Raw genomic sequence first — 144,179 nt, forward strand, 5'->3', positions numbered from 1 at the left:
AAATTGTTATGTTGCTCAGTAGCATCCCCTGTCATCATCTAAACGTCATTCACATTTCTGTTATAACTCCGTACCTTATTGGAGAAGCAGCAGCAGGTTAATCTCCATTTAGACGTTAAAGGTACAGTTAGTGATCTGCCAAAATGCTAATCGGTTAGCATATTAGCTTTGGACAGCAGGGGAGGGACTGTGTTTCAAAACCACGCCTTCTGAAATCACGAACGCGCCCACCGCAACATGACAGCAGACAACCCACTAGTTCATGTCATTCGCCCGTTAGAAGTGAATGTAGTGGTTGGCCGGTGGCATGCAGGAATTTGACTTATTACTAAGCCACACTTTTTTATTTTAGAGCGAATATTCAGAGTAGCATGGTAGACAATATCGGAAGCATGTTACAGGCTGTCATTGTTCAGAAATTACCCAATGTGAATATATAAGCAACTTCAGCTCATAAAGCAGGCTAGGCAGAATAGCGGCAGAATATTTACTGATGCTTTGTTGTTAAATTAAATATAAATCTACATTATCGATGATGTAAAAAGCCATTTCGCTGGGAGATTTCAGTGGCTGAACAACACTTCTGTGCATATAACCCATTCATAACACAACACACTCTACATCAGCTTTGCGTGAAGCTAAAATAGTTCAAAAATATATATTACCTGTCTAACAGAAATACTTCATCCATGGTGCTGTTCTTTCTCCAGCGTGCAAAAGTAACTCCAATTTTGATTTAGGAATTTGAAAAGTTTCAGTTCAGCATTTGATATTGCTACGACTGTGACTGTCTCGTGTGCACGTGTCATGCAGGCATGCACACACTAATGGCGAATATGCGTGAACAGAGATGCTCAAACACCCAACTCTGCATTTGTTGACAGACAGTTTGAACTACTTATCGGAATTATGGGAGATGCCGGCTCGACAATATTTAATACGTTGAACATTTTTTAGTTTTGTGCGTTACACAGAATATAAAAATAAATAAGCTATGAACACATTTAGATCATTTGCTGTAATCATTACTATTGGACTGTGAAGAGACTTTCAGCTAGCACAACAAAACATGTTTCTGAGTACAATCACCTACTGCACCTTTAATGTTCAAACATGTCTTTATATAAGTTCAGTATTATTGTTTCAGATGAAATATAACACAGAAAAAGCTATTTAAATATTTCCCAGTGGGCTAGATATTAATAAACTGTCATAACATCTTTACAGAAGCCTCTCTACTTTACAGTTGGTATCACGCGTCCACCATGTTTGTAGTTTATTTACACTTTTGACTCGCTTTTGTAGTTCTAATCAAATTCACGTCCAACATGCAATGTATTGTGGGAAATATCAGTGGTTAGAGTATGGACGATTCTACACTTAAATAGTAAACCACCTGAGAACCTTTGCCATACTCTTTTCAACATACTACGATTTGGGACATAGTAATTCCATTTTCAAATACTATTTAGGACGGATACTATGCAAATTGGAAACAGCACATCTTCCCCCTGCAACTTTCTATGTTTCATTCATCCTAGCACATTTTTATCATTGGTAGAACACACATTTGGTACAGTAAAATATTTCAATACAACCATGTACATGTAATTAACGCAGTATTTTTACCTGCAGACTAAACAAACAAATCTCGGCAGTTGGTTTTAATATCACAATATCTGGAACACAGAGAACTTGACAAAGAATAAGGCCACTCAAAAACACTCAAAACATTATTCTTGCTGCTTGGTGCTACTTATTTAAAATGAGCTGAATCAACACATTTCTTGAGTTTTTTCGGGAACAACTTAATTGTTTTATGTTCAATCCACTTAAATTTGTAAAAAGCAATGAAGTTAACCTAATCGGTTTGTGTTGGAACAACATGAAGGAATTGTGTGAACCCAGCATTTGTTTGTAATGTATTTCTCTTGCCTTGATAAAATGCTTATTTCTAGGTGAGCTAATTAACTAATTATATTCATTTTTGAAGCACGCAGCTCTGTCCGAGTACCGTCCCATCCTGACCAGCAACCCCGTATCTCACTCTCTGTCGTCCATTGCGGACCGAAAGCTCACCCTCATCCCAATCATCTTCATCATGCTTCGTGTGTGGAGCACCGTCCGCTTCCTTCTCCTCCTGACCAGCTCTCCCGCCGGACACAACCCAGTGCTGGTGACCTTGCATGTGAGTTTCCACCTGGATCCACTTAATTACCTCAAATTGAACTTCATTTTCTTGAGTTTATATGTGCAATTCATCAAAGTCATTTACCTGTATATGCCAATATTGCATTGGGCAAACTCAACCATTTTTCTTTTTAATAGGGAATTGGAAACACCTTTCAAGGAGCTGCGAACTGCATTATGTTTGTGCTGTTCACTCCTTCCATTCGCTCTCGGCTGATAGCTCTGCTGCTCTGTAGAGGTCAGGACAGAAGCTGGAACTCCGAATCAGCATCCCAGAACAGGACAAACGATCATACCGTTTCACACAGAGAGGATAACAGTGAAGAATAATGCTTGATATTTGACGCGGTATATGATACAGAAGAGAAAGCTCTGACTTTATAGGCTCTTTTCTATGAGCCTTACTCTCTTTCCGCTCAGCCTTGTTGTTTGACCAAGCGCTTTGGCAGATTACAGGGGGGACTGCGGTCACATGCACCAAACCCGCAGAGCATGGAAAACACAAACGCACTTTCTGTTAGCGCTTTAGCTCAGCACTTTAGGCGAGAGGCTTTCTGTCTTCCAAATCTGTTTTCGTTCGGCTGCCGCAGATATCTCATGTTCATTTAAATAGAAATGAGATCTGTAGCTCAGGGGAAGCGAGGATACAGCAGTTTATTATCTGGTGACCAAAATGGCAAATGTACTGTGAAGTGTTTTTACAAGGGATTTGTTTCCCCCCGACAAAGCACATGCATTCATAATGCAGAGTTATTACATTACATCACATCAAATGTGTGTGTGTTTTTTTTAAAGCATGATTTATTTGTATTATATACTGTATTAATATGTATGTGTAGTAATTTGTGCTATAATATCTGTTTTCTTGATTCACTTTTTTGTACTGTATATAGTGTAGTATAGACCTAGATGAGCAAATTCTGCAAATAGGACATGCAAATATGCACATTTATTGTTATTTCACACAATGCCTTTAAAATGACCTTGTACGTACTGTAATTACCCATTTATATTTGTATTATATTTTATCAGAGCATCTATTGTTTCAATAAAAGAATTTATTACTTGTCAGGCTTAGTGGTATATTAATACCATTCTATATTTCATTAATGTTTTGATTTTTAATATAATTTTAATGATTTTTTTTATATTTTATTGTGTAATTTTATATTTTTTATTTGAATGAACAAAACAAATATATTTACATTTTATTTCATCCGTATTTTAATTAACAAATACTGACCCAACTGACAGCTTGCATCTCTTTTTCTTTAAAAAATTACAGGACATTTGATTTTTAATATTACAGTTTTTATTTCTTTTTTTTTAAACAATTGTTTAACACATAGCTGGCAGCTAGCTCTCTGCAACTCTCAGATGGTCACCCACTCAAGCTAAGCAGGTCAGTACCTGGATGGGAGGCCACATGGAAAAGCAAGGTTGCTGCCGGAAGTGGTGTTAGTAGACTAGCAAGGGGCGCTCGACCTGCAGTCTGTGTGGGTCCTAACACCCCAGTATAGTAAAAGGGACTCTATACTGCTCAGTGAGTGCCGCTGAGATGTTAAACTGAGGTCCTGACTCTCTGTGGTTGTTAAAAATTCCAGGAGAAAAAAAAACGAGTTTACCTCGGCATCCTCTGTCCATCATGGCCTTATAATTGGCTTCTGCAGTCTGGGGCAATATGGCTGTTGTTGTGTCATCCAGGTGGATGCTGCACACTGTGGTGAATGAGGAGATTCCCCCCAAAAATGTTTAAAAGTGTCCAGAAATGCACTATATAAATAAGTAATTATTATTATTATTATTATTATTATTATTATTATTATTGACTATTTGATCAGATAGAGATGCAGAATCTGTCTTTTAAGCAGAAAAAAATGATTGAAGAAATTCTGCATGAGTCACCAGAAAGGCGTCATTTTCATTAAAAAAGATGACTTTTGCTGCGTTTCAGACAATTCGGAATTAGGAGAAGTTTTTCTGCCTCCAACTTATGAAATAACGTCTTGAATGCTGCTAGAAGTCAGACATCTGAACCGTGAACTCGGAACAAATCAAGGAACAACAATTTCATTGAGAAGCATAATTTGACGTCACTCCAAATACGACGCTAGTTATGCTTCATTGAGATTAGAGCAAGGCAGCTTTACATGAAACAAACTTTCAAGTATGTTTACAGCACAAAATAAGTAGAAACTTTACAGACAAATATCATTTGTCAGATGATAATATTTTTATAGTGCAGTATACAGTGTTTGTTTTGTTTTATTCATTCATTTTCCTTCGGTTTAGTCCCTTATTTATCAGGGTTTGCCACAGTGGAATGAACGGCCAACTATTCCAGCATATGTTTTATGCAGCGGATGCCCTTCCAGCCGCAACACAGTACTGGGAAACACCCATACACTCTCACATTCACACACGCACCCATACACTACGACCAATTTTGTTTACCCAATTCACCTATAGCACATGTCTTTGGACTGTAGGGGAAACACCCAAAGGAAACCCACGCCAACACAGGAAGAGCATGCAACAAAAAAAGTGTTCTATCAACATCGACAGTTTAAACACAGGAGTTCATGAGTAGTTAAGGATGAGTTGATGATGTGCCCCTCCAAGTGAAGTCATGACAGAATTATACATTAACAGCTCATGAGTTTATGTTGGTTACGTTTAGCTTAAACTTAAATGATAATTAATAAATTATTCAACAATACGTACGTACTTAATAACAAGTAATTAAGTGTCATGTTCACCAACAATCAAACCACCAGAGGACGCTGGTAAACACTCACATCCACATGAACTACAAATCTGCTAATAAATGGACTACAAGAACCAGTCATGCTCCACATACACAACCGGTTCCAGATCCTGACTGATTGCATACACACAGCTGATGCTGCTCATGTACTGATTACACACATATATACAGCTCACTTTGATACCGTCATTACTGAGTCTTGTTATCTGCCACAGTGACATTACAACGCGTTTGCTTTGTCTGCCTTTGCCGTGTTCTGATCCTTGCCTTGTTTATTTATTTAATTCTGTTTGCTGCCAGCCTCTGACCATCTGCCTGTTAATTTGACTTCGACTCTGGTTTGCCTTCATACATCTGTTTGCTCCTGTGTTGACCATTGCTTGCCTGACCACTAAATAAACCTGCATGTGGATCCAACCTCAGTTGTTTGTGTCACTCCCCGTCGTTACATTAAGGTAGCCGTTGTACACACATGAACTCTTGTGGCTCAAGTAGTTAGTTCAGGATTAGCGCATGCATTAACTCATCATTAGTTCATAATAACGTAATGTTTCGTTTATATATTAATACATCATTATTCATATACTGTTATTGTAAAGTTTTACCAAATAACCAACTATCTTTCTGATCCTATGGTGTATGGTTATGCAGAGAATTTGCTTGATAATTATCCATGTATGTTTGCGCAGGCACGTTTCCCTATATCCTCTACATTCAGTCACTGCAGATCTTGTTTAATATTGACTAATAAGAGTAGATGACACCTCAGCTTCTACAAATATTTGATCATAATACATGATGTATAAGAATAGATCAGTCATGCCAGTTTCACCACAGTCAGGAGAACACAACAACGACTTCTCCATTATCTCAGCAGCACAATACCAGATCTGCTTTCAGTTGACTAGAAGAGGAACTGCTCTGAAGATAGCTGGGAAAAAGGGCACAGACTGAACATAATGGCAAATCTTGTGCTGGCTGTTACTGTATGTGGGCTGAGGGAGGAGAATGTATATCTACCTGCACTTAAGCTGCTGCTAACCCTCAGGTATTTCACTTGACAAGTTTGTGTAATGACAGTTGATTGACGGGAACTAGAAACATGGCTCAATAGACATTTGTGAAGCATATCATTAATTTTGACAGGAACACAAATGCAATTTAGTGTTTTATTGGAAAGCTAAAGCAGAACAACCACTCGATTTTGTTTTGCTATTTTAGATAACAGACTGGCCACAGGGACAGATTAATGATAATCGGATGCTCATTTGAATGTAGGTCTATGCGTCTCATGGAAGTGCATCTATGTGAATCAAGTATTTAATCATTTCACATTTTACAAACTAAATAAGTATTAACAAAAATAATATTACCAGTACTGAACGACCCCAACTATCTTAAATATAACAATACAAAAAACAAAATAATTTTTTATTCTATGTATAGTATTTGATTTATTGATATGAAAAATATTTAATATGGAGTTTATTAACATAAAGTTTATTAATTTTAAATTAATTTAAAGTTTGTCTGTTACAATCTTTTTAAGTCTAGGGATGTGACCCCAACAGAAAGTAAATGATTGGTGATGTGCGACAGCTGGAAAAAGAGAGAGCTCATCTCAAACAGAATGGCTAGAGAGACTGTAAAACAAGGTCAAATCAAGAAAAAGAGAAAGTTCATTTACATACATCAAGTGTACAAAGAAAACAGGGTATCAATTCAGAAAGGGGCAAGGCCAAAAAAAATACAGTAACAAACTAACTCCCTTTACCTTCATAAACAGGAGAAATCCAATTAAAAACTAATGGCACCCACCTTAATGCTCAAAAGAAAGATAAACAAACAAATCAACCAGACTCACTTCTCTTTGGGTGAATTATTAGATGTTAACAATAAGATGACTAATAGTGGAAGTTTGACTTAGATAGCCTCAACACACATGAACTACTTTAAAAAAATCTAATCTTTAAAGCGCTAGTAAACAAAAGAGCTGGATGTGAAGAGGAGCTCTGCCACTGCACCACAGCCACCACTGACATTGATTTAAAGTGCAGCTCAGAATAAATACTCTCTCTCCTCTCCCAACAGCCAATCACTGGAAAGATCCAATGATCACTACCAGGTGAACACAATTACAGTACCTGCAGGGGGAGAGAGAGAGAGAGAGAGAGAGAGAGACACAGACAAAGAGAGGGGAAAAAACAAAACAAAGCACATTGTGCACACTGGTCAGTCTCAGGACGTGATGTCAATTAATTTTAAAAGTTTACTTCAGCTTGGTCTTGTTTTCTAAACATACTTCATTATTGTGTTCAAGAACTCTATTATAAATTCATTAAGGGAGTTTGTCTTGCACCCTTACGTCTGAAAAAGATTTAGAGAAATTCCTCTGATCTTTGTTTTAACTGTAAAAAATGTAAAGGAACATTTCTTCACTATTTCTGCCGACAAAATCATCCCTTTTTGGGAGAAAATACATAATTTACATTTACAAGGACTCTTTAAGATAAAATTGTGTTTTTCTCTGGAATTGTATTTGTTATATGGTGTAGTAGAGATTGTGTGTAAAACTTTTATTGTGGTGGTCATCAGGTACCCTTCTTTAAAATGTGGTTGTCCCAAGCATGAATGTAATTTCCACACTATGGGCACCTTTTTGGCATAACCTATGATTAATAACCAAAAAGAAAAAAAAGGTTTTGGTAATAGTTTTGGTTAGTTTTAGTTTTCATAGATGTCTTTCATTATTGGTCATATTAGGCAATACTTAAATTGATCAAAATTCTGAATTAAATTGTGAATTAAAAAAATGAAATCTAGAATTTTTTTAAATTATGTCTTAATAAATTGTTTTATTAAATATATTTAAACATGCAGACTTGTCTAAATACTAAATAAATTAACAGTATTTCAATTTTTAATGCACACACTAAATTCAGAATTAATATATTAAATTTTTGCCTTACCTTTTTCAATGAGATGTGCATGATTCCATAAATTAATTTTACATAATATTATTCATTTATTAAAAAAAAAAAATCGGCTTAGTCTCTATTAATCAGCGGATGCCCTTCCACCTGCAACTTAACACCAGAAAACACGCATACACTCTCACATTCTCACACACATACACACACACACACACACACACACACAACGGCCAATTTAGCTTAATCAATTCACTCATAGTGCATGTCTTTGGAATGTGGGGGAAACCAGGGAGAACACGGAGGGAACAACATATTTTATTATTATTATTATTATTATTATTATTATTATTATTATTATTATTATATTTTAACTAATATTCATATGAATAAAAATGCTATCTTAAAATAAAGAAAAACTCTTTAAGGAATCTTTTGTTCTGACAATGGTTTCATGTTAAACATTCTTCCATTTCTAGAGCGCATACAGGCTGCATTTCCTTGAACCTCTGCTCACTTCAGTGTCCATGGTGTTGGCAACTGCATATCTCTGCAGAGCACAGCCACCTAAAATGAGAGCTTTTTTTAAACCCGCACAGACCTGACTGTGAGGACACACACCTCACCACAATCCCCGGTGGAGTGTTCAGCCCTCGACCTGCTGAAATAAACAGCTCAGGATCTCTGTTTAAGTTGATGAGGTCCAATCAATGTGATTAATGAGTTGCTGAAGGAGGAATAGGAATGAGAGAGACTGCAGGAGGCTGCAGATACTGAGCAGACAGAGACCCCTGCTGTCCGCAGGACACTGATCAAAGCTATTTCTCTAACACTCGCTGGACTCTTTAGGGACACATTGCTATTATTGGACTAATATTTCCCCTCTGGAGTGCCTTAAATATTTGGGACTTATTCAATATTTAGCACTAGAAACATTCTTCAGGAATTTTGCTCTACACTGTATATGCATAAATCTCACAGATGCTGCAGATTTGTCCAGTCTGATTTACAGTATTGTCAGAAAAGTGGCTAATTCGTACTAATTCAGAATTCATTCATATGAAAACACACTATTTTTAAGAGGTACGTCCCAAATCCCCTCCTTTTTACTAAAATGTACAAATGAATTAGCCAGTAAATTGACATCCAGAAGTGGAGGCAATTTCAATATAATTTAACTGCCATGGTCAACAAACCAATTTGAGATGACATTAAATGATTTAAAGCTTATCCTGAGAATCTGTTATCTCAGAATGTATTAGCTACACTGTGGCCATAATGTGATGAGCATGGTCAACATTAATATGATAGAGACAATTGCAAAGGTTGTTTAAATTTAGATGCACCTAGGGGCCCGAAGTGTGCCAAGAAAGTATTCCCCAGATTTATTTTGTAGCCTTTACAATATTTTTCTTTCCTTTCACTAGGCTAGATATTCTCTCTTTTTCTCTGTAACTCCTATGGCTATGCATGTAAATCAGTCGATCAAAATTCTCAAACAACTCTGACCAGCACCAAAAAACATCCCACATTCAAAGTTACTCACAAAGTTACTGTTTGAATTGCATGCTTCCATACTTTAAAAAACAGTATATGTATGCTAGGTAGCATGCTCAAATTCATATAAAACTGTTGGCTAGAGTAGAATTGACTGGATGGCCTCGAGCTTCCACAGAGTTTTCAGAGACAAAGGCACGTTAAATGGACACTGTACAATTCCATACTGAAAGGATTTATAAATGCATAAAGAGCACATCATTCACATGAACATAAGCCTTATACTGACACGAAGACTAAACTGCTGAATCAAGGCGTTGTTTTTGTTTCACAGGCATCCAAAAGTGTATTGTAGATTGATAGCTTTCTAACTGAAAAATGAAGGCACATGGTCTGTTTCGAGAAGCTTTTCAATGAACAAAGGTTTTGCTTTGGAATGACATTAGAATGAGTAATTGATAAAATATTTGTCATTTCTGGGTGAATTAACCATTTCTGCAATAGTGTTGCTCACTGTGGCCTTGGTTTTGCACGTGCTTTACATGTGCATGACATTTTAACTACAGTCTGGGTATCAGTTGTCAATTATTAATTAGACAGTTGTTTCACATTTAATTTACAAGTAATTCTTTTATAGCTTCTCTAGTATCCAGTTGGCAGAAAATACTCGATCATGACTCTTGCTCATGATCAAGGCTCCTGTTTGTGTTGACCATGTGCCTAATCTTTAGCCTCAATGCCAGCATGTTTTGAGAAGTGATAATTACGTGATGCCTAGCCATTTTTCCAGTAGCTGGACAATAGATTTGCTATACTTTAATCATTTATTTTTAAAACCATTTTTTAAAGAATTTTAGTTAGCTATCCAAAACTTTCCGCATCTCTTCATGGCTCCATTCTAAATTATAATAAACATAAATATGGTTATGAATGTTCATGGGACAATATATCATTAAAAATAAAGCATTTTGAATAATTTTTTTTTCTTCAAAAAACGCAGGTCTTAAAGCAGGGGTGTCAAAGTCAATTCCTGAAGGGCCGCACCACTGCAGAGTTTAGTTCCAGCCCTGCTTCAACACATACCTGTATCAAACAAGCCTAAGGCCCTGTTTACACTAGTACCTACGTTTCAGTTTTAAAACAGCGTTTTACAATGAAAGCGATCTGATTCCACACCAGCGTTTCACCCAGCGTTTCTGAACAGCTCTCCATCTAAACCACACCACTGAAAACGCACATCGCGTGACTAGCCAGATGACAGCTGTGCTCGACTAGCCAGATGACAGCTGTACTCGTCAGACTGTTCATCAAGGATCTACCGCTGAATCCAATCTCACTATATTTGTTAAACGTAATAATTAATTCATCTTGTTGTCTTTATCTAACGACATATTCCCCGACTTAGTCTTTTGAATAACAGGTTTTGGCTGAGCGCAAAGATAAGTTAATAGTTAATGTAACATCGTACATTCTGTATATTGACTGATTGCTTGCCTTTATTTACTATAATGTAAAAACTAATTGTACGTTATACTTTTATAATGAACATTATTGATTATTAAAACTGATATTTAGCAAAAGAGAGGGTATGTTTTTTTTATTTTTAATGAAAATGAAAGGCACTAATGTTGTAGGTTCTGTTTGGTCATAAATATGCATACAGTGAAGATGACGCTCATATATGCAGCACGACGCCTCAACATTTCTGCAGCACTCAGTTGTTTAATTAAGGTTGGAACTAAACTGCGCAGAGCTGCAGCCCTCCAGGAACGTTGACACATGTGCCTTAAAGGGATAGTTCACCCAAAACTGAAAATTCTGTCATTTACTCACTCTTTAATTGTTCCAAACGTAATCGTTCACGAAACAAAATAATATTTGAATCCTAGAACCAACAACTGCCATATTTGTTTTCCCTGTGGATGTCATTGGTTACATCTTCATCTTTCAACAGAATAATTAAACTCTTACAGGTTTGGAACTACTAGTGTGTGAGTAAACAGTAAGTAAATTTAAACTTTTGGTTGAACCATTCCTTAAAGTTTCTAGATGTAACCAATCGTCCATGATAAATCTGTTCATTACCTATTTAGAGAAACAAAATAATAATCATAGATCAGCCAATCTATTGCTGAGCAATTTTACAATCTGAGTAACTTGGAAAGTTTTAAAGTTGCATTTTTACAATACTGATTACAAGACTCAAACATGCATTTATCAATGTTGTAACAGTAAAATCTAAATGCTATTTCTTTTAATCTTTCATTTAATTTAAAACATTAATTTAAGTACAATTATATAATACATTTATTCATAGGTTTAAGTCATTGGATTTTACTGTAATTCATTTGACTTGTGTCTGATAATGATTAACTTGACAGTTGTTTATTTGCATAGCCACATGTGATATTGTCTCCTAAAACCTGTACGTTTTGATTGACAAGAGCAACCCTGGCAAACCAATTTAGAAATCCAATTCCTTCAGACTTGAGTTACTGTATGCTGATATAGTGAAAGCACAGTAGGCCACATTTGCAGCCCTTTGAATTCACTTATTTCAGCAGGTGTAGGGATAAGAAAATTCAATCTGAATATTTCTTTTCAGAGAGTTACTGTGATCCTTTTATTCCTGACTACACTGTTTTTCCTTCTGCATATGACATTGAGTAATTACTCAATTACCAACTCCAATATTTGTTCTGATAAGTCAAGGGATTCATTTTAAGCAAAGCTGAGATTTACCATTATTTTGATAACTTAGGTGTAAACCAGTTATCTTAATCATAGGGTCTTAATTAAAATATGCTAATTTGAAGGTTAGATGTGTCCTGAACAGAGCATGTAGGTCTCTTAGAGGACAACTAGCTGTGAAAATGTTCAGAATTATCGTCATTTAGTTAATAATCTCTGTGAATCTGTCATAGTTAATGGTAAATGTAAATTTTATTTATTTAGTTATATTTTCTGAGTAACTTGTTTTAGTTAAAGACAAAATTGATACACTTGCATGAACGCTTGTCAACCTCTAAGGGGCGCAAATGTTCTCTAAAGACATTTTTGGCTTATTTAAATTATAAATCAAGAAATACAGATAATTTAGTGGAACTAGTTTGCTATATGTATTACCTTTTATATATCGTAAGCATGAATACACCTAGAATATATACATGAAACTTTTTTTTAGCAGAAACAATATTGCAGCAGAAACTTTATTGACAATACATTATTGTGTACATGTTTTTAAGGCACCCTCAAACATTTCCAAAACATGCATTAGGCCTATATAATGTGCATATACAGAGATGCAGATCTCAGAGCATTGCACCAACTAGGGTTAGTCAATATGAGATATAAAACACACATGAATTTACACAGAAACCTGATGTTGTCAGTAGTTAGTATAGTATTTCTATTGGAGTTTGTAAGTAGCTTTGCAGAATAATAATAGAAGGTTTATAATATGCCACTAGAGGTTAGCCTATGGTAAAGAATCTTGCTTTATCAAAAATATTGGTTATATGTTGACATTACTATGCACTGTAAAATGCTGTATTCACACAATTCATGTTGTCCCAACATAAGTCAATTTAGTTAACTTAATCCTTTAATAAATTGAAGTGTATGAAATATAGAACAATTAAGAACCCTTAATAATTGTGTTATTTCAACTCATTTTTAAATATGTAGTTTAAACAAGCAGCAAAAGTCCTTTTATGGGTGTAGAACTCATCACTAAGGCCTCTTTTATTATTAATATGATGTTGAGCAAACATATAGAGAGGTATTTATGTGTAATTTGATAAAACTGTCTATCAAGGGAATGCTTGGAAACTCATAAAGACCTAATGATTTTATAAAGAGTGCCAGTAGCCCAATAATTCATGCTTCTAATGTTATGTGCTTTCCTTATTGGTACTAATGAGTATAGCCTGCTTTATCTATATCTGTTGCTTTAATACTAAACAACTCTAACCTTGGTTTTCAGGGTTGGCTCCAATGTCCAAAGTACAGTATAGAGAATCAGCAGTCATTTCTTTTAAGTGGTGTTCTTTCTAGACATACTGTAGTTTTAAACCATGGATGAAGAAGTAAACATGAAGAAAGGGGAAAGGAAGGGGGTGAGTACTTTTGATCCAACATTATATTCAAGTTAATGTAAGTTTTACAGATACTTGTCTTTTTTGGACAGCTAGTAGAAAGACAAGAATTTGTTTGCCTTTTCCAGTGTGCTGCAGATTGTATGTGGTTTAAAAAGAATGTTGAATTTGAGTAGCATTTATGTTTAAACTTTATGCAATTTTGCAGAAGGTGACGCTGATCCTGGCTGCAGCCTCTCTGGTTGCTGGATTTGGTTCGTCTTTTCAATATGGATACAACGTAGCTGTGGTCAACTCACCTGCCCCTGTAATTATATTTTATCATATTATATGATATTATATAAAATATATTGTATGGGGTAGAATTTCTCGAGAATCTCATATAAAAAAAAAGCATTAGAATGTGAAATTAAGAATGTGCTACAAGAATAGATTTTTTGAAATTTCATATCATAAATAAATCAAAATTACATTTTTGATTAATAATGGACAACTTTAATTGCATTTGTCTCAGTATTTGGATTTATTTTAACCCTCAGGTCTCAGATTTTAAAATATTTGTATGTCAGCCATGTGTATATTATATTATATTATATTATATTATATTATATTATATTATATTATATTATATTATATTATATTATATTATATTATATTGTATTATATTAAATTATATTATATTATATTATATTATATTATATTATATTATATTATATTATATTATAATATATTGTATTATATTATATTATATTATATTATATTATATTATATTATATTATATTATATTATAATATATTGTATTATATTATATTATATTATATTATATTATATTATATTATATTATATTATATTATATTATATTATATTATATTATATTATATTATATTATCATTCACTTCTGATAAACTTTAATATTCTGCTTAAAGGAGATGCAGCAGTTCTACAGGCGAATATATGTGGATCGTTATGGCCCAATGTCGGACAATCTCCTCACCCTCTTGTGGTCCGTAACTGTGTCCATGTATCCACTGGGTGGGTTTTTCGGCTCTCTCATGGTGGCTCCATTAGTGAACAAATTTGGAAGGTAACATCCAATGACAGCTTCTGCCAGAGCATTGCATTAAATTCCAATTTTTATTCCCCCTATTTGTTGATTGGCTTACAGAAAAGGCACACTCCTGTTCAATAACATCTTCTCTATTGTTCCCGCTATAATGATGGGTGTGAGTGAAGTGGCGGGGTCATTTGAGATTATTATTGTCGCACGTTTTCTGGTGGGCATCTGTGCAGGTCAGTAGGATATTCCACCTGTCAGTATGGATAGTGTTTGTGTGTATGTGCATGCGTGTGTGTGTGCGTGTGTGTGTGTGTGTGTGTGTGTGTGTGTGTGTGTGTGTGTATTTAAGCATGACATTGTATGCAGCTGTGTTTTCTAGGTCTGTCTTCCAATGTGGTGCCTATGTATTTGGGAGAGATCGCACCCAAGAATTACAGAGGGGCCGTCGGGATTGTCCCACAGCTTTTCATCACCGTTGGCATTCTTGTCGCCCAGATATTTGGAATTCGTAGTATCCTTGGAAATAAAGAAGGTAATTTGTGTAAAGTGCATGGGATTTTTGTACATTTTTTGAGGCAATAGTGCAAATAAGTTTGATGCAAAACTCTAACAGTGTTCATACTTAGAAATTAAAGTTCAGCCATCATTGATTCATCCTTGACTTGTTCCAAACCTGTTTGAGTGTTTTTGGGACAAATTAAGGGCAAGTAAATGATGATAGAATTGAGATTTTTGGGTTAACTATCGCTTTAAGGTACAGGGCTTACAGTTACAAGTAGAGTGGTGTTTGCATGTGTGAAACTTATTTTGAAACTGCCAGTTTTATATATCTTTGTTTGACCAAATAAACAGCAATTCTTAAAACTTCAAGTCTTTTATGCTGTTTCAGAAACATTGATACTTTACTTGCATATAAATAGAACAATTCCCATAAAGTCAAATAGATAGAAAATGTGTTTTGTTGTTTTGTCAGGAAACAAAAGCTCATCAATTCTGTTAATTTATTTAGAAATTCAAACAACATTTGTTTTAAAGAGCACCTATGATGAAAAGCATCTTTTATAAGCTGTTTGGACAGAACTGTGTGTCACTGTCATGTTGAAGTGATATAAACCCAACAAGTCTTTTTTCTTTTAATCTACTGACATTAAAATAGGATTCAAATCCCAGTGATTTTGAGGCCCACAGAACATTTTTTTGCAAAGAAACTGGGATTTAAATGTCTGTTTCAATTCTCAGATTTTTCAAGTTTTTCAAGTTTTAAACGTTTTTAAAACAGGGCATGTTTGTAATAAAGACAGTAAAATCACTGTAATTCTTAACCGCTAAAATCACTACGGCCGCATGGTGTCTGTAAACGTGCATATGCATGTGTGTGAACAACAAATAGCATTTGTGTGAGACTCATCATTTCAGAAAGGCTTGAATAAAGCTATATTTCAGCTTCATCCGAGTCTATTTCTGTCAGACATTGCTCTGATCTGATTGCTGTTTATCTGACGCAACGCATGAGAAGCAGACAAGCATGTGGGTACGGTGGGCAGGGAGAAGCAGCTCATTTGCATTTAAAGCCACAGGCTACAAAAACAGCTACAATGCACTCAGACACCAAAATGGGCAGATTTTGTAGGCTATAATAAATAATCTTATTGGTATTTTGAGCTGACACTATTAGACACATTTTGGAGACACCAAAGGCTTATCTTAAATTTTGTAAAAGGGGTAAAATAGATGCCCTTATTTTCACCTAACATGTCTAACCACTGGCGAGGCAGTGGCACAGTAGGTAGTGCTTTCGCCTCACAGCAAGAAGGTCGCTGGGTTGCTGGTTCGAACCTCGGCTCGGTTGGCGTTTCTTTGTGGAGTTTGCATGTTCTCCCTGCCTTCGTGTGGGTTTCCTCTGGGTGCTTCGGTTTCCCCCACAGTCTAAAGACATGCGGTACAGGTGAATTGGGTAGGCTAAATTGTGTGTGTGGATGTTCTTTAGAGATGGGTTGCGGCTGGAAGGGCACCCGCTGCTTAAAAACTTGCTGCATAAGTTGGTGGTTCATTCTGCTGTGGTGACCCCGGATTAATAAAGGGACTAAGCCGACAAGAAAATTAATGAATAAATGAATTTCACTTATTATGTGCGTATATATATATATATATATATATATATATATATATATATATATATATATATATATATATATATATATATATATATCATTTGTTATGCAACCTGTTAAAGATTTCATTGAGATTTAATAAATATTCTTAATGATATTAAAATTTTTTAAATCATATTTCAACAATATATTTTATATTATTTGAAGTAAACCATTTTTAATAATTAGATTTAAATGTTAATCCAAAAAAGAGTTGCAATTTACATTTATCATTCACTTTCGGGGTTTTTTGATCATCATATATAAAAAATACATTTCAATGAATATAATAGTTCGGTTCTGTTGTTAATTGTTATTTTCATATTTTAGTACTGTAATATGTTTGTTATACATTCCCCATTGTTGCTGCTTAGTTGCTTAAATTCTTATATCCTTAAAAGTGTAATTACTGAATTAGTTTGAGGGCAACTATTTTCAGTAATCACCACTGTTTCAATAATAATTTAAAAAGCAATTGTACTGTATGTGTGCTGTAAATTATTTGACCTCTACACCAAAATATACAGTACCATAGCTTATTTAAAACTGAGATATATACCAAACCTCCATTTTTGTGTACTCTTGAATTCAGTGTTTAATGAGATGCTGCAGTCCTGCTGGTTGTGATGTGCCATGTTCTCTCTCTCTCTCTCTCTCTCTCTCTCTCTCTCTCTCTAGGCTGGCCCATCATGTTAGGTCTCACAGGGATTCCAGCTGCCATTGAGCTGCTGCTTCTGCCTTTCTTCCCTGAGAGCCCTCGCTACATGCTCATACAGAAGGGGGATGAAAAAACTGCCAGGAAAGGTACAGAAGAAGTTATTTTGGTCTCCTATGTCAGAGCACACAAAGACAATATGAGTTTCACAGTGCGATGTGCACCAATGACGAACCCATTAAGATTACAGAGGCTTTATGGTGGAGTATGGTAGCCTTTATCAATTAGATTTCTTATGCAATCAGTTTACAACATTTGGACATTCTTCAATGCTTTATTGTTTCCGAAGAAGTAACCTTGTTGGTAGCAGCACCCTAAAGCATTATTAAGTGCAAAAACTATTTTCTTAATCAGCATTTTAATTCTTTTTTGTTAACATATTTTGTTATTGAAACCATTTAAATAATCTTGTCTAAATAGCTTCACATACTCATCTCATACTCTTGGAGTTTTAGTGTTTTAGTGATTTTTTTGTACCCGGCTTTGTGGATAATTTAAGTTCATTCAACTGATTCATTCAAATGTGAGTTGCTTATTAAATGGCAAATGTAAATGATTAGCTTTATGAATGTGTCACAGTTTAAAACAGCTCATACACTAATTCATAATTAAATCTTTAACTGTCTAACCCTACTTTTTGAACATGAGAACATGAAACATGAATCTTTAAAGCTTTAGTGCACTGATTTAAGTTTATTTTAAAGGAGACAAATGTCAGATTGTAGTGAAAAAAGTCCAAAAAGTTACATAAATTAAACGTTGTGTGCCTTTGTGTTTTTGAAAATTATAAAACAACAAATGTTTATGTTATTACAATACATAAAATGTGTATTTTATAAAACGTGTTTTAGCCTAAAATTCACAGAAAATTAAAATTAAATTTTTAAATTAAAGCTAAATATCTAAACAAATTACATTCTAAATTTACCAACTTTATCTACTTTATTTCCATGTACCAAACATCACCACTTGCAGATCTCCAGTTTCCATTGATGTTTATACAACAGCACCCCCTTTGTTTAGAGGAATCTAAACTGTCATTTTTCATACTTTTGACAATGTTTGTAAGTAGACATACAATTGTAAATTAGTATTGGCAGATTGCTGGAATTTGATTTAAATTAAGCCTCTAAAAACAGCTATACAAAATTTTACATGTGGATTGCTGTAGCAAAGTAATGCTTTATGACTCTGAAGAGTATCCTTTTGCAAATTAATAAATAGCTGTTGCTCAGTAATATCTATGAAAAATCAGTCACCAGGCATGGAAACTAGACATTTTAATCATTCAAATGATGTATAGTATGTCATGATTGCTTTATTTTCAATTGAGGAACAAACACTATTTATACACACATACACCCATATACTTAACAACACACATAGTTAACATTTAATTTGCATATAATATAGCTATACATACGATATTGTATATATTAATATACTGTAAATTTTGTCAAAATTGTATATTCGTATTTTCTATTTTTTTAATTCCTTTATTATCTGTTTTATTGTCCTATCACGGCTATTTTGTGGAATCTTCTGAAAGGAAAATAAATTCCTCGTATGTGTAAACCTGGCAATAAAGCTTTTCCTCATTCTGATTCTGATAATTGTAAATGATTCGACAGGTTGTATCCATAGTATATTTTTAATCTATTACCCTACCTCCAGTACTTAACATAAACAAAAAAAATGTGGAAAAATATGCATTTAGAAGCCTTAGACATTTCCAATTATATAAATTTTGTCATAATTAGATTAGGATTTAAGTGCAAAAAAGTGATGTAAACTTAAGTGTCCCAGTACTGGGGCGATGAGTTAATGCATACAATTGTTGATTTTCTACTTTAGTGCAGAAATAAGCAACATATCTAAATAGCTGCAAGCCAGTGAATGTGCTTAAACTGACTGTATTGTAGGCCTGCAGCGCCTGCGAGGCTGTGAGGACGTGGATGAGGAGCTTTGTGAGATGCGTGTTGAGGAGCAGTCGGAGCGAGCAGAAGGTCGACTCTCTCTGCTCAACCTCTTCACCTTCCGCTCTCTGCGCTGGCAGCTGCTGTCTGTGATCTTCATGAACATGGGCCAGCAACTGTCAGGAGTCAACGCTGTAAGCAGCAGTCTGAATAACAGCACACGGCTGATAATCTCCCACATCCTTCTCTCTGAAAGCATGAGTGTGCTGTTATATATCTCTAATAGGTTTGGACAACTAAATCATAGCTTTAACCCTTTCCTCAGATTTATTACTACGCTGACAGCATCTACAGTTCAGCAGGAGTGAGTGAAGATCATGTTCAGTATGTGACTGTCGGGACAGGAGCTGTAAATGTCTTCATGACCATAACAGCTGTGTCACTCTTTTGTTTATTTTGTGTTGTGATTTAAGAGGATAGTTCACCCCTACAAAAATGAAAATCTACTCATTATTTTTATTTATTTTTTCTGTTGAACACGGAAGATATTTTGAAGAAAGCTGAAAACCTGTAATTATAAAATTCCATAGTAAGAAAAACAAATACAACCCCTATCAAAAAGTATGGAATCACTACTCTTGGAAGATGTTCATTCAAATGTTTAATTGTGTAGTGTAAGGGTCCATCTATTTGTCCTATGACAGAACTAACAGCATGGGTGAAGGTTAAATGTGTGTAAGCCATTTTAGCACATGTGAAAAGAAATATTTTTATTTGGTAAAATTAATTTTAATCTGTTTCCAACTCCAAATTTAATCTGTCTCCAATTTATAATAATTTAAATGTAGATTCCTCCAATTCAAGCTGATCATCTTATAGGTTGTGATTTGATCTAATTTAGATCGATTAACCTCATTAATCCATATTTTTAGTTAATGGTTCATTGTTTACCCGAAGTCGCTTAGAGTCAGTATGCTGGCCAGTTACATCTGCTCATGGACACATCTTCGCCAGTTAAGGTTCTTAGATAGAGGATATAACTGTAAACTAATTTTCTTTAAGTAATATTAGGCCGCCGCATGCTTGCTCATACATATAGAAAGTATGATTTAGCCACTAGATTATATCATACTATGTCAGTGATTGTCAGACATCAACAGGTCTCTAATGCTGTGCCCATGCTCCATCCATTGAGCCTGAATGTATGACTAATCCTGGTTACAGGCTGTGGAAACATCAGCCTAAACAATCTACTAGATTTAAATGATTTCAGGAGATATTAGAGTTAAACAAGACTTTTACATTTATTTATCTGGCAAAGACCTTCTATTGCAATTTACATATATAAACAAAATAAGCCAATTCAGATTGTACAACATCAATTACCCAAAGATTCATTAAAGAGTTAGAGATTAACACCTGACTGTGTAGAAGTACGTTGCAGTATATAAGCCCTGATGCAGAGCTCAGAACTCAACATTACAGGATCCCCCAGACACTTCTGCACAGTTTTCCTAAATACTCAAATCACCATAAATTCAAGACAATAAAAGCTTCACCAAGACTCTTGCCTGGTCATGAGTTGATGTGAAATCATTTTGCCTGGAGTGGAACATCTGGCAAAGAACAAAGATCTCAAAACCCAAATGACCTGATATAAGGGAAATAGTAAAATATTACAGTGAAATCAAGACCACTTCACATAGTATTGGAGAATTATAGAGGAACTTTTATTATGTAATCACTTTATAATCACTGTATAATAATCACTGTATAATCTGCCACTATTAAAATACACTGTTAAAACATATAGAAATACATTCAAGTAATGCAGAGCAAAACACACAGAAGTAAACTGTGGTGAAGAAAGACCATTCAGACAGCATATGCAACACGTATTGATGTATTGACCATGACAAAAACAACTTAAAAACAACTTTGCTCAACCTGCACGGCATTAGCATGCATAGGGAGAATCATTTAAAAAGTGTTGAAATATGATCTTTAAGATGTGCAAAAACAGAAAAACATACAGCCATCAATATAAAGGCTAGAATCCTATTGGAGCCTGGAAATAACGTGATGCTCATGCCACACCACTGTTTCATGATGACTATGGGAAAAACCTGTATATAAACTGTGGGTTTTGGAACATTTGTAGGAGAGAGATCGATCGACCGATTCTGCTGTAACAATAAACTGCTTAAACTTGACAACTTCGAAGACCTCAGCCTCTTTTTTAAAACTTAGAAGATGTTTGTCGAGATCCAGCGCAACTTTCCACAACAATAGAGACATTTAAAATGACACTAAACATGATTATGGAGCCACAAGATACACCCTATTAAATATTTGGACATTCTGTGTGAAGCTACTCTGGTGGAGAAGGTAAAGTCCAGGGTAAAGAAAGGGGCTCAGGATGCATGACCGAGACAACCTGAACAACTGGTTTCCTAGCTGATCTTCTTCTCAGATTAGAAAGTTTAGTGCCGGGCAATTATAATGGTTATGTCTTATGTGAAATTCCATAACAGGTCTCAAGGTTTAATATTATTGAGATACTTAGCATCCTTACAGTATAAACACACACACACACACACACACACACACACAAACATGCCATAAAACTATTTCCATTCAACAATCCAAAGAACACTGTAGTCAATTACAACACAGATCAAACAGAGGGAACAAATATAAAATCACATAATTCTGGGGAAAATTAAATGGAATCACCAAAAAAAAAAAACACCACTAGTTCTTTTGAGAACAGCTTGAATGAACGGAGGCATGGATAAAAAAATGTTCTTCCTCAATCTGTCTCCAACTTTGTCTTATTGAAGATCAACTTTGCAGGCTGGAGCCTTGTCATGGACCACTTTGTTTAATTTTCACCACAGATTTTCAATTGGATTTAGGTCTGGACTATTTGCAGGTCTCATTTGCTATGCATTTTCTGTTTTGAAGGCATATTGTTTTTAGCTTTCTGTCTCTGTCTTCCTTGGTCTACCAGTATGCATCACTTCTACAGCCTTCCCATTTGATTGTTTCATGCAGCCAGAAGGTTGGATTGTTGAATGGAAGTAGTTTTGTGGCATGTATGTGTTTTTTTCTACACAATTAAACATTTGAAAGAACATCTTCCAAGACTGGTGATTCCATACTTTTGGGGTTGAACTATGGAAGTCAGCGGTAACAGGTTTTCAGCATTCTTCCAAAAATCTTCTTTTGTCTTGTAAAAAGTTTGAAACATGTCAAGAGGGAGTAAATAATGACAGAATTTTCATTTGTTGGTGAACTAATTTGATACTGCTTCCTTGACGAGCATATTTCTTCACACAAAAAGCATAGAACATTAATTTTTCTGTTTCTGTAGGTGTTCATCGTGGAGAAATCTGGAAGAAAGTTGTTGCTGCTGATCGGTTTTGGCATCTGCTGTGCAGCTTGTGTTATTTTAACCATTGCACTCTACTTTCAGGTAAAGTGATGTTGCATTTCTTCAAATGTCTTCTTCTCCTTCAAACATATCAGCTTGCATGGTTTGTTAAATGGAAAATTTTATCAAAATGTTATAATTTATTCACCCTCTGCTTGTTTCCAACCAGTTTGAATTTATCTTTTGTGTTGAACATAAAGAAAGATATAATGAAGAAAACAGCCATAGTTTTCATTGAGTATGTTCCCACAGTCACCAATATTTTAATCCGATTAAGACAATAATCTGGTTAAGAGTCTACCATGTAAACAGTGATTTTTGATTAATTTAATCCAATTAAGGTCATAATTAAACTAAACAGAAATCGAATGAAGACGTGGAGTACGGATTTTAGTCACATTATTGAATTGCAGTACAGACATGTAAACACCTTAATCAAACTATTACTGTCATTTAGGACCTTTCGCCGCGTTTTGCCACAGGATAGTCAATACACACAGAGCTGTTCTCTGCACCTAGCGAGCCAGTGAAGGACCGCCGACATCTGCATTGCAAAAGGCAGAGGGGTTTTTTTCCCATTCGGCATGAGGAATCAAATTCCATTAAATCAACACTCTTCCAGCAGTTCATACTTGCATTCAATATTTTGTTTGTTACAGGGGGCATGCATGAAATGTTTCTGAATAAAAGTGAAAGTGCCAAACTGCAGTTAAAGTTGAAAAATTAAAAATAAAAAACACCTGAAATTACATGAAACTCCAGAGGAAATGTGGATAGCGGTGACACAATGGTGTTAATCAATCTGTGTGCCATAACGTAAAACAGGATCATGAAAGGAACATTCAAAAAGCAACTCATGTAAAAACCTTAATCATATTATTATCTTATTCAGATTAAGGCAAATCATTTGATTACTGCTGTCCATGTAAACATACAGTAATCATTGTAACTATTGGTTTCTGGCTTCCAACATTCTATTTGTTTTGCGTTCAAAAGAAGAAACAAATTCATACAATTTTAGAAACAATTCAGTGTGAGTAAATGATGAGGGAATTCGTTTTTGTGTGAACTACAGTATGTCTTAAAGGTCTTGCGAAGTTCGAAGTTTGACAATCTCAAATGAAACATAAAGACAGGGCAGGACACATAGTATCTCTTCAACTTTATAAAAACATCCCAAAGTGTGTCATGTTTATTATCACAGCTTTTCCAGTAAGAGTGGTTCAGATCAAATGCATCAAATGGATAGTGTCTGTAATAGGGCAGGACATGTTTTCAGATACTAAAGCATTTGATTGGTCAGAAAATTTGATGAGAAACTGAGAGGAGTCAATGTCAAAGCTTTATTGTCATTCCACTACATGTGTGGACATACAGAGGAACGAAATGTCATGTCTCGCAGGACCACGGTGCTACATAATTTAATCAGAAATTCAAACACAACACTGAACATAAGAGCTATTTTTTAAAACCTATGCATATCTAACAAATGCTATAAGATACTAACAGTAACTATACATAAGATATACAAGCTATACAAGTACTTTTACATAAGACTGAATAATGTTGTAGAGGATGTTGTGCAAAAGAGATAAAGGGGTGGCCCAGAGTGTATTTTAAGGCTTGGTTGTATTTATAAGATGGAACACAATGTGTGATCATGCTTTATTTGTAGAAAATCATGTTATTTTTTCATTTATCTTACTTTGATTAGATACACAATATGTTCAAGGGGTCTTAAGTATTAAAAGTTGATAAATCAATTATTAGAAAATTAAGGTCCTTAAAAGTATTAAAAAGTCTTAATTGTGATTTTTTAAAGGTCTTAAATTTTGTTCAAACATTGTTCCAAGTGTTTGACTCCAAAAACAAAACAAATATATTTATTTTCCTTCTAATATTAACAACAGCGTGCTAGATCCATGATATTGGTTTGGGCCGGGGATCTTCTAGCCCAGCTCCTCTGTCCGGGTGATGTCACACATTTTGCAACAAACGCAGGAAGGTGATGTGTTGCTCTCCACATGTAGTGAAACAATAGAGCGAAACAGATAGCAAAATGGGAAAATGTAAGTCTGTGTACTCTTTGTTGGAGAAAGTTTAAAAAGTGGCTGAAGCCTCTCGATGAAAACAACCATGTACTGTAATTTATTCCTTCAAGCTTTGGTTCTTTCGAGCTTATCTGAATTCTGTTGCATGGTTGTGCTCCATGCATTTCTTTAACTACAACTGTTTATTAACAACTGACTATTAGGTTAAAGGTTTGATACTGATTAGAACATGGTGGAGATGAGGTCTTAAAGTTTTCCGAAAAGGAAAGGATTCCTGTATATACCCTGATACAACTACACAACTAACATGAAAATGACTGTCATATTTCCTAGTTTCTCCAAAAGGCCCGCCCTCAAGAGGCTGTGATTGGTCAGCTAACATAATGTGCTGTGATTCGTGGATCAGCTCCATGTCACCAGATCACGCCCACACAAGCATGTGCTTTTGCGCTGTGTAAACAGTAGCTGTTAGCCCTGACAGTTTGTACCTGAATCAGACAGAAAATGTAAAGGACACAGCTGAACCTAACGCCTGCTCTCAAATAAAACCTGACAGGCGTCTTTCACATACATTCAGAATATGCATATGTAAGTAATATGAAATGTTCACATTTCTTTTGCAAGTTTGTTATTTGAGATGTGGAACACACGGAAAGTGGCTGCAGAGAGGGACACTGCAGCTCTGCTGAAGATTTTGGGTGTTTACTGCGGTTTGACTAATAAATATAAATTTCTAGCGAGATTGTTAGCGGTGCCAAACAGCATTTCCCATTGTTTACATCCTTTTTTATGTCCTCGCTACAACATATCATTAGAGCTAGACACTGTGGATGTAATTGATAAATTTTAGAAAATAAAATACTTATAGGTTGTGGCTCACAATCGGCAGCTTTGTCGGTTAGAGGAGTTTCTAGCACTGAACTGAGAGAGATTCTGGAAGCTCTCCTTTGTCAAATGCTAGCTATATATATTTTAATAATTCTCTGGAACATAATAAAAATCAAATTGTAAGCTCTTCTGTCTTTGTGAAGTGTCCTTTGGAAGCCCCAATACAGAAACAGAACAAGCTCTGTGGAAATAACAGCGTTTGGATGGCATTTTAGCTTTCTCTGCTGTAACATTACAGCTCCTCCGGCCATGCCCCTTTGCTGCACGGGGTTTGAGTGCATGGGGAATCCGTGTAACCTGAAAAGTTTGTGATCTCACTAGCCCGGATGTATTCTTTTGTAGTCCCCAAACTTTGTTCACTGTAGGCTTTGCTAACCTAGCTCTGTAAAAGCCAATGTTTCCCTTTGCATTGAACTTTGAGCGTATTACGTTCTGAGATGTTGTTTATGTCCACACAACAACATTACACATGAACTATAGTTTAAAATATGATATCGTAGTGTACCATCCCTTTAAGGTTTAAAATTTTGCAAGAGTTATTTAAGGTTTAAGGTTGAAGCAAGCAGTGCAACATGATTGTGGTACATTTATAGTAAAAATCATTTTCATTATTGAGTTCTTGTAAGATGGAGTTCCGATAAAGTGTCAGGTCCATAAGAGAGAAGAGTGTTTCTACAGAGAGTTTATTTTCTAAATGCCAGTTTTATCACTGTTATACTGTAGATATCTCTAAAACTACTGATACTAACATCCAAAAAACGCTATTTTAATTTCACGAGACCTTTCAAAGTGTGTATGCTAATTAAATTATTGTTCTGAATAACATCATCCAATTAACCACACTATAATTAAGAATAATATAAGAGATTAAAGAATAAGAATATTTAAGAGTATTAACAGCTTATCTGAACTTCTAAAGGGAGTTTTGTTATAAGGCTATTATGGTTGTAGTAAATTCTTGTTTACAGACAGACGGGTGCTATAGGTGTAGTAAAATCTCAGTCCCAGCAGAGATTTTAATTTTGGAGCTGTGAATGTGCCGTCCTGACAGATGTGCCTCTTGGGTCTATATGTGAAATGCAAGGCAATAAATGTGGAGGAATAACTGCTGCCCTTTACACCCACAGACCACACTGGACTGGATCCCCTACGTCAGCATCGTCTGTGTCATTGTTTACGTCATCGGACATGCCATCGGTCCGAGTGAGTTCATGCCAATCCCATAGGGGCATTTTATTTTTGCTGTGTTCTTTGGTGGGGAATGGCAGGAGATTTATGCAGCCGTTTCTGAGACTGTACATTAAAACTCTGGAGTGAAGGCGAGAGAAGTGCTTTAAAGTGGCTGTAAAACAGACTGTAAAAGCAGCACAGTGTTTCAAGCAATCTCTATAAAAGATGAAGTGTCTTATGATAGAATATGCCATTTTGACAGCCTTTGCTGCATCATTTCGCAGGTCCTATTCCCACTGTAATCACCACCGAGATGTTCCGGCAGTCTTCTAGACCTCCAGCCTTCATGGTGGCCGGATCCGTTCATTGGCTATCTAACTTCACAGTCGGCCTGGTCTTCCCTTTTCTAGAGGTCAGAGGTCATAGTTTATATATATTTCAGCCGAATTTGAAAAAAAAAACTGTTGTGACATCATTTCCAGTAATGGGAATAATGGCTTTATAAATAAAAGTGTTATATTTTCAGTAACAAGTAATCAAAGAAATAACTTTTTGCCACTATTACTGTTTATCATTATATAAAGCACCACTATATTCAGATATTAAGCCCACTGAAGCGGTTTTCATCCAAGAAACATGATCTGGTGTGTGTAATGGTTTTTATATCCTGGTGGGGACTTGAATGCACACAGACACATGGGGACTTGTGTCACGATGAGGACCAATATTGGGGTCCCCATAGGTAAACATGCTTATAAAGCACATTGAGTATTTTAAATATGTATGAATGCATATTTATGGCTTTAAGGGTAAGGGGATTGAATATACAGTTCAAATAGTAGAAACATCACTATGTCTATGAGAGTCTCCACCGGGATATAGGAACAAGTCTGTGAAACTGATGAGGTTTTGTGTGGGAGTTGATTGTGGAACAACCACATGACTGATGATGGTTATCTGAGAACCGAGATGAGCTTCACTTTCAAAGGATCTTTTAAATATTTTCTTTTAAAAGTAACACAAAAGTTACTTTCCCTGGTAATCAGTTGCTTTTACAATGATATACACTACTACAAGTTTGGGGTTGTTGTTGTTTTTTTATGTTATCAGAAAACTATTCTGTTCTTCAAGGCAGCATTTATTAAATGTAAAACAAAATGTTAAATACTTATTTATTAAATATTTATTTATTACTTATTGTGTGTAGTTTAAAATGAAATTATTAGTCCAGTCATTATTGCTTTTATTACTATGAGCATTAATAATTATAATATAAATAATAATAATAAATAATTATTAATATTGGAGTGATTTCTAAAGGATCGTGTGACTCTGAAGACTGGAGTAATGAAGCTGAAAATTCATCTTTAAAATCAATTAAATAAATGAATAAATTAAATGATAAACTACTTTTGAACAGTTATTTTATAGAGTAATAACATTTCAAAATTTTACAATTGTACTATATTTTTGATTAAATAAATGCAGCCTTGGTGAGCAGGAGAAGTTTATTTTAAAAAATTATAAAATCCCACTGACCCCAAACTTTTGACCTGTAGTGTAATTCAGATATTCACTCAGTTTTAATTTTTTCTATTCCAAATCTTCTAAAATTACTATTTTTATTGCTTTTATTTTATTTTAACATGCCCAACACTGGTCATTGCAACCTATCAATTTACAAACAGAGCCAATTTATAATATCACTCCTTTGAAATATAATAAATGGCATATTTTTTACAGTACATGTATACTTTATATATATATATTGCATATACATCTGTATATAATACAATTTCCTTAATGAATAAAAATGATGTTTGCATATATGTTATTCTTAATGTACAATTACATCTCATTTGTAAATGTAGTGTTAAATATAGAAGTTTCCTTGGCTGCTTCTTAATGAGTTTACTTATTAATCTTACAAGAACAATTGCAAACAACACAAAAAAAAAAGATTTATAGAGAAGCACATGCTCCTATAACAAGTATAAAGACATTTTTATTGCTCATCAATTTGTCATAAAAGTAACCTGACTTCAAGTGCTGAATTGCAAATCTTGTGTAAAATATTTTGGTAGAGCAGTGAGCATTTGCTTTCTGAACTGCTAGTTTCTCACTTATATTTATTAGTAATAAAAGAAAAGTGTGCAGCACATACTTTCGTTTCACCAAATACACTCAAAAATTACTTTTGCTGCTTGTTATTGTTCCTGCTGTTTTATGTTCAATCCACTTAAATTTATAAAAACTATCAAAAACCTTAATCGATTTGGGTTTAGATAACTTTTTGTGTGGAACCCATAATTTTTAATACAGTGTATGTATAAATGTTCGCTCGATGTATATCAGTGAAAAGGTGTTTTTAAGCTTACTTTTAGCCTAAAACGATGAAAATAGCTTTAATATGAGAACATTAGGGAATTAACACAGTCATACTACTGCACCAACTGTACATATATTAATTTATTGTTAATCTCTGTTCATAGTTAATACAACCTGTATATAATGTTCATAGTACAACCATCCGTAAATATCATCCATAGTTTTTCTATAATTGCACTTTATAACTTATACCTATATCCTGCACTTGCTGCTATTGCACTCCTGGTTAGACCTAAACTGCACTTCACTGCTTTGTAATTGTCCAAGTAATCTAATCTAATCTAATCTACTCTAATCTACTCTAATTTGGTTTTCTGAATTCATCAGTTTCTGAGGATTTACTCTGTTTTGTCTGGAAATCAGTGGAAAAACCTTTTAAAGTTAGAAAAATGATCTTCAAAGCAAATCATGAAAGAGGAGTTGAAGGAGTTAGTACGAGAAATGTGTTCCTCATGTGTGTGTTTACAGAGAGGCCTGGGCCCATACAGCTTCATCATTTTTGCTTGCATCTGCCTCGCCACACTGATTTACATCTGGATTGTCATCCCAGAGACCAAAAACAAGACGTTTCTGGAGACCAGCAAGCTGTTTGCTCAGAGAAACAAGGTGGAGATTATGGCGGAGGCCTCAGACTCTGAGATCAAAGGGACGGGAGAGGGAAACTGTGGACAGGAAATTAGCAGCACATTTCTCTGAATGGGTAAGAGTTACTCATAAAGGATATGTTTATGCATCTGTGCTGACTTCTAATCTTTTATGTGTCAATCTGTCTGTGTGATCCTTCAATCCTGTGTTGAAAAATACTTGTATTATGCCTTTTATTGGATTCTTAATTTAGATTGATGACAAAGAATATGTAAGAATCAGAATAATATGTATACTTTGGTTTAAAATGCATGTGCCTGTTTCTTGCAAATGTGCTTTTTGTGTTCTTTTATAGTTTTGCTGTTGTTGTTGTATGGTTGTGATGTCGATTTCGGTAAAGGTTTAATGATTGATGTAACATTCTCATAAAAAGTAATATATTTTATTTTTAAAAAATATCTTCATGGTTAAATGTATTATTTACTGATATCATTTATTTTTTTAAGCCTTTATACTTTTGCTATCATAAAGATAAAATGATCTGATCTGGTTAATCTTTAAATGTAATGTTGTACTATATTGAGTATGATATAAGTGTATTCATGTATGGATGAATATATAAATAAATAAGACTTTTAATTACCAAACCTTTATTTGTAGTATTTTAATAAAGCTACTTTGCTGGTTATTTCCTTTCTAAGAAGTGATATAATATTATAATCATATCTTTTTGCTTCATATTATCACATTTCATCATCTTGAAATTAAAAGGTTGTGTCTGCGTTCTGAATGATTTTAAGATATTGAGCTTCCAAGCTTTTGCATTCCATATAGCAAATAATATGTGTGTAACAGTTCTCTTTCATAGATTAGCATGACAGTGCCTAACATAAGTACCTTAATGTAGTCTAAATGTAAATTAATAGGATTCTCTTAAATTTGCAAACTGGGGTAAAATAAACAGGACAAATTCAGATAGAATCTTCTAATTCTAAAAAATAATTTTCTGTTTGGGATTATAAGGTTCTATCTGGCAGATTATTCATTGAAGCATTACTGTTCAACAAATACAATCACAAAAAAAATAAATTGGTTTTGTAATAATATGTTGATACTTGAGAACGTTAATTTTTTGCTTTCTATAACATTTATTTAATATTTTAGGATGAATATTTGTGCTAAATACTGTGCTAAATATTTTATCCAGTGCAGCTGTTAATTTTTATGTAATTAATATTGTAATATTTATTGAATTTGATGCTTTATATGAACTATTAAATTATGTTTATTGTTTCATATGCCCCATGAATTAGTATATATATATATATATATATATATATATATATATATATATATATATATATATATATACATACATACATACATACAATTAAAGTCAGAATTATTAGCCCCCTTGAATTATTCGCCCCGTTTATTTATTTATTTTCCTCAATTTCTGTTTAACAGAAAGAAAAAATTTTTCAACACATTTCTAATCATAATAGTTTCAATAACTCATTTCTAATAACTGATTTATTTTATTTTTGCCATGATGACAGTAAATAATATTTTACTAGATATTTATCAACACACTTATTAAGCTTAAAGTAACATTTCAAGGCTTAACTAGGGTAATTAGGTTAACTAGGCAGGGTAATTAGGGTAATTAGGCAAGGTATTGTATAACGATGGTTTGTTCTGTAGACCATCGATTAAAAAAAGTTAGCTTAAAGGGGCTAATAATTTTTTCCTTAAAATGTTTTGGAAACTGCTTTTATTCTAGCCGAAATAAAACAAATAAGACTTTCTCCTGAAGAAAAAATATTTTCGGACATACTGTGAAAATTTCCTTTTTCTGTTAAACATCATTTGGGAAATATTTAAAATAGAAAATAAAATTCAAAGGGGGAAGCATATACATATACATACATATACAAATACAAATATTTTCACATTTAATATATACTTTTTTAACAGCTGTTTCTTTTTCATCAATGTTAAGTTTTACATTTCATCTCAAAGTCAACAAATGCTTTTAAGCCATCACATTTACACACGTCTTTTCAGTTTCAGGTTTCTTCTCAATGTTATGTGGTGCAGTATTATTTAGTCAACTCTGATTTTGTATATCTTTCTGGTCTTTCCTGCTGTCAAGGGAGCAGTCCGGCAGAATAGCAAAGAAAGCTGATCATGATTGGTCCTCATGCGTGCATTCAAAATGCTGATTGGCTCAGAAAGAAACTTGTTCTTTTTGTGTTTTAAATTAAATTGTAAAAAATTATTTAAAAAACATCACATAATCTAAATTAGTTGTCATTTAATAAGAATATGTGAAAAATGTCAGATAAAACCTTATAATTCTATAGGTATTTTCTATTGTAATTCTTATAATCATAGACCAAATAATTCATCATGGACTGTTTCAATAAAACACAAAAATAAGAATGCAAATATCATTTATTATACTTTTTTTAGATATGATTTCCATTATTCAGCTGGCTAAAAATACACTGGTAAAACACAGATAGATAGAATATCACATTATCATTATGTGTACAATTGCAGTTGTTCCCCTGGGAGAGCATACAGTACAAGTTAGCAATATAGCTAATTATTGATGATATTAACATTCGTTTAAAAGCCTGTTGTTCTTTCTATTTCTCTGTTTCTCTATTATTATTATTATCCCGATGGCAAACCTGTTCGCCCTGCAGCTGAACTCCTCCATACAGACTGAGCTGAGTGACTCCCCAGCTCAGGACGTTCCCCTTCACTTTCCCATTGTCACACGACATCTGCTCAACAATCTCTCCCTCAGTTAACACATAATCCCAAATGTTTACATCACTCATATGACCGACAAAAGCATCGTTAACTGAAATCCCTAAAAACCCGTCCTGGTCCTTCCCCAAAATGAGTCTTCCTCCAGCAGGAATGATGTACCCTGTCCTAATGTAGCGTTCCTTTCCGACTACCCCGTTCACCCACAGCTCAGCCCCTCCGTTGTGTGATGCCCAGGTAAGGCAGTAGTTTGTCCAGTCACTTGATGGAAGATCGAAACTCAGATTTACAAACTCATCTCCGATCCAGAGACCCACTTCAGAGCCTAAGGAGATCATGAGCTCATTGTCGTGGGACGTGGAGTATGAAAGCACAGTCAGATCTCGAATTGGGGGAATTTGGACATTCATGCAGGCTGTGAAGGATTTGAGCTCCATGGGATGTGTTAAGTTCACCACGGCGAAGCTTTCCACATTTTTCTGCGGGAAGTAGAGGACCAGGGGAGATATAGGTTGCTTGCCTTGAGAAGGAAAGATCATGTTAGAACAGTCATTACTCAGTAAAATAATGTCAGTATAAATGAATCTCAGTGGTGTTGTGGTATAATTAAATGTCTACTGTATTAGTCTATAGTTGCAGCCACTCCATAAATTACTCACCACCTGTACTTGAAGGCCTTGATGCTTGAAAAGGATATACCAAATATATCAATGTCAAAATACTCTTATTCAGGGACAGATGAATTATGTATATTGAGAATGGCATGCACTGTAATTAAAGGGACAGTTCACCCAAATATGAATATTTCACACCATTCAGACAGTGAAAGTGGATGGTGATTAACAGCTGTTAAGCTTCGAAATGAAATATCATAATGATCAAACTCATGACCTGGGTTGCAGCTGGGGTTTTGTGGATTTACTCCCCCCTACAATTCCAATATAGGCTCATTCTGAAAACGTAGCCCTATATACCTTTCTGGAGATTGCGAATTATGTAGCCAGAAGTACCTATGGCTGCATTAAATTTTTTTACGAACGCTACAGAGCGTTATGATGGTGATCCTTTTCTTGCTTACCAGCTGACCGCTCACCTTTGTTTGGACAGCTTTGCCGCTGTTACCAGTTTGTCTGGTAGCTCGACACATACGTCGCCGAACTTGAGATGCAAAGTGGAGTTGACTGCAACAACGGTGTTCAATTGCAGTGAAGAACGGTTCCAAAAAGTGGGTAAGACAAAAGCAAAAGCCAAAAAAAATTAAATAAACAAGTAAAAATGGGTGAGAATGTGGTAATCTGAAAACGTTGTGAAAATCTGGCAGCTTTTCTTTTTCTGGATAGCTTTTCAAAACACTGCAGTTGGGTTAAGGGAAGTGGGTGGACGGATTGATCGGTGCTGTTTAAAACACTATTGTTTGGGTTTAGGGAAGGGGGATGCTGAGGGAATTGGTCAGCTGGTTAGTCAGTCAGCCAGTTAGTCAACAGCGGCCTCTGGTGCATAATGTGAGAACAGAAGGGGCGAATGGCACTCGCAAGAGAATTTTGAGATCTGAGAAAACATACACAGAGGCCTCTGGTGGAATCACGAAAACAAAAACTGTAAAAATATATATAGCTCCTGGAATGTATTTTGCTCTCTCCAGAAATATATATAGGGGTACATTTTCAGAATGAGCCTGGGTTGTACAATTCCTAATGGACCTGAAACCTGCAACCTTTGGCTTACAGGTCCAACTCTCTGACCAAAAGACCATGGCTGTTGATAAAATAAACATGTCATGAAAACATGAATGAAAATGATGATGAAAAATGTTGCCTAACTAAGTGCTAAATATTAAAATGAGATAAATTTGTAATATACAACAATCAATTAATTAAAAAAAGAAAACCTAAAAAGAAATAAATAAATGATAAAATTTTTAAATGCAAATAGAAGTAATTAAAACTTTAACGTTAACACTACACAGTAAGATTCTTTAGTCAACATCATTCAATGAGCAATCTATTTGTATCATCTAATTTTTATGTATTTGAAAAATGTAAAAAAAAATAGTTTATACTACGTAAACATTCATTGTTCATTAAATATCGTTATGCTTGTTTTTAAAAATACACACTGTTCATTGTTATTTAATGTTAGCTAAGAGTTATTAAATAATATTTACTGAAACATTACTGAATTCAACAGATTTATTTGATAATGTTAATTAAAGTTAAATCAGATTAATAAGTGATGTGTGGAAGATTGTGGATCCTTATTGTAACCTTTTTACAATTTGTTTTTATTATTTGAAAAACTGAAACTGAAATATAAATACATAGTAGCATTTGCAAAGTGTTACAAATGTAAAAAAAATTTGAAAACTGAAACTGTCACAATCAGCAGCGATCTAATCCTTGCAGATTGCTTTAGAACTAAAAATCCCATCATGCACTTTGTACACACCAATTCCTGTTTAACTTTGATTACACACTCACACATACAGCCGGAGGATCTTTATGGACTGATTACATGGACTTTAAATACAGCGCATACACACATTTTTGCTGAACCTTATTATCTGTTTTGTGACATTAAGACCCAGGGTTCCTAGCCTTACCTTTTCTTGTTAAACCCTTGCTTTGTTGTTTTGTTTATTTACGTTGTCTGTTGCCTGCCTTTTGACCATTCACATGTTGTATAACCACGACTCTGAATTCACCAGTATACATGTGTTTGGCGCTGTGTTGACCGTTGCTTGCCTGACTATTCACTTTGTTAATAAACCTGCATTTGGATCCATATTCCGTCGTCCTATCACATATTAGTAACTATATAAAAAAATCTGAATAGTAGAAGTATTTATAATATATATATATATATATATATATATATATATATATATATATATATATATATATATATATATATATATATATATATATATATATATAGAACTTTTTTTGGAAAATGCAAATTATAAAAAAAACTGTAATCAAAGTATTAATAAATATGATAATAGCATTTATAATATTTGTAGTTTTTGTAATATTGATAAATAAAAGTATTTACAGTTCTATTTACACTTTAGAAATAATTTAAAAACATGAAAATATAAAAAAAACTGTCAAAAAATCAATAAATACTATAATAGAATCTAAATAATGTTAAAATTACCCTACTGCATGTCTGAAAGGAGCTTTTATTTACTAAAAATCTAGCTTGACAGCTTTGGTCACCATTCATTTTTCCTTGTATGGAAAGGAACGGCTTGTTTTATGACAAATAACTATTCTTCTTTCACAAAAGAAAACAGTTATTCGTGTTACAAAAGAGATTCTAAATTCTTATTTTAAAGTGCTCTATCCCTTTAAGAACCCTTTAATCTTGACATTTTCATTAAAAGTTATACCTTGAACCGCTTTTTTGTCCAGTGACAAAATAAGGCTCTCGATCCTTTTAAGCTTAGCTTCAATCTCCTCTTGACGGCACATTCCTGCAAGAAACCAGAGAGTGGGAACATGCTCAGGCACTGCAGGTCTAACAAAGAGCGCTTTTTTTTTTCTTTTTCTTTTTTTTGTTAGCTGCTAGAAAAGATGAATCTCTGCCCTAACCTCCTTTGCTGAGACGTGGGAGGAAAGTAGACTCCACCACTCTTTCATTCAGAGGTTGGGCCATGCGGTAGTCGTTCCACAGGGTCTTATTGTCATGGTCCATTAATGTGCTCTCCAATTTCCTGATCTAAAGGCAACCACATTAAAAGTTAAGGGAACAACAACAACAAAAAAGATTGAAAGCGGTCATGAACTAAAAAATCTAAATTCAACATATAAAGGGTCATTGTCCTATTAAAAGCAGCCTGTGAGATTCAACACAAAAGTGAACTTTATTGTTGTGTAAAAACTGTATTGAAGCCAAAATCACAGGCTGTGGAATGGTTGTGGCTAAACTCCGCCTCCACAAAAAAAGATCAACGCCCACTTATACAACACTGCCTGTTTAACTCCGCCCATTAATTCGCACTGCAGTAGCTACAGTAAATAAAGTGTTATCTACATTATACATAACATTGACTAAACTCCGCCTCCAAAATAGATTAACACACACTTTTTAATCGCTGCCGTTAGGATCCACCCACAAATTCAAACCACAGTAGTTAAGGCCATGTCCACATTAATATATTTCATTCAAAGACGCATATTTTTCACTATGTTTTGGTCTTCTGTCCACACCATGGACTGTAAAATATATGGACGTAGTATCCGTGACGTCACACATAGGTTTCTAAAGAGCGCAAAAGAAGCCACAAGTAGGCGCGGCCAACCGTTGCCATTTTGTACGCGCGTCATCGCACCCACGGCGGGATACCAAACAAGGGCAAAGAGGCGGAGAGTGAGCGGAGCTACAGACACCTGCTGGCATTTAGCTTGGACCTGGTTCAGACACACTTTACTTTGGGAGAAATGCTTAATACTCTATCACCTGTGACTCGTTTGTATTCTGACCACTTGTGCTTGGTTGTATACTATATCAATAAAGTGTTTAGACTTTTAAAAACACTGCTGTAATACATTGAGCCACTAAACATTGTTCTTATGACGTTTTTAAACAGGAGGAAAACGCGAATTACTTCCAAACACTTCAGATATAGTCTGTGTTAGTTAATGTAAGACTGTTGATGAAATCCAGCATAACACTGTATGACAATGCTTTAGATGACTGTTCTATCAATTCGTCAGATTCTGGAGTGCATTACAGCTCTAAATATAAATATAAACCATAAATGATCTTAAATAAGACATATACATGTACAGAGATGGTATATAAGTATATAACTTTACTCACATGGGAAACGGAGGCCACGTGAATTGTTTGTGAGCACAATTAAGTACACTCAGCATGCCATGCCATCTAATAATTGTAGGAAACAAGTCCAAAAGGCAGTTGACTGTGTAAAGCCACATAAAACAACACAGAAATACGATAAATATGCCAAGTTCAGTGGCTAATCTGCAGGATTCAGCTGAGGTGACGTGACAGCGACTAACGAGACCTAGCTGTCACTCAAGTGGCCACTCCCTTAATTATGCAAACTTAATATAACTTAATATAAAGGAAACGGATGAGTTATAAAAAAATTCACCTCCCTCACAGTTGTCATGAAGGGTAATATTAGCTGTATTAACCAAAATAATTTTTTGTACCAGGCTGTAAACACCTTTTTTTCTGCTGTAAAGTTGGCCATTCTAACAGTGGGCTCAATTGAAATTTGCTCTGTTTTGGAGCCAGGAGCGGCCAGGACTAGCGGAATTTCGGATGAAATGCAGTTTAGTTACTTCCGTATTGGCTTCCTGAGGGAGAGCGGGAGGTTGCCGCTTGGTCCACACTGAGACTGCTGTTTTACGAAACACAAACGTATCTTTTTGAAAACGCTGTTTAAAGTGGATACATTTTAAAAAGCTGTTTCATGTTGCAGTGTGGACATTGAAAATGGAGGCTTTCAAAATCAATAATGCATTTGAGTCATGTGACACAGTCATGTGACGAATTCCGCTAATATGGTGGTCGATATTGTAAAGCAGGTGTTTTGATTGCTCTTCACTTTGACAGCTTTATTAAAGATAAATGTCAGTTTGTACATGCTCTATATTGCCTCTCTTCAAAGGACACAAAATGTTTACTGAGAGCTATTGATTCAGCATCAAAAAACACATGACAGTGGCAACATTTTGCTAAATCGTTTCAAAGAGAAGGGCAGTAAATAAACGCCAAGTGAATAGAATGCTGATTCAAGCATCTTACATCTGTGCACATGCACAGCACATGAATGAAAGCATTCCCTGTCACTTTAAGCCTGGTTTATACTTCTGCATCGAGTGATCAGCGAGACCCTGCCTTGCGTGTAGTCGTGCATTTATACTTCTGCGTACTGTTTGTGTTGTTCTGCCATAACACTTCCGAAGCACTAGCTGGAAGTAGGTTTTTTTGTTCCTCTGTGTTTCTAAGCGGTTGGTTTGTTTTTCTGAAAGCTACATGTAACTCAAACTCATTCATTCAGAGGCAGGAACCAGCGGCCGTGCAACAACTTTAATCATAAGGGAAACACAAAAGCTCACAGCTCTCAGAACAACCCATGCTTGTCACCACTACCAAGCCGACCAGTCACAGCGCTTGCTCTACGCGTTGTTGCGAAGTGTAGTTACATTTATTGAGAGGTGCACATCAGCATCGGCGGCTGCGTTGGTGCATAGTCGTGCTCTTGATGCAATAGTATAAATCAGCATTTAATGTATATTGTATGTAAAAAAGTAAATATCATTGTATCATGGAGCATTTATAGACAAAAACGCCATTTTCAATTTTTTTCAGATATATTGCCCAATAATGCCTCACTGCCTGTTTAGCCCTACCCACTGATTCACACTGCAAACTTCTTTAGGTAATATTGCAGCGAAACTCCACCTCCACAGAAGAAAATCAACACCCACTTATACATCACTAGCTGTTTACCCTGGCCCATCAATTCACATTGCAGTAGCTAAAAAAGTCTTCTTTACATAGCATTAACTAAACTACGCCTCCAAAGTAGATCAACACCCACTTATTCATTACTGCCTTTTAGCTTCCCCGACCAATTCACACTGCAGTAGCAAAATAACTACTTTTTTATGTGGTTTCATTGTGGTTCAACTTCGCCTTCACAAAAGAAGATTAAGGATAAACCAGAGAAGCAAATGCAGATTGATGCAAAAACCAAAAGATAAAGATGCCCTGAAGACAAGGAGATGCTGTCCTGTCCCACGTTGTGGAAAAACAGACTTTCAAAAACTATAAAAAACACAAGACATGTCAATCATATTGTTTTGAATGGGCAAAGGTGTAACGGTCAACATGGCGAATGAATCCCCGCCTACTAGTACAGGAGCCAATCATCGATCAACATAGACTGACAAATCTCTGGGGGAGAAGCTCAGATCAAATGCATGCTTTTATGACAGATGACATGGTCAACAAACGCATTGGAATCTCATTGAATACTTGCTTCACAGACATAAGAAATATATCCACAAAAAGCTTGAAATCTGTACTTTTAATTAACCCTACTAGAAAACAAAAGTTTTCTGTTTTTGTAATCTTTATGAAACTAATGTGAGGTACAGTGCATCTTGTAACACGCAAAGCACCAACAGCAACTACTCAAACCCTCACAAACTTGTAAACAAAGAGTCGCTGTCATTTCTGGCAGAGATTCACCATCAAGACCAAGCTGTGGATTACATCAGAGAAGCAGAGCGAACAGACGATCATGTTTCAGAGGATGATCATGTGTAGAATGGCCATAAATGAGGTTGGTGTCGTGATCTCGTTCTTTTTGGGTGTGCATGCGCATTAGCTCGGGCAACCTGAAAAAATGCTGATTTTATTTCATTTGAATGTTTAGAAACGAAACTAATGAGATGGTTGTTGTTTAATTTCATTGTGTTCACAGTTTTTTGATGAATTTGACTTTGATGTTTCCCCATTCAGACAGACTACCCGAGCATACTGCCCAAGAGGCGTTTCAAAAATGGCCGCCGAGTGAAATGCCTTGCCTTACAGAGACTTTGATTTCTAGGGATTTCTATTCTTCTGATCCCAACATTAGGAAAAAGTGGAGGATCTTTCATTTAATTAAGTTAAACAGAGTCAGTAACACATGGGTCCTTTGTTCATTTAATTTTACCCCAGATTTGTTAACAAACTAAAGATGCAAAAAAGCTTCACCAATGGTAACTGGTTTTTAAAGTTACCATTACACAGTTAAAAATACACAACAGTGTCCATCTGTGAGCGATGTAGTTTGTAAAATATATAAGTTTACATTGATGGGCACATATCTGTCCTTTCCAACTATCAAAAACTATAGAATATGCAAAACTGTTCAACTGTGCCAATCAGAGCAGTAGGCATTTACCTCAGAATCTACAATCTGCCATGCCCATTTAAACTGTGTTCAAATGAGTGTGGGTGTCAAACAGGACAGGAAAATAGGCTATAATTACAACATTATGATTATTTTTTTGATGTTCAAACCTTGATAATATTGTAATGCTGACTTCAGAGAACAGTACAAAATAGGCAGATTATAACCCCAGATTATGTACCTGGTTGTGCGAGAGGGTGATCGGCGTATCGAACACTGTCCACATGACGCTCTCAAAACAGGGCGGTGTGGTCAGAGAGCCTTTATATCTGTAGAAGTGACTAAGGTTCTCTGACAGCATGGAGAGAACATTCAGGTTGGAGATGCTCATGGACTGACCTGTCATGAGAAAAACACAGAAAAGACGTGTGATGATGAGGCTGCCATGAATTGCCTGGTAACAAATGGTACTTACTGTAGAGAGTCATGCAAAATGATTTGGATTACCTACGTATTTGATGTTTGCCAGGTTTGAAATAAAATCACTGTAGTACGTGTTCTCAAAATGCCCATCCTACACAAAATATACATCTATATGTCAAATATAATATAATATAATATAATATAAGTTATAGTACTCTGTGTCCAATGTCCAAAACAAAAATGTGGTCTCCAAAACAAATAATGCATTAATTACTTAAACTAGTGCACTGTTGCAACATTTCTATGAAATTTCATCCAGCTATAAAAGTGTAAACATTTTCATAATACATTAGGCAGTGTTTTTATCAACACATTTGCTATCACTTAAGCAATTGCAGGAAAGAGATTTGCAACTGTACTAAATATTGCATTAGACTGCCTATGGGTGTGATACTAAATCAGTGACCTCAGCCATGAAGGCAATGGGAGCTTTTGACCTGCACACGCTTTTGTGGAACATAATGTAAGGCATTGGGCCACTACATAGCTGCTGATCAATCAATAAATCCATTTAGCTCAGAAAAAACAGATAAGTCTAACTTTACTCATGCTTTGAGCTTCAGGCAGTGCATGGGCATTTGGTGCACAGCTCCTAAAATTCAATTCAATTCATGTTTATTTATATAACACTTCAACTATTTAAATTCTGTCAATGCAGTTTAACATAGAAGTTCTAGTAAAGTCCAGATTTCAGAGTCAAGAGGATTCAAGCAGAAAATCATCTGCATTTTTAAAACATTTATTTTAATTCAAGAATTATTTACTTTCCCTCATTACCTTTAGATGGCAGCAATGCACCAAAACACATTCACAAAATGATTGCACTTGGTTCATAAAAGATGGTTACAGCTAATCATACCTCAAAAAAGAAGGCTAAAACTGCAAGACCATCAGGTTTATTTTTGGCTTCTTCAAAGCTGGGGTACTTTTCAGAGTTGTAGTGGACAACGTGAAGCTGTGAGACAAGAAGCCAAAGAGGAAGGTGTTAGAAACTGCAATGCAAATTGAGTAATGTGAGGTTAGAGCTCTGCTGTATTGCTAAATTAAAGTTTTGCAAACTTCTTGAGCAACTTAAAAACAACTCATATACTTCAACCAGCCATGTCACCCTGCAGCCCAAGATCGGTTACTCACTGAAGCTAAGCAGGGCTGAGCCTGGTCAGTATCTGGATGGGAGACCACTAGGGAACACTAGGTCGCTGCTGGAAGTGGTGTTAGTGAGGCCAACAGGGGGCGCTCAACCTGTGGTCTGTGTGAGTCCTAATGCCCCAGTAAAAGTGAAGGGGACACTAAACTGTCAGTGGGTGCCGTCTTTCGGATGAGACGTTAAACCGAGGTCCTGACTCTCTGTGGTCATTAAAAATTCCAGGGCACTTCTCATGAAAGAGTGGGGGTGTAACCGCGGTGTCCTGGCCAAAGTCCCTCTATCGGCCCATACGATCATGGCCTCCCAATCATCCCCTTCCACCGAATTGGCTCTATCACTGTCTCTCCCCTCCACCAATGGCTGGTATGTGGTGAGCGCACTGGCGCCGTTGTCCTGTGGCAGCCGTCGCATCATCCAAGTGGATGCTGCACACTGGTGGTGGTGTGGAGAGACCCCCCTCATGATTGTGAAGCGCTTTGGGTGTATGGCCATACACAATAAATGGGCTATATAAATACACATTACATTACATTACATTACATTACTTAAAAAAACTAAAGGTTCTTTATTGGGTGATGGTTCCATGAAGAATCTTCATCAATGGAAATGTATCTTTTAAAACAGGTTCTTAAAAATGAAAAAAACTTTGAAAACTCCCCTTTTAATCTGCATTGTGTTTTTTTTTTCAGATAATATACAAACTTATAAATGAATATGAAAAATAGAAGTCCTATCAGCAAAGAGATGACATTAAATATATAGCAACAGCAAAAACAAAAAACTGTTGAACTCCTAATTCAAACTTAAACTTTTCTACCCCCTTCTAAACACCATCCCTCCCATCTCCCACCCTTCCCTATTTCCTGAGGCCTTCAATAAGAATGCAAAGGTGAATCAAGACACAGGTAAATAATTAATAAACCAATTGAAAAAAAAAATTACAAATTAATAAATTAATTAATTAATACTTAAACAAATAAATAAAAAGATATAATAAATATATGGGTAAGTATAGAGGAAGAAAATGTAAAGTAAATACTAAAAGTCTCTTTTTCTCCCTTTAGAAATTCAAGTCAGCAGGTCCTGAAATGTTAATGTTCCCAATAACAGTAAGTAAGGGACTCCATGTTTAGTTAAAAGGAGTTCAGTGATCCTGTAAAAAATTTGTTTCTCAAAATAGATGCAATGTAGAACTTCTTTAATCCAATGTTCTGATGATTGAGGGGACACATGTTTCCATTTGAGGAGAAATGCGTGCCTGGCGAGCAAGATGGTAAAGGCAATGATGCAGCGTGTTGATGTTTGTGTAGTTGGGGTTGGAAGACAACCAAAACAGCCTGATCTCACCAGGAAACGTAAGTAATTTATGTTTTGTCAGTTTAGTGGCTAATCAGTAGGAATTTGTACAAGTTCAGTTGTACGAAAATGTACGATTTTGAAAAAGGAGGCGTGGCACCTAGCCCCACCCCGAACCCCAACCATCATAGGGTGATGAGCAAATCGTACTAAGTAGTACAAATTAGATTGTACGAATCCCTACGAATTAGCCACTAAATCAAAAAGTTTTGAATTGCCGTGAGATTGTGTTGACCAAAAATGGCAGTCAGAGGGTCAGAAGTGATGATTGTATTAAGGGCTTGAGAAAGAATTTTAAAAATACTAAATCAATAGTTTGTTAATTTTGAACTGGACCAAAACATGTGATTGTAATCTGCCGGTGACTGCTTAAATTTGTTACAGGCATCGCTTTTGTCCAGAAATACTTTAGAAAGTTTGGCATTAGTGAAATGGCTCCTATGAAGTACTTTACATTGTAATAGGGCATGTCTGGCACAAATAGATGAAAAGTGAACTAAACTGAGAATGTTCTTCCATTGGTCCTCAGAAATCTCAATACCCAGATCTTCCTTTTCCCACTTTTTTAAAAAAAAACCTTATGTTGAACTTGTGTTCTTTCTGGCACCTTTATTTAAAAAAATTTAATTCCATGAAGGTTCTTTACAGTGGAAAAAAAGGTTTATTTGAATCATCGAAATGTTCTTGAAACCACGAAAAATGGTTCTTTGAAGAACTTTTCACTGAACGGTTTTTTGAAGAACCAAAAAAGGTTATTCTATGGCATCACCCTGAAATTGCCTTTTTAGTACTTCCTGGCACCAATTTAGTTTTAAGAGAGCAGCTGTCTAAAATAGAATCTGACACGTTAAGATTTCAGGCATAAGTCCAGCAGCACTCAAAAAGATAAGCCCCTACAGTCACAGAAGAAAACAACAATGCTTTTTTCAACTAGGACATGTCTAAATGTTCTTTCATGCATCCATGCACTGGACTAAATTGAATTATGTAAATACTTCTGCCATGTAGCGAATGCCGTCCATTGTGTGCTCTGATCCACTGGCCTCCAAGTCCCAGCCTCCCCAGTGCAGATGCATTTGGACGGCGGTGTATTGGTGTGGAAACCCCTTGGTAATCTTCATGGTGCTTGGCAGCTGAATTTCCACTGTCAAACACAAACACAATTCTGGGCTAAATTCACAGAAATCTACTTTAATATGCAAAGTAAAAGGGAAACACTAGATATACATATAAAGATAGAAACTTTGAAAAAATGTTTTTGGACTTTTTGACACAAGATGATGACAAAAGTATAGACCGAAGGTGTTGCATGCTAATACATACATTATAAAAGAATCTTCATTTCGGATGAAACAGTTCATACCAGAATGGCCATTGTTCTTCATGAGAAAGGAACCGCGGATGTCTTCATAACCTGTCAGCTCGAGCTGTTGCATTCGTGGACTATATCGCACCTTTCGCCGCTGTATGTCAATGGGAGACTGTTGTTGGCCACCGCAGTCATGATATTTTTCTGCCCAGTGCTTCTGATCCAGCTCTCCTGTTATAAAAAAAGACAAGTGAGGCATTTAAGCAGAGTACGATAAATTCCCCATGTACACAATAAAACACTAATGATAGCTAATGTTGGGCAGGAGGTTCAAGTATAGCTTTTAAAATATGTGGTGCAGAAATATTGTCAAAACCTTCAAGATCAAGATTTTCTTATGGGGTTTTATAGTGGAGATTTTTAATCGATGAAGGTGCATAAGCTCTGTGGTAAATATAACTTGATACTTTAACATACTTGAAAATATCAAGGGAACCCATAACAAATTATTTTTCTGGGTTCTGAGTCTCACCTGCACCACTAAATAAGATTTTAGATATTCCAGTAATAATGATAATAGCTAGGCTACACGCTAGTAGTTGTGTAAATGTTTACCCAGTAGTATATGTGAAAAGAGGCAAACATTATGTTTTAATGACCTCCTACATTCATAAATGTTAAAGTGGTATCTAAAACCATAGAAGATATTATTGAGTCATTCATTCAGTCCCCAAATGCACTGCGAAACATGTGCAGTTATCTCAACATTTTCTTGTTTGTTTGTGGTCTAGCAGACATGCAATGGCCACCATGTTTGTTAATGCTTCATTTTGGGTTTCAGAAAAGTGCTCATGACGTGAGCACCGACTTCTGGAGGTGAGCTCCAAAATTTCTACTTGACAGTCAAAGCAGCGTTATAAAAGTTTTAGATTAGAGGAGGTCTGCAAGGGTTTACATTTTGGTACGCTAGACTAAATAATAAAAACATTACAATGAATTCCATGTCATGCCAGAAGATGGTGCTACAAACATCCGTTCTTCCATTTTCCAAACAGTCACTCACATTCCCTCGGCTCCCTCGGTCATCACAGTGGGATGAACCACCAATAACTTGGTAATAATGTTTATTACTTAGGCATATGTTTTTTATGTGGCAGATGCCTTTCCACAGCTCAGTACTAAGAGTACAATATCTTGTGAACCCCCAGTGCTAGAAAACAGACACTCTTCAGACAACATAATGTATCCAGTTCTTCTGCACTGCATGTCTTTGGATTGTCAGTGGAACCCACACAGACACATGGAGATCATAACAACTCCACATAGAAATACCACCTTGCGCAGCTGAGACTCTAACCAGCAACCTTCTTCCACCGTGCAACCCATTGTCCAAAAAATACAGCATAATATTATGCAAGTATAGATTTTAACTGATTTTTAAATGGTTTAATAAGGTTGATGCATGGTAGGTTCCAAGGAACTGCAAGGAATTTTCAAAGAAAATAATTTATCAGCCAGCACTAATGACCCAGCTAACAATGCTTGGTTGCCAGAATGTTCTGGGAACATTAGTTTTGTGTTTCCACTCACACTTACATACAGAAATAAAGGTACAAAAGTTTTCACTTGGTGGTACCCTTATTCAAAGTTATATATACACTCACACCTTAATTTGCACCAACTTTTATGATCATAAGGTAGACATTATTAAGTTTTATTTTGCTAATATGTACTAATATGCATTATAAAGATTTTTAAAAATTGCACAAAAAATCAAAGTTTAAATTTGTATGGTATTTAAATATATTGGGCTATTTTTTAAAGTGGCTTTTATGTCCAGTAGTCTTCATATTTATGTTAGCGTTTATTTATGGAGCACATGTGGTCCTGTGAGACATGACATTTTGTTCCACTTTGTGTTCACACATGTAGACGAATTACAATACAGCTCAACTTGAGTTCACTTAAATTGACCAAAGGTGCCAATATGGGCCCTTTAGGTACAACGGCCCCCATGACAGATTCTTTACCTTTATTTTTGATAAGACATAATGTTCTCACAGTGTTATCTTTTGGTTTTCATAATGAAAATAGAACGCTGTCTGTAAGTTAACAGAAAAATCTCCCCTGAAATGGTCTCGATGTTTTTGGTCACAAGCACACACTGCAGAGAATGTTCCCAGGTTGTTCTTATTTGGTTCCTAAAAATAACCAAACAAGAACCATGTGGGAACAGAAGAACGTTCTTTTGTTTGCTGCTGGAGATTCAAATACAACAGCCTTGTAGCACAAAAAAACATGCTAGTCGACTGTTGTAGGAATAGATTAGTGAGGGAATGAGGGTGATTTTGAACACAGACAAGAATGTCGAGTGAGATAAGCATAATCATTATATGGTCAATTTACAAATAAGTTAATCATAATGAAAATTCAAAAAGCACATTATGCATCACTTTATTTTATATCTTCATATCACAAAAGGAACACTGACTATAGTTGATCGATTTTAGAAACTCTCTACACCTCAGCGCATTAATACATTAATTAATAATTAAAAACAGTGGATTTTCGTCAAATTAATACAATTAATAGAAAACTGAGCTGTGCATTATTGACTTGTTCATATATTTGTTGACCGGATAAAACTGTCTTTTGCTTTTCACAGTTTCTTTTTTTCATTAAATCTTATTAGTTATTTTTGTATAAATAATTTTATAACTTTTAGTAGAATAACGCAAGTCGTTGACATTTAACTAACAGAGGTTTGTACAACTGCCACTGTAAGACCAGTAGTAGAGTGTTTAATGTAAGTGTTTATAGACCTCGGCAAACAGTTATAAACGTAATAGCCATCATTATTTTACATTACCTCACAAATTATCATGTGCGCTGCGGAGCCCGTAGATGTTGTAAATATAGGCCTATATATATTTTTATCGGAAGAAATAAAGGAGAAAAAAGGAAACACTTGCCTGAATATGTCCAATAATCTCCATCTACTCCAGCCGATGCGAAATTCAGCGAAGTGACGAATAGCAGGACTAGAGTCAGCTGCTCCATGCTCTGTGATTGTGATGCTGCCTGTGCTCTGAACTGTTTCTCATGCTGTTCTCTTGTTCATGGCAGAATAAAGCGGTACTGAGGGTAACATTGATTGCAACAGTGTACACCCAGAATACCAAAGGCGTGTAGCAACACGGTCATTTTAGTGAAGTTTGGAGTGCTGGCAAATAAATGTTTGAGGAGGCTGTCGTGCTCATGCATCAACAACAGGTCTTTCTGGTTTTGTTGGGTTGAGTTAGGGGGTTCTCAGTAACCTTTAATAAAATATATCTCTAAAGGGTGTACTCAAATGGTAAATACTCAAATATTTATTGATTCATACATAATTTACATTTAAGGAATTTGTAGACTTAGTTAATGTAATGTAGTAAAACCAAAAAAGTAACCTAAACAGTGCTCAGCATAATTGAGTAAACCCCATTTTGAAAATTAATACTTTGATCCATTTCTCAGTGAATATAGGCAATATATATTGGTGCATTTAAACAAAACAGATATAAATATTAAAACAATATTTTGGTCACAAAATATGTTTAGAAATTGAAAAAAGAAGAATAAAAAAAGCAAAATAATGTAAACAAAATAATTTCGACTAAATTGTTCAATTTCTTTGCTTCTCTTGATTTTTCCTCGTTTTAAAATTTGTATTTAATGTTTGTCTATAACATATTTTGGGTGTACTAGTTTTATTGTAAGTTATTTTGTTAGATAAGCTCCAGATTTGGCTTCAGTACTGATTAATAATGTATATGAACAAATATATTATTGTATAGCTTTCTATTAAAATATGAATTTTAAAGATATATTTGTGAGGAGTGTATTTATATATGCTGAGCACTGTACAGTGCATTCAGAAGTGTGTTTAAAATTTCTTGTTTCTCTTGATTGTATTTATTTATTTGTTGTATTTACTTGATATATTTTGATTTGTTTGGTGTAGATTTGAGTAAAATGTTACTATTTAATTTATTTTTGGGAATGTCTGATAAAGCATCATCCAACTTTCAAATGCATATATTGTCATTTAGTACATTTATTCATTAGAAAATGATAATTTGTCAAAATGTTTTGACTTATAATCAGGGTTATTCCACCAAATATTGATTTCTTAACTCACCTAAAGTTAAAACACTGATATTGAAAACATGGCACTCATTAGTCATATTATATAACAGAGATAATAATGATAATAATAATAATAATAATTATTATTATTATTATTATTATTATTATTATTATTATTATTATTATTATCATTATTATTATTATTAAATGCAGAAAGAGAGAAAATCTATTGTTAGTGTTGTATTATCAAAGCATTTTCTATAGTAATTAATAGTAATTATTAATGAATTATTAATTATACTAATATATTAAAAAAGTAGAAAGATGAGAGAACAAATCAATCAAATGTATTAGTAAGTCAAAGCCGTTTTAAGATATACAAAAAGAGAGCAGTGTCAAAAAAGTTTTAGTGTTAGAAGGTAAAATAAAACAAATTAATTTTATTTAATACAATAATAAAAGTGGGTTTTGCAAGTGTCAGGAAATAATTACACACATTTTTATTCAGAAAAACTTTAACACTATTGTGAACATTACATCTGGTCTGTCCTCTCATGACCACCAGTTTCCCGTGATTTGATCGAGAACCATTCTAACTTCATATGCCATCATTTCCCCTCATGTCTGGGACTCGTCACCCCACAGCTGATTCCAATTATCCCCAGTATTTATTGCTTGTTTCTCTGATACCTCAGTGTGAAGTTGTGATTTGTCCTGGTCATTAATGCTGATTTGTTTTCCCTGTTTTTGCATACTTTTGTTTCCACTTTGGCTGTTTTTTTTTCTCTCTCTGATTGTTTGCTGCCTGCACTGTCCTTGATATGTTTATGATTCTTGACTGTTTACTGCCTGAGTTGAATCCAGCCTCTCTACAAATGTTTCCTGGAATTCCCTCCAGCTTTGTTCATTTGTATGAGTGTCTTTGTATTAAAACCATGCAAATGGATCAACATGTGTCTGTCCCCTTACAAAAGTACATTTACGCAATAAAAAGTTTTAAAGAGGTGCAGAACTCTGTACCAACAAGGGGAGACTTTTCCAAAGAAAACATGTCATATGTTAGAAAGGTTTTACAACTCAAACCTGCTTCCTGGCTAAATCAAACATTATGTCTTGTACTTCATGAACAGTAAACCAGTTTCAGTGATGAATACAGATGTTTAACAGACCAGAAAGCCACTAACATATATGACAGCTGTTGAATGAAACATGTTTCAACAGGTTTTCCAGGTCAGAGGAAGTTAGGAGAAACTGGAAGACAACATGAGGAACTCCAATGACAAACAAAACATAAACAGTGTATTTTTTTATCTTATGTAGGATATTACATTCTTATTTCAAAACAATAAACCTTAATTGTATAAAAAAATACTCTTATTATAAATATATTTGTTCTAAAGATGACAGTGATGTATTAGAACAAGTAACAAAAACACGAAAGCATTTGAATGTCCAGCACTGTTGGAAACCACTTCAAACAGACCAGAATAATTAAGGAGGTCCTCAGAGTAAAGGAGAAACCGTAGAGGTCAAAGGTTTATTAAAAGAAAATAAGGGTTCACAGAAAGATAAAGTTTCACAGATCCATATGTTGATGAATGTACTACCAAAGAACATTCAAACATACAGAAATGGTATATTACTGACTGCTTAATGTTCTTAACTTTTTGTTGTTGTTTTTTGCAGTTGATTGTTGCATAATTGGCTGGAAAATAAAAAAAAACTCATTTTGCAGCATTTGACACTAATAAGACAACTAGAGTTACTCTTTTAATTGCCTCAAGCCTTGTTGAACTTCACTGGTTTGAAAATAGAAACTACATGTAATTGTAAGATGTGAGAATGTTTCAGTGTAATGAAAGAATTGATTATTGTTTTTAATACAAATAGAAATCTATAAAGCCACAGAATGAGACTAAAAAATAAGTATCTAGATTGTATACTTGAGTGTATATATGACATATAACCATGCAATGCAATGTTTATAATATTATCAAAAAATCTATTTTGTCTTTTTTTCCCCATATCTTTTACTTTGTGAAATGTTTTTGGAGGTTATGGATGAAGATCCATATAATAAACCAAGAAGCTCACAGTAAAAACAATAACATTTACACTGATTCTTCTTGTAAATACAATTTAATTTTAAAACAAATGTTTTTATTAACTTTATTCAGCCAGCATGCATTCAATTGATCAAAAGAGCATATAAGGACATTTATAATCTATTTAATATTTAAAATGTTTAAGTTAATCTTAAATAATTATAATTAACTACATTCATTTTAACTAAGTTAGCCAAATAGTCCTGAAAGAAATGTTTTTTATCCACAAAAAAGTGCAGATTTGGATCACACACTGTAAAAACAATCCTGGTTGTCTTATTTTTTTAAGCTGAGTCAAATTACCCTTGAGTCCATTGAACTTATATTAAGTTAAACTGACTTACAATGTAACTTATAAAATTAAGTTAGAACATGATTAATTTTAACATGTTACATTGAAGTAAAAACATATGTCATGTCGAATTGATCATATGTTTTTTACAGTTTGATAAATATTATATTTAACATATAATCAGGGGCGGACTTAGTGATTTGGGGGCCTTAAACAATTCCAGGTTGGGGGCCTTGAAACTCAAATCATTCTCTTTCTCTGTATGGTCTTTGTTGTTGCTGTTGTTGTTTTTTGCTGCTGTTGTTGTTGTTGTTGTTGTTGTTGTTGTTTTGTAAATAAACTCATTCATTCATTCATTTTCTTTTTGGCTTAGTCCCTTTATTAATCTGGGGTCGTCACAGTGGAATAAACCACCAACTTATCCAGCATATGTTTTATGCAGCCGATGCCCTTCCAGCCAAAACAAAGTATGGGAAACAAAAATACTGTACACTCTTGCATTCACACACATACACTATGGCCAATTTAGCTTATTCAATTCACCTGTACTGTGGGAGAAACCAGAGCACCCGGAGGAAACCCACAAGAACACGGGGAGTAAATGCAAACTCCACACAGAAATGCCAACTGACCTAGCCCAGGCTCGAACCAGCGACCTTCTTGTTGTGAGGCGTGCTTGCTACGCTGTGACACCCCTTGTAAATAAACGGCATGTTTAAAATATTTTTAAAGTGGAACCTTTATTTTCTTAATGAAAAATTAAATACATTAAATTCACAAATTAAAAAAAGCAAGTTCACAAACCAACAATACAGTTTATTAGCCATATTTGTGATTAGAATTGAGCAATGTCTGTGACTTAAAACTGCTGTATTATCTTAATATAAAATTAAATCAAATTTAATTCCCGATCAATCAAACTATTCTTTTCATCATTTTCATATGAACGGAATAATTGCATTTTGTGAATCGGTAACCGTCACTGTTCACTGGGAAATTATGTTTTATATAGGCCCTCTCTTAACAAGCTCACATGCAGTGCTCATCATTGAAATCTTAATGGTTATAGACAGATTTTACAACATATGATAAAAAAATTTATAAAAGAGCTACATAATTAATATAGGCTTCCTGGTATTGGTCTGGGCCCCCTAATTCCCCAGGGCCCTTAGCAGCTGCTTACCTCGCTTATTGGTTAAGTCTGTTCCTGCATATATACAAATTTCAATTAATAAATACATAAATAAAATAATTTAAAATGGAAAATCATGGGGAGAAAATAAATGTCACTGTTTTTACTATACTGTTGATCAAATACAACCTTGGTGAGTATAAATGACTTGAAAACCCTAATTCTAATGGCTCAGTTCCTTTTAGCAGTATTTCTCTTGTAGCTCTTTACATAACATTTTCAGAGTATTCTCACAGACAATTATGCACTTTATACAAAATGCAATTTCACGCAATTTGCACAAAATTTTAAAATATCATTCATAACCAGTACAACATAACAAACACATACGCACCCAAGAATGTACTTTATAGCAATAGATAGAAATAAAAACGTTTGAGGTGTTTGACCTGTAAGCATCCAGAAGATGGCGTACTAGTAATCTCTTGTGTTTGAAGGTCATTCCGTGCGGGAGGCTGCCATTGAGGAAGCTAGAAACAGCACAACATCACTTGCTGCTCCATTGTGTGCATTTGACACGATAATGACAATGAAAGAATACATAACGAGAATCTGAGGGAAAAATAACAATGCTTATTGTGCACATCTCCATAACATTCTCAATAAAGAAAAGGAAAGTTACCATCTATGTAACATTTAGGAGGATGTAACTTTTATTTACAAAGATAAAAGCACTAAATAAAATAAAAAGATCATAGTTATATATATATATATATATATATATATATATATATATATATATATATATATATATATATATATTAGCATCATTTAAGTAACACTAGCATATAAATAAACGTTTTTGAGAGATTGCCATCATCGCAATTACTGCTACAACCACTACTACCACTACTTAATAATAATAATAATAATCGAATAATAATAAGCAATCGAACAAACACAAGTTTATAACTCACAAAAGAAACTGAGCTAAAAAGAGATGACACCAAAGCTGCCTAGTCCAATTAGTTTTTCTGTTCACTCAAGTGCACGTTCACTATGACGCATCATTGGTAGAGGTGATGCTCTGCACGTACTCCACAATGCACCAGTTTCCACCAGATAAACACCAAAACGCTGTAATCACAAATCTCCAAACCCGGCATTACCTACTAACATCCCTTATAACATAAGCGTATATCCCTATACCAACTACAAATACAATAAATAAACGCTTTTAATCAATGAATTAAAATTTCCGCATCCTAACCGAAGGCGGAGTCTTGCCAGTTGAAAACGTGCTTTTCGCCATGCAAGCTCATTAGCATAGCGCGTGACCAGACACCGACCAATCACAGCACGAGAGCGGCGCTCGCTCTGACAGCTTCCTGATACCCTACACACTTAACAGTGCACGAGTCCAACAGCCTCCTGCCTTCTCTGCTCTGCACCACGGTCCACACTCGACTGCCCTTGCGCTGGTTAGGCCAGATAAGGTAAGGTCAACACAGAGTACTTATTTTAGCTGTTGCCAATTAGCAGTTTAAAGCATCTGGCGTGAACAAAATAAAATGCTAAATGTGCTAAATCCGTGGTCGTGAGCGAGGATGATGTTGGACTGAGTTATGTAATAAGTGATGAAGGTGATGCTGTCGTGCGATGACGTCCTGTGGAAGGAGTATTTGCTTCATTTTAATACTATAACATTTCTGCCACGCTAATGTTAGATGATTTTTAGGAAGGAATACAGCTTTTTTACGTGACTAAAATACATTTATTTCATCGTTAATTCAAAAAGGACGTAATTTGTATTGGGTTACAGCTGGTCCAGTATCATAAATTTTGTAAGCAAACTAAAACGAGTCAGCTTGACATCAGATATTAGAAAGGCATGTAACATTTTTTGTTTCTTTTTTACGTTTATTTTAGTCTGAATGAATTATATTTGATTGTCAAGGTGACAGATGTTAGTGTTGCCACCCCACCTATTTTTATACTGATGTTTACAACTGAATACTGACGTTTATTTGCTGAATATTAGGCTATTGTGATTGTCAGATTGTTTAAAATTGAAAGCAAAACATTTTTCTGGCCACTGCAGACTGGAGGCCGCTCACTTGTTACTGTCTGTCTCAGCTGACCCAACCCCACTGTGTTGTGGCCAGTGGGAAGTTTCCACAGACATTTAAGGCTATAGAATTTTCCATTGGTCCAAACGAGGTGGATGTTTTTTGTGGTTTTATATGTTAGCACATCATGTTGACTGCGCAGGAAATGGTGATGATGAGGAAATGAGTCTTGTGATCTCCATGAGGGAAAGGGTTTTCGTGGGAAATTCGGAAACATTTAAAATATGTGGTTTTAAGATATTAATGTTTGTCTGTCCACATAAAAGAAGAGTCATTTGATTGCACGAGAGTTTCAGAATAGTTTCCTTTGCAAAGAAAGGATTTAAGTGTCATTTTCCCCCAAATGTCCAGTACAGCTGCATTTAGATGAACAGGTGGTGACAGTTGAAAGACTCTGCTTTTCTTGGCTGTTGAGGGGGATATGGTTGCCTGCAAGTTCTAAAGTTTATTCTCAACTTTAGGTACCTGTTGCTCATGTTGACTGTCAAATAGGAGTGGATTACTCAGTTTAAACTTCTTTTAAGTCCCATTATGAATGCATTTACTGAAACTCCCAATCATATGAAAGAGTCTGTGCTGATGTAACATGGTGAAATATTTGAGTACCTACTTAATTTTTGACTCAGTTTGGATTAGTTGAATCATTTCCTGTACTTTCAGAAATAAAGCTACAAACTGGGACGGTACCTTTTCAAAGGGTATTTTTTGGGGACTAATATGTACCTTAAAGTATATCAATGTAACATTTTTAAGCTATATTATATTATATTGCGTTACATTTATTATTTTTTGTCACCAAAAAATAAATAAATACTAAAAAAAGAAGGTATTTTTGTAGTACTTTTATATTTATAATAGAGAAAATTACCACAAGGCCTGAAATATACATTCTTATACTTAAAATAAGAAAACAAACAACAAACAAACAAACAAGAAAACGTATTTTCATTTCTTTTATTTGAATAAAATATTTGATAGGTTGAAGTTTAAAATAAAGTAAAATTTTGTTTGTTATTTTGGCTTTGTCAGCCCCCAATCTCAAACATCAATAATTTTGTTAGTCTTGGCTTATATTTTCATGCGTAACAATATAATGAATACTATAAAGTTAGTTTAGGTATCACAACATTAAAAGATCAAATTATTGAATTATCAAATTGTTTGTTTTAAAAGATAAATATATTAATTATATACACAAAGTATATATTATTATTATAAAAAAGTATATTAAATATAATATAATAAAAAATATTAACTAAGACTAGAGTACATGTGAAAGCTCAGCTCTAATTTTGCTATTTAATATTCAATTTTGGCTGATGCAGATAAGAGATAAAATCTATAATATTGTCCAGTTTGGTAATCAGTTTAATATATTGTGTATCTCAACCTTATTTTTGTTATTTTGTGTTAATCTCTATTGATTCATTATGTTTTTACCATGTTATTTTCTACTCAGAAACTGCAACATGTCTATCCTGAAGATCCATGCTCGTGAAATCTTTGACTCCCGTGGAAACCCCACTGTGGAGGTTGATCTGTACACCAAAAAAGGTATGTACTGTAAAAAATAATTGGTGATTACACTTTCTTTAATATTTACCTAAAAAAAAAGAATAACATATGCACAATATTGGCCTGACAATTCTTTTAAGAAGTTTAATCGATTCATCTATTTTGTAACATGAGCACATGTGAGGAAACACATAAAATGAGACCATTTTACAGATAAAAAGCTTTGTCCATCGCCAGTGTTGAACAGTCCATTACAAGCTCAACATCAATACAAAGCGGCAGTAATTGACATTGTGTGTAGTGTTATTGGGGCGTATAGTCTGAATGCTGTGGCAGTTCCACATGGGTGAGCTGCTTCTGAGCTGCTCTCTGCCTATTCAGACCCTCATGATGGTGTCCAATAGCTCAGAGTCGACGTATCGGGTGGTAGATGGTTATAAATAGCCAGAGTAATACATACCACTTACATTGCACTGCTGCAGTATGGTGCTTTGCACATAAACGTTCAGTAATGATAGTACTGTTTAAGTTTGATGTCAAACTAATGTTATTAAGTAAGGGTAAATAATAAAAAAACCACAGTAAAGAATTTATTTAGTGCTTTCTGTTTATAAAGAAACACAATGTTTTTTATATATATTTATTAAGTAGCACATAAGCAGTGTCATTTAAACAACCTTTTGCATAATAAATAGTTTTCTGAAGGATCATGTGACTGGTATTATGGCTGCACCAAATTCAGTTGTCATACCTGTTTTATGAATTTGATGTGATAAAACAGATATCAGCTATTTTAAAATGCATATCCTATATTAAAATGTCATAATATCTTACAATATTGCTGATTTTATTACAGATTTTTTTATGCTAAATTGTACAAACCCTAAACATCCAGACAGTTTGCCTCATATTAATGTTTTGCTCTCTCATAACAAGATAAATCTTTCTGTTAGAACTTGTTTTACTCCAATGCTCTGTTTTCTGGCCTCTAACACATTTTCCAGAATCTTAATTATGTTCGGTGAATGATCATTTTGAAAGATTGAGGCTGGCAGGAGAACAAATATGTAGAGTGTCTCTCCTGCCAGATTGTGTTAAAAAGAGAGATGGAGTTGGCATACTCTGCCAGGTTATTGTACACTTCGGTCTGAAAGATGAAGGTGGTATTTATAAGAATTAATGTGCAGAATGGATGCTCATCCTCTGCCTACGTTCCTGTACTTTTCCCTTCTGTCCCAAATGAAAACAAGTGGAAACCACTCACCCATATATAATCTGTCTGTGTGTATTTGAGCGCAGCTGAAAGGGTTTGTTTTTATTAAGTTGGGCTGGAAAAATACAGCTGAATTTAAGTGCACAATTTCTAAGAAGTTGTCTTATTGTTAAAGTTTGTTTTTTTCCTGTTAAACATAAAAGAAGATATATTAAAAATAGAAAATTATTTTTTGTGTACAAAACAGTACAAACAATACAAAAACACAGTACAAAACTAAAACCAACGCAAGGTAGTTTGGTTTTGTTATTTTCAAAACAGAACCTTTACAAAAACTTTTTATATTTTGCTTACTGAAATGCAGTATTACTTTAAAACTATACTTCATTCTTTTACAAAACAACTGAAATTAGTAAATTATATTATTTATTTATTTATTTATTTATTTATTTATCTTTAGTTTGTGTTGTGTATTCTCCTTCTGTTTTGTTGTTTTCTTTTTTCAGTATGTTTTTTTTTCCATTTTCTGTATATTTTTACTTTTCACATTATAATAATGAGAAAAAAAAATTAAAAACACTCTTAAGTAGTTAGGAGCAATTCAAGGGTGAGGAATATATTGGAAAAATATTTGAAAACTCTCACATTATTTTGTTTTGCCACAATAAATATTGCAATATTAATATAATTTCACCATATGATTTGAATCGCTTTATTATATTTATAGATCAGAAAATGGGATGATCAGTTGGTATTTTTCAATGTGGTGCATCTTCATAAATGATAACAAATTACAATTACATGAAAAATAAATAAACAGTGCATTATGGTTTTCTGGGCAGGCTAACTGAATTTAAGTACAGAAATTGAACAATAAAATGCAAAATAACATGGTCATCATTGTATAAATATTTAAAAAATTATATTATCTGAAAATATCTATACTTTTATCCTTTAATAAATTATTTCATCCTGCGATGTGACTATTGGAGATGCACACATTATGATATCGATGCTCAAACTACATTGTTCAGTCATAGTAAGAAACAATAATTATTGTCAAAATGCTTTACAAAGAAGCTTAAATTTAATAAATGATATTTTTTGGGGTGAACTACCCTTTTAAACCAGATGATATCACATGGAACAAAACTAGGCTTTATTGAACTCATTTTGTAGATTTGGGTGTTCTTTTTTGCTTGGTGAAATTGAATGGTTTAGGCACAGACTCGCTTTGTAATAAAAGATGGGCTTTTGGTTAAGCTTTAAATCCATTTTCATCTGTACGCTCTGGCAATCGACTTATGTTCAGTGAGCCAGGCTGATTGAATATGCATGTGCAGATTTGCCACACTTGGAGTTGAAATGTGCCATCCTGTAATGCACGTGTGCCAGCCTCAATCAGGGGTGTCTCTCTTTTTTTTTCCCCCTTCTTAGTCGGTTACATAATAAGAGGAAAACCCCCTTGACATCAGTTTCCATGTTGAGTTTAAGTGATCGAGAATAGACTTTCTGCTTATAAGCACTTTATTTAATCAATTCATTTTGTTTTTCTTTAATGCTATCAGAGACCATAAATTGAAGAATAATCAGTAGTTTTAGATCACAAGCCATGATGTTAACAAACCATTAACTAACACTACTAGCTTAATAAACTGAATTAACTGCTCATTAATAATTAGTATGGTAGAAGTTGAGTTTAGGTTGTGGGTAGGATTATGGATGCAGAATAAGATCAGGCATTATAACTCCTATTGAATAGTTAATATCTTAATAATAGATGGGTAATAATTCAGTAGTAATTGGCATGAATTGTGACCCAAACTAAAGTGTTACCGAATAATCCTCATTGTGGTAATTATGTCCTGCCATTCCTTATATGGTCGATCACCTTAGGATTCTGGTGGGGAATTTTGGAGACAGATTTATTTGAAAAGAAAATCAAAATTAAATAAGTATGGAATATATTTATTATTTTATTGTTCAACAGGTCTCTTCAGAGCTGCAGTGCCCAGTGGTGCCTCCACTGGTATCTATGAAGCCCTTGAACTTCGTGACAATGACAAGACACGCTATCTGGGCAAAGGTTTGTATATAAGATATTTGTAGATTTAAAACATCGTTATCTAATTATAAGTCTTTTGATTCGTAGCTTAAGTTCTAACTATATCTACTTTGTTTTATATGTGTGTGTAACTTTATATTTTTGTATAAAGATGGTTGAAATGTTTTTGAGCATTATGGCTTGTCAAAACTATTTATTAACTTGTTATAAAAATGGTAAATTGATAATGTCCAGAATCCTATTTCTTCTTTAGAAGTTTTGTTTAGAAAATAATCTGGATTGAATGAATTAAATTATATTTAGCAGTACAAACTTCTTTTACTTTAAATAATTATAGTAATAATAGTAATAATAAAAATGCATGTTGACCATCAAATTATTTCAGATTTGTTATCATATTATTTCTTAGATGATTTCTGAAAGATTGAAGTAATGACACTGAAGACTGAAGTTATGACTTTGCTTTGACACGTATAGAAATGTTACATTTAAATTCATTTTATTTAGAAAAAAATTATGGTGTGAATAATAATAAATATTAAAATGGTAATAAATGATGTTGGTTCTATAGCCTAGTGGTTAACAGCTGACATTAGGTGCAGTTGCACATCAGGGTGTCCCGAGTTCGAATCCCGGCTCACGAACATTTCCCAACTCTACCCCCTTCTCTCTCTCTCTCTCCCCCACTTAATTTCCTGTCTCATAACTGTCCTATCTAATAAAGACAAAAAGGCAAAAAATAAATCTTAAAAAAATAGGTATTAAATGTTTGATTTGTATTTGTATTTCATGTCATAAAGTAAAATCCTGAATGTACTGTTATTTATTTGTTTGTTTACATTGATTCGTTTCTTTATAATACTTTCCTTTTACAGTTTTTTTTTTAAACATTTATCCATCTGCTCTCCAACATTTTCCTTTTCTCGTCTCATCCTCTGTTTCTTTTGCCCTCTTTTCTCCTCTGTCAGGGGTGAAAAGAGCTGTTAAATATGTAAATGAGTTCTTGGCCCCTGCTTTGTGTAATCAGGTAAATTAGAGTGTGTATTAACTGAAGTGAGGAACTTAACCCCCTTTTTGAAATAGCACAGAAGCGGCATGAGCCTTTTTGGGTTTGCTTTAACGACTAACAATGGCAGGTGTTAATAGATGATCACAGATGTCCAATACAGCTCCTACCTGCTCTGTGATCATCTACTTTTGTCTGCTCTGCATGTTCATTCACTACTTGGCCTGGATCAGTGATGGTCTGCTTGTGTCCCTGCAGGTGTCTCAAAAGCAGTTGAGCATATCAATAAAACAATTGCACCTGGTCTGGTTAGCCAGGTAGGAATATTTGTTCTTTAACTAACATGTTAATGCATACTGTTGCTTATTCGTGATCTGTGGTTATTCTTAATATGCAAGAGAAGCACTGTAGAATTATTTGAGAATGAAAGGTTTAGTTAGTTCATCCAAAAATGTACAATTATCTTATTAATTAATGTCATTCAGATGCCCTGGGATTGTCATTTATCGTCAAAACACAAATTAAGATATTTTAGATAAAAACCCGAAAGCTCTCTTATTCTCCATAGAGACATTTATACCAATACTCCTGAGACATTTAAAGTCCAGATAAGGAACCAAAAAACATACCATGTGACTTTTGTGCTTTAATTGTAATTATATGATGCTTTAAAAGCACTTTCTGCTCTGAAAAATAACCTGTAAAATTTAATTTGTTCTCTTTTGTCTTTTCTTTCTCATCAGGTCAGGGTGTGCAATGCATTTACTACAGGAAATACAGTGTATTTGCTGTTAGAGTCAGCAGCATGACACGCAAAAACTGAATTGCTGTAGTAAACATACTCCCTGATCTAACACAGAAGATATTGGCAAACAAAAAGTTGTTTTACTGTTTTGTTTGTTTGTTTTGCCACACAAAGTGTACTTGGAACTTGATTACATTTAAACCACTGAAGTCGCATGAAATGTTTTGACATTGTTTTTTTTTGGTTACTTTTCTTCACTATTGACCTTATTTGGCATTGCGGAAGTGCGCTAGTTTTAGAGGTTTTGTTTTAGAACCTCCAATTCCGGCACCTATGGATGAAGTGACTGCGAATAATAAACGACAGAAAATGGTCAAACTACTTGCTAAACAAATAATAGTGTTCATAACAATACATAAAAAGAAGAATATAATTTAAAAATATTATAGTGAAAGTGAATGAGATCGAGGCTCTCGAGCCAAATAATAAGGTCAGTAAAGCAAGGTTATTTTAGTCAATCCAAACTAAAGGGCTGTGCTCACCGGGGCGCTTTTTGCTTGCGTTTTTTGTCGATTGTGATTGTGCATACCAACGCGCAAAACGGCAGGCGTAAAAGCGTATTTTTTTAAGAAACGGCTCATGCTCGTTTTTTTGTTTTGCCGCGCCGTGTCAAAGCCTTCTCCACCAATCAAATTAGCACTTTTGTTCACGTGCACGGAGCTGCTGAAGTTACAGTAAACAGCACTTGGAGGCGCACAAGCGCAAAACTGTCAATGCGAGCGCACATTGAAAAAGATGCTCAGAAAGACTTGTTCAAATCACCAGTAACTTTAACAAGCGTGTCAACTTTCTGTCTTCTTCTGTGTTACAAGCGGGTGTCAGAAACTTAAAGTTCTGTAGCACAATCTAACGTCAAGGAGTGATTTTGCGTACTCTTCTGCTCAACACCAGTGAAAATCGCTTGGGTTTGAATCTGGAAAAACGGCTCGGAAAAACGCTGATAACAGATGCAATTGAAAAGCGTCCCGTTGTGTACAAGCCTTAAGACTAAATCTATTGGCCGAAACACATATTTGTTAACTGAAATAAAATTCTAATTTATAGTGTCCCTTTGGTCAAAACTGGATGGGTCTTGTTTACTATGTTTAACTAGATTTACTAAAACTAAATGTATACGAACTAAATAGAAATCACAAATTAAATCTAACAAAACAATTAATCAAAACATAATAAAACGAAACATTTTACAGCAAATAAAAAATTGTAAAACTATAATAATCTTGCTGTGAATGTCTCTGGATCATTTCTGTCCATAGAGGATCAGAGAGCTCTCAGTTTGTATCTAAAATATCCTAATTCGTGTTCTGAAGGTCATAAACGAAGGTCTCAGGAGACAACATGAGAAAACTGACCCTTAATATTTGAAAAGCAATTGCTGCCAATCAGCATGTCAGGGATGTTTCTCGTATTTACTGCGGGGATTGCAAAAAGTGGCTAGATCTTGTCGGGTTATGAGCGTGTGTTTTTTTTTTTTTTTTTTTTTTCAAATATGTTTGTTTTAATTAAAATTGGCTCAGTGCACCTTTTAAGGATCATTATTTGAAGTGGTAAGTGTCTTGTTGTGGGCATTAACTAACATTTGGGTGATTTATTAGCATTTAGCCGACTGTTATAAAAATAAAGCCCCTCTCTAATCCCACAATGCTGTGAATGCCGTTATGTTGCATATACTAAATGAAGTTTGTGTTATGCTTCTTAACAAATGATGGATATCGTGAGTAATAAATCTCTTGTGCTTGAACAGAACGTGTCAGTCTTGGAACAGGAGAAGATTGATAAGCTGATGCTCGATATGGATGGCACAGACAACAAGTGTAAGCTTATTAATATGATGAAGTGATTCATTATAGTTACAAACTCTTATTCGGTTTAAAAGTGTAATTCATTACTGCTCTTAGTGCTCGTTTATAAAGACTGTGATTTATGTGTTCGTTAAGTGAATAAATGCACTTATTTGAATTTACAGCAAAGTTTGGTGCTAATGCCATCCTGGGCGTTTCCCTGGCTGTGTGCAAGGCTGGTGCTGCAGAGAAGGGCGTCCCCCTTTACCGCCACATCGCAGACCTCGCTGGCAACCCTGAAGTCATTCTCCCAGTGCCTGTACGTGCCCTGAATAATGATCAAACTTTCTACTATACATTTAAAGGACTGCAACAGCTAATCGATGATGAAACTAAACAACAATAAATCTCATTATAAATTAATTGGGGTCCGCACACTGCATTGTGTAGCGACCAAAGCATTTCTATAGACCAAATGCACATGATATATTGTGGACACAGAGTAAGCAGCTGCAGGAAAGGAGTATGATCCAATACACTCAATCAATACACTTAGCAATAAGGCTGTATTCGTGAATGTTAGTTAATGCATTTGCTCACATCAGCAAACAATAAACAATACATTTATTACAGAATACATTCATGTTAATTAATGACAATTCAAGTGTTCATTTATGTTAACTCACAGTCAATTAACTAATGTTAACAAGCATTAATTTAGATGTTAAAAATGTTTTAATGTAAACTTGATAAATGCTGTATGTACTGCAGGTGTATCATTAGTTCATGATAGTAAATGCTATAACTGATGAACCCTTATTGTAAAGTGTGATCAAGTACTTTATAGTGGTTTACGTGAACTCATAAGCACATCCTAAGCCTCATACCTATTAGAATATATGCTCAATGTCTCATTTTTAAAGGAGATGAATTCATAGATGCATATCCTATAATTATAGATGTGTTTTTTACTCCTAAATAGTCATGTGAGTGAATAAGATGGAGTTAGTAAGAACATTTCATCTGTTAAATATTCATAAATATGAATAGAACTTATTTTACTTTATTCTTTCTTTTTTTTCATTATATAATGCTATTTTATTCCAAAATTACTGTAATATTCCATATCTTTTAAAGTCCAACAAATATTATACACTTCTATTACAAGGTTTTAGTTTTCTGTTGATACTAGCATGTTTTGATTTACAATATGAATGGCCATATTAAAAATACTAATTTAAGTATTTATGTTTCTAACAAGTAGCTAGAAAAGAGAGTTTGTGGTATATGCAACATGGTGTATGGAGATTATGCTTAAAAAAACTATCATCGACACCTTATTTTATTCTCAAATAAAAAAAAAACACCCATTATAAAAACCTAATAGAAAATCTTGAGGGAAACTTAAGTGGATTAGTCTTTTGCGTTTTGATGTTTTCTGCATCAGGGACTGCTTTTTGTTCTTTTCTGCAATGATCTCCGACACACTGTTAATAGACTGTCTGTTTTCAAAGGCCTTCAACGTTATCAACGGCGGCTCTCATGCCGGCAACAAGCTGGCCATGCAGGAGTTCATGATCCTGCCCGTCGGTGCCAGCAACTTTAAAGAGGCCATGCGCATCGGTGCTGAAGTCTATCACAACCTGAAGAATGTCATCAAGGAGAAGTACGGCAAAGATGCCACCAATGTGGGCGATGAAGGCGGTTTCGCCCCCAACATCCTTGAGAACAAAGAAGGTGAGTGAGAGCATGTAGGAGGGAAGTTACTCTACCAGTAAAATAGAAGTAAAAAAAAATTAAAAAGTGGCTAGTTTGAAGAAGAAGGAAAAAGTTCCTTCTTCTAGCCAAGCCTGTATTTATTTGATCCACAACACAACAAAAACAATTTTTGGAAATATCAAATATAAATTTGAATAAAAATCCAAAATCAAACAAATTGTGCTCAGGGGTAGCTTAAATAATGTGTTAGTGCTCTTTGGGTAAGGGACTCATCAGAGTAAACAGCAAAAATCAGTTTAAGGCACTCCAAAAATGTGGAAAAATATAAAAAAGCCTTAATTGACATAACTATTCTTTAAAACTGCGCCTACGCATTTCAGCAAACAACTGCCTTCATCAAGGTAACAGGGATCAGGTGCATCTGGAGTTTCATTTGAATACTATGGACTCATGACACATGAATATCTAAACACTACTAAAAAAATATATTGAACTCCGCAATCATTGATTCAGTATTGAGAGAAGGGAAAAAAGAAGAAAAACATAATGGAAAAAATGATAAAAAGGTGATGCATGTTATACAACATATTTCTCAAATAATACAACGTGAATGTATATAGAATAAAACCACAAAAAAATATTTTTATATAGTTAAATAAACCAGTATAGTGTACAAATGTAAACACATTTGAAATGTTTTGTATTTAAATATATTTTAAAATGTTCTTATTACCGTGATTTGTTGCTTAAAAAACATTATTGTTAAAAATGGCTTAATATAATTTAATTTTTTGTGTTCTTTCATAAATAGAGAGATTAGTACAGTAGCAGTTATCTGAAATTGAAATCATTTGCAATATTATAAATGTCTTTATCGTCACATTTGTTCAGTTTAAAGCATCCACGCTAAATTATTAATATTAATGATTTCATTACCAAAGAAAAAAAAAGACACTGCCTCCAAGGTTTTGAATGGTATAATGCGCTGCATAATGTTATTTATTCAGAAATATTCTGACCTTTAGATCTTTACAACCATCAAAGAATCCTGAAAAAAATACACAACTGTTAAAACATCTATTTTTGATAAAAATAGTAATGACGACCCTAATTTTCTTGAACAGCAAATCACAATATTAGAATGATTTCTGAAGGATGTTGTGACTAGAATAATGATGACAAAAATCTACTGTGAAATCACAAGAGTAAATTATAATGGTAAAAAAAATCAAAGTAAAATAAAAAGCTTTTTTGTTTGCTTTACTTTGTAGGCTTGGCGAACAGAGGAGTTTAATTTAACTTTTGACTGGTAGTGGATACCTATTAAATGTCAGGTTTTGTGGAATAGATCTAAAAGTGTATATACTACAGTAAGTGTGTATTGCTGTAAATTCAGCTGTATTTTAAACAGAACGTCCTATATTGGAGAATTAAATGTAAACTAGCTAAGAGGTGACATGCATTTAGTATCAAATAATCCTTTGAGCTGCCAAATAAGCTATCAAGTAATGGTTAACCATATAAAATAAATAAGCAGGTAGTACGCAACACTTGAAATATCTCAAGGAGATTCAGATATTATTGATTATTGAGTTTACAAACATGACCACTTGAACCAGTTTAATCATTACTTAAGCTGGTTTCTTCCTTCAAAACTAATTGATTTCCATCAAACAAACACTGGTTTTCATTTTAAGATCTGGCCCAGAGGTGTAATTGAATTGAAGCTAGTGGATTTCTGCAGCTGTGGCTCTCCCTCTGGGGAATTCTGGGAATGCTCATGACCTTTGTACTGCCTGTGAATCAGTCATAACATCTGCCCATTTAAGAGAGAGATATGTTGCAGAGTTGCTCACATCTAGTTGATTTACTGGCTCTGTGAATGTTTAAATATTTATTTCTTTTATTTACTCATATTATTTGATGTATTAATGTTTATTCTATAAACATTAGACAGGAATTCAAATGTGGCTGAAGGTTAAAAGCTTGTTTAATAAGCATTGAACCTTTAGGTACATTTCAGTCGTAGCCTTTAAGGGGACAGTTCACCCAAATATGACGGTTCTATTATCATTTACTGACTCTCCACTTGTTTAAACATATTTGAGTTGAAATATGTTTGTATGAAAATGTTATATTTAGAAAAAATCTAGAAACCGATATACATTGACCTCTGTAGTATTTTTCCATTTTGATGATTGTCAAGGCCTACCAGTGTCTAATTTCTTTTCAAATTATATTATTTTGTGTTCAGTGAAAAAAAAAGAAATTCATAAAGGGTTAGAACCACATGAGGATGAGTTTATTTTTGGGTGAACTATCCCTTTAAGTTTAAATAAACTGCAAATCAGTGCATTAACTCATCATTTGTAATTTCACTAATATAGATGTACTATACTATACTATACTATACTATACTATACTATACTATACTATATTATACTATAAATGTAGATACACTGTATAGCTGTGGAAAATATTAATAATTTGTTTTGGGTATTTTGTGATGACTTCATTTTCTGCTATATTATAGACATAACATATATTACATGAATTATGTGTACATTTAAAATGGCCTTCATCAGATAACATGGCCATTTAAAATTAAATAGTGAAGGAAAAGAGATCATTTAAAAAGTGTAAATGTATTTCAATAAGTGAAATAATTCCCAGAGTTGGGTTGTGGCTGGAAGGGCATCCGCTGCGTAAAAACCTGCTGGATAAGTTGGCGGTTCATTCCGCTGTGGCGACCCCGGATTAATAAAGGGACTAAGCCGACAAGAAAATGAATGAATGAATAAGTGAAATAAAAGGTGCTGCATAAAAACGTGCTGGATAAATTGGCGGTTCATTCCACTATGGCGACCCCGGATTAATAAAGGGACTAAGCCGAAAAGAAAATGAAATGACAAAATAAAATATTTCGATAACCTTTTGAGTTCCAGTCCTGGTGCATATTACAAAATTAATTCAGTCAAATAAATTCCACATTAATAAACACTATTAAAACATTGATACTGCAGGTTGTTGATCGATAAGTTTCATTTTATAAAATCATTCACAAATTATGTGAAATGCCCAAAGCCATAAATTACAAAAACAAAACTGTATATAACAGTTTTCACTTTGGAAATGAAATGAAAATACAGAAATTTTAAGTATAAAGCATAAGGTATAAGTTGAGCATAAAACATGAGTTATAGCAGTATTCCCTATAAACATTGATTTAAAAGATCGAGCTAATTTAACTGAAAAAAGTAGGAATGCACCAAAATGACATTTTTAACCAATACCGATAACCGTTAGGTTGTTAGATTTGGAAGCTGATACATTGGCCGATAAATATATTTTCTGCATGTTTGCAAACATCTAGGTTGAATGACTGATTTTATTTTAAAGCCTTACATTCAGAAAAGTTTGATCTGATCTCTAGACCTTATTAATCAGCTATTCTTTTCTATGACCAACTTTCATTTTTGTAAATAAAATATACGGACTGACAAAAAAAAAAGGCATAAATAAAACAAGCAAGTCATTGAAAATTTAACAAAATCAAAATACCAGTAAAATAATAAAAGTATCAGCCAGGTAGCATGTTATGCGGGTCAGAAGATATCTTATCTAATTTTGTTATGGAACCGATAATGATAACATAAAAAATCATTTATCTGCCGATATCAATATGGCCACCGATCTATCATGCATCCCTAGAAAATAGCACTGTATGTGTTGTAAAATGCACAAATATAGTCTTCAACAAATGCAAATGTATGATGAACCGACGTGTTTTGCATGCTAGATGTTCATTGCATTACTTTAGTCAGTGCATTTCAGAAGACAAACACAAAAAGCTTAGCAACTCTTTATCTATTTCAGCTCTGGAGCTGCTGAAGAATGCCATCAGCAAAGCCGGCTACACCGACAAGATTGTGATCGGCATGGATGTGGCCGCCTCTGAGTTCTACAAGGGTGGCAAATACGACCTGGACTTCAAATCACCTGATGACCCCAGCCGTTACATCAGCCCTGACAAGCTGGCTGACCTCTACAAGAGCTTTGTCAAGGATTATCCTGGTCAGTAGCCCTGATCTTCAGTGTTACTGTGTTTTCGTGTGTGATCCTTTTAATATGATTCTCGGCAGGTCGGCAACGACTGCTTCATGTAGATAAGATGTCAGAGCAAACAAGTAGCAATGTTATATACAGTAAAAATGATTAAAGTGCAATTTAAAGGCTTAACTGGGTTAATTGGGTTAATTAAGCAGGTTAGGGTAATTAAGCAAATCATTGTATAGCAATGGTTTGTTCTGTAGAAAAAATATAGCAAAATATTGACTTAAAATGTTTTAGAAAAAATTCAGGCAAATCATTTTGGTTTGTGTTTGCCCAAACCAAATTCTTCCAGCATGTGTGTCTGGTATCTTTAGGTCTGCTAGGGTAATTAAGCAAATCATTGTATAGCAATGGTTTGTTCTGTAGAAAAAATATAGCAAAATATTGACTTACAATGTTTTAGAAAAAATTAAAAACTGCTTTTATTCTAACTGAAATAAAACAGACTTTCTCCAGAAGAAAAAAATAGTATAGGAAATACTGTTAAAAAATAAAAATAAATAAATAAAAATCTTGCTCTGTTAAACATCGTTTAGGAAATATTTAAATAAGAAAAACTAATTCACAGGAGAGCTAATCATTTCGATTTCAACTGTAAGTTATTGTCAAAATTAGAAAAACATTAACCACATAAAAATGTCCTTTGTTGTATAAGAATCTTAGTGCATCAGTGCATATTAAACTTCAGTTTACTAAAAACAAGCCTGACTTATCTCAGTGTGTTTGCCCAAACCAAATTCTTCCAGCATGTGTGTCTGGTATCTTTAGGTCTGCTAAAAAAAGACACAGGTCTTTGATGAGATCCAGCAGTGAATGAAACAGACCCTGCTGTGTGGTGAGAGGCTCTAGAGGCCAGTCAACACTTCCCTGGGTACTTACAGTAGATGCATATAAATAAACATGACTATTTTTAAATGAACTTTGTGCATTACCTGTAACATAATAATAAAAAAGCCATTTTATTCAGGGTTGAAAGATTTTTATTTGTGGGCAGAAAGATCTTTTTTCAAAATTATGTATATATTTTAATTTATTTGTATTTAGTTTTTTCATGTTTTTATTTATCAAAGAAACCTCAAAACATATTCACAAAACCCATTGTTTCAATGTTGTCTTGACCTAGAAATAGGGCTGCACAATATTGGAAAAAATCTGACATTGCGATATTTCGTTTTTCTGCAATATTTATTGCAATATGAATATAATTATTTCACCAGATGCCTTGAATAACTAAATTTAGAAAGAACTCTTAATTTGATATTCAGCCCTAGCTGGACATTAGCCTATTGGAGTGATATCTGAAGGTCCATTCAACACCATAGGGCTGAAATTTGAACTCCTAAACATTTTGATTCAGTGTTACTGTTCTACGGTGTCTTTGATGCATCCTTTCATTTAAAAAAATCAATACGTAAATCCCATAAACCCCCGCTTTTTGAACATTGTTGCAAAGTGTGTAATAACATGTCTAATGGGTTTTTAAAAAAGAAATGATCTATGATCAGAGATTGATGTAGCAGTGAAGGCTTTATTGACCCAAAAAGCCACCATTCATTTCATAAATATTTTCATTTACACTCAATATTGTATTTTTTTATAATGTATTCTTAATACTCAGGTGCAAATACAGTATCTGCCTACCTTTCTACCAAGTATAAATCTGAATGTTCAGTGTACTGTACTTGGTGTAAATAGTAAATAATGCTATTTGTATCATTCATTCACTCATTCATTGATTTTCTTTTCAGCTTAGTCCAATTTTTAAAATTAAATCAACCGCCAACTTATCCAGCTTTTTTAGTTTTACGCAGCGGATACCCTTCCAGCCACAACCCATCACTGGGAAACCCTCACTCATTTGCACACACACATACACTACAGACAATTTAGCCTACCCAATTTACCTGTACCACATGTATTTGGACTATGGGGAAACCGGAGCACCCAGAGGAAACCCATGCGAACGCAGGGAGAACATGCAAACTCCACACAAAAATGCCAACTGACCCAGCCGAGGCTATTTGCATCAGTTACATGCTAATTAGACTTGCACGTATTTACTAATTTATATCTTAAATTTATAAATTTATACCGATAAAGACCATTTTGATAGGTGTAAAAAAAACAATGGTCTCAACGTATTTCCTGTTTTACATTTTTTAATTCTCTAGCTTCCGAGAATCTAAAAAGAGTCACATATGGATAAATAATGTCATAATGATAGCTGTTTTAACATTAAGTTATGATTGAATTGCCTCTTGTTCCAGTTAGGTAATAGTTTGATAACAAGCAGGAACTGTTTATGGGCCAGTGACATGACCACATTGAAATGGTCCATATCAGTGGTTCTCAAACTTTTTTCGCCAAGTACCACCTCAGAAGAAATTGTTTCTCCAAGTATTACCATAATGACTGGCATTGAAATGCATAGTAGGCCTAATTAAGCGGCTACAGCTCTGCACAGTTCACAAACGTGGCAGATTAATTCTTCTTATTATGAATATTTATTATTGTCAACCACTTTAAGCATAATAAATAGTTTGAACAATAACACTTAAAGGGGAAAAAAAGATAAATAAAATGTCAGCGTTTAAATTAAAATGTGATTTTAAAAGTTTATTAAAAATGGCACTTTTCTTAAAGTTTTTAAAAGAAAACTGCTGTATTTAAATGTAAAGTATTATCATAAAGTAGCCTATTCATCAAAACCTGCAAATGTTTCTTGGACCTCATAAATAAATTAACTTTTTTTTTTTTATTTACATTAACTTGTATTTTAATTATATGAGTTGGATTTACATATTTAAATTAGAAATTAGATCTGCTTACTGCTCGTTAGACTATGTGTGTCAGAGAAGCAAGTGATTAAACTATACCTGTCAACATTGGGATATAAAAACAACCGTTACAAGTATGGGGAGGAAAATAACCCCAAATGATAGAATACATAACAAATATTACAAAAATAAAATAAGAAGTTTAGCCTAATAAAATCAATTTCCTGATCCCAACGTTGTTATCATACGCGTCAAAGGGTAGAGAAAGTGTGTTCATTTTTTTTTGTTGAATTATTCAGCGATTCCTCTGCGTACCACTAGAAGGAAGCCTACGTACCATTTGTGGTACATGTACCACAGTTCGAGAACCTCTTGTCTATATAACTCTACATTATATAACAAAATACAATATATTATACTAATTTCTATGATCTGAAAATTTTATCCTTTGCTTTTCAGTGGTCTCCATCGAGGATCCATTTGACCAGGATGACTGGGAGGCCTGGACCAACTTCACCGCCACCACTAACATCCAGGTGGTGGGTGATGACCTCACAGTGACCAACCCCAAGCGCATCGCTAAAGCCGTGTCTGATAAGGCCTGCAACTGCCTGCTGTTAAAGGTCAACCAGATCGGCTCGGTCACCGAGTCCCTGCAGGCGTGAGTCATTCTGCTGTGGACAGATTTCTATACAAGAGCGCAACTTGCCTGTGTTTGTGATGCACTGTTGCTTTTATCTGCCTTCATTCAGCTGTAAGATGGCCCAGACTAATGGATGGGGTGTGATGGTCAGTCACCGTTCTGGAGAGACGGAGGACACCTTCATCGCTGACCTTGTAGTCGGACTCTGCACTGGCCAGGTACATAGATTGTCAAGTGTCGTCTTGTCAGTGGTTGGCCAGTAGGGGGTGACAAAGTAAAACTGTGTTGTTGTTTTTCCTCTTCAGATTAAGACTGGAGCTCCCTGCCGATCTGAGCGTCTGGCCAAGTACAATCAGCTGCTGAGGTGAGCTGTTTCTTTCATGCAGCATTATAAATGGGCTCTTCTAAACTACTGGATTCTGATCAATCGCTGCATGAAATTTGATGGAATTTTTTTTTAAATACATAAAACAAAAGGGCAGCATGTTGGCGCAGTGTGTAGCACAATCGCCTCACAGCAAGAAGGTTGCTGGTTCGAGCCCCGGCTTGTCAGTTACCATTTCTGTGTAGAGTTTGCATGTTCTCCCCGTGTTTGCGTGGGTTTCCTCCAGGTGCTCCGGTTTCCCCTACAGTCCAAAGACATGCAGTACAGGTGAATTGGGTAAGCTAAATTGTCCGAAGTGTATGTGTGTGAATGAGTGTGTATGGTTGTTTACCAGTGATTGGTTGCAGCTGTAAGGGCACCTGCTGCATAGAACATATGCTGGAAAAGTTGGCGGTTCATTCCGCTGTGGCGACCCCAGATTAATAAATGGCAGAAAAGCCGAAAAGAAAATGAATAAATAAATATAAAGTAATAATAAATAAAAAGTAACAAAATAAAGTTTATGATGACAGGCTCATCATTTGAATATATATACATATACACACACATTCATTCATTCATTTTCTTGTCGGCTTAGTCCCTTTATTAATCCGGGGTTGCCACAGCGGAATGAACCGCCAACTTATCCAGCAAGTTTTTACGCAGCGGATACCCTTCCAGCCACAACCCATCTCTGGGAAGCATCCACACACACATACACTAATACACTATGGACAATTTAGCCTACCCAGCTCACCTGTACCGCATGTCTTTGGATTGTGGGGGAAACCGGAGCAGCAGGAGAAAACCCACGCGAATGCAGGGAGAACATGCAAACTCCACACAGAAATGCCAACTGAGCCGAGGCTCGAACCAGCGACTCAGCGACCTTCTTGCTGTGAGGCAACAGCACTACCTACTGCGCCACTGCTGTATATATATATATATATATAAAATATGCTTTCACCATATTTTGAACAGGGTGTTTGTGGGGTCTTAAAGTATTAAAAGTTGATCAAATCAATTATGAGAAAATGAAGGCCCTTAAATGGTATTAAAAAGTCTTAATCACGTCTTAAATTTTGTTCAAGAGTTGTTTAAAGTGTTTGACTCCAAAAAAAGCCTAGATATATTTATTTTCCTCCTAATACTAACAACGGTGTGATCGATCCATGCGATTGGTTCAGGCCGGGGTGCCTGGTTGGAGAAAGACGAGTTTAAACAGTGGCTTAAGCCTGTCCATTAAAAACAACAACATAATTTATTCTTTCAAGCTTTGTTTCCTTCAAGCTTCTTTCAAGCTTATCTGAGCATGGTTGTGCTCCATTGATTTATTTAACTACAACTGTTTATTAAGTTAAAGGTTTGATACTGATTAGAACTTGAAGTGGCGATGAGCTCTTAAAATATTCTGAGAAGGTCTTTTAAAAAGTCTTTAAAAGGTATTAAAATTACCTTTAGGATTCCTGCATATGCCCTGTTGAACCAAAAATGTGTTCATTTATATGGTGAATCTTGCATGTGGTAACTGCTTTAATTTACATAAAAACTAAAGGTGTTGGCTTTTGTCCCTATAGCAGTTGCCTGCTAGTTTATGTCTATATATGTTCTGTGTTTTTTTATGTAGAATTAGTTATCATAATTTATTTTTTTTAAATACATGTACAATTGTCAAAAGCTGTTCTTTGAAACATTCTTTTCACAGTTTTACACAAAAAAAATTGATAAAAAGAATTAATATAATGTTTCTTGAGCAGCTGATCATCATATTAGGCATATTAAACTATTTCTAAAGCATAATGTGAAACTGAAGACTTAAATTCAGCCATCAAATAATAATTTACATTCTAAAAATATTAAAATAGTTATTTTTGATTATAATTTTCATTAAATATAGTTGTAAGTTACATATATTGCTGTATTTACTAAATTACTAAAAAAGATTAAATAGATTAAATAAATGCAGCGTTTGCATAAGAGAAAAAAAAAGTAAAAAACAAACAGACCTTTTTGTTACTTTTTTCTTGCGTAGTTTCATCTTACAAATAATTTTATCTATAATAAATAGGCCGTGCTATTCATGTTGTTTAAGCTCACTGTAATACCAAAATAAATTCCGTCTGTGTTTCATCTGCAGGATTGAGGAGGAGCTAGGAGACAAGGCTCGCTTCGCTGGCAAGAACTTCAGGAAACCCATCTGAAGCACTGACCCGTCCTGAGTCTCGGCGTGTTCATCCTGCTTTACTGTCCCACACATAAACGCCACGCAAAGCCACATCCTGTAGAATGGAGATTAGATGGAAAAGCAGTGAAACGAAAGGTCCAGATCAATAGCGTATGGCGCAGAACACTGCCAGATCTCCATCTGTGCTTTGGTATCCAAATAGCATCAGTCCCTTAATCGTGTCTCTGTGTTGTGTGAGAGATCTTTGTTTAGTTTCTTGTGATTTGTAGTGATTCTGGTGCTCCACTCAATATTTTAGCAGAGATCAAGCCATTTAATGTGCTGCGACGTGCAGCGTCAGTATGTGCGTTGTGTTGCTTTTGAGAAGTGTTAGTTCTATATGCGTGGCATAACAAATAAATTATACCTATTGAAATGGACATGTATGTGTGGCTGAAGTTTATTTTTTGACTGTTATATTATACACGTTTGAAATAAACTTTATATTTAAGGTTAGAATTTGAAATAAAAAATATTTGCATTTAAATATTCTGCTGATTGCCTAATACCCTGAATAAATAAAGAAACCAGAATCCTCCCTTGGCTATATTTGTTAGCTAGAGTTTTGTTTAGGACAATCTTTCGTAATGTTGTTCAAGGAGTAAATTAGATTCATACCTTACCACACAAGATCATTTGATAGGTTCTGCAAATGAAGGCACTCCAGTCCAGTGAAGAAAATGGATAAAATACACTTTTATTAATAAAAAAATAAATTAATCCAGTGAAAAGGAAGAATAAAAACAAATACAAGAACAAAACTAGATCCTTTACTTTATCCTCCATTAAGAATAAAGGGCTTATGAAATTCAGTATAGAGAAGTCAGAAATCACACGCTGGTTTGTAAATTCCAGCCTTTTTAACCTTCATGCATAGATGTAGAAGCTTCTTCAGAATAGCTATTTCAGAAAGCTTTTGGAAAAAGTTATCTCAGGAAAAGCTCTCCAGATTATATCCCTAAACCTATTTAAATCAACATTTGTGCAGTTCATCAGGGTCATTCTTGCAAAGTCATGCTTTTTAGCTGGACAAGAGTCTCATCTTTTGGGGGTAAAGTTCCCATTTTTCTTACAGGCAGCGGTTGTGGTAATTAGTTTGCAGTTATATCTGGGCTACATGTCCTTCGGGCTCTATGTCATAGACGCCTGTCCTTCCTCTTGCGTTTCGTCTCATCGCTAATAACTGTTTCGTACATAGGAGCATCCGAATGCATAAGTGAAGTTTTTTTGTTTTTTTACAATTCATGTAAATAAACCAACCAGACACCACAATATAGGCTATACTTGTAATTAGTTGAGTTGACTTTATTGGTACCCGTAGTAGATTATTTTTGCAGTTTGTTATTAAATCACATATACATACTGACATATACACATACAAAGAACATTATAAAGTATTACAAGTTATTCAGAGCGACAATAGATGATGAGACAAAGCTATTCCTGTAACGTTTTGTCCCACTAAAAAGCTTCTGAAACCTTTGACCAGAAGGGAGTTGGTTAAACAAACTCCTCGGACATACCTGTGAGAGCTACAGCTACTAACGTACTATCTGTAAAAGCTGCCTATACAGGGATTCAATACTCAGCTGTGATTTACCAATCAACCTGCTAGACCATCTAATAACCTGGCTCAGTCTATTCCTGTTTTCAAGGGACAGACTTCCAAACCATGCCACCAAAGTAAGGATAGAATAGACTCAATAAAATTATATATTGTATATAAATATAAATATGTTATAAAGTTTTATCTTTGCCATAATGACAGTACATAATATTTGACTAGATATTTTTCAAGACACTTCTATACAGCTTAACATGACATTTAAAAGCTTAACTAGGTTAATTAGGTTAACTAGGTAGGTTTGGGTAATTAGGCAAGTTATTGTATAATGGTTTGTTCTGTAGACTATCGAATAAATATATAGCTTAAAGAGGCTAGTAATTTTGGCTGTAAATTTTATTTTTTTTTTAAATGTAAAACCGCTTTTAGTTTAGCCAAAATAAAACAAGTATGACTTGCTCCAGAAGAAAAAAAAACATCATCAGACATACTGTGAAATATTCCTTGCTCTGTTAAACATAATTTGGGAAATAGTTAAAAAAAAAAATCAAAGGAGGGGTTAATAAATCTGACTTCAACTGAATGAATTAAAAGCCTTTTCATATCCATTAGCAGAGGGTGGAGGTCATCTAATGGTTGTCCTGATCATTCTCATGCTTTCAGCACTGCATCTACAATTTAATATTCAATATTTTGTCCAGTACATAAAGTGTTTTCAGACAACCAGTCGATTAACAACTGAGCTCATTGCAAAGCTTAAAAATCTATTGAGAGCTCAAATGATCAGTGCCAGATTGCCAGGTTAGTGACACTGAACCTGAAAATCTGGTAGTCTTGATGTACAATTGTGCTCACAATCCATTAGTCACAGTCATTTCACTTCATGAAAAACATTATGGGAAAATCATTTTACATACACCTTAAAGGGATAGTTTACCCAAAAATGAGAATATCGTCATTTACTTACCCTTCACTAGTCACAAACTTAATAGAGTTTCTTTTTTTCTGTTGAACACAAAAGAAGATATTTAGAAAAATGATGGAAATGGATTAACATCCATATTGTTTTACTTATTATGGATGTCATTGTTTACTAGGCTCCAGCATTCTTCAAATTATATTCTTTTGTGTTCAACAGAAGACAGAAACTCATAAAGTGTGACAAGCGTGAAGTTTATTTTATTTATTTATTTATTTTTTGGTGACTAGGCTATATTGTTCTTTAAGGTGATAGAAGGAACATTAATCAAGTATTACACATTCGTTAGCATATAGTTATTTACACCAGCGGGAAAACTGTTAGTTTTCTTGTGGTTTAAATTACAATATTAGCCTTTAAGTTTTAAGTTAATATAGACACAATGGGCAAGCCAGAAATGACATTAAATGAGATATACCCTTCATCAGGACAGGAGAGAGCCTTCGTTAGCGCCGCCCAGTGGTTGTACTACCATCAGTGTTATTAGCATGCAGCTCAGTGAACGCTCTGACAGACGTGGATTTGTCCACTTGAGATCGGAATTGCCATCTCCTCTTTCCACGAGTGACTAATTCTGTCTCGAGGCGATTCTGCCTTCTTGGTATGTGTGTAATACGTTTCTTTAACGTACAGTTCTACCTCTGAAGGTGTTTATGTAGGGATTGTTTTATTGCACACTGCCACCTGCCGTTCTCTTATTGTAGTGCACACATTTAGCTAATATGTCACCTTCTCTGTGCTGCCATGTGTGTCTTTGTGCAACACATGCTAGCAAAATACAGCCGAAACAGCATTTTAAACGACATGTTAGACAAACGCTCCTCGTTTCAGAAAAAAAACTAAAAGCCGAAGTTTCAACATAGACATGGTTTTTTTTAGACAAACTAGTTAATGTAATATAAATTTTGATTGAAAATTTAGTGGATGAGATATACAGATACACCAGCAATTATTGTTAGTAAAACCATCACACAAAATGAACAAAAATTAATTTGCTGTAAATTTATTCACCTTACAAGGTGATCCAAAATAACGTTTACACAGACCATTAAAAAAACTAGCACTACTGCTATGGCAAGCTGTTTTGACATTTAACCCGGAGTATGTGACTAGTGCTTATTTTTAAGAAATTAGTATCTTTTCCATTAGGAACTAGTACATTTGTTCTTATTCGTTAGAAACTAGTGCCTATTCTTTAAATATTTGTGCTGATTAAAAAAATGTAAATGCTTAATCATTAGACACTAGTTCTTATTAGATAGGCCACTAGTACTTATTCAGATGAAAAAAGAGTTGTGACAGATTTTCCATATTCCAAAACATCAGTGTATCATATATTTGATCTTTATCATATTTATTATATCTAATAAAAAGAACTAGTGTCTATTGAGTAAGCACTGGTATATTTTTTTAAAAGCTCTATATTAAGAATAAGTACCAGTATCTAATGAATAAATACTGGTACTAAATGGAAAATATACTAGTATCTAAAAATAAGCACCTGTAAAATGAAAATAGATACTAGTATGGGTTATAGAATAAATGTCAAAACGGCTTGCCTTGAAATTGCCGTAATTAATTTATCTTTAAATATATAGATAAATAAATAAATCATTTGTGCTAGCTGCAAGCTAAAGTGCTTGTAGTCATTGAGTAGCCACTACTGCTACTAGCACACCTAAAATAAAAGTAAAACTTATTGAATGCCTTTGTCTTCTGAAGGTAAAATGTAAACATATATGAAGCAAAATGATCTGTGCAACACCCTGAACATTATTTACAATATTATTATATGTACCGCCTCAGAAAACAGTCTGGAGTGTGTTCATGACAGTCTGGAGCACATGCTAGGGCGTAATATTAAATGCACAGGCCCAAATTGACACAGTGTTTTCGACAATGCAATGGAAGAATGCATGTTTTGTATTGTTAATCGAAATGCGTATCTTTGATATACATTATGTGTCATGAACCTTGTGCTTCAGACTGTATGTGTCATCATGTGGCATCATTCATTTTGATTTACCTCAATGATGTTGTTTTTTTTATTTTCCTTGTGCCAAAATCTGTGAACTAGCATTTATTAAATCACCAAAGACCACAGATTCAGTTAAAATGCTGAAGAAAAAGTCACCATATATCTTATATAACCTAAATAAGATTTAATTAACAATACATTTTCATTTTTTTGAGTGAACTATCCCTTTAATTCATATTGCATGTGATTACATATTATTTAAAAAAGGGAAATATGACAAATAATGTTCTGGTACGATGAAAGAACATCACGGCTTGGGATTTGAATGCGCCGAGGCTTATCATTTCATGTGATTACGACGTATTAATTGAATAATTCTCATCTGCATAGGACGTGCGCTTGCATGCATATTTTCAACCGGTTTGCCATCACCATTCCACCGGGAGCAGGAATCCGCCCACAATTCGATAACAATCAAACCACAGTGTGCTTTATTGTCTCCTGTAATCCAGATCCTCATTATCTTTCACTCCTTAAAGCTCCCACAACACCCAAACCCCGTGCCTTCATTCAGTGGCGTCACTCCTTTGATTTGAAAACTGAATTTGCCAGATTAAAGTTGCCATGAAACCGGTAATGCACGTTATACTACCTTGACACACAGTATGTAAGGGATTACTAATAGCAGAGTTTCAGATGAGCTGCCAAGACAAGGTAGCACAGCAGTGGAAATGAGATTCAGGCCATCTGTCTGATCCTGGCAGCAGTGATGGAGGTATGGTTTTCCGTATCGAGAGCATGCATATTTCACAATACAAAGGGTAAGGGAGGTGTGCCGTTTCTTTCTCCTGTCTCTTAACCGCACTTGTACGTTTGCCTTTGTCTCTCTGATTACAGAATCCACTTTCCTTCCTCACTCTCTCCTGCTGAAATCAATCACGCCGCTGCTGCTTCTCCTCCAATCAAGGCCCTCGGACCAAAATTCTTCCTCTTCCCCCTATTTTTATTGTTCATTCAGCCTGTCATGTCACAATAGAATAACAAGCCATCCGTTTCCCACACAATATCTCGGCGCGAGCCTCTTGATACCTTTATCATAATGAAAGGAGAAAACAGCCAGCTGTGATCATTACACCGTATCACAAAACAGTTAGACTTCAGTCTGTTTTTTTTCTCTTCCTACAGCACTGTGATGCCACAGCATGTCCATTTATCACTTTCCCAGCTTCCTTTTCTTTGTTATAGACAGTCATGCTCTTACATATGCAAAAGATCCTGAAAACTGCTCATGAAACAACAGCCCTGGAGTCTAATAAATGAATCTAATGCTGAAAAAAACATAACCACTAGTTTCATATATCTTATATTTTTGTTATGAACAATTATTTTCTCCTATAAAAAAATGTAATAATAGCCATACAGTATACACTCACCGGCCACTTTATTAGGTACACTTGCCTAACAGCTTAAATCAAATTTCTAATCAGCTAATCACATGGCAGAAACTCAATGCATTTAGGCATGTAGACATGGTCAAGACGATCTGCTGCAGTTTAAATCGACCATCAGAATGGGGAAAAAAAGGTGATTTAAGTGACTTTGAACGTGGCATGATTGTTGGTGCAAGACAGGCTGGTCTGAGTATTTCAGAAACTGCTGATCTACTGGGATTTTCAAGCACAACCATCTCTAAGATTTACAGAGAATGGTCCAAAAATTGAAAGAAAATTGTCAGTGAGCGGCAGTTACAGTATGTGGGCGCAAATGCCTTGTTAATGCCAGAGGTCAGAGGAGAATGTTCCAGCTGATAGAAAGGCAACAGTAACTTAAATAACCAATCGTTGCAACAAAGGTATGCAGAAAAGAATCTCTGAGCGCACAACATGTTAAACCCTAAAGCAGATGGGCTACAGCAGCAGAAGACCACATCGGGTGCCACTCCTGTTAGCTAAGAACAGGAAACTGAGGCTACAATTCGCCCAGGGTCACCAAAATTAGACAATAGAAGAGTGGAAAAAAACATTGCTTGGTCTGATACAGTAAGTCTCGATTTTTGCTGCGACATTTGGATAGTAAGGTTGGAATTTGGCGTCAACAACATAAAAGCCTGGATCCATCCTGCCTTGAATCAAAGGTTCAAGCTGGTTGTGGTGGTGTAATAGTGTGGGGGATATTTTCTTGGCACACTTTGGGCTCATTACTACCAATTGAGCATTGTGTCAACGCCACAGCCTACCAGAGTATTGTCGCTGACCATGTCCATCCCTTTATGACCAGTGTACGAAGCACGAATCATCTCAGACTGTACCCTTGAACACGACAATGAGTTCACTGGACTCAAATGACCTCCACAGTCACCAGATCTCAATCCAATAGAGCACCTTTGGGATGTGGTGGAACGGAAGATTCGTATCATTCATTTGCAGTCAACAAATCTGCAGCAACTGTGTGATGCTAACATGTCAATATGGACCAAAATTTCGAAGGAAATTTTCCAGTACCTTGTTGAATCTATGCCACGAAGGATTAAGGCAGTTCTGAAGAAAAAATTGGGTCCAACCCAGTACTAGTAAGGTGTAACTAATAAAGTGGCTGGTTAGTGTATATTCCAAATACACTTGTATTAATGGCATTATAGCTATAATTTGCCATTAATAAATATGTATTTGGAGTAAAAAGTTCTGCCATAACCTGTCTTCAAATAGTTTCATTTAGATCAAAAATTATATTAATAATATTTCACATTTAGTCACATATTTTTTATAAATGTTTTATATTTAGTTAATCCAAAGCATTCTGTTTTTTTTTTTTTATGTTTTGTTATGTTATTTTAAATCTTTTTTTATAACCATCATTCAAATCACTAGGTTTTAAACATTTAGCAGCGGGTTGGTAAACATTTAAACTACAATCAAATATAGTAATAATAATAATTAGTATTTAGTCACTTATTCTTTTATATAAGTATAAGGTTAAATAAGTATGCTGCCTAATTTGTACAGTACATATCTGTTATGCAAAATGCTGATGGGAAATTAGTGTAAAATGTATATGCTTATTTCTATATCTACAATTGTATTTTCTTATTCAGCTTTCTAACTCATATTAAAAATACAATTATTTTTCCCTTTGCAATCTGATTCAATCTGAATGACTAACAAAAAATAAGATAAGATCTAGATCTGCCTTATTTCACCTGAACATAGAGCTACTACAAAATACAAAAAAGCAAGGCGTTTTCACTTAACGTCTACTAAAATGCAAAACAGGATCGTGTCAGTTATTCCAGAGCATCATTAATACATTACCAATGGTGTTAAATGCCCCACGTGACTGTACTAAAAATACACATAAGCTACTGAGAAAAAAAGAAAGTAAAATGATATGATGTTGTTTTTGTGTGATTACATCCATGACAGAACAGCAGAAGGTTAAGTAGAGCATTCAGGGCTCAGCGGTCATGTTCAATGACCCACTGCTGAATGAATCCTCTGGGACTGCATGGCTGAAGCATCGTTTCGCAGAAAGTGTGGAAGACTACACTATAAACCAATCATTTCCACAGCAGGGTGTCTCGCGCTGTATGTGCTTATAACACACAGTGGAGAGCAACATTCTGAAAGAGCATCAGCAAAATAATGTGGTCCCTCCTCTGCCAGGTGTTTAAATGGGGAATCCTGCAAATATAAGGTCACGGTGCTTGTTGATGTAGACTAGAACATAGATTAATAATTTGTTGAGAAAGAAAAATATGCAGGGGAGGATTAGCGATTCTAGCCATGGGGCCCAGCAGTCCTAAAATGCACCCTTTCTACACTGCAAAAAATGCTTTTCTTACTTAGATTTTTTGTCTTGTTTCTAGTCCAAAAATCTAAAACTTCCTAAATCAAAAGGAATTTTCTAGACAAGCAAAACATATTGTCTTGTTTTAAGATATAATATGCCAAAATTAAGTGAGTTATTCCTTAAAACAAGCAAATAATCTGCAAATGGGGTAAGCAAAATAATCTTACGTCAAAAGAAAAAACAAGATTAGTTTGCTCACCCCATTGGCAGATTATTTTGCTTGTTTTAAGGAAAAACTCACTTAATATTGGCATATTATTTCTCAAAACAAGACAATATGTTTTGCTTGTCTAGAAAATGCTTCTTGATATAAGAAATTTTATATATTTTGACTAGAAACAAGACAAAAAATCTAAGCAAGAAAAGCATTTTTTTTTTTGCAGTGTACTATTATTTCATTTTTATTTATTTTGCTAATATATTTTATATCACTCAAACTTCTTTTCTACATTTTGTCTTAATGCAATCTGTACATTTATTATATTTTTGTTTTATAAATTTGACTGCTGGACTGCTCCCTGATTGGAGGTGGTGGACAAATATGTGCAGATGTAATAATAATTTTAGTTAATTTATAATATTTTTAATACATTATTATTATAATAATATTAGGTAAAACTTTATTTTGATGGTCAATTTGAGTATCATCAGACTGCTTGATATCTGTTGATACTGCTCTTTCAACAGACATTTAACTGACTATAAGGAACTTTGATCAAACGGAACATCAAAATAAAGTGTGACCTAATATTATAATATTAAATAATATTTAATTACATTAAGTCTTATTTGTTTGACTCTCGCCATACAAAATATGATAGAAAACAATGTTATATATAGTTTATTGGTATAATTTATACTTCTAGATCAGGGGTCACCAACCCTGTTCCTGGAGAGCTACCTTCCTGCACATTTCAGTTGCAACCCTGACCAAACACACCTGTTTGTAATTATCAAGTGCTGCTTTAGGTACTATTAATTGGTTCAGGTGTGTTTGATCAGGGTTGGAACTGAATTCTGCAGGAAGGTAGCTCTCCAGGAACAGGGTTGGTGACCCCTGTTCTATATGTTTATTGGGGCCCCCAGATTTCCTTAGGTCCTAAGCAGCTGCTTACCTTGCTTATTGGTATTTGGTAAAGTCCGCCCCTGAATATATGAAAGTGTTTGCTATAGCTAACAATAAGTGACAAAAATACACTGCAAAAAATCCTGGTTGCATTCTTTAAGCTGAATTAAGTTAACCTTATGAGTCCATTGAACTTATATTATGTTAAACTGACTTAAAACAGCTTGTGTAACTTAAGTTAGTACATGATTACCTTAGTTTAATAAGTTACAATGACCTAAAAACATATGCTGTCAGGACTGTGTTGATGTTTTTTTATGTGTTGATCATTTTTATTCCAAATTTATGGAAAGCTGATAAAACAGAACATATGATGTTATCTATGAAAGTCTAACCTTTAAAAAAGTTATAACAGCAAAAGTAAAGATGTTTAAAGATTTTTACTAAATTGTCAAGCAGCATAACAATAAACTTCTTTAAAAAACTGTTGCTTTGTCTTTCTTTTTTTCACTTTCCTATTTCATAATATTAATTAAAGCATTCCAATAAGGGCAAAGCAAACCATTAAAAACGAAGGAGTAGGCTTAAAATCAACAGCTAAACTTATCAACATGTGTAAACTCTACATGAATTTGAGCACTATTAATAAATTATATTAAATCAAATTATAGCTCTTACATAAAAACTTTAAACACAAAATATCTTACCTAAACGTTTGTTTCTTTTGCCGATTTGGTACAGTATGATAAATATTGAAAATGTCAAAGTGAGAGACATCCACGGTTAAAGTATCTACTCAAGCAGTTATTTGAGATTCAAGAGTGGTGAGAGAACAAAGCTTGTTAAAAATGTTAATAATAAATAATGTATGCTTAAATTAGCCATTCTACTCCCTAAAATAAAAAAGATAAAACAAATTAAATGAGAAATTAAATAGAGAAAATGTGACGCTTGCCTTTGTTTCAGAAAAATGGAAAAACAGCTATCCTTTGCTAAAATGCCAATGTGTCATACACAGAAAAGATAAGTTTTTATCTAAGTCGTAAATATGACAGGTGTGTTTAAGTCAGTTTGGTCAGAGAAAGATACCGATGTGCAGTTTTCTACAGTGTGGTGTTTCTGTATTCAATTTAGGTTCTGCGGACTGATATATTCTGTCATGCACAAAAGAATGTATGTTGTAAATGCAACTTGGTTTATTGTAAATTATGAAAAATAATCATTTAATTAAGTTCAAACTCACAGATTACAGAGAATCAAGAGTTTCCCACCTTTTATGATTTTGTAGTGGAATTCTTGTGCTTTTAACTCATAAATATGATCTTTCCAAAATGACTTGAACAATAATAAATGCACTGACTGGTTTGCTCAAGTCTCTGTCATTTATATTGCGTATGTGCCTTAAAAATGGCAAACAGCATTCAACAACTAGTCCAAAAGAGACCACTTCAGAGCATGCAGCACTTTTTGCTGAAAACAGTGACACATTATTGTAGTCACAGACGTCCACATTGTGCTTGTTCAGATATTGTTTAAAAGGGAAACAAACATTTAAAGAGCCCCTATTCTGCATTGTAAAAGGTCATATTTTGGTTTTGGCTGATAGACATGTATAACGTATGCCAGCTAGTAGGTACTGTGCAGGTGAACCACATTCCTCTGACCTCTAAAGGTGCTCTAGTGACAATTGCTAGACGCCATAGTCTTTAGCCTCCTTGGGAAGAACAACTGACTCCCATGCGGAAGGTTGTTGGTTCTATCTCAGCTCAGAGTGGGTTGGGGGGTGTAGGAACGGCAGGGTTACACATACAAGCAAGGTCAAAAAACACTTTCATTCTCTTATAATATGCATTTATTTTTACCTAATTATCTCATTGACATCTATATGATTTGTTCAGCTATTCATTTGTTTCCAAAGCCCTCCTTAGCGTGATGCTAATCTGAGCTGATTGGTCCGATGACATAGTCTGTTGTGATTGGTCGATTGAGTTCAGCGCAAGACAGAGAGAAACGCCCACCACAGTTATGAAGTAGCAGAGAGTATGAGTGCCCAATTCAGGAATGCAATAAAGCAATGCAGTTAAAAACCAGCATATTACTTTACTCCTAAACCTAACCCCAAATAACAGCAGCACAGATTCAGTATTAATCCACACAGTGGCAAAAGATGAACTATTTTGAAAATTGAGCACATCGCACCTGTAAGGAACAGCTGATAGTGACTATAGCACAGACAAACAGCAGAGGATTGCCAGTTCAGAAACGCATTTAAATCGGTAAAGGAAGAGGCACGTGTCTTGTTTGTCTTGGTTTTGGATGCAATATGTGAATACCCTGTAAAGATTTAACCTGAGAGCTACAGCACAAGTACTTATCTATAATAGATAACTGATTTTAAGCTGTGTGGAGTCATTACAACTTACTATACACAATTACAATACACAATAAACACATATTATGCAAACTGTTTAGCAACAATTTTAATTACACTTACATGTTATGATCTGGAGGAAGAAGAAACTGGTATATGTGTACTGTAACAGTTATTGACAATCCCTATCAAAGTCTGACAAAGTCCCATACATAATAGTCTCTGCTGCTCCTTTATTGAATAACAAACAGCATTACAGCATAGGTTATATCAAAAATTAGAAAAATTACAGGAACAAACACAGCACATAGTTTGCTATGTGGTATTGTTGTGAAAATGAACAATAACCCTTTATTCCCCGTAGCCAAATCTCCATCTGTAAGTGATCGTCATCTTCGTGTCACGATCAGTTGCATGATCTCCCATGCTCCGCTAGTATCTGAAGAGGAAAGGCACGTTCACGTTTTACCGGATCTGGTAGTACATGTTTGGTGACGTTTTACATCGTCATGCTCAGGCAAAAGATCTGAACCCAGCAAGATTAATTTATTCGACTTATTCGATTTTGTTAAAGAATCAATAGTTTTAAACACGGTGCACTTTCAGATTAAACCCTCAGCTCGATGCTTTCATTCACTTAGTGCTGTATTTCACAATGCATGGAAGGTAGGCTAATTAAAAAAACATGACAACAAACAAAACAAAAAACTTAGAAAATACAAATGAATGCCAAATATGTTGTGAACAGCCCCCAAAGCTGCAGACTGAATTATGGAAGGAATCACTGTGTGCCTAAATAAGTTAAAAAAAACATTTTAAAGAAACAAAAAATAGCAGGTGTGAATAAACTGTCTATCAATACCATCATGATAACAATGTTTGTCCATCCACACAGAGAAATGCTCTCAGTCTCACACACATACACACGCGCGTTTTTAAATCACAAAATGAGCAATATGATTGGCCCGCGTCTTATGCTCTGCAAGCGGTCAACCAATCACAGTGTGCGACACTGCAAAGTGGGCAGAGCGTTTACGCGCACACTAGTCTCCTCTCAGGAAGAGCGGCTTTCAAGTGAGGGGGGGTTCTTTCTTACAGAAAGACAGAGCAAGAAGAGAAAGAGAGAGAGAGAGAGAGAAAGACAACACTGTGTCCCAACACTGACCCGTTACCAACACTCCTCACCACCATAAATATTGATGAGTGACAGCCATATCATTAATATCGTTGTGCTAAGGGTGTAAAACGACTCCAAAACACTTGAAGCGGCACTTGACTCTCATCCGCTAACCGCTGCTGCTCAGTTACAACATCTCAAAACACAAAATCTCTGATGTTGTAGAGAAGGATTTCAGGTAAGTTCCGCCTTTGACCGTCTTCTCGGGTGTACGGAAGATGATCTGGTTAGCTCATGGCTGTTGCAATTTGCTTTCTGTGTTAATTACAGCCGTTGTAAGCTGCCGTTCAGGAGGTGTTATGCTTTATTAATACAGGAGACATTAGCTAGCAGGCTAGCAGCAGCATCATCTTCTTCACCATCCTCATCATCACTGTGTGTGTCAACGATCATAGCGTTTGACAAAGATATATCTCTTTATTATTCATGTGCTGATTTAATCATAACACCGCCACATCAAGTCATCGGAAGGGCAGTGAACCCGGTCAGCAAGGTTATAAGAGAGTTCGGACAGGATTGAACTTGATAGTTTGGCTCGTGTTTTATTATGTCTTGCACCCGAGTCACGAGCGCTTTGTTGGAAACTTGTGCGCGCGCACAGGCACGCATGTATCTCCTTCACTTAATTGCACTTGTCCTAATTACACTGATCTGTCGAGATTGTGTCATTGCGAGATTCTGAGGGTTCCCACCTGTCTCGTGATTTCTAAATCAAGGGTGGTTGTCTGACCACATTGTTTTATTGTCAAATGTGTCCTGAGAGGTCAGGTGACAGTATTGACGCACCATGTTTGCCCTGTGTCTGGTTAGCCAAAGATGTGCTTTGAAAGATCAGTCCACTGTTTTTATGGTGTTTGTTATGATGGTTAAGCTGGCAGTTTGTATCTGTAGTTTATTGGTGGAACTAGCTATCTAAGCAGCTTTCAAGATAATAGTGCTCTTTGATTGAAAAGCGATGGGCAGATAAAGACACAAAACAGACTGACCGTGAAGATGTAAACAGGTGGTTGAGTGTTGTTTCCTGTATTTTGCAGGTTTGCAAACACACAACTTCATAGATTTCATAAACACAGCTAGTAAATACAGTAATTGTGCACACTACGAAAACCAAACGAATAAGAGAAATGCTACAAGATTTGTGGTTTGTTCACATTTAGTAGGTTTGACTCTATTAATATTGAGCTGTTCACTTGAATAAGTGTGAACGCTGCCAGCAAAACCTGCACCAAACTAGTGGACTGACTCCATCAAAATAAATAAATAAGGCTTGATTTTCTTCCAGACAAACTGCTTAAAATGTGAAAACAAAATGAGCTGAAGACATCTAAATAAACAAAAAAAAAAAAAAAACAAGGATATGATGGCACAAGTTTTGGCCATAAGAGGCAGAATGCTTAAACATACCCGGCCACAATATGTCTGACAGGATTTCCTGGCGCATTTGATATTCATGTACACATTTCTTACTGTGCGTTCACACCAAAGGCGGCGAGAGCGTCAAAGTTCGCTCAAAGTCTGCCTTCCCAGCTCCACCAGCGAGAGTGTAAAAATTTGCTGCATTGATCTTATATGTAAAGGAGCCATTGTAGCAAATCAGTTACATTCCCGCATAAAAACATGCTTTCTAGCGTGAAAATGATCAAGCTGTGGCATGTGGTGTGGCTTTACTTTACTCCATATGGGTCCATATGTCTAAAATATTCAATATTGTTTTGCAATATTGTCGTTATTTAGCATGAGATTCCTGCTTTTTAAAGAAACATAACATTAATGCACATCAACCTGCCAGTAACTTTAAAAAAAATGTATATCCCTGTAAGATAGAGCTGCACAATTAATCGTAAAAAGATCGCAATCTCGATTCGACCCCTAGACGATCTTAATCCAGCATTTCTACGATTCTGTCAATCATGATTTCAAGTTTAGTAGAGAAGCAATGGCGGCCGCACAAATCTTCACATTGTTTTACATACAATGTTCAGCAACGTGGACACCTCCAAATGGTGTTGAAAGAGTCACATACTGTATTTATTTATAAGATATAACTCACCCCAAAAATTTTATTTCTGTCTTCATGTAAGGTATTCGCGACCGCAAAATGCGGACACGTGACATGAGCTGACCGTAAGCTGTTACCACAGAGAGGGCGGGGGCGCACGCGCCTCTGAATCAGTCTACTTTAGTGAAAAGAACCTGCATAGGCTGTGAATTACAGGTAATAGAGTTTAACTTCAAATAACTTCAGTTTGTGGCACAGAGTGATCGTTTGGGAGCCGCGCGGGAAGTGAACGCTCTTAGTAGTGAAAATGAAGCCGAAAGCTCACACAGTGTTGCCAGATGTAGCTGACTGATTCCAGCCCCAGAAGTATCCAAACCCGCCGAAATGCAAAACCACCCATCCAGTCTTCTGTATTCATGAAAATCACGTCAGTGACAGATTTTAAGCAGAAAATTACAGATTGTAAGCATATGTCTCAAACACAATAATTCAACATCAGAACTATTATCAGCATTAATGACCAGGACAAATCTAAAGTCTGTTCAAGTCCACCATTCCAAGTCTATACAAAGTTTAGCATTTTAACCAACAGTACAGCTACACAAAGCCTATTGCTGTTTTACCACATGTTTGAGAATAACAATAAAAATAGCGCACTCATATTAACCTTTATTTTACATCTACAGAATCGTGAGAAAATCGTGATCTTAATTTAAGGCAAAAAAAAAAAAAAAAAAAATGTGATTCTCATTTTAGCCAGAATCGTGCAGCTCTACTGTAAGAAAACATCGTAGTTGGAAATCCAGTAATAATCAAACCCTTGGAAACAACTGTGGTCTGAACCAAAGTTCACAGAACTGTGTTTTCTGGACTCCTGTCAAGCGGTGGGGGTCCACATTTCGACTGGTTGCTGCTGAATTGCGTCACAGCTCATTAGCATAGTTGACTTGATTTCAACTCTCGGCGTCGATGCAACATGCCGCTCCTCGCCGCCAGCTCCCATTGAAAATAAATGACTTCCGACTATTTTGACGCTCTCGCCGCTTTTGGTGTGAACACACAGTTAGCTATTTATTATGAAGAAACTTTTATATGATATAAACAATCATTCATTATGAAATAAATGTATATGCACTTTAAAAATCAGCATTTGCGTTGAAGTAGTTGCAATAGTAGTAGTAGAACTGCATGCAAGGCAACATTCACACTGTTAACTCTCCAAACTGTTTTAAATATGTCAATTATCAGATTTTCTGTTTAAACTGAGCGTGGCCTTAAACTGACCAACATTCGCTAAAAAGAACGATACACAGAGTGTAAACTTTCTAGTGTGTGTGTATATATAATTTGAATAAGGCACAACATCAAAGTGTTTAATATGATTATAATTGCTGTATTTTTCAAGCTATAAATGGTTTGTTTGGCTAGTACTAATGTGCATTTAATTTTCTGATGCCTAAGATAAATGTTGTGATTGAAAACCCTGATCTGCATCTTTCTCTGCAGCAGTACCAGCCATCATGGAAAAGCAGATTTGAATTTAGCAGCTGATCTCAAAATAAACCTAACATTTTAGTGGTCAGATGCTACTCATTAAAGGGTTAATGAGGCAGTCGCCAAGAAGGAAGATTTAGTACGATTTAGTTTATAGTACATGCCAGTGCAGAAAGATGATGACTATCTATCAAAAATTATGCAGAAGTCGCATCAAATGGGACAACTGCAAAACACCTGATACCACATATGAAAGTGACACAAATCGAAATTGAAAAAAAATCTCCATGTGCTTTTTGCTATTCAGAATGTCATAAGAAACACTAGAGGTGAGCAATAAAAGACTATATTTAGGCCACTTTTCCCTATAATGTAAACGTAGTTTGGTGTATTATATACCTATTAGTAGGCCCACATGGAATCTGCACGCGCAGAGTTCTGCAGATTTCTGCAGATTTCTGCAGATTTTTAGCCCATCATTAATTCTGTTTATTTACATGAGTAAATGTGTGTAAATCTATATTTATTCAGTTTTTAAATTAATTTCAGTAATATTATTGACAAATATGAAAATGTACATCTGATTTATGCACAATGCAGTTTGTCCAGTAATATTTTCAGTCTTTTAGTTGAGATATTAAATGAGAGACTTGCTTTGTTTACCAAATAAAGTACATCTAATTGGATTTGCAATTTAAACATTAAATAAAAGTTTAAAAGATATTATTTTTTATTTCACATAGAAATTCGCAGATTTTTACAAAAATTCTCTGCAGAAATATAGCAAAAAACTTCCGCAGATTCCATCTGGCCCTGCCTATTAGAGCCAAATAGTGCTTAAACATTAAATTATCCAGCTTACACTTTGAAAATCAATAAACCAAGCTAATTAATCAAATGTGAGGCCCAGGTTGTGAGGTGCACCATTACACCCTTGTGTTTGCTTGCTCTTGAAAAGTAACAAATGTTTTTATTGATGCGGCTGGTTTTCATTAGGACACCTAATTCGATTTAGGTGAACTGTGGCACGATTTGTTATTCCAGGATGCAGAACTAGAGCCGGCTCGTCACACTTCATTTGAAATATACTGAATAAGATCATAATTGTGGCATTGTTTTCTTGTCCATTCAGCATGCAGTAAACACAGGCTGAATTGTACGGCCACCTGCCACAGTGTTGCACTAAGACCAAATGGCACTCTCAACAGCTTGTGATTGGAGGAGGCAGAAGTGTATCTATTTATTTATTTTTTGTTCATGGTCATTTTTCTCCAATGTGTTTGATAATCTCTTGCACGGCACTCAGACAAGCTGTTCTGTTTTGCTAAAATGAGTTAATGTGTAAAACTGTTATTTCATGCTCCTTGACTTGTTAATATACATAGCTTGTCAGGGCTCACTAAAGATGGTCTGCTGGAGTGAGGCCAGTGTGAGAGTGTTTCAGACCAGTTTACAGAACAGTCATTTGCCATTTTGGTGCCAGTGCTGGGTTGTAAATGGATTTTGAAATGCTTTGCTAATTTAAATGTTTGGGTTTCAGTATTGTGTATGGGATTGTTGTAGGCTTGTCCGGTATAAGATTCTGACTGTATCTGACTGACCTTGGATAAAAAGATCACTGTTTGACAGTATTGTGATTACTGCTGTAAAATATATTCTCTTTAAATGTGTGGGTAAAAAACAACAACTTTTTCCTTCTTTGAACAATATATTTTATTTTAAGAAACATTCAAATGAATCATTGACTTCTGCTGTCTTCATTAGTTTCTAAAACACAGATTTTTTTACAATTTAAAATGGCATCTTTGGATCTTTTTTGCTGGAGATACCTTTGTCTTAAAACTCAAAAAAAAAAAAAAAAAAAAAAAAACCTTATGTATACCACAGGATTGGTACAGCGGAAAGTTTTGGTGATTTTAAAAGCTTGACTTTTCCAAATCGTGGTATACCTTGAAAACGGTTATCGTCCCATAGCTAGTTTTGAGCTGGTTTGTCTCTGTCTGAAATGATCTGTTCTTGCTGATTAACACACAAGGTTTTACCAAAAATAGACTTATGTTCTTAATTAAACCATCAGTAAGATTGTGTTGCATTGTATTGTTGATTGTTTTTATGGATTATTTTTCATTTGCATTAGAGTTTAAGAACTTCCAGGTTATTGTTGCAAGAAAAAAAGTATTTTTGCATATTTGCTAGCACTGCCAATAGTAAGAATAAAAATATTATAATTACTGGTATTCATTCATTTATTTTATTTTCCGCTTATTCCTTTTATTTATCAGGGGTTGTCACAGCGGAATGAACCACCAACTTATCCAGCCTATGTTTTATGCAGCGAATGCCTTTCCAGCTGTAACCCAACACTTGGAAACCCTCATACACTCTTCCAATTACACTACGGCCAATTTAGCTTATTCAATTCCCCTTTAATGTATTTTTTATATAATAATACTAATACTAATAATATGTTATATTATATACTATAATATAGTATAATATCCATTAATTCATTTTCTTTTCGGCTTAGGCCCCATATTAATCAGGGCTTAATCACAAAATTGTTAAGTATAACATTAAAACAATCAGGCTTATCCTGCAAGTGAGCAAAATAAACAATAAAATAGTTTGACAATCATTCATTAGCACAAAACTCATGGCTGTGACACAGGTATTAATTATTACAGTTGAAGTCAGAATTTCCCCAATTTCTTTTTAACGTAGAGATTTTTTTCATCGCATTTCTAAACAAAGGCTTAACTAGGTTAATTAGGTTAACTAGGCAGGATAGGGTAATTAGGCAAGTTATTGTATAATGATGGTTTGTTCTGTTGACTATCAAAAAAAAAAGCTTAAAGAGGCTAATAGTTTTGACCTTAAAATGTTTTTTAAAAAATTAAAAACTGCTTTTATTCTAGCCAAAATAAAAAAAATTAAGACTTATTCCAGAAGAAAAAATATTATCAGACATACAGTGAACATTTCCTTGCTCTGTTAAAGGGGGGCTAATAATTCTGACTTTAACTGTATGTAGCTAAAAAAAAAAAAGCATCTTTTATTATGGGGCAACTGTCTCAGCTGAACAAATCCTTATTACTAAGCCCATACTTATTATCTAAACTATTGTTTATAGTCCTATAGTGCACTACAGATGCAACTGAGCAGTGTTTTGCAGACTTGCAACATTAAGTGACATTCTCTTCACAAATAGACTTATCTTAAGCACAATGGCTTAGCTTTACAGTTGCTCCATAACAGCGACTCTCAGCACCATCTGCCTCGGGTTACGTGCTTATCTAACAGGCTGAGAGAAAGTAAAAGAGAATCAAACAGTCTAGGATTATCACATGAGCATTCAGTCGTCCACAGACCTCAGAGCTGATATCGCTGTTTAACAAAACTCTTACAGCCACAATCATGCCTTATAATGAACAATGCCTAACACCGACACCACCACAGGTTTCTGTTTGTTGCGGCACATTATTGTCGGAGACTCTGATGCGGATAGAATAACTCTCAATTTGTTATTCTCTGATGATCTTGTTATTTCAGCGTCATGCTACAAAAAAGAGAGTGTGTGGGAGTCTTAACAGTGTAGGAGAAAGCTATTAGTAATCATTCTTCACTGGCCAAAGGGCATGAGAGGACTCTCAAGGGTATCACAGAGCAGCTATGTAAACTGTTGAACAAAATCAGTGTCACACTGACTCACAGCTGTGCTCATTTTTCACCCCTGAAGGCGACGGCCTATTGTATTTGCTGTACATATAGGCCTGGCTCGGCTTTTGAAAACAGGTTAAAGCGCAGCACAGACTTCCCATCGCAAAGGCAGTTCATCACACCTTTTATAACTTGTTTGTTGAATATGTTGCATTCGGAGTGCCTGTCATTTTCATCATTTTCCATAACAGTGTAGATGTATGATGGTGTTGGGTCACTTTTGGATTTGTTTTTTACTGCTGAATGTGGATAAATATGACGCACAGTGCCTGTTCACTATGTGAGTTGACCCAGCCTGATCTCACGAGAAAACGTAAGTATTTTACGTTTTGCCAGTTTAGTGGCTAATTCGTATGTATTCGTACGAGTTCAGTCGTACGAAATGGTACGATTTTAAAAAGGAGGCGTGGCACCTGACCCCACCTCTAACCCCAACCGTCATTGGGGGATAAGCAAATCGTACTAAATTGTACGAATTAGATCGTACGAATTCATACGAATTAGCCACTAAATGAAAAAGTTACGAATTGCCGTGAGATTGTGTTGGTTGACCTGATTGTGATATAATTTGGTTTTGTTCAGGTCACTTTTTAGTTTGTTGAAGGTTATTTTTTAAAATACTTTAGTAAGTTGTTAATTTAATAATAAGTTTGTTAATAAAAATAGGGCCGCCTTGTCTACTTTGAAATTAATAATGCTCTAAATATATAGTATAATTCATTCATTTTCTTTTCAGCTTAGAGCTCCACACAGAAATGTCAACTGATCCAGCCGGGGCTCGAACCAGTGACTTTCTTACCCACTGCGCCACCGTGCTGCCCTTGTATAGTATAATATGACCATATATATGACTTATTATTATTATTATTATTATTTTTATTATTATTATTTAATAATATAGTATAATTTTCCCTTATTTTGGGTGTCAAAATACAATTAAAATGAACCCAATATAATTTAATGCATTTTATAATATATTATATAATGTAATGTAGTATAATGTAATGTAATATAATACATTATAATAGGATATAATAGCATATAATAGCAATTTCCTCTTTGTTTTCTTTTTTTTTTTATTGTGGGCTCTCCGCATAGTTCTGTTGCGCAATTCTAATTGGGCAGAATTAAAGTGTGCTTACTTAATTGGCTAACAAGACTATCACACACAGGCAGCAGTCACTCATTTGCTCTGGGATGGGGGAAATTAAATAATAAATATATATATTTCATATTGCAGCCTCTTGCGATTTAGCTTATCACAACACTTTAATTTGCGATTGCGGTTTGATTTCGATTAATCACACAGCCCTATTATCTAATATAGTTGTCATTTTGCATAATTGTGTTATGATTTAAATTAATGCAATGAAAAGTATATAGTTTGATATTTATTATGTAATAAAATAAATTAATTGTAATAAAATGTAATTTAATCCTGTGAAAAATTTTTTTTAATGTAATATAATATTTTCATTTATTCATTTTCTTTTCGGCTTAGTCACTTTATTAACCTGAGGTCGCCACAGGGAAATGAACCGGAAACTTATCAGCATATCCTTTACGCAGTGGATGCCCTTCCAGCTGCAACCCTTCACTGGGAAACACCCATACACTTCCATTCACACACATGCACATCTCAGACAATTGAGCCTACCCAGTTCACCTATAAAGCATATCTTTGGACTTGTGGGGGAGACCGGAGCACCCAGAGGAAAACAATAAAATTTTTTCTAATGATATATTAATATATTAGTAATTGTGACAGTCCTACACATTAGATAACAGTAACTTTATATTTCTAATAATTATTCAAAGTCTTTAACTGCAGAGTTAAAAATAATGCAACAAAGGAGCAGTAACCTTCAAGAAGCGGTCACCTTTAATTTGGACAGGATAGTGGAGGTTACAGATAGTGAGTATTGGGAGCAGAGAGAGGGGAAGGGTTGCAAAGGACCTCAGGCCAGGAATTGAACTCGGATCACCGTGAGCACCATGGTGCTATACTTAGATGCACTTAACCACTAGACCATTAACAGACTAAGTTAATGTTGTTGACCTGACATTAACAAGCTTGAACATTTACAGTGACAGACAGCATAACTTCTGACTTGTAAGAAACATCATTGTCCATTCATAAAGACACAAAAATAGTTAGCATTCTTTAATGGGCCATGAAACCCCCTTGTTTCAGCAGGGTGTTTTACCACCTCTACTTTGGAAAAAGTCGGGAAAGTGGGAGTGTCCTGTTTAGGGAGGAGTGTCGGAGAAGCAAAAGAGGGAGGGTCTGTAAAAAAAATTGCATAAAAATAGGAGTGTTGATTTGGGCGCATGCTGATTTTCAAAGAGTCAAAACGCACACACACACACACATGGGAGAAAAACAGTGATTGTGTTCACATGGACATCAGTAATCGAAATATTTGACAAATTATTAAATGGTGGACTTTAACTGCAGTTTGGCTCTTTCATTCAGGGAATTCATTCATGCTCCTCGTGACAAACGAGATATTTGATTCGAGGAATTGCTGGAAGCGTGTGTTTTTCATGCCATGTTTGTTACCGCACAGCGAATGAGAGAAAAAAAAAAACCCACCGCATTTCCCATTTCCACACGCAAGTCCAGCTGTGCTCTCATAGAGAGAAAATGAAAACAAAAGCTTCACTGCAGCAAATTTTAAAAGCAACACTGCACACTTGTTTTGTCAACACAATGTGGCGTCTCACTGCCGTCTGAACACTGTAACATTAATAAATATTAATGAAGTTGCACAATAGAGCGTGCTGATTGGTTTAAACCAAGTCTTACTCATGCATTAATGCAGCACACTCAGAGACGTAATAAGGCACTCCCAGGTACAGAGGTCCAGTCTACACACTGGAATACACGCTAAGATCTCATAGCTGTGATGCAGCTTCAAAAATTCGTTTCAAACTGGAAGTACGAATTTGCTCGAAATAACGTCAAAACAACCAATTTTCACTTTTTAGTGAAATATATGTGCCCTAACAGTTTTTTAAGCAGCATGAGACACATACGACTGTCAACAGCTCAAAAAATGTGTTTTGGTGTTTCGTGACCCTTTAAAGGATAATTGATTTTCCTTTACTAGCACAGTTAAGTGCTGAACATCAGCAGTGATATGAGAATCCTCGCTGCATTATTCAGATCAAGCTGTCTTGTGCAATCCCAGATTCTCCTAGTCTTTCAGGACAGAGGCTGCAATCCGGGAATTGGTGAAAACAGTAGTATAATCTGGTTAGTTTTTTTTGGCATGGCGCGAATCCATCTTTTGAGCAAGAGTGTGCTCAGCATCCACCCAAGAGGGCAATTTGGGGCAGCTGCTGCCAGGGCCAGTGTGAAGCAATCATGGGGAGAGCAGTAAATAATGGGTTGTAAATGGAAGACATTTCCTATGAAGTGTCAGTCAGGCGACTGGAGGGGAGATCCCATGTGGATGCTGGTGTGCTCTCACTGCCTTGCTTCTCCGAGCTGATTTGTCAATATTTAGGCAGGGAGAGGCAGCATTTACATAATGCTCCATCACTCTGACACACTGCTCCGTTTGATCCCAGCCTTGATTCGTGTCAGATAGTTGACCAACCTGGCGTGCAGCACAGCACACACTCGGATATGTGTGATAGTGCTGTGACATTTGGTACAGGGAGAAACAACGGAGGCAAAAGATGAGCTAGATTTTCATTTTTTACTGAAATCTTTTCGCTTTAAATTAAGTCTGATATTAGAAAACCAGTCTTAGCCTCTTTTGTTTTAAAAGGATTGCTATCAGTTAAAGGAATAGTCAGGGATCATATACGCTTAGTTGAGAGCTTTTGTGCCTCGCCAAGATGTCTATTTTAATAAGGTGTAATAAAAGATGTTATGATGACTGTTAATGTGATTTGTGTGGAAAAACGATTACTTGCTGTCCTTTTTTGTGTGAAGTTGTCAGATTTTACACCGTGTTGCCATGATGATGCAAACATCATAAACCTTCAAATAAAACTGTAAAACAATGTTTTGAACTGCTCGCAGCTGTTATTAATACACAATTTTAATAGACCATTGTAAATGCTTGTCTATATTTTATAAGCTTCACATTTCTGCTTCTAAATCTTCCAAAAATGGGGCCCATTTTTGTACATTGCGTCTTAATGTGCTGGTTTTAAAAGTAATGTTTCAAAACACAATAATACCAGTTTGCACACTTTTATCACCTTTATACACTATCATATTTAGTTATCTTTTGTTTACAGCAGGTTAATTTCAAACCATTCTTGTTGCAAACTTGGTAAGATGTTTGATATTGTATTTTCAATGTGTATTATATTTGTCTTAGTCATATACTGCACTTGAAGAGATGGAGCTCATGTGGATCCTTTCTTGGTAACCGATCTTGAGGCCTGTTCACACACCAAACAAGATAACTAAATATAATTAATATAGAGTTGTAAAATTCAAGTTTTATTATTAGAACTGTTATAGAGTATCTATTATAATGTATTAATAGAATAAAAAATAGGACAGATTTTCAGAATGATTTTTAAATTAATTTGTTTTTATCAATTTTGTCTTCAGAAAGAAAAGCAAAGTTTAGATTATTATAACAATAAAGATGTAGAGAAACAATATCACTTTTATCATTTTTTTTACTTTGCTAATAACCAATAAAAGGCTGACAGTCAGAATCAATTGAAACCTAAAGGGCTCATGCTGTTTGTAGCTGCAGACGACAATGTTATGGAACAGCTTGCCGCTTCATGTTAAACCTTCTTTTCAATGATTATTTAAAGATAATCACCATCTAAAAACAGTTGGCTTTAAAAATTAAAAAAATACATAGTTATGCATAGGCCTGTCACAACAATCAATATATTGACTTATCGTGCAAAACTTGAAGAGGACCTCAATTTTTTGCCATTGCAATATATATATTTACAAATTCACAAATAATGTTAAAGCCATTTTATAATGACATTAACTTTCTACCTCCCAGGTGTCAACGTTTAGAATTGGACATTTACCCAATAGGACATTTAATAGTAAATATAATAGGAAATCTACCTTTTTTAACATCAAATTACAGAATTGAAATAACCTTAGGAATGCAAAGTATTTTAAAGTGTTTTGGCTATTTGCATTATTATGCTGTTTTATAATTATTGCATAATCAGGAGCATAAATCGATCTCAAAATGACAATAATATCGCTTATTGCAACAATTTCTGTGACAATATATCGCACAACAAATCCCCCTTATTGTGACAGGCCTAGTTATGCAAGCCAGGCTAGCAAATTGAAGTATAAAAGTAGCTCTGGTATCCAGAGTTTCATAGGCTTTGTGTTCCCTCCTTTGAAAAATGCAGTGGAAAATAGTTTGCTTTTAATTTCATTACACTGTCTACGGTTGTAAAATTAGTTTGATAATATTACTAATACATTTTAAAATAAAGATTCACTGGTCAGATCAGGGTATTAGCACACTGAGGACATCTGCTGGTTGCAGGAGGTAATGCCAAATGAACTATTCAAAGATAAAACTCCAAATATATATTTTTTATTATCGTTTGTGGGTGTGGATAAAAAGATGTTTATCATTTATATTTATAGTCATCATGCTTAATGTAAATTTAGATCTAAACACTGTTATCATGTCAGAAAAACAAAACAAAAGAAATCTCAGTACTCAGATGATATAACATGCAGTCTTTAAGTTTTAGTAATCATTCTAAACCATATTTCAATCTCAGTCATTGCTAGATTTAATATAAAAAGTTAATTAGCCAACTGGCGGGTAACTCTTTCATGCCAGTCACATTTGGCACTTGATGAGTGTTAAGTTTATACCCTGTCAGTATGCAATGACTCTATAGTGCAATAACCAAAAATGAACATTTACTCATGATTTACTCACACTCAAGTGGTTCTGAACTTAAAACCTGAAACAAGATATTCTGAAGAATGTTGTATTAAAAACAGCCATTGGCATTTATAAAAAATGCTATGTGAATGGCTGTTTTCCCCCAGCATCCTTCAGTATATTTTCCTTTGTGTTTAACAGAAGAAAGAAACTCAAACAGGCTGTTTCAGATAAACAGGTAATTAATGCATCTTTTTTAGGTAAACAATCCCTTGTACTATACCAAGTATTTCTTCATGACATTAAGCTGAAAGTTAGTTTCTCATGTAAAGAGATGTCTTCAGCCTAATTTACCTTTTACCTTGCTGGTCATCAATCTCACCTCCTCTTTGTAGTCTGTTACCGATGGCTGCCATCTACGTGGCCAAGTAGGTCATTCTTTATGCTGCTGTTGTTCAACTGTAAGGTCTGCTTTGATTTGCAAAGACAGCGTGACTGCAAATCACCCTTGTTTGTTGGAAATCCATGATTCCTCCTTGAAAGGTCTGATGCCCTGGACAATGCTGTCATGCTCTTTGTGAAGAGCTCTTGATGGCCCATTCAAATTCTGTGTACTCATTAAATTTAACAGTCTGACAACACACATTGACAGCACGCATAACAATCCAGCTCTTTCATTCTTCTCAAAAGATGTTTTCTGTTGCGCACTCGTGTGTGTGCGTGCTTGCGTGTGGATGTTTGTGTAGCACAAATGCCAAAAGCGGGTAATTGGCTGCAGCAGTGCTTTCTGCATCTGTTGTTTTAAGATATTAGGCTGACACTCAGGGCAGCCTGGCAGAAATGAGACAGGCCCTTCTTTCTTCCTCTCTGACATCCAGAGGCTCTGTGTGTCTTGAGCAGGGGCTGATTTCCTTGTGTGTGTTGACAGTTTTCGAGAGAGTCATGCAAATGTAGTGTACATCATTTTTTTTTTTTGTAGCGTCTAAGAGGAGAGGAAAACAAGCAGTAAGACATGCTGCGGTTGTGCTGCAAACTGTGTAGCTGCAGATACATTTTTTTGTAGTCTAATCATTTCTGCAAATGTAATAGATATTTGATCATCGCACAGTCAGTGAGTGGAGATGTTGTGTATCTTTATTACACTGGTCTCTGGAGTAGTTTGAAGGGTCTGGTTATAGGCATAAAAAGAAAATAGAAAATATTGGTTAAAAATGTGAAGACTGCTGAATGAGGGACAATGCAGAAATGTAGAGGGAGAAATAACTGTTAATATATGTCAATGTAGCAGTTTATGCAAACAAAAAATAAATATATTAATATTTAATCATTCCACTTGTGTTTTACCTCAACAAATCAGCCTATCAATCAGTAAGTAGATGAAAAATTAACTTGACACACACACACACACACACACACACACACACACACACACACACACACACACACACTCTCTCTCACACACACACACACACACACACACACACACACACACACACACACACACACACACTCTCTCTCACACACACACACACACACACACACACACACACACACACACACACACACAAACACACACACACACACACATACATATATATATATATATATATATATATATATATATATAAATATATATATATATATATGATAACCTTGGATAAAAGTATCACGATTTCACGGTATTGTGATTACTGTTCTAAAATACGTTCTTTTTAAATGTCTGGGTAAAAACAAAATCTTTTTTCTCTTTTGAACAAAATCTTTTTTATTTTGAGAAATATTTAAATTATTTTGGAGCAGTAACCATGTCAGTTTAAATGAATTACAGTACTAGAAGTTTAAAAAACGTCTATATCCTGCTAACGTTTGAGCGCGTTCTTAAACGCTTCTGATTTGCCATTGTGTTCACATGCTCAACAGAAGTGACTGTGATTTGCCATGAAGGTCATCATATCAACCGCTGTCTACCGAGTGAAAACACAGATACAGGGACACAGGAGTGTTTTAAATCCACGAAGATCAGTCGATTCATCAGCGGGTCGTTTGTATGTCAGCTCATAGACAGACCAACTGATCTTCGTGGCTTTAAAACACTCCAGTGTCCACTTAATTGTATCTGTTTGCACGAAATGTACATTTAAAAAATTTCTGTACCAATTGGTCCCGAAAATTCAGTATCTTGATAACACTAGAAGTAATAATTATTATTGTTATTATTAGGAAAGGTTTTATTTTTATTTTACTTTATTATTTAATTTTCATTTATTTAATATCTACTTTGAATTGTAATTAAGTATCCATGTAATTATTGGGATAACCTAAAGTCATCTGACCAAAATGAAGCCCTTCAGAGTGACATAAAATCCATCTGCTTCACATTGAGGTCCTGATCACACCATCAGGGTTTATTCTACTAAACGACCAGCTGTCTGCATGTTATCCTTTAGATATATTGACGTCTCACAGGCCAGTTCTTTTAGTATTCACACAGTTATGAAAAGCTTACAGTTGAAGTCGGTGGTTTATAATGGCATAAAAAGGGTCAAGAGTCAAAAGCAGTCAAGCGGTGACATTTTGCCTTTGTAATGCTGAGTGTGTTATGCTGCGGCTGTGTGTTTCGCCATGTAGCAGGGACCAGACACCAGCAAGCAGTTTAACGTAACATGCTCAAGACTTATGGGACCCTTCTCCAGATTGCTCCAAGATGTCCTCCCAGATCAGACACAACTGTGTGTGCAATGGGAGTCATCCTGTGGAATTGGGAAAGAAGCAGAGACACTGATGATTTTTAAAGCAAAGCCGAAGCAGATGTTTGGAAATGAAAGTACCAAAGACTTACCAAAGGCTTCCATGACGTGCACTGAGAGCAGGGAAAGGGGTGCGGGGAGCAATTAACAGACTGTTTTAAGAGCGAACCACTTGGCTGCTGTCAGTAGAAAGGGTGGAAAATAAGATGGCATCTTGTAGGAGCCGTGTTGGCCCGTCCCTGCTGGCTGAGAAGTCACAGTGCTGATTAGGTAAAAGATTGGCTGCTGTAATGACATGGAATGAACATTGCACAAACACGGTCTCTGCATGCCGGCGCTTTATTGACTCGTTCCTGCAGCTGCATTGAGCTGAAGGCCCATATGAAATGTGCTTTTTACATTTGAATTCTGTTTTTTTTTTCTGAATACCATACATTTTTCTTGTTTGAATTTTCTGTGATTCTTTCTTTCTGGGCTTCATTTTAATAATTCACTCACTCATCACTGACTCACTATGTTTATATGAGCATTAGAAATGAAATTATTTGCCTTAATCTGAGTAAAACAATAAAAAGATTAAGGTGTTTACATGAGTTGCTTTTGTAATAATATTTTTCCTGGTTTTCACCTTTAATGGATAGGACAGTAGAGAGTATTGACAGGTAAGCGTGAAGAGCAGAAAGAGGGGGAGGATCAGCATAGGACCTCGAGGTTGAAATCCTACTCAGGCCGTCGTGAGCACTGCGTAGACATGTCGATGCTCTAACCACTACACCACTGGCATTTTGAATGTCCCCGTTTTGGATGTTATAATACATAGTTTAAATAATGTCATGGCATCATCGTTCAATGATATTTTCTCAGGCGTTTCACACAACAAGGCGTTTCGTTTTTAATTTTGTGACAAGTTCGACCGCAGTTAATTTTATGCACTATGCATGCAAATACTATTCTTAAGCAACAGGCTACCTCTACCAACTTTTTGTTCATGCCTTTGCGACAAAATCACTTCAGAGTCAAGGCACTTCATAATGTCTGTTGCTCGGCATAGTCGGCATGTTTCCCACTTGCATCAAAAATTGAAGCCAATTTCATTTGTTTTTCGTCAAACGCCTGACAATTGAACTACAAAACATAACTAGTAAAAGCACTACAAAACAAATGAAATGGATGATAGAAAACAAAATGTTTGATATGATGCAAATGATAAAAAACGATAAAAATTATAAAAATTTGCAGCTACTGTACTATATTCTGAATGAAAAAAAAAATGAATTAAATGTTATTTTACCAAAAAAATACAATAACTAATGATTACAGAAAAAAATTACCTGTCAATTACTACAAATTTAATAAAGTATTTTTTGTAATCGATTAAATTGAATAATTTGATTTTAAGTTTCAGTCTTGAAGGTGCAGTGCTGGATAAAAGTCTCTTCACATTCCAATAGTTATGATTAAAGTAAATAATCTAAATGTATTTATATGTATTTTTATATTGTGGGTAAGGCATACAACAAAAAAAATTTCATCCAATTAAATATTGTTGGGCCAACATTTCTCATAATTCTGATAAGTAGCCCAAATTGTCTGTCAACAAATGTAGATTTGTACCACGACGCATTTCTGCTGGCGCAGATCCGCAATTTGCATGTACATGCGTGCAACTGAAAACATGCTAGATATTATACAGTTTTTTGTTTAGTATTGCAGTATTATAAAATGCTGTAATGTCTTCTAACTGGCGAATGACATGAACTAGTGGGCTGTCTGCTGTCATCTTTTTAGGAGGCGTGGCTTTGGATGGCAGGGGGGGGACTGTGTTTCAAAGATATTCAGCTAACCCGTTAGCCTTTTTGGCAGATCACCTATACTGCACCTTCAATGTTAATTTTTTTAGTTGATGCCTAATAACGCAATAAAATCAATAGCTAATAGTTAATTTTATTAGTTCATAACTAGGCCTACACAGAGTCTGCGCGTGGAGATTTCCGCAGATGTTTAGCCCATCATTGAGTCTACTTATTTACTTAAGTAATTGTGTGTAAACTTGTGTAATTTCAGTAAAATTGTTGTCTAAAATTAAAATATTCATATGATTTATTTACAATACAGTTTGTAAAGTAATATTTTATGTCTTTTAGTAGATGTATTATATGAGAGACTTGCTTTGTTTACCAAATAAGTGGATCTAATTGGATTTGCATTGCAAACATTAAATAAAAGTTAAAAAGTTATTTTTTTTATTTCACATATTAAATTTTTAGTTACGATACTCCCAAAATCATTCTGCAGAAATAGCTAAAATTGTCTGCTGATTCTGTCTGCCCCTATTCATAACAAATAAAATTTAATTGTATTTTTTGTTAATGTTAAAATATAGCTATTTGGCTGTTTCTCACTGTTGGTTTTAAAGCATTACCTAACATTTACATTACAGTAAAGTAATACCTATAAAACGCCATCAACCTTTTGCAAGTTAATTTGTTTAAAACATTTATTTACTCTGAACCTGTATGTACAATAAAGCAATACACTTATACTTTATGCACAAGTATTTTTTGATTATTATGCCTGTTAAGAGTGGCATGGTGGCTTAGTGGTTTGCACTGTCGCCTCACAGCAAGAAGGTCACTGGTTTGAGTCCCAGCTGGGCCATTAGTAGTAGCAGAACAACCCTTTGCAGTTCATGAAATACAACACTTTTATCTGTGAAAAGGGCAATAATCAAATTAAGCATATTATGACAGCGTGCTTACTTCATGCAGTACACACATTGTGTGTATAATTAAACCTTTTGTGCTGTCCGTAACAGTACTTTTGCGCATGCGGGACAGTTTAGAACTATCTTTTCACTCTGCAAATCTGACACTGGCCGCATTTATTACAGCAGTGTGAACAGTGATGCAAAAAAAATCTGATCTGAAAAAAAATCAGGTTTGAGCACTAAGCCTCGCAGTGTGAATGTAGCCTAAGTGAATCAGATTAACTAAATTATCCTAAATTGAACTTTGAAAGTGTGTGAATGCGAGAATGTATGGGTGTTTCCCAGTGCTGGGTTGGAAGGGCGTTCGCCTCGTAAAACATAAGATAGTAAAACATATAATAGTTGGTGGTTTATTCTGTTGTGGTGCCCCCTAATAAATAAGGGAATAAGCCGAACGAGAATGAATAAACGTACCTGTTAAAGTAAACTTTTTTTGCAGCTTATCATAATACCGTATATCATGATAAAAGCTTTTTTATCAATTAATCGCAAAAAGAAAATTTGATACTGGCAGAAGCCTATACTCTAGAAATAAAGTTTATGTTTTTACCATGAGCATTGCACACACATCTGATTATGTGTTGTAAAGCAAAGGTATCATTCATTCAGAAACATGCAGAACAGGCAGATCTCGTATTTAAAAAGTCTCTTTGTTGATTTGATATTCAAATTCAGTTTATAATTTGGTCAACGGCACTACTTTTGATGAATTTATCCGTAATGTGCTAAATTCCATTACCTTTCTTTTCACACAACTAATTCTGTTTTTATGACTAGACTATGCGATTCTGTTCTTATTTTCCACATCTGAAAAAAGCATAGGGCCCTAGAGCCGAGCTCCCTGGAAATAATGTACTATCTTTTGATCATGCTTATTTTCAGGATACAGTGATGAGAAAGCCAAATTATGCACACACCTCCGCGCACACACATAGACGGTCACTGTTTTCTTTGACACTCTGAGTCTGTTTCCAGTCTGGTTTGTCCATTTGTAAGTGCATTAGTGTGTGGAATGAGAGAGGCGGAGGGGAGACGATGTATTAGCAAAGCCATACAATTTTCTCTGATGCATTAGCACTGGCCGGGGGAGGAGACCCAGCTTCTGCACTGTGTTTGACATGTGCCTTTCAGTAACGTCCCTTATAATCCTGCTGGCCCATTAACCAGCACTTTTAAATATCGAACCAACTTGTTTAGCAAGGCAGAAGCTTCTGTATTGTCTTAACCTTAGAATGCCTTGATAAATGCATACATTGATTTTTGTTGCCATTGTTGTTGTTCATAAAACCTTTTGTTTTGTCAATGGAGATGCATTTTAATGATCATTTAGTTGGCTATTGATTTCTGATTTTGAGAATTGTGTTTAAGATGTGGTGTATAGGATTATAAAAATATGAGAGGATTAACTGAATCAGTGTGATTTTAGAATCAGAGATCAGCATCAAGCATTTTCTGCACTTGTCCAGTGGCATGCAAAATGCATTAATAAATATGTTATAATAGAATTGAAATAGAATGTATGTGGTCCAATAGCTGTAGTGTATCTCTGATGTTAGTCATTTATTAATGCATCTTTGCTGAAAAAAGAATAAGTATAGTGAGCTTTATACCAGCTCCGTGATCCCCAAAAATTAGTTAAAATACCCAGAAATCATGGCGACAAGAGTGGATGAGTAAAAAAACAGATCTTGAGGCACAGTGATGTTCTAAGCATTACATTTCTTAGGTTAAATGAATAGAGCAGCAAAGATATCTCGAGTCAAATCCCCCTCTCTCTCATTGAGAGACAGCTGTCAGTGGTTGGAGCTGAGCAATATATTTGTATGGTCTTGCAGGTATTTAGGATTTTTCACATGTAAGAACTAAAAGTTCTGTGTTTTTGACAATATTGCAAGTTCACTAAAAGCTGACTGAAATTATTATATAAATAAAACATTTTGTTTTTGTTTATACTAGGCCTATTTCCTTTTAGTAAAGAAGCATCAGATTTATAGGTGTGCATTAAATATTCTCTCCAAACTTTTCCTTGGTTTGAGACATGTTGAATTCTTCTTTTATCAATTGCAATGTTTCCCAATTGCATTGTTTGCAATTTTTCTTACCAATTGTTATATCTGTGTTATGTTGTTTTCTCCGGCTGTTCATTCCACTGTGGCGTCCCCGGATAAATAAGGGACTAAGCCAAAGTAAAATGACTGGATGAATTATTTTCTGTAAAGATCCCTCTGGCCATGACATGTTCACATGTAATTGGTTATAAGAGATATGTTTCAGGTATTATATGCAGCATCCTTAATTTATTCTCTTAGTTAAAGCGAGATCCTCTCTTAGGGTTCATACTTGGAGGGAAAATGGGCTTAATGCATGATAAAGCTTGTAGCATTAGAATCTGTATCGGCCGATCACCATGACAAGGAATCAGTACTTGGTATCGGCTGCAAAAATCCTGATTGGTGCAACACCTGGTATTACTGCTTTACAGTTTTAGTTTTTTTACTGTATTTTTGATACAAAAAAAAAAACACATTCTACTGGACTGTCTGGCTTTTAATGACTGCAGAAGGGTTGTTTTATAAAATGAACTCGGTCAAGAAGATATTTAGCAAAGTGTCACTAGGAAAAAAAATGTGAATTTTTATCACGTTGAAAATTATGGGATTTTATTAACATTAAAACTTGTATCTTGTGTGTTTTTTTTAAATGTTGTATTCTTAAAACAGACTTTTTGTCTGACATGGCATTAAATAAAAATATGATTTTTAATGTATTTTTGATAAAGAAAAAAATAGCCTTGATAAGCACAATATGCTTTTTTCATCATTCATTCATTCATTCATTCATTCATTCATTCATTCATTCATTTGTTCATTCATTCATTCATTTTCTTTTTGGCTTAGTTTTTTTATTAACCTGGGGTCACCAAAACGAAATGAATCGCCATGCTTTTTTTTCAGAGGCATGAATAAAAATCAACTAACTCCAGTCTTTTGAATGGTAGAGTATTTATAGTGACTGATTACACGTTAGAATTCTTACACAAACCCAGAGCCATTGCTTATTTTTAAGTCATAAAAAATGCAGTCTTACTGGATTGCTTTTCTGTACCTTGTGCAGCACATAGAGAGTGTTGGCTTGTAACGTTGGAGTCACACTTTGTTTATATTTCCACCCAGACACCTCAAGGTAAAGATAATCAATATTCATCAGTTATTCTTGTGGCCGACCTCCTCCTTACTATTGAGCCAGGCTGTATACACAATCGACTTCTCCCATAGGCAGTAATGGATGAAAACAATATATGTGCAGCTGCATGTCCAGGTCATATCAGTCCAATAGAGATCATCACTGTAACATTATAGGCCCAAAGCTTTTTTTCCCCCTCTATTTGCTTTAATGCTTTCCTTAGAATTTCTTGACTTCGATTAATCTTCATGTCAGAAGGGACGCCTGCATCTAGAGCTGGGTGTTAAACTGAATGTTAGGTTTGGAAAAGGGTTTATTTATTTATTTCTAAATCATAGAATCTTAGATTTTAATAAATCTATAAGCAACATTAGTGCGAATGCTTAGTTTTTTCTTGTTTGATTGGTCAGGATCACATACGAAAATGTTGCATTTAGACTTGGTTCAAGTAAACACAGTAATGTTAAGACCATAGACTGTAAAAGGTTAAGACTGAACCTAATGATGCCAAACAAAAAGGCTTATTTATTTATTTTTTATTTTTACTCATGGATATTATGACAGTTTTATGACAAAGAAGAAAAAGAAACAAATAATAATAAAACAAACAAATAATGTCAACTTAACTATATACAATAGAATTGAAACAACAAACCACCAAATAAAAAGGTGAATAATTTATATATATATATATATATATATATATATATATATATATATATATATATATATATATATATATATATATATATATATATATATATATATATATTTTTTTTTTTTTTTTTTTTTTTTTAAAGCATTTATTTATTTATTTTCTAATCAGTTCTCTGTGCTTGGTTGAACATTATTGTTGAACTGCAGATGTTACAAAATGTGTAATGAAGTCAAAACTCTTGAACATTTTCAAAAGAGAACAGATGTAGATAAGCTTCATATAGATATATTTCTCATATTTGTGAAGCAAGCATTCACCAAGATTCCAGCTCATTTGCTGACCTCAGAGGGTACAAAATAATGAAGCTGCAGAAACGGTCATAAAAACACATATTTAGGGACCAAACACCTCCCCTGGAGAATCGTCAGCATATTGATGGTTGGCTCTTTTACCATAAGGGACGGAGCATCGCTTAGTAGAGCAGCCATATTGACAAATTGTTACATTTTCCTCCATTTAAAACCAAACGAGTGACTCTTCTTATGTATTCTGTAGTCCCTAACCCTTTCAGATATGGATATAAAGCATACATCATTAACAATTTCCTGTAGAATCTGCTGTAACATACAGGCAGCAGTTCACCAGTAACTTACTTTAAAACAATTACAGTAAAAATACTGTATTTACATTAACAGCACCATTTATCTTGCTCTATATACATTTACATCATTGTATCTTTGTACTGGTAAATATACAGTGACATTCACAATATGTAATTCATAATTGCAGCTTAAAAATACGGTTACATACTGCATAACTGTCCTACAATAAAACTCAGTTCATATTACAGGTAATTTCTGTTTAATTTACAAAAATCGTTAAGAGTGTACACATTTACTCATTTAGCTGATGCCTTTATCCAAAGCCACTTACAAGTGAGAAAAGCTGGCACTGCTCAAACCATCACTGGATTTTTTTTTACTGTAGAGCCTGCACACAATATAGATGAATTTGATGATTTAATGGGGAACATGAGGACCTGAAGGTGTGAATTATGTGCTTGAGAAGGGAGGGGCTGGTCTGCTGTCTTTGTGCTCTCTAATCAGTCCTGACTCATCAGAGAGCACCGCTAAGACTCTTCTCCTCTCTCCTCTCCTCCGCCCTTCATTTGCCCTTGCACCACGGCCACTTCCTCTTCACGGCACCACCGCTTAGAGCATATTGGTGTCGGTTAGACAGCACTTATTCTTTTTTTTTTCCTCAGATACTCTTCTTCACTCTGGTTTGCTGTAGAGTGGTGCATGACGATGAGTTCACACCTGTAGTTTTTCCTCCTTATTACATGCTGCTATTCTGGTGAAGACAAGCAGGCGAGAGAGAAACAGCGTAAACAATAAACCGCGGCAGCGCTATCTAATGGATCAATTTGTAATAAATCTGTTGCCTCGAGCTGTTGAGAGATTCAGCCCTCGCAAAGGTGACTGCATTTCTTCGTCCTGAGCACGGCAGCTTGGATGAGGTTGACAGATATATCAATGCATTTAATGAACCCACTGGTTCGAGAATGCAGGAAAATGTAGTGAAGGCCAGTAATTCACTTATCAAAACAAGATTTTCTCTCTTTTATCATCGAAGCGTTACCCTGGAGCTCTCTCTCTCTCTCTCTCTGGTTTTTGTGCCAGCAAGTGTGTTCTTTTTATTCTCTCTTTGCATCATTTGCATTGAGGAGCTTTGATTGGACTGGGCAGACGAGGCTCTCTTGAAATGGCAAATAAATACGTAGGGCGCAAATGGATTGATTTTAAAATCGTCTGCCACTTTGAGCGCCTCTAATGATTTCAGTCGTCATTCTGCATTTTTATTTTTATTTTTTTTGTGAGTGAGCTGGCTGTTCTGTCTGTTTTTATTATACTGAATAGCCATAAAATTGATGATGTCTACTCAAAATTTAGTGCTCGAGATAGTCGCTGTAATATTTCTTTATATATTGGAGGAGTGTGTAAGTGGCGACAGTGGTTGTTTTGAGAGCGCTGACGGGCTGATTCAACACCCACCATTTTATTGGATGCTCCAGGGATTTCACACGGCAGAAGCGCGTCACGGGGCGCTGCCTCATGAAAAAAACATTACCGGGAGAAATTAGACGAGAAATGCTTTAAAGTCTAAGTCAACAGAAATATTGATTTTATTCAAATGGCAGTATTAGCCTCTGTAATAAGTGGAAATGGGGCTGAGGGTTAGTTCAGCCTGTGTGCATCTTCTGGGTGTTCAGGAGCTTGTAGTGACACTTTTGGTGGTTAGAAGTCACATGGCTATAGTTTAAACATTATTAGGGAAGTGCAGGAAATCTAGCTGGATATTTAGATTATTATTTTTGTCATTTTTACAGTTTGAAATGTGGATTGATTGAATGATATCTTTTACAGAATTAATTTTTTTATACATTATACAACATATGCATTAATATATAATCAGTATTAATAATAATAACAGTAATTCTGTCATTTATTGTATCAAACCAGCATCATTCAGTACAAAAGAAGTTTTTATGTAATGTTGAGTATGTTTGCATGGACACCAATAATTCAATTTTAATACGAGTGAGACAATCCTCTGATTAAGAGTCTACTATGTAAAGAGTGAGTTTTCATTATTTAATCCGAATAAGATCATAATCGAACTAAACAAAAATCTAATTAAGACATGTAGAGTAGGTGACGCAGTGGCGCATTAGGTAGTGCTGTCGCCTCACAGCAAGAAGGTTGATGTTTCTGTGTGGAGTTTGCATGTTCTCATAGGTTTCCTCCGGGTACTCCGGTTTCCACACCGTCCAAAGACATGCGGTACAGGTGAATTGGGTAGGCTAAATTGTCTGTAGTGTATGAGTATGTATGGATGTTTCCCAGAGATAGGTTGCAGCTGGATGGGTATCCGCTGTGTAAAACATTTGCTGGATATGTTGGTGGTTCATTTCGCTGTGGCGACCCCGGATTAATAAAGGTATAACATTATTCTCTGCACCTGCCGAGTAAATAAAAGATCACAGACACACACACACACCGCAAAATGCTGATTGTTTTCCCCCATTTGGTGTGGGTTTCAAATTCTATTAAAACAGCACTCTTCCTCCAGTCCTTACTTTTATACTTTATACATACAATACCTCGGTTTGTCATGGAGCATGAATGAAATGTTTCTAAATGAAAGTGAAACTGCCGAACTGCTGTTAAAGTCAAAAAATAAAAAATGAAACGCCCAAAATTACATAAAATTCCTGAGGAAACATTGTGTAGCGTCATGACGTAATGATGTTAATCGAACTATATGCCCTATAACATGTAAAACGGGATCATGAAAGAAAACGCCTTAATCATATTATTGTTTTATTTAGATTAAGGCAAATAGTTTCATTACTTGCATCCATGTAAACGTAGTCACTGTAACAGAATACTTGTTTTGATCTGTGTTTATGAACGTGTGTCTGTCTTTATACAAAATTTTGGTATGTTTAAATTATAACCACGATATTGGAAATATCAGACATTGTGTTATTTTTTTTCATAGCAATTAAATATTGCGATATAATACAATTTCACCAGATGATTTAAATAGCTTTATTTGCCAAGTCACTACTTTAGATTGATTTGGAGGATTTTGTAAGGGTGTGAAATATAGATGTACACAGTAAAATCTTCAGAGTAAAATTTACTCAGTTCAGAGAACATTTGGTCCCTCTCTAAATTGAGTAAAATTTACTTAGCAGCAGGTTTAAAGTTAATGAGACAATGATGGGGTTAATTAAGTGATGATTGAGGACTGATGAAGAACACCTGCTGTTAATAATCAGAAACAGAGAACATAAACACAAAACTACATCTACCTTCAGTCAGAGCCGTACATAAAATAAACTAAATAAAACACATCAAATCTCTCAAAATCTCAGCAAAGGATCATTAAGGAACTCCACAAACAGCAGCTTTACTTATTAACAACCTGTTTGGTTTGGTCAGGATCAGTCAACTTGATCACTTGTTCTTTCTTTATACTTGTCATCATAGCAAGCAAAGAAAAATTTACATTAGAAATCGAGTCCAAGTAAATCAACCACTTTTCTCCATGATGGTGACATCAGGGGAAAAAAACATGTTTTTTTTTTGTAAAATGTAAATAACTAAAACAGTTAATTCTCAATAAATCTCATATGGACTTTTGTGAACATCTGACAGAAATAAAGTCAATCAGGTAAGCAATGAGTAAAGCTGCTGCTGCTTCTCTTCTGTTTCTGCTTATTAACAGCAGGTGTTCATCATCAGTCCTCAATCATCACTTAATCAACCCCATCATAGTCTCATTAACTTTAACTCTGCTGCTGAGTAAATTTTGCTCAATTTAGAGAGGGACCAAATGTTCTCTGAACTGAGTAAATTTTACTCTGAGGATTTTACTGTGTATATATTTTTTGTGTAATTTATTATATACATATAATAAACAAAGCACAGTCATAAACAAAATTGAGCAAATGTTACAGTAAAATAAACACTTCAATATGGTTTTCTGGGGAGAGACAGTATTTGTGTACAGAAATCCAATAATCAAATGTAAAATAACACTGCATAGTCTTTAGCATCTAAATAATTCAATAAATTAATCTTTTATTAAAGTAAATTTATTTATGCGCTACTAAAATGCTTTAAACCTTCTTAAAATACTCACATAGTCACAGACCTTAAAAACACATGAAGATTCTGCAGTGTCTCCACATGTCTCATGTGTTTTGACCTGTGGTTTCTGGTCAACTGTGATTTAAACTCAACTTTGCCTTGTGATGTTACTATTGCAGATGCACACATTGCGATTATCGATGATCAAACAACATATTGTGCAGCCCTAGCTTAAATGGTACTCACTTGCTTAAAAAGATTTCTTGTAGAAAATGGGTAAAAACTGTTGGATAGTGGCATAGCATAGAGATTTAAAATGACAATAAATCGTATTTTGATCCTTTCAAGTCTATTAATGTGCAGTCAAATACTTTTTTCCAAAAATGCCTGAAATGATTTTTGATATATAAAACTTATTGCCATATTAAATAATGTTTTCGTCTGTCTTTTGTAATTCATAGGAAATTAAACAGCAAATGTTTTAATAAATGGGAAAAAGTGTAAGGCTTTACGTTTTTGCGTGAAAATTAAATTAGAGGAGATGCTTGAAAACCTAATTTTGCCTTTGACTCATTTATATATTGACAGACACTTAAAAAAACGAAACCATAGCATATTATCTGGATGAGGTAGAGAATTGTTTCTGGCCTGTTCCCGAGCTGGAATTAATTTCCTGTACATCAGTGATCATTTGGGGCTTGTAGGAATACGAAATATCAGTGTGGATCGACAGGCCTGATGGATTCTCCGTATCAGTTTTCCCTTCAGTTAAGCTGTGCATTATTATCATTGCATGAACACCTTGATTGGCTTAAGATTTCATCATTATGTTTTTCTAGATTTTTGCCTTTTACACGGATGTTTCTTTTCCATGCAATTGTGGCAAGGTGAAACAAAGCTATTAAGCCGAGTATTTTGTCCGCTTTGATTTCTAGGGCGTGTAATTGGAGCTTCTGCCAAATCAAACTGTTAAAGTGAGTAATTCTCTATTCAGACAGATGCACACTTTGCTCAGAGGTGTTACGTTCGCACATTACGCTGACAGTGTGCATTTTTAGCTTTTATTTTTCACAACAAACTCTTAAGGGCCCTCTTCTCATGTTTACGCACCTCCCTTTTTGCTAATTGCCGTTATTACAGTGTTCCTCTTTACTTGGAGAGCAGCTCTCCACCTCCATTCATCCTCCAATTTGAAGAACGACGCTCGTGTTCCCAAAAGCGCCTGTCACATGTTGTCATCAAGGAGAGCGTCACTGTACAAACGGCTGCGGGTGAGCGCCGATGAGCGATGGCTCGTGCTCTCACTTGCACTTTCTTGTAATTATTGGAATTGATGTTTTTTTGCCGAGACGCTCCACATCTGTACGATCTGCAATAAAGAAGGAGGGAGCGCTGAAGCTGCGAGACTGATAATAAAAGGCAATCAACCTTCCACTTCCTGCCTCTCTCACGCAAAACCAAGCAGCAAAAATCCTAATTAACTGATCGGGCCCAAAGAAAGCGGCGTGTTTTCTGCTGCTACATTTTGTTATCTAATAAAGACACAGCAGAACAGACTTGTAGCGCACCTTCTCTAGCATTGACCTTCTAATTGATTACCGCTATGTTTATGCACGTTTTGAATAAGCGATTTCTGTTCCTGCCCTAAGTGTTATTGTGACCGCTAGAAGACTAATAACTTTATTTTTCTACTGTGTAAACCACATAGCAGAGTATAATCTTGAGTATAATGTTTTTACAGTATCAGGAATCATATATTTTAAATCGAAGTTTTCATTGATGTAGAAATAATACTGTTACATTATTTTACATTTGGACAGTGAATATATATATATATATATATATATATATATATATATATATATATATATATATATATATATATATATATATATATATTTATATATATATTCACTGTCCAAATGTAAAATAATGTAACAGTATTATTTTAAACTTTACTGAAAGTTAATTCTACTCATTTGAAAAGAGTATTGAACTCAGTGTTGAAGATAATGAGTTAATTAAATACCTCCTACTTTAACTTAAATGCAGTAAGTTCACAGATTACTTTTTTTTTTAAACTCAAATAGTTTGTTGCAATTGGTTTCCATAAACGGTTTGAGTTGCCTGAACTTATTTAGTTTTTCAGTACTTAGTTGGTTTGAGTTCTCTTCATGGGTTTTACTGTGCTCAAATTGCTTTGTTTACTCAAATGGAAGTTCACAGAACTCAATAGGATTAGCTTTTGAACTTAAAGGGTTTGTTGCAATCAGTTTCCTCAAATGGTTTGAGTTACCTTAACCTTACCTTAACTTCACAGTGTATACATATGTACATTAGACCATCATTTTACTTGATCATACACATCAAACATTGTTTTCTATTCTATTCAAAGCTCTGTTCTACCATTGTTCATGCTGCAGCTGTTTGTGGCCTGAATCTGCCTTTTCCTCAGATTTTGCATGAGTAAATCTTTCAAAACACTTGGCATAAGTAAATGGAGGGAATCGTTGCGGCCCTGAGTTTAAAATTCGATAATATTGGTCAGAATTGAAAGATGCAATAATAATATGATTCACCACACTGACATCATTTACAAAAACAACCAGATATCACATTCACCTTTTCATTTAATAGCAGTAATTTGACTTGTTCACATTTCTTTTCAAAACAATCATGTGCCATGAGCACACAGAATTATAGCTTCAGTGCAATGACAGAACAATGCAATGCCATTATACAGAACAAGATCAATGTAAAGTTGATAAATCACACTTTTTATTTTACAAATAGCAAATGACGTTGATTGCTACCGTAGACTTCTGTCTTTAGCTTCTGACTATTTGAAAGGCGAAATTGTGATAGAGTGAGGTTGAAAAAGCACTGAAGCTGTTTTTAACTATACATTAGGGCTGCGCAATATTTCGTTTCAGCATTAATATCACAATAGTTACGTTGCCAGATCTGCAATGTCGAGTTGAGGTTATATTAAGGTATATAATGTAGATGGTGTTATTTTATGATTAGATTTTTTTTTGCCAGACTCCCAGAAAACATTGTGTGTCTTGGTTCCACTGTATTTATTAGTGCTTGTAGTTTGTTTATTAGATTTGATGCAGTTGCACTCCCCCTGCAAAATCATTACAATCAATCTAAAATTACAAATTCTTTCCAAACAGAGGCATTCATTTTATTTGGTGAAGGTGCACTTAATATCGCAATATGTATGGGAGAAAAATATCGGTACTATTCATGACATCTCTCTTTGTGTCAGTGGCAGCCTGAACAGAGATCTGAATGTGATTTTACTTGTAGGCATTTAATCGACAGATTCATGTAGATCATGTCGGTGTTTGAATGGAGATTGCAATCGTTTAACAATTAATCATGCAAACTGTGTAGTAGTTGACTAGATGGAACACAAATTCATCAGCAAAACCCAAGTAACACAAATCTGTTGCCGTTATTCATCACGTAGCACGGCCTCTTATGCCTTCCAGCTTAGCATATATACAGTGCTTTTCCCCCTGACTGTGTGCCTTTGAAGCCGTGTTTGAGAAGGTTACAGTGATTGCGAAAGAGAGCCGCTCCGCCACCTGAAGGTGTCTCGGGGGTCCGTCGCAGTAAATCAGCGAGCTGAAGCCAGCCTCCCTGATGGTTATCAGTGCTTATGTAAAGTGCTCTGTTCCCCCGCTGTTCTAGAGAGGGAGGCAGGCGCGCGATTGATCTCGCCATTGATTTCCCACATCGCTGCCTATTTCTGATGACACTGGAGTTGTCTCTCCTTTTTGTCATCGCAAGTGTTCTTTGAATCCAGCCTCGTCTGTTAGCGAAGGCGGAATCGTCTCGTAATTGAAGCGGCTCCGTAACCTTTTTTTTTTTTTTTTTTTTTTTTTAGCTCTTTCTCCATGGCGAGATTAATTATTGTCTAGTCACAGGCAATCATTTCTCACTACTAAAGCAAATTACACAGGGGTCGTACGTTTGCGCTTCGACACTGAGTGGCATTTATTTCCGAGAGGCTGTTGTTCCTGGGTTTTGGAGAAGGGCTTTAGACCGCGTGTTTCCAGGCTGCCTCTTCTCTTGGTATTTACCTGTAATCCTGTTTTTATCTGCCTGTGGAGGAGGAGATGAGCCCAGCACCTCCCCGCTTGCAGCATTGCTCTTTGTTTTGTGGAAGACTGAAGTAGCTCCAGGGGACAGACAGACTGGAGAGCAGAAGAGGGGCTCTGCCACTTACTTTCCCTTGAGAGCGTTCGCTACTCTGCCAACCCGGTGGCTGCTGCTGCTGCCGCCGAGTCGCCCACTGTCACCTGACCTGGGTGTAACCCACCGAGAGACCACATGCTCCTCTGAGCAGAATGCTAATTAGCAGGGAATTAAATTTCTCTCCGTCTCATTCATCTACAGCAAGCAGCGGGAGGCCTGTGTATTCTCCAGGACAATCAGTTTATTGCTTTAAAAAAAAAAAGAGAGAGAAGAAATCCTCCTGGAAATGCTGTTTTGCTAATCTGCTGTTGAGCTTTATGGCCATGTTGGCTTTTTTGTGTTATATATCCATGTCGAATCTGCGTATGACACCAGTGTAGGTGTGCCAAAGCAAACATGATAACGAAAATTATTCATTTTTGTTTGTTTTATAAAATATGTATTTTGTGTGGTTATTTGTATTTAATTATACAAACATGCTCTTATATGTGGTGTAAAGGATTACAGGACTGATGTTCAGATCTATATTTTGCCATATGGTCGACGTATATGATTATTTATCGAATTTATCAAAAGATAAATAAACTAAAGCGATGAAGAAGCCACATATAAAAATGTCAACACGTGTGGAACCCATACATTACACCAAAAATAAATTCAATAAAATATCCTACTGACTAAATCAAATGTTTAAATAAAATTTTAATACAACAAATTGACATTTAATAATCATAATAGTTCTTTGAATGTTTTATCTTTGTAAAGCAGTCGGATATATATATATATATATATATATATATATATATATATATATATATATATATTTTTTAACAATTTGTCATCATTTTTAAATGCATCTTAATCAAGGTAGGAATTACAATTGATGCCTATGACTGTGTAATGACCTTAAATAAATAATAAATTGTACCATTCAGGGCTCGAAATTAACCTTTTTGCTTGGTAGCACCAGTGCTCCTAACTTTACAAATGTAGGCGCATCAGCCAGAATTTAATCGCACCCACCAATTATTAGCACCGTTACTAAAAGTTTTATACAAACAGATTTATTGCATTTAAAATCAACACTAATCAAAAGTCTTCACGAAATCCCGTTATCACAAGAAAATACATTTTTATAATATAACTGAGTGACTAAAAGATGCACGCAGCAGACTTGAAGCCAACGGAAGTCATTTATCCACTTTTCGAAAAGTGTAGATGGTGGATTAACATTCAGCACATAGTCACTAGTAAGATGTTTCATTATTTGTAACTTTAGATGCCATGGTTTCTAAAACAAAATCTGTCAGTGTTATTTTCTTTCTTCAGCGCTTTACATTTTCACGGTTGTAGCTCTGCCTGTCATCCCAAGCCAGAAGGCACTGACTGAGGGATTGACAACTGATATTAACCAATCCATTCGCGTTCAGTTCTAGAGCAGTGGGCCAATAAGAAGAGCCCGAAGGTGGGGCAAGCATTACAGACATGGCTTTGTTTACTGCAGCAAGTTGACATGACAACTGTTTCAAACCATTCCTGAGCGCTGCGTTTCAAGTGCAAAGATGCATTCTGCGTGAATGTCTCCCGAATCTGCGCATGTGGTGAACATTTTGAAGTAAAAACTGCTCGAACACAACAATTTTATGCACTCGCACTAATGCTCCCAAATATATTTTAAGGTTGCGTAGATAAAATTTTGGGAGCGTATACAACCAATATGGTCGCAATTTTGAGCCCTGCCCTTTGTAACTTTAACAGAAATTAATTTTATTGAATTATTTTTATTTTTATCATTCAGTTACTGTACTTGAATACTTTTAGAGCCGGAATATCATAAAACACTTTTTTTTTAATTGTATATTTTTCCTAATTGTATTTGTAGTTTGTTATGCATAAAAATACCCAAAGCACAAGTAAATACAGAAATGCACTGCAAAAAGCACAGAAGCGAAAATGTGTCAGGGGACCCCAAAAAGACTGTTTATCAGGTTTTATAGAGAATCATTCCAATCCATCTAACATTATAAATCATTTCCAAATAGAGATATTCAAGTTGTCTGGTGAAATTGTATTCATATTACAAAATAAAACAATATCGCAATGCTAGATTTTTCCAATATCAAGCAGCCCTACTTGGAACCAACAACCATGAGATTAGATGTCCATCCATCACATTTAAAGCATTTGTCCATGCTGTCATCTCTCACCTCTGTGTCGGCTATCAGTACACAAAGCGTTTTTTCTGTCAGTAATTATCATGTACGAGCTCATTGCAGACATGAATTAATAAAAGGGAGTAGAGGCACCGTTGCCTCGTTTGCCTCACGTCGAGACGGCCTTGTCTCAGGCAACCGGAGCAGCACGTTGTAATAAAAGCCAAATAATGCTCCTGACAGCAGCAGTTTAAATTTCACTCCTCACCCAGGCTGCTGCTTCTTTTTTTTCACATTGCAGCCATCAGTCACTCCACAGTGTGCCCTAGAGTAAAAGAGAAGGAGAGCGAGAGAGATAGTTGTGGAACAGCATTATTCCTTCAGTGCCTCAGCAAGGCTCAGTGTCGCAGTCTGCTCTGCTAATCAACGCCATGCGCTGTGAATTACAGAGTAAACAATACACAATGCTTCCTCTCACTCGCTCATACAATCTCTCTTTCTCTCTTCCTCCTCCCAAGAGCATTTTGTCTTGCCTCTGCAGCCGTGGAAACAACGAGCAAAAAAAAAAAAAAAAAACAAATCAGGGGGAAATAAATGGCAGATTTCTTTCATTGTCCCTTCTAACCTACCTTCTTGAGCTTGTGCCAGAGGAGAGCTTGTCTGCCTTGTAAATGGCAGTGTGGCGATAAGAATGATGAAAGGGGGCAGTGAGTGTGACCTTTCCTATGATCGAAGGATGGTCTGGAGTGAGAAATGGAGAGAAGGAGAGATGGAAATTGTATGTTTAGAAAAGCATACTAGCATACTCTTTTTTTTATTTATTTATTTATTTTATTTTTTTTTACTAGTGCATGTAAAGGCTTTTGTTCATCCAGCTAGTTTTTATTGCTGGGTTAACACTAGAATTGGTGGTCACTAGGTCTTGAAGGGTTGCATTATGTCAACAACTGGCTAAGTTAGGCTGGGCCAATAATCTGTACTGTACTGAATCATGATAAAATTTACGTCGATAAAAATGATAAGCTCTTGATTTTTTTATTCTATATTGATCTAAGAACCAACCAACCAAGAACCAACCAACCAACAGTAGAAATGTGCAACAATGGGAATCTAGAAGTGTGTTGATATTGGAGATGCACCAAAAATTACTGGCCACCGAAGATTGGTTATGTTATTTAATGGACCCTCGAATTTGTGGCTTTAGTCATTGTTGGGATACTCTTCTAAATCTTATTAACAACGGATATTAGAATATATATTGTTATTGTTTAATATGGAAAAAAAAAATCGAGATTGCTTTTTTGCCATATCGCCCAGCCCTTGACTGAATGTACTGTACATTGTCCATATTATATCACAGGAAATGTTTTTCCACATAAATAATTGGATGCAAAATATTCGCTCATTGAATGCAAAGCTTCTACCAAAAAGCAGTTGTTAATTAAAGTTTCAAGTGTGGTTGTGTATCAAATTATTTACATTTTTTGTGATACCTGTGCCAACATAAAGCTCAACTGTAGATTAGTAATACAGCATTTCCAGGAGGATTTCTTTTTAAGCTATAACGGTCTCCAGCATCATCTAGTTATTACAGAGCCGTTTTGACAGGAGCAGTGATGTTCATGACGCGTCCAAGCATTTAAATCTCAAAATTAATTTTATTTGTCTTACAAATGCTACAAACAAACACGGTCAAAAAACTGTTTCCCCGCTACTCCTGCCAGCTGATCACCCATCACCTGTGAGCTCTTACGTATAAGCAGGTGAGCTGACGTGACATGTAGGTGGAGTTTATCTATATCATTAAACCACTCGACCAGTGACACAGGATAATACTTTATAATATTATTCATCTTAATCAATCATGCAACAAATAAACAAATAAAATATTAATATATATTAATATCAGAAATGGCTACAACATAAACAATACACTGCCATTTAGATGTTGTTCTTTACAATGCTTGTACAATACTTTTAAACCAGTACTCGTGCTTAAATGGTGCCTAAACTGACACTTGGAGGATGATGACGGTGGTTGAGAATAAAGAATTTGTCTGTCAGTTCGTCTATCCATTCATTTCAAATATTATCAAAAGTGTGAAATAGTAAATTGATTAAACCCCAGATCAAAATAATTAAGAGTCTTTTTTTAATCAAATACACTGTATGTGTAATGTTGCAGAGTAATTTTTTATTTTTTTTGACAGCATCATTTTATGTTTATATCTTTGAACATCCTTATGGAACATTTACATTTAATCACACTATTTTACTCTGCTAAATCGGCAGTTCTAAAAATAAGCATTTTTAATTCCAATTTAAGGGATGCCACTTGATAAAATAAGCATCCTAAATAATGTCCATGCTGCAAAATTATCTGTTATTTTTTTTAAAGGGTTACGATTTCTAGTTTTAGGAAATAGTTGTCAGTTTATTGTATGTACAACATAATCGGGCTGCATGGTTCTGGCTAAATGAGAATCACAATCTTTTTTGCTTAAAATCAAGATCAGGGTTTTCTCACAATTTTATAGATGTAAAATGAAGGTCAATATGAGTAGCCTGTTATTATTATTTCTCAAACATTTGATGAAGCAACAATAATAAAATTAGGCCTATGTGTAAGTCTACTGTTGGTTAAAATGCTACATTTTGTATAGACTTGGAATGGTGAACTTGAAAAGACTTTAAATTTGTCCTAGTTGCTAATTCACAGTAAAATGATGCATCAGAATACAACTGTTCATAATTCTAAAAAAAGAATTATTGTGTATTGTGCTGTCTTTGACAACATTATTAGACCTTTTTTTCACTGGTTAAATGAGACATTTGTCATTATCAGATTTCTGCTTGCATTACATTCAGCATTATATGGGCTAGAGTAGTTATACTGACCCATTAAACATTTATTTTCATGCACAACACTTTGTGTTCGCTATGAAAGAAAAAACATCAAATGCTTGTCGTCATCATAACTCTAAAATGCAATATGATCACTAAAATGATGCTCGCACTGTCGGTTTCACTTTACTGCTGAGTGCGGCTCATGGCTGCAGTCACGTTGAGAAAAAAAAACATACATGCAAATCACTTCCCACAGTGCTCTCAAACGATCAATCACCCTGTGAAACAATCTAAATGTTGTTTGCAACTTAATTACCTGTTATTCACAGCCTATGCAGGTTCTCATGCGTGATTTCGCGGCTGCGAATACGTCATTACATTAAGATAGAAAGGACAGTTTGGGGTGGCACTTGGCACTTTTAACATTATTTGGAGGTGTCCATGTTGCTGAGCATGTAAATAAAATGATGTGAAGACTTGTGAATTCGCCATTACGATTTTCTCCTGACCTTGAAAAGGTGAATTAAGATCGAGTGTGGGGTCGAATCGAGATCGCAATTTTTATTTAATTAATAGTGCAGCTTTACTATATAGCCTTCGAAAACATAAGAGCAAAAGCTAGAAAGGAAGTGCGATTCATTGTCGGACAGAGGGAAGGGAACATGTTATAGTGGGAATGGCGGGTGTGCCTTTAATTGTATCAGACTGTTGAAATGAGAAACAATAACAGTGTAACAGTTGGCCTGCGAGATTATAATCTCAGGCTGCAGAGAAACGAGAGCGACGGAGGGGGCGAGCTGTGAGAGCAGAGTGTTTTATATTCTCTCCCAGGCTGTGATGGTGATGCTCACGATGCTGGCTGTTTTGTGTGTTGGTGTGAGGCGAGCTCTGCAGCACCACCTGATTTGACTTGGTAATGCGGCATTGATGAGTCTGGGGGGAAATCGGCCAGAGGAGCACAAATGCGCTGCAAAACTGCAATGTTAAATATGCTGTCAGTTCTCTCCCAGTCACTGATAAAATGAGAGGATGGAGTGAAAGGAAGAAGAGAAGAGGGCAAGGAGAGCAATATAGCTGTCAAGTGCACATACCCGTCGTTGCCCGCTTGCTCGTGACGGATGTAAATATTCGGGCTAAAATGTGTTGATTGGCACCGGTGTCAACGCTAAACTCGTAATGCGTTTCTTGGATGCTAGATCTCTCCTTGAGAAATGATTAGGCCACATCGGAGAAAGGAAACACTTTGGCTGTTTAAAACATCATGGCGAGAGAATATTGAATGCGTTCGGGAGGAATGAAAGCTGAGAGTGGAAATAAGGCCAAGCTATTAATTCCTCTGATGGTTTTTAAGAGCACAGTTTTATTGGTGCTGTGGCCTTTCTTTGCACTCAATCTCACACGCACAGTAGCTTTCCGTGGATGCTGGGCGTTCAGGGTGTTGGCCTTGACTAAAGGTAATTAACTTAAAGATTGGGTATAGTCAGATCCCGATGCTTAGTTTATGGGTCAAAGACAAACAAGAATGTCCATGATAACAAAGGAAAACTCTTTTCAAAATCTGTTTTACACATGCCAAGACTTTAAAAACGGAATCTTTTTCATGTTGGTTTGCTAAACAAAATTTATTACATTTTTCAAGGAAGATTTAATCACTTGTAGTATACAGATATACACACAATTTTAATCATCTCCCCTTTCACCACATTCTGAAGCTGGTCTATTGGATCGAGATCATGTGGCTATTTGAGTATAGTGAACACATTGTCATGTATCAGCCAGTTTGAGATGATGTGTGCTTTGTTTTCCTGCTGGAAGTAGCTGTCATCATGGGTACACTGTGCTCATAAAGGGATGGACATGGTCACCAACAATATCGTAGGCCAGGGATTCTGAAATTCGGTCCTGGAGGTCCGGTGCTCTGCTGAATTTAGCTCTAACTTGCCTCAACACACCTGCAAAAATGTTTCTAGAAAGCCTAGTAAGAGCTTGATTAGCTGGCTTAGGTTTGTCTGATGAGGTTGGAGCTTAAATTTGCAGGACACTGGACCTCCAGGACTGAGATTGAGAACTCCTGCTGTTTGCTGTTGTGTTTAACTGATGGTACTATTGGATCGAAAATGTGCCAGAAAATATCCCCCATAACATAAATGGGTTGAACATGCAACAATTAAATTGTTAAAAAAAACAAAAATTGTGTCATCTCAGCTCATTTTAAATAAGTAGTTTGAACAACCAGTAAAATATATATATATATATATTTTTTTTTGAGTCCACCAAATTATGACTCCACCATTAAAGTTTTTTTTTATTTATTTATTGTGAGTCTTGTATGAATTCTATCTTTAGTTTGCTGTTTTTAGCTGACATGAATGGCACTTTGCTGCTGTAGCTCATCTGCTTCAAGGTATGACTTGGCCTTTTTGCTTATAGAATTGTTGCCCAATACTGTAATTTTCTTTTCTTGTTCTCTCCTTTTGGTATGACCGTAGAAGCTTGGTTGCAGGCTTTGTTTTGAATGCACTTCATTCCATTTCAAACGTGATTTATTTAGTTTATTTTGTAGATAGCTGATAAACATAAAATGCATTACAGTAATGAAATTAGAATAAAAAATAGGACACAAATTATACCAAATGAAATTCCAAAAAGAGGATTTTCCAACAAAATGAAGTGGTCAAAAATGATGTCTTACCCATCTCCTTCTTCCTGGATATGCTGTCCCATTAATCACACACCTATGACATTTACAATTAACACATTTCAGAACAAGACAACACAAACCAATAATATTTAATCTAAATCAAAGTGCACTTTTAAAAATGGCTACAACACATACAGTATATTGCAACACTTCCACCATTCCACTTTCAAAATCACATAATTCTCCTTTTTCTCTCTATTCCAGTTAGGGGTGTATGATATTGGAAAATCTGATATTACGATTATTTCATTTTTACAGCTTCACAAGACAGTTTGAATAGCACTATTTGTTTTTTCTGGGCAGCCTAACAGTATTCAGATATAGTAATTGAATAATCACAATGCAATAAATGCTTTTCTTAATTTGCTTTGGCTTTTTTTCTAGTTCAAATATCTAAAAATTCTTAGATCACATAAAAATATTGATAATCTGAGAAGAAATAAATCAAAATTAGGAGTTTTTCTTTAAAACAAACAAAATTATCTTCCAGTGGGGTATGTGAAGTCTTGCTTTGGCATTTATTAGATATGAATAGTAGATAAAAGTAGTACACTTAGATATTTGAACTAAATCAAGACAAAAATTTTAAGTAAGAAAAAATCGTATATATATATATATAACGTATTAATACAGTAATTACATACAATTCTGTGGTTCCTGTTCAACTTTAAATCAGACTGAACATTGCATATCTTGCGATGTGACTATTGCGGGTGCGCACAGTGCAATATCAAAGCTGAAGCAATATATTGTGCAGCCCTATTACTCAAATTTTAATTTCGCCAGATTATCTTTACCTCATCTACATGCCTAAATAAAGTCTTCGGTGACTCTGTCGTGAGTAATTAAGTCATGAATATCATTAAGTCTTTGCAGAGCACCGCATGACACTTTATTAACCTTGCTTTATCATAAAAATGCCAAATGTCGAACATTTTAGGAAGCATACATGTGTGCGTGGGTTTTCTAAATGATATAATTTCCTTTTTTTTCCCCGTACATGATCCTCCATCTTGACTTTATGAACATCATGCCATTGACCCTTATAACGGATGCACAGCCCACCCCGCCACCCCCTGCTATGTTAATTCCAGATTCCCTCCGTGCTCTTGCAGCGAATGTGGCTGCAGTTAATATTAATGCACTCTGAACCGAAGAATGCCAGCATAGCTTTATCCCCGCGACTAGCTAGAAGAGGAGCAATAAAGCCTTGTCTGGATAAGGATCAATACAGGATATGACAGTCCTAATGTGATGTCTGAGCGAGAGAGAAGGATAAAGATAGAGGATTTGGGTGGACAGAATCACAGTAGCAGCAGAGGTAGCGGCGGCGGTGATATTACCACCCAACAGCTGCAGTGCTGTTTATTTAGTTGTTTGATAATGATGCTTGACCTTTCCATTCAAGTCTGCCTCAGAGCATTCGCACGCCTCTCTGCAGTGAATCCATATCCGTGTTTAGGGCCAAAAAAGCTGTTTGTTTGCGTGTTGTCAACGTGCCTGGCTGTTAGCATTGATGAGCACCTCGTTTCTTCTCTCAGGCCGGTCCCTTCATGCTTTGCCAGTCCCAGGAGTGGATTGTTTCAAATTAGTATGCATTAGGTGGTTAGTGCGGAGCGTTTCATTATGCAAGATTGCACTAAACTGTCTATGTTATGATTAGCCAGTTTCTCCTAAATCAAAGTCAGGCACATGCTACAGCCTTAATCTCTTCATTTTCTCACAGGGTGCCGCCGTCGCTGAGGAGAAAACGAACGAGGGAGGGAGGGACCGAATGAAAGGATGGAGGAAATCAGGGGAAAAAATGGTGTCTGAAGGAGAGATAGTAAATCATCTGGCATTAGATGAGCTTGGGTAGTCTGCTCGCTGAGAGATCTGGGGTGTCCTGGTGTTTAATATAAAAAAAACAGAAGGGGAAAGATATATATGTGATGTTTTGTCCTATTAAGCGAGGCAAATGTTGCACCTGTGAGCCCCAGCGTTTGCACCGAGCCGCTTTCATCCGTTTTTTTATCACGTTGGCCAGCAGCTCTGCAGTGCTGCCTCACCTAGAGGAGCCCATTATATCAAACCATGAATCATTTACGCCAGCCGCGCGCTCACACGTGCCGCCTGCATTTTTAATAAGAGATTATTGCATTTCATAAACAGAGCTTTAAAAAATTCAAATGGTATTGATCTGCTCTGAGAAGCGCAGTTGTATCTCCGCCACTGTGTCCTACTCCCTGCTGCTTTTTCTCTCCGGGATTTGATTGGCACTTCATTTTTTTTTTCTCTCTCCCTCTCCGTAGCTTCTTCTCATTTAATCAATTAATTCGGTCTATCACGGCTTCGTTTCGCGTTCGGTAGCCGTGTTGGCAGGCTCCATCATCAGCCACCCACGTGTAATGAGAGGACATTTTAACAATTAGCGCAGGTGAGAGACAGGGCTCTGTTTAAAATGGTGGCAGCGGCGACGACGTGCCTCTCGTGCGGAGGTGTTGTGTTTCTGCGAGGTGTTTGGACAGGCACCGGGGTTAATGTGCTGGAAAAGAGTGATTTAGGTCAATAGTGGTGTCTACATCTGTCACTGAGAGAAAGAATGAGGAGGGAGGAAGGGGAAAAAGGAAAGCTTGTGCAAATGAATTTGATAAGCTGACGCTCACAGCAAGCTGCAGCGGTAACAAATAAGCAGTTTCACCTCTTTCTAAGGGAGCAGACTGCTAAAACCTGTGCAAATACAGAACGTACATCTCTCTCCCGTCTCGTCTCTAGAGTACGCTCTGGTTTCTGTGTAAATATCACACTCACTGATGAGGAAAAAGTACTTGGCTCTGCACAAGGGGATTAAAGCAGCTATTTTATCATTTATTAATGCGTGTCTGTGTCTGCCACTGACTCTTGCTGTTTAACTTAAATCGCATCGCGCTGATTCAGAAACAGTGGTTTGATGTGATGCTATTATGAGTAATTGGTCCACATGTAAAATAGACATGTTTTCCGTTTAAGTTTTTTTTTTATTGTGCATGCAGTACTGTTAAAGGGATTTTTTTCTTCTTTATTAAAATACATGTCTTCTGTTGAACACAGAAAGAGATATTTTGCTGGTTGCTCCAAACCAACGACTAAACAGAATTTAAAAAAATATTTTCTTTTCTGTTCAACCAAAGAAAGAAACCCAAATAGATTTTGAACAAGAGAAAGGCGAATAAATTATGACAGATTTTAAGGCCCAATCCCAAATCTACCTCTTAGCCCCTCCCCTTACTCTTTTATGCATGTTAACGTGAAGGGGTAGGGATGTCCCAATTCTCTTTAGCTTGAAGGCGTAGGGCTAAGGGGAAGGGCTAGATAGCCCTCGAAATGAAGATTGTCCAGGACCACACTCGAAACCAAAGCGTACAAAAATTTCCAGAATACATCCTTTACAACAGCAAAATTGCTGCACACAGAGTTCAGAAGATGCACAAGTTAGTATTTTTTTGTCATTATTGCAAATGTTGACATGAAACAAACATGTTTTATTACATTCATAACGGCGTTCTTGTTTTACTATCTATAATCCCTGATAATAACTCCTGTTTCTCACAACAGTTTCTTCTGTCTGCTATAATGTTAATGTTAATGTCTGCTGTAATGTTGTATTGTGTGTTTACATTGATGAATATGGCCACGGTGTAAATACACAGTAAAGTTACGATCTTATTGCCACATTATATGGTTATGACAACATGATTTCGTTGACTACAGTGTTTTCCTGAAGATAAATACAAAAAAATATCGCAACAGCAGTTGCGATTGTCGATCTTATATGAAGCAAGAGATAGCGATGACATAAGATGGCGTGGGCAGTTGTTGTAGTTCTGTCCTATTTCTTAGGGGTAAATTTTGAAGCCCTTGCCCTTCACACTCCAAGGGGAAGAGGTAGGGGTATAAAAATAAATTGGTTAAGCCTAAATTAATCGATATTTAGGGGTTGTCCACCTTAATATAAAAATGGCATAATTTAATCAATTCTTTTTCCATAGAATGCATAAGATGTTTTGTAACCCAAATTTTTGGATATTGATTTCCATTATATTTATGCAAAAAGGAGAATGTCTACTGCCGAATATCCCATTTAAATCAACTACATAATGTTTTATACAAAAAAAAAATGGTAAATTGAAGTGAATGGTCATAAAAATAGGTATGGCACAATGGGTTTAGCACAATACATAGATGTGATAGGTGAATATGCTTTTAAAATTATTTTTCTTTTATTTCTCCAGTTTTACTTTGTTTCCATGAAAGTGTAGCATATAAAACCCTAAAATGAATGAAAATAACTTTAACCACGAAAAAATTAAGTGCTTTTGTAAAATTATAAACTTCACATTTCTGCTTTTAAATCCATTCCCTTCCTCCATTCACTTCCATTACAAGTTCCTCTCTGTAACCTTGATTATTGTCTTTTTTAACTGAAGAATTTATCATTTATTCCATATAAATGTTTGAGACTGAATAAAAAGCTTTTTTATTTCATGAATAGCGTTAGCCCAGTCATTTTAAAATGACCCTTATTTGAAAGAATTTTCAGTAGCTTGGCATTTAAACAATTACTTGCAACTATAATAGATGCATTTTGGCTTGTTTTGCATGGGGGAAAACTAAGCATGCAACAAACACGCTTCCCACTCAGCTAAATTATTGTGTATAATAATTATCCTGTGTGATCTGGAGTTCATAAGCTGTTGTTACAAATGCTAATAGATGGCTTTTTGCCGTTTGCTTTTGTTTAGTCTTTTTCACAATAGTGTCAGCAGCCTTAACGGCGACCTCTTCCACTCTGATATTTCGCAGACTGTCCCTTCAGAGCGGCCTGTTTCTGACCGTGCCAGCAGTGATTAATGGGGGCACAGGCTACGCAGTATAAAACTGGATTTACATGGAAGCTTATGGCACACAAGTGGATTAGCTGGCTTTAGAGGTGAACGGACGTAATTGATTCTGATGTGTTTTTTTTTTTTGACTAACAGAGCAGTGGAAAAAACAGAGTTTGACCAGGTGCAGTGACCCCTTCCGCCTTTTTTTTTCACCGTGGCTGCCCACGTCATGTGGTCATGAATGCGGCACAGCCCCGAGGGGCATTGGTCGTCCTTTCTAACCTCTGCGTTTGAATTACATTTGTGTGTGTGTTTGTTCAGGGTGGGTGGTGAGACGGTCTCATACACGACTGTGACTGAACCGGACTCTGCTAGTGACAGCTGTGTGGGCTCCGAACAAAAAGCTGCCTTCTTTTCCGAGCATGTACCTTCCCCCCTTCCTTTACACGCAGTGTCACATCTGTAGCGCTGGGGGGGTGGCGGGGCCTTTCAGCTGTCACTGCGCTGTTCAACCGCGGATCCTCTTGGGGCTCGGAGATTGACGCATTTATTTATCTCTTTATCTTAATCAGAGATATTAAGAGGGGAAGATAATTAATTGGCTTTTGACGCTATTGGACGGAACTAGGTGAGGTGTCTGCAGGCGGTCCGCTGACACAGCGTCCTGGGCAGGGCAAACCACTGGATCTGTGTGAGTAATAAGCTCTGATGATGACTTAAAGTAGGTGCAGCAAATTGGGATTTCTATGTGTCACAACATCTTCTGCAAGTAATTATCTAGAGTATGCTTCCAAACATTATAGTATTTACTAACGTAATTATATAGTATGTACTGCATCGATGACAGGCAAATATATTTTAGTTCAGTATAAAACTCAGCATGATATAAGGATCATGCCTAACATATGTGTTTATTTTCTGTTTATCTCTTTAAAAATATGGTATAAATCGCAAAAATGCAGACTTTCCCCTATGTCTCCCATTCAGTTTTTTACTTCCTGCCTTCCATCTGAATTTCATGCATCATCAGAAGTGCTTATACTACAATAATGCTAATATGCGCACGCAAGCCACACATCTCTATTGGAAATAACGAACTTGCATGCACAAAAAACGCGATATGTGAAAGGCCCGCCCTTCACGTGTAGTTTGAAAGAGGCATCAGTTGATAGCCGGAGCTATAGTTAATCTAGTGTTTGTGCATATTAGACTCAGTGTACAAGCTCGGAACCTTCAACCATGGGACGATAACCATTTTTAAGGTATACCGCAAATATAAGGTATATATTTAGAAAAGTCAAGGTTATAAAACCATTCCTTAGGTATGTGTAAGATTTTTTTGTATACATTTTTTTTTATTTTTAGGACAACAGTATCTTCAGCAGAAAAAAGATCCAAAGATGTCGTTTTAAATTGTAAAGAAATCTGTGTTTTTGAAAAAAAAAAAAATAAACACAGCAATTCAATGATTCATTTGACATGTTTACTACTCCAAAATATCATAAATCTTTCAAAACATAGAATATATTGTTTTCAAAGGGGAAAAGTTTTTGTTTTTTACCCAGACATTTAAAAATAATATATTTTAGAGCAGTGAGCACAATACAGTGATACCGTGAGTTTTTTTTTCTAAGGTTATCATACCATCAGAATTTTATACTGGCCCATGCCTACTTTCAACTAGGGCACAGTTGGCAAAACTTTGTTTAGTTACAGCAGTTTTGTTCCTTGCAGAGACACAGTGTTGAGAAGCCTTTATGATTAATTAACCTTGATGAATTTAAGTGAAATCGGTTAATTGTTGCAACTCAACCCTACTCAATTAATATTTGTTGGTCAGATAAAATTATTTTTTTTGGATGTTTATGGATTTATTTTTTTTATATGAAGTGAATCTCACGATGAATCTCTGATCTAGCGTTAAGTTGCATTTATTAAGATCTGTTCAGACTGTGGTTGCATGGCAAAACATCTGAGCTGAATCAGATTTAGGACCACATAATAGAATTGGCCCAAATCAGAAAGGAAAAGATCAGATTCCATGTGGTTTGCGTTGTTCATGCTGGGATGCAAAAAGGATTTGAGTGACATGTACTGGCATGCTAAATCAGACTTGGTCCACATTCTCTTGCTGTCTGAATGCAGAGGGGGGATATTGTGCTAAATAATTTTTCTGGTTTTGATCCCTTTGAATTTGAGATTGATTTTGTATCGGAGTGCATCTTTAAAACAAATAGTTTAGATTTTCAATAGTGCTGGGCAAAGATTAATTGCATTCAAAATAAAAGTTTGCTTTGACATAATATATGTCTGTGTACTGCGTTATGTTTATTATGCATTTATAAATACACACATGCATGCATATATCTGATAAAATGTTTATTTATAATTAGAAATAAACGTATATCCCAGCCGAGATTTATAAGGTCATCCATACATAATGTTGGGTTTATTCGCTTAACGGAAAGAATACGGCACAGATGATCTGAATTGCAGTTACTGCAAGACAAGCAAGCATTCATGGTTCGTTGCGATGTTTATGTAACTATAGCAACCGTGGTGCCCGCTGTAGTATGTTGCCAGAAACTACAGTAAAACACTCAGAAAAGGCACTTAAGTAAGAGTGAGAGTTAAGAAGTTCATTTCAACGCTGTTAATGAAATCCCTTAGCTAAGGGATTTTTTCCATGCTTAAGTTAAATTACTTAAAGTGGAAGTGAAGCACTCAGTCAAGCTTACATTATTTTGTAAACTGGTTTCCACTTCAATGAAAATATGTTAAACAAAACCATTTTTAAGAAAATGGCATGTTTTACTACGACTTTTAAACCTAGGGCACTGCTGCCTTGAAATGTCGCTGTGTCTGACATCATGGGGTCAGGGCCGGAGCTAGCTGAACTGCCGCTCTAGGCAAAGGACGATCACGCCGCCATCAAACCGAAAATGAAAACGAAAATGACCGGTTATCAAAGTGAAGAACCCTATTCTGCCGCCCTAGGCGCGGGTATAACTGCGGACGCGGGTGGTGCGGGAGATGTTCGGATGTCGCCCTCTCTATTCTGCTGCCCTAGGCGCGGATATAACTGCGGACGCAGGTGGTGCGCGAGGTGTTCGGATGCCGCCCTCTCTGCCGCCCTAGGCACGGGTATAACTGCGGTCGCGGGTGGTGCGGGAGGTGTTCGGATGCCACCCTCTTTATTCTGCCGCCCTAGGCGGCCGCCTAGGTCGCCTCTATGGACGCACCGGCCCTGCACGGGGTTGGTTCCGTTTCCTCAGCTGAACAGATACAGTTACAGTGGAAGTAATGGACTGAACACGGAGACTGGACAGCCTAATTTAACACAACGCTTGAAGTTGTGGACCTGGAGCTGGTGCAAATACAAGCATCACAAATGTGTCTAATAAAAATCCATTTATTCTATTTTTCTTTTTTCCCTTTTAATTATCGATCATTTGATGCGCTTTGGTCCACTCTCTGTATAACGTCATACACAGTGACATTCCAAGATCGGGATGGCCTTTTGCTAAAAGCTATACTATAACATGCCGTTTTCTTCTAAATGGTTACATTAATCGAGTTTGTTTAATGTATATTGATTAAAGTGGGAACCACTGTACAAAATAATTTCAACTTCACTGACTGCTTCACTTCAACTTAAAGGACTTTTTATGCCACTGTGCGCTACTCTATCTCCGAGTTCTTCACATCCATCACGCTCTAGATCATTTCGCGTGCGTGCTGCTTTATTTCCACTTTCAAATAATGATCTTCATAACGTACAGTCACGATGAAGTGCAGGGGATCTGAATAGACACACTGCAGTTTCTGTTTGCATCACTATTCAATTCAATTCATATTTATTTCTATAGCACTTTTACAATGTAGATTGTGTCAAAGCTTCCATCGATGTGCAGTTCCATACGTCCCAAACCAAGCAAGCCAGTGGTGACAGTGTCGAGGAACAAAACTTAACCAATTGATGAAAGTGAAGAGAAAAAAACCTTGAGAGAAACCAGGCTCAGTTGGGCATGACTGTTTCTCCTCTGGCCAAAGTTTTTGTGCAGGGCTGCAGTCTAGGCGCTGAAGAACGCTGGACGTCCATCATGAAGAAGCTGCAGGTGTTACAAAACATTGTTTTTTTCTGTGGCTGAATATTCGGTGCATCCTTAGCGATTAATCTTCGCTCAGCACATAACTAAAATAATCTTGAGTTGCAACTCTTGTAACTGTACAGCTTGGCATAGTAAAATGAATGTGATTCAGTGAGTCTGATTAATTTAGAGTGATTCATGATCTGTTTGATTCACTTAAAGAACCCAAGCCAGTGGTTATTTTGGTCTTAGATTCTGTAGCAATGCATATGTTGTCAATGGAGTATTTTACCACAGTATTTGTCAACAAATGCACTTCCGAGAAGCATTAATGGAAGCGAAAGTCATTCAAATTGATTGGCTCTTGCGTTTTATTTTTTACTTTTATCTTTAAACTTGCGTCAGCAGCAATGTCTGGAGGCATCAACTCCCTTCAGTTTGTCCATTCCACTCTTTCACCTCCATTCTTCTCCTTGTCAGTTTATTACAGCAAGGTAGTTGGCTGTGCTGTTTGTTTGATTCCTACAGCAGGCAGGCAGGACTGTCAGCGCTGATGAAACGCTCTCCTCTAGTTTGCTGCTCAGCATCTGTGTTTACTCGTCTGTCATACTGTGCGCTGCTAGGGAAGAGAGAGCGACAAGAGGGGGCGAGAGACAAGAGTTTGAGCAGAGGGCAGGACATCTCCATCTCTCCTGGATTCTTATCAACAGAGAAGTGGATGACTCACCCATGTACAAGTATGTGTATGTGAAAACCAGTGTCCCCGAGTCCAACGTAGTCAAAATTCAGAACATGACCCGTCATCAGAGTGAAGTACTCCGCACACTTGGATCATGTAATTATCCTCGCATCATCTTCTGAATATATTTATTCAAACTGTTGGGCTCATGTTGGGGTGTTGGCAGATGATGAGCAAGTGGCAGTGGGCCTCAGTCACTGTCTATAGTTGCAGTTTTCTAGTGATATGAAGGAATACAAAACCCGCATATTTAAGAGCACCTGTTATAGGTGTAAGGGTTTATTTTATTTTATTTTGTTAGTTTTAGTTTGTTTTTATTTAGTAGGTTTTTGGTTAGTTATTTGTTTATATTTATTTTAATTCATTTGTTTATTTATAATTATAATTTTTTTTCATTCATTTATTTATTTATTTTCATATATATTTATTTAGTTATTTAATTATTTTCATTTACACATTTATTTTCATTTATTTATTTTCATTTTTTATTTAATTATTTTGATTTATTTACTTTATTCATTTATTTTTTGTTCATTCATTTATTTATTTTTATTTATTTATTTTTATTTTATTTATTTAATTATTTTCATTCATGTTATTCATTTATTTATTTATTTTCGTTTATTTGTTTTTAATTTTTTATTTGTTTAATTTTTTTCATTTGTTTACTTTTATTTTAAAAATATTTTCATTTATTTATTTTAATTTCTTTGTGTTTGTTTGGGCAGTATTTGAGTTGGGGGAATTTAAAATATGTGTATTTTAACTTAAAATTATTATTTTAAAAAATCTAAAAAAGCATGTTTGCAATGCGTGTTTATGACTGGACAATTTGTATAAAAAAAAGTAAATAATTAGCCAATAATTGCTGTGATTTATATAGAAAAAAGACCATAAAAACAACAAGTGGTGTTGCTGTAATTATTATTATTATTTTGATGTATATTACTATTGTAATCTTTAACTATTAAAACGTGAATAAAAATAATTATAATTTAATAGAAAAATAATTTCAATAGTAATATTTTTTCACAAAATACTTCACATAATTCACTTTGAGACACAATACATATGTTTATTTCAGTGCATATTTTTTTATTTAGTATTTTTATTTAATCGTGCAGTCGTAGTTTCAGTCTGTGTTCCATATTTAAAAATGCATTCTCAGTTTCCATTTATATTTCAGTTGTTTTTCCATCGTAATATTAAATGCATAAGTTTGATGGCAGATGTCACTTATATTTCCAATAATTGTTTCGTTATATTATGATGTTAAAGAGTAAACAATAAAGCTTTCGGTTTCCAACATTTACAGTGATGCCATGAAATAATAACCAGCTTATTTTATCAGCATGTATATTAATTCTATTTTATCCGGACTTCAGTACTGGCAATTTATAAACTACACTTCCCGTCATTTGACTCACACACCTGTTCCTGTTCTACAATGATTAGCACACACAGCTGCAGTTTACTCCCACTTATTATTAGGAATATATATATCAGTTTGTGTTCCCCTGTCATGCTCCCATGATGTCCGTGTCTTTCTTGGTCTGTTTTGCCTTGTCTTAGTGTTGGTTTTGGTTTGCTCTGCACTACATGACGGTGTATAACAGATGTTTAAGTATTAACCATTTATTGGTTATCAGCCATAACATTGTAATATTTACCAACTTATCATTATCATCCTGAATGTTTGTTCATTTTATTGTTTTACATACAGTTGCTCACATCCCGGCTAGTGTATTACAGATTTTAAACTGAAACAAACAAGCTTAAATGCAGGGGGGGAGGGTAAGAAAGGTTAAACACTTAAAGTACTTTATTTGTCCATTGAGAGAAACTAATAAGTGTTCTGAAATAGCAACAGATGAACCTGTAATTTTAGTGGCTTGTTGGAGAATTCAGGTGATGCATTTGGCTTCACCCTCAAGCCTAATGGAGAAAAATCACTCTCCGCCATTTTTAAGCACAGCAGTTGGTACAAGTGTAATTTTACACCTGCAGTTTTGAAAAGGGGAGAAAAAAAGAGCCCCTTCCATCCAATATGCGGTGGACCACTTTGCCAAAAGGGCGCCGGGGAGGGTGTAATGTATTCACAACCACTCCCAGAACAAGCATTACTTTACCTGGGCTTAATTGAGGGTAAAGTCCCCTGACACGAGCTCTTGTGTGCTGAGTCCTGACAGAAATAAAGCTCCTGAAGGCCACAGAGGCGACCAGAAAAGAAATGATTAAGCTGGGCGCACACACCGGCCGGCTTCTTCCTCTGCTGTTTTTTTATGTTATCTTGATCATTTTTACCTGAGCCTGTCTGAAAAGCCAGACTAAGGGAGCCGCTCGGAAATAGATGTGCTAGTGCAGTTATCACAGAGAAAGACAGCAAACATCTGAAAGGAGAAAAAGAGGGAGGAGAAGGAAGAGGAGGAGGACAGCAGACAGAAGGTTTTGACATCCATTGTTTGGGTGGAAAGAGGAAAAACAGACAGTGGAGTCCAGGGCAGGAAGGGGGCAGAGCTCTCATTGGTCGATGTTTGTCTTCTGCCACTCGTCTCATACTCCCAAATTATTGATGTTCAGCTTCGACTCTGGTGTCGATATTGATCTAAATGTACAAAAAGTCATATTCATTCTGCCTCTAATTAGATTTGCTTGTATTAAGAGGTTTAAAGTAGTGATGAAGGGGAGGTGTCATGACAGGTGCTACATTTTTCGTCACAACCTCAACTGCTATGTTTAATCAAGTGGGTCCTGTGGGTATCGGCCCCAGGGCTTCATCTATCCCTACATCCCACTGGAGAGTGTAAGATTTGGTGTGAGCTGAGGGGCTATTGAGGTACTGATGAAAGAGTGTAGGGGTTCATGGGATTGATGTGCATATGGTTAACCCCCAAGGAAAGGGTAAATACGCGCACCATATTTTATCCTGCTGTAGAGCTTGCTGTACGTGCAGACGGGGATGTTTTGGCAAACACTTCGATAAGCTGATAATTAAGCAGTGAGTTATATCTTCCTGATTGTTAAAAGCTTTCATTAGATTGCAATCACTGTTATTACTTCAGGGGTGTTCACGCATGAGCAGAGACAAAGCGGCCAGAAGTCATTCATTTTCCATGAAAATTGCTGTTTTAAGGCAATACGAGAAACAGATTGTTGGCGATGTGTCTGAAGTTTAGCAGAGCTGTGTTTTGTGCTTGGTTGGGGATTGATTCAGGCTTTCTTTTTGAATGGAATTAAATAGAATTTGTTTTTGGTGTGTTGATAATGTGCACTTTGCTTGCATAGGATAGAATAATGTTGATTAAAGCCTTTTATATGCAGAAGTATGCAGAAGGACTTTTAAGTTTGCAGTAACCTGGGTCAAGCGCTTTTGTGAACTGTACGCAGTTACGAATACGCTGCATTTAAGGTCTGTTTTCTTTAAAAATCAACGATCTCCACTGCCTGACTGATATACGATATGAAATGGGTTCCAGGCTGTACAAGAAGCACTGCATTAAATGACATTTTCCCGCGCCGTGTCTTTAAAATATGAACATTTATTTTAGTCCAGCATTTTTAAAGGCGTTTCTGCGCTTGCCTGCTGATCCTGACGGGCACGTTCATGTAAATGGCTTTTCATGCACTTCAACAACTAAATGAATGCTGAATCTATTTAACTGATTATATTTTAATTACATTACAACATTGATGCTGTAAAAGAAACTTTCTAAAAAAATGTAAAAGTCACATTGACCGTTCACCGGAAGTTTTATTAGTGTGGGAATAAAAATCATCTCTGCATATACCCCATTCAGATGGAATTATTTTTCCTGCAGGAAATTTGTGTTTCACAGACATACTTTGAGATTACAACGCTGTCAAGATATAAAATCGTATAAAATTATTTTGATTTTTTAAGTTTAATTTGTGAGGTAACACCCCACAAATGTGCTGCTATTGCTGTCAATTGTTTGAGGATGTGTTTTTGATGAATCGATTGATCGAGTCAAATCGCTTGTCTTTTAGAAGAGTAGTTCAGTGATTAGACTACACTAGTTGCATTGTGTGTTGATTCATTTAAAAAAAAAAAAAAACATGTTAACTTTTTCATGGAATTCAGAATTACAATAGTGTTGCCATGGAAATGCATATTCATAAATCTTAGGACATACACCATTTAGAATTGAACATCACATGTTGTCATCTTGGGCGACGCATTGGCCCAGTAGGTAGTGCTGTCACCTCACAGCAAGAAGGTCACTGGTTCGAGCCTCGGCTGGGTCAGTTGGCGTTTCTATGTGGAGTTTGAGTGTTCTCCCCGCATTTGCGTGGGTTTGCTCCGGTTTCTCCCACAGTCCAAAGACATGTGGTACAGGTGAATTAGGTAGGCTAAAATGTCCGTAGTGTATGAGTATGAATGACTGTGTATGGATGTTCCCCAGAGATGGGTTGCAGCTGGATAGTAATCCGCTGCGTAAAACATGCTGGATAAATTGGTGGTTCACCCCAGATTAATAAAGGGAATAAGCCGAAAATAAATGACAACATGAATAAATGTTGTCATCTTGAAATTCAGTGTTTTTTTTTTTTTTTTGTGGAGTCTACAAAAAATACAACTATCAATAATTTACACTTTTTTTTTACAATAACTAAGGGTAAACAATAACATTCAAAATTCAAGGGTTTGTTTAATCAAAAATGTAAATTCTGTTATTAATTACCCAGAATCATGTTGTTCCAATCCCCTGATATCTTTGTTTGTATTTGAAAAACAAATTAAGTTATTTAGATGAAATCCAAGAGCTCTCTCCTTCATTAACAGCAATGGTCCAGAGACCTTTAATTAATCAAAAACATTTTTAAAACATTCCATGTGACATCAGTGGTTCACTGTTAACCATACAAAGCTCCTAGAACACTTGTGTGGCATTTTATTTTGATTTGTTTGGCTTCCAATTATTGTCAATAAGTCATAGCCCGTGGTAAATGCACACCTTGACCATACTCAGAAGTCATAGAGGACCAGAGCCGTATTTGATTACAGTTGACCCACCTGAAGTCACATACAGTAGAATGTTTTCTGGTTCCTTTCAGCACTCTTTTTAATGACCGTTGCTTTCTACGGAGTGTAATAACAATAAATCTCCAGGACTTAATCTAAAAGATCCTAATTTGAAGATGAACTTAGGTCTCAGTTGATTGTAATAGCATAAGAGATTTTAGTTTTCATAACATAATCTTTTGGGTGAATTTACTCTTTTAAGTGAATTATTTGGTTTGCCATGAATATAATATTGGACTGCACTCGTTGCTCTTTTTATGTTTTGTTCGCTTGAAAGAACAGAGTGATTTGTTTGTGAGCTGGACTACACTGCTTTTTATATGGTTTTGAGGAAAAGTCGATAGAAAGATGTTTCTTTCCACTATTTTTTGCAATACACAGCTTTTTATATTGCATCACATTCAAAACAGACTGTGAACTCCGTTTCACAACTCTAGTAAAATAGGATTTCATTTTCCGTGACGCTGAAGATTCACTGCTCTTCTGCAGTAGGTCTTTTAGACTGCCGAATCTTTTGCCACCACAATAAAAAGCTTTAAATCAAACACTGATACAGGGTATACCTTTTAGTTTTCAAGTAATTTGTATCATATGTTTATAGCACTGAGGTTTAAATGATCAAAAAAGACATGCTACATTATGGCGTTTTAAGCGGGTAATTTATGAAGGAATGCTCTTCGAAAGGGAAAAAACACAGGGTCGAGGTCAAATCGAGGAATTCCTTTTTGCATTTAGAGCCACTACTCTGTTCATAATCTCTCTCTCATCCACATGCTGGATTAGAGTGAACAGTTGTGATACACAAAGCATGTTGGAGCCTGCGTTCAGAGAGAATAGCAGCGAGGTGACAGGTCCAGTGTTTTAGATATTTAATTGAAGTTTCAGATTCCTTTAATTAGCCAGCTGCAGTATGTTCCCCATCTGCCACTGTGCTTCACCCTGATGGGGGAGGGAGGGAGGGAGGAAGGCTGCTGGAGAGAATAGACGAGGGAGGTACAAGGGCCAGAGCTGTAAAGGAAAAAAACTCTGACAGATAGCAGGAGAGAGAGAGAGAAAGAAGCAGCAATTGAATGGGAGGAAGTATTTCAGGGGATGTTTTGTTAGAGCTCTTCCTGATCTGACAATTAGAGTAAAACAATGTGCCTTCATCAAGAGGATCAAGAATGTGTCAGCACTGGCGCCTGGCCTTATGTCATTTTATCTCATCCCTCTCTTCATGGTCAAATCTGCATGCAAAAGCGGTATTTTATTTTGCTTTGTTTCATTTAATTTTCACTCAAGTCTAGTTGCACATTTGCAAACTGTGGATTTTATTTCATTTTTAATTATTTGTTTAGGTAACACTTCAAAATAATGGTGCTTTAGATAATCAGACCCCTAGTTTATCACAAAAAAGATTTTGTGATTTATGTGTGTGTGTGTGTGTGTGTGTGTGTGTGTGTGTGTGTGTGTATATATATTTTATATATATATATATATATATATATATATATATATATATATATATATATATATATATATATATATATATATATATATATATATATTTTATTTTTTTTTCTCTCAATTAAAAATGACTGATTTTGTGGTGGTAATTCGCAGAAATTTGCACACACAAAAAAAAAGAAAAAAAAATATATATATATATAGGGACAAGATCTAAAACAGAAATGGTAGGGATTAAGCCAAAGGAAGAAATAAATCTAATTTGATTATTTGTTTCGAAACTGGATGTTTTATGACATTACTTTAATTTTTTGCGATTATTTAGCATTTAAATGTAAGAATTTTGCAGGATCAGAAAAAGCGATTGCAAAATGGTGATTAACTAGGGGGTCTGGTTAATGTTATGTAATGTATTTACTAACTTGAACAAACAACTAGTTATATGTTAATTACTGTATTTATTAATCTTCGTTAACGTTAGATTTAAGTTAAATAATGTTCTCAGTTTATTATAACTGCATTAACTCTTAGTACTCCTATGTACTGCACTTTGATCGACTTTGGTTGTTTTAAATGTGCTTTAACAGGAAATATTGTTTTGTATTTTATTAACTAATGTTACTTTGGATTTGAATAATGCATTAGGTAATGATGAACTATGATTAATGAATGTTTTACAATATTATTCTTACATTAATGCCACCTTTTGTTTACATTATTTGATTTTTTATTTCCACATGGATATGATGACTCCACTTTCACAGTTACTCGGTGGAGATGATGATGATATCTGTATCATTGTCAAAAAAACTCACTTTTTCTGAAGTTAGACACATTCTGTAGGAGTCTTTCTCCTATTCATGTGCACCAGACACTTTCTTATCAACACTCCATATTCCTGGAAAAATTGTGCAGTTCTTAGTGTGCTTCACATAGGTAAGTAGGCTTGACTAACCCACTGGGATTACATCTCGCCTCTCTGCATGCTCGGAAAAAGAAACAAAATGTCTAAACTAACTTTGACTTGTCATAGCATATTTATACTACTACTCTATAATGAGTTGACTGCTTTCATCCTCACTTGTCTGTTGCTTTGGATAAAAGTATCTGCTAAAGGAATTAATAAGATATTTCTTTTATCAATGATGACTGTTATTGTAGATGACAGTTTTATGTCTATTTAGCTAGTTTTCCATCTAAATCAATCTTGCCATGCTTTCTAATGTGTGAA

At 35.4% G+C, this 144,179-nt stretch overlaps 5 protein-coding genes across 17 annotated transcripts in view; 4 read left to right on the plus strand and 1 right to left on the minus strand.

Annotated features, from left to right (window-relative positions):
• Positions 1-3,257, plus strand: part of gpr157 (G protein-coupled receptor 157) — an 8,274-nt gene extending 5,017 nt beyond the window's left edge. The window contains 2 exon segments of the mRNA NM_001034174.1: positions 1,994-2,188; positions 2,329-3,257. Coding sequence (NP_001029346.1) covers positions 1,994-2,188; positions 2,329-2,520 — 387 coding nt within the window. The 3' untranslated portion in view covers positions 2,521-3,257.
• Positions 3,258-13,369: 10,112 nt separating this feature from the next.
• Positions 13,370-50,214, plus strand: slc2a5 (solute carrier family 2 member 5). 4 transcript variants are annotated; one of them, XM_073937895.1, is made up of 13 exons: positions 13,370-13,502; positions 13,690-13,788; positions 14,408-14,565; positions 14,647-14,771; positions 14,918-15,070; positions 17,367-17,492; positions 19,326-19,513; positions 19,645-19,755; positions 22,696-22,797; positions 26,822-26,897; positions 27,149-27,276; positions 29,721-29,952; positions 50,145-50,214. In XM_073937895.1, the coding sequence occupies exons 1-12, from the start codon at positions 13,461-13,463 to the stop codon at positions 29,946-29,948; spliced, it is 1,536 nt and encodes a 511-aa protein (XP_073793996.1). In that variant the 5' UTR covers positions 13,370-13,460; the 3' UTR covers positions 29,949-29,952; positions 50,145-50,214. The 4 variants fall into 4 exon arrangements, with proteins under 4 accessions (XP_073793996.1, XP_073793997.1, XP_073793998.1 ...); XM_073937896.1 differs by lacking the exon at positions 50,145-50,214 and having other exon boundaries at positions 19,645-19,683; positions 29,721-30,484; NM_001365652.1 differs by lacking the exon at positions 50,145-50,214 and having other exon boundaries at positions 13,374-13,502; positions 29,721-30,480.
• Positions 32,277-47,935, minus strand: ca6 (carbonic anhydrase VI). Of its 2 annotated transcripts, XM_009296904.4 has the most exons (10): positions 47,768-47,935; positions 44,850-45,026; positions 44,482-44,630; positions 41,843-41,938; positions 41,008-41,074; positions 40,742-40,899; positions 36,212-36,338; positions 36,010-36,093; positions 33,278-33,301; positions 32,277-33,138 (listed from the first exon to the last, which is right to left on the minus strand). In XM_009296904.4, exons 1-10 carry the CDS (start codon positions 47,853-47,855, stop codon positions 32,492-32,494), a joined length of 1,617 nt encoding a protein of 538 aa, XP_009295179.1. In that variant the 5' UTR covers positions 47,856-47,935; the 3' UTR covers positions 32,277-32,491. The 2 variants fall into 2 exon arrangements, with proteins under 2 accessions (XP_009295179.1, XP_002666525.1); XM_002666479.5 differs by lacking the exon at positions 33,278-33,301.
• A 3,671-nt stretch (positions 50,215-53,885) lies between the features above and the next one.
• eno1a (enolase 1a, (alpha)) lies at positions 53,886-75,186 on the plus strand. Of its 5 annotated transcripts, none has more exons than XM_073938112.1 (12): positions 53,886-53,948; positions 56,041-56,135; positions 59,300-59,395; positions 60,343-60,697; positions 62,930-62,999; positions 63,152-63,285; positions 64,481-64,703; positions 68,562-68,759; positions 72,035-72,236; positions 72,328-72,436; positions 72,524-72,582; positions 74,720-75,186. In XM_073938112.1, exons 5-12 carry the CDS (start codon positions 62,969-62,971, stop codon positions 74,781-74,783), a joined length of 1,020 nt encoding a protein of 339 aa, XP_073794213.1. In that variant the 5' UTR covers positions 53,886-53,948; positions 56,041-56,135; positions 59,300-59,395; positions 60,343-60,697; positions 62,930-62,968; the 3' UTR covers positions 74,784-75,186.
• A 12,496-nt stretch (positions 75,187-87,682) lies between these two features.
• Positions 87,683-144,179, plus strand: part of rerea (arginine-glutamic acid dipeptide (RE) repeats a) — a 238,223-nt gene continuing 181,726 nt past the window's right edge. For all 5 annotated transcript variants that reach the window (XM_073938963.1, XM_021469958.3, XM_073938965.1 and 2 more), the window contains exon 1: positions 87,683-87,965. The gene's annotated coding sequence lies outside the window, so the exon portion shown is untranslated. The remainder of the gene's footprint in view (positions 87,966-144,179) is intronic.

The sequence above is a fragment of the Danio rerio genome, chromosome 23 (assembly GCF_049306965.1).
Source record: "Danio rerio strain Tuebingen ecotype United States chromosome 23, GRCz12tu, whole genome shotgun sequence".
NCBI lineage: Eukaryota > Metazoa > Chordata > Actinopteri > Cypriniformes > Danionidae > Danio > Danio rerio.

Bases quoted from the DNA above. Each gene is read 5' to 3' on its own strand.
- slc2a5 (XM_073937895.1), top strand. From the start codon at position 13,461: ATGGATGAAGAAGTAAACATGAAGAAAGGGGAAAGGAAGGGG. The intron at 13,503-13,689 runs GTGAGTACTTTT...GCAATTTTGCAG, and splicing joins AGAAAGGGGAAAGGAAGGGG to AAGGTGACGCTGATCCTGGC. The intron at 19,756-22,695 runs GTGTCACTCTTT...CTGTTTCTGTAG, and splicing joins TCTTCATGACCATAACAGCT to GTGTTCATCGTGGAGAAATC.
- ca6 (XM_009296904.4), bottom strand. From the start codon at position 47,855: ATGGAGCAGCTGACTCTAGTCCTGCTATTCGTCACTTCGCTGAATTTC. The intron at 45,027-47,767 runs GCAAGTGTTTCC...TTTTTATAACAG, and splicing joins AGATTATTGGACATATTCAG to GAGAGCTGGATCAGAAGCAC. The intron at 40,900-41,007 runs GTAATCCAAATC...TTCTCATGACAG, and splicing joins GGCAAACATCAAATACGTAG to GTCAGTCCATGAGCATCTCC.
- eno1a (XM_005162152.5), top strand. From the start codon at position 56,051: ATGTCTATCCTGAAGATCCATGCTCGTGAAATCTTTGACTCCCGTGGA. The intron at 60,402-62,929 runs GTAAATTAGAGT...GTGCTTGAACAG, and splicing joins CCCCTGCTTTGTGTAATCAG to AACGTGTCAGTCTTGGAACA. The intron at 63,000-63,151 runs GTAAGCTTATTA...TTGAATTTACAG, and splicing joins GGATGGCACAGACAACAAGT to CAAAGTTTGGTGCTAATGCC.